The sequence below is a fragment of the Somniosus microcephalus genome, unplaced genomic scaffold (genome assembly GCF_052327205.1).
Source record: "Somniosus microcephalus isolate GS21.2 unplaced genomic scaffold, FLI_Smic_1.0 unresolved_chr6, whole genome shotgun sequence".
NCBI classification, from domain to species: Eukaryota; Metazoa; Chordata; class Chondrichthyes; order Squaliformes; family Somniosidae; genus Somniosus; species Somniosus microcephalus.
The window spans coordinates 45,141,452-45,280,899 of NW_028225184.1; positions in this window are offsets into that span (position 1 = coordinate 45,141,452).

Here is a 139,448-nt window from a genome sequence, read left to right on the forward strand (position 1 = left end):
GAAATTTAATAACTTCTTGAAGGAGAATAATTCCATTGATATGGGGAAAGAGTGAGGGCGTGGGAATAACTAGATATCTCCTTCGAAAGAGTAGATGTAGACTCCATGGGCCGAAAGACATCGTTTTGATCCAAAGAAATACTTTAATTTATATAGCGCCTATCACGATCTGAGGACGTCCCAAAGCGCTTTACAACCAATCAAGTATATTTTAGGCGTAGTCATTGTTGTAATGCAGGAAATGCAGCAGTGAATTTGCACACAGCCAGCTCCCACGAGCAGCAATGCGATAATGACCAGAGAGTCTGTTTTTTCAGTGATGTTGATTGATGGATACATATTGGCCAGAAAACCGAGGTGAGCTCCCCTGCTCGTCTTCGAAATACTGCCTTGGGATCTGTTACTTCCGCCTGAGAGAGCAGACGGGGTCTTTGTTTGACGAAAGAGCAGCACTCCCTTCGCACTGCACTGAAGTGTCAGCCTAGATGACTGTGCTCAAATTTCTGCAGTGGGACTGTAAACCCACAACCTCCTGCCACACAGGGGAGAGTGCTATCCACTGAGCCACGGCTGACACTTACATTTTGTTAACAAAAATAAGGAGGTCCCATATTACTTGGAAAATAAGAATCGAAATAGGATAGTGGAGAACAGAGAACTGGGCGTACAAACACGTCTGTTATGTATTAATTTTTGATTCTTTTGCCACATAAAATTACAAAGAATATACAGAACAGAAAGAGGACACGTGGCCTAACCTGACCATAACAGCATTTATGCTTCACTCGAGCCTTCTCCTATCCTTCCTTAACTGACTAAATCAACATAACCTCTAGTCACTTCTCCCGCATGTGCTTAAATTCATGTAAGCTAATCGCCTCAAATATTATCTGTGGCAACGAGTTCCACATTCTCACCACTTGCTGGGTGAAGAAAATTCTTCTGATTTACTTATTGGACTTCTTGGTGTCTACATTACATTAAGGCCTATAGTTTTGCTCTTCCCCACAAGTGGCAACAATGTCTCTGAGTCTACTCCATCAAAAACTTTCATACTTTTAAGGACCTCAATTAGCTCAGGTCTCAGCCTGTTCTTTCAAGAGTAAAGAGACCCAGGCTGGTCATCCTATCCTGATAGGTATAACGTGACAGTTCTGGTATCATCCTTGCAAACACGTTTTTTCACGCTCTCCAGCGTCTCTAAATTCCTTTATAACATGGCTACCCGATCTATACACAGTAGCCAAGTATGTTCTAATCAATATTTGATTCAAGTTTAGTATAACTTCTCTAATTTTCAACACTATCCCTCCTGAAATAAGTCCTAGTGCATAGTTAGCTTCTTGTGACATTATTAACCTATGTCTCTTCTCTTAGTGATTTGTGTATTTGTACTCGCAGATCTCTTTGTTTCTATACCCTATTTAGATAAATAAATTCCAAATAATACAGAACCTCCTTATTTTTCTAAACAAAATAAAACATGAGATTATCGGCGTTGAAATTTATTCCCCAATTACCTGCCCATTCTGCAAGTTTATTCGTTTAAGGTGCTGAATCAGTTTCAATTGCTGTGTTAGTTTAAATTGCTGTGTTAGTTTCATTTGCTGTGGTAGTCTGATGTGCTGTGTTAGTTTGAATTGCTTTGTTAGTTTGAATTGCAGTGTTCGTATGAATTGCTGTGTTAGTCTGAGGTGCTGTGTTAAATTGAATTGCTGTGTTAGTTTGAATTGCTGTATTAGATTGCGGTGCTGTATTATTTTTGGGGGGCTGTGTTATTATTGAAGTGCTGTGTTAGTATGAATTGTTGTGTTAGTCTCAGTTGCTGTGTTAGTTTGAATTGCTGTGTTAGTTTGAATTGCTGCGTTAGATTGAGGTGCTGTATTATTTTTGAGATGCCGTGTTATTATTGAAGTGCTGTGTTGGTATGAATTGCTGTGTTAGCCTGAGTTGCTGTGTTAGTTTGAATTGCTGTGTTTGAGTAAGGTGATGTATTTTTGAAATTGCTGTATGGGATGGAAGCGCTGTATTAGATTCAAGCGCTCTGTTAGTTTGAGGTTTAGAGATACACAGGTGTTGCTGTGATGTAATTCCTTGCTGGTAATGCAATAGTAATATAATATTAAATTGCACAATCCTGTAAGAAAAGACAGGATAGTTTAATTCTCCAGACATGAGAATCACACCCTGTAATATAATTTGGAAGTAAAATTCCAACAATTATGTTAGACAGACCAATGTGAGATCTATTGATGACCCCAATACGGATAAATTACTACTCATTGTTGTGCGAATGCAGTGTCAAGTTTAAAATTCCCTCCTGAATAATATCGAAATGATCCAGCCTTTGAGACTTGCATCATAGCAGGGACTGAAATCCGTGAAGTATATTTGTTCAGACAACAATAACTAATTTAAATGATGTTGTTACCCGATTGTCCCAGTGGACATCCTACAGTGTATAAATGGAAGGCTCTGGGAATGTATTCCTTCCGAGGTTAAATCGGAGAGATTGCTGGCAGCACGAAGGGACAGATCTCTTAAAGCAGAAAATGTTGGCAATATTTTACACTTTTAGAAACATATACTACATCATCATTGCAGTAATTGCTGTTCCAAGTAAGTGACAGCAAACAATTGTGTTATAAAAACCACTGTGAGTTGGACTCGGAGTTTGGCTATTAGTCGGAGGTGCTGTATTAGACTGCAGCGCTTTATTCGACTGAAGTGCTGTATCAGACTGAAGTGCTGATTTAGATTGAAGGGCTGTATTAGATAGTAGTGCTGTATTAGACTGCAGCGCTTTATTCAACTGAAGTGCTGATTTAGATTGAAGGGCTGTATTAGATTGAAGTGCTGTATCAGATTGAAGTGCTGTATTAGATTGAAGAGTTGTATTCGATTGAAGTGCTGTATTAGATTGAAGTGCTGTATTAGAATGAAGTGCTGTATTAGATTGAAGTGCTGTATTAGATTGAAGTGCTGTATTAGATTGAAGTGCTGTATTAGATTGAAGTGCTGTATTAGAATGAAGTGCTGTATTAGATTGAAGTGCTGTATTAGATTGAAATTCTGAATTAGATTGAAGTGCTGTATTAGATTGAAGTGTTGTATTAGATTGAAGTGCTGTATTAGATTGAAGTGCTGTATTAGATTGAAGTATTGTATTAGATTGAAGTGTTGTATTAGATTGAAGTGCTGTATTAGATTGAAGTGCTGTATTAGATTGAAGTGCTGCATAAGATTGAAGTGCTGTATTAGATTGAAGTGTTGTATTTGATTGAAGTGCTGTATTAGATTGAAGTGCTGTATTAGATTGAAGTGCTGTATTAGATTGAAGTGCTGTATTAGATTGAAGTGCTGTATTAGATTGAAGTGTTGTATTAGATTGAAGTGCTGTATTAGATTGAAGTGTGGTATTAGATTGAAGTGCGGTATTAGATTGAAGAGCTGTATTAGATTGAAGTGTTGAATTAGATTGAAGTGTTGTATTAGATTGAAGTGCTGTATTAGCTTTAAGTGTTGTATTAAATTGAAGTGTAGTATTAGATTGAAGTGCTATATCAGATTGAAGTGCTGTAGCTGATTGAAGTGTTGTATTAGATTGAAGTGTTGAATTAGATGGAAGTGTTGTATTAGATTGAAGTGTAGTATTACATTGAAGTGCTATATTAGATTGAAGTGCTGTATTAGATTGAAGTGTTGTATTAGATTGAAGAGCTGTATTAGATTGAAGTGTTGTATTAGATTGAAGTGCTGTATTAGATTGAAGTGCTTTCTTAGATTGAAGCACTGTATAAGATTGAAGTGTTGTAATAGATTGAAGTGTTGTATTAGATTGAAGTGTTGTATTAGATTGAAGTGTTGTATTAGATTGAAGTGTTGTATTAGATTGAAGTGCTGTATTAGATTGAAGTGTTGTTTTATATTGAAGTGTTGTATTAGATTGAAATTCTGAATTAGATTGAAGTGCTGTATTAGATTGAAGTGTTGTATAAGATTGAAGAGCTGTATTAGATTGAAGTGCTGTATTAGATTGAAGTTTTGTATTAGATTGAATTGTTGTATTAGATTGAAGTGGTACATTAGATTGAAGTGCTGTATTAGATTGAAGTGCTGTATTAGATTGAAGTGCTCCATTAGATTGAAGTGCTGTATTAGATTGAAGTGTTGTATTTGATTGACGTGCTGTATTAGATTGAAGCGCTGTATTAGATTGAAGTGCTGTATTAGATTGAAGTATTGTATTAGATTGAAGTGCTGTATTAGTTTGAAGTGCTGTATTAGATTGAAGTGCTTTATTAGATTGAAGTGTTGCATTAGATTGAAGTGCAGTATTAGATTGAAGTGTGGTATTAGATTGAAGTGCTGTATTAGATTGAAGAGCTGCATTAGATTGAAGTGTTGTATCAGATTGAAGTGTTGTATTAGCTTTAAGTGTTGTATTAAATTGAAGTTTAGTATTAGATTGAAGTGCTATATCAGATTGAAGTGCTGTATCTGATTGAAGTGTTGTATTAGATTGAAGTGTTGAATTAGATTGAAGTGTTGTATTAGATTGAAGTGTAGTATTAGATTGAAGTGCAATATTAGATTGAAGTGCTGTATTAGATTGAAGTGTTGTATTTGTTTGAAGTGCTGTATTAGATTGAAGTGTTGTATTAGATTGAAGTGCTGTATTAGATTGAAGTGCTATCTTAGATTGAAGTGCTGTATAAGATTGAAGCGTTGTATTAGATTGAAGTGTTGTATTAGATTGAAGTTTTGTATTAGATTGAAGTGTTGTATTAGATTGAAGTGCTGTATTAGTTTGAAGTGTTGTATTAGATTGAAGTGTTGTATTAGATTGAAGTGCTGTATTAGATTTAAGTACTGTATTAGATTGAAGTGTTGTATTAGATTGAAGTTTTGTATTAAATTGAAGTGCTATATTAGATTGAAGTTCTGTATTTGATTGAAGTGCTGTATTAGATTGAAGTGTTGTATTAGATTGAAGTGTTGTATTAGATTGAAGTGTTGCATTAGACTGAAGTGCTACATTCGATTGAAGTTTTGTATTAGATTGAAGTGCTGTATTCGATTGAAGTGCGGTATTAGATTGAAGTGTTGTATTAGATTGTAGTGCTGTATTAGATTGAAGTGCTGCATTAGATTGAAGTGCTGTATTAGATTTAAGTACTGTATTAGATTGAAGTGCTGTATTAGTTTAAGTGGTGTATTAGATTGAAGTGCTGTATTAGATTGAAGTTTTGTATTAGATTGAAGTGTTGTATTAGATTGAAGTGCTGTATTAGATTGAAGTGCTGTATTAGATTGAAGTGTTGTATGATGGAAGTGCTGCATTCGATTGAAGTGTTGTATTAGATTGAAGTGCTGTATTCGGCTGAAGTGCTGTATTACATTGAAGTGCTGTATTAGATTGAAGTGCTATATTAGTTCGAAGATTTGTATTAGATTGAAGTGTTGTATTAGATTGAAGTGCTGTATTAGATTGAAGTGCTGTATTAGATTGGAGTGCTGTAATGATTGAGGTGCTGTATTAGATTGAAGTGCTGTATTAGATTGAAGTGCTGTATTAATTGAAGTGCTGTATTAGATTGAAGTGCTGTATTAGACTGAAGTGCTGTATTAGATGGAAGTGTTGTATTAGATTGAAGTGCTGTATTAGATTGAAGTGCTGTATTAGATTAAAGTGCTGTATTAGATTGATGTGCTGCATTAGATTGAAGTGCTGTATTACATTGAAGTGCTGTATCAGTTTGAAGCGTTTTATTAGATTGAAGTGCTGTATTAGATTGAAGTGCTATATTAGATTTAAGTGCTGTATTAGATTGAAGTGTTGTATTAGATTGAAGTGCTGTATTAGAATGAAGTATTGTATTAGATTGAAGCGCTGTATTAGATTGAAGTGCTGTATTAGATTGAAGTGCTGTATTAGATTGAAGTGCTGTATTAGATTGAAGTGTTGTATTAGATTGAAGTGCTGTATTAGATTGAAGTGCTGTATTAGATTGAAGTGTTGTATTAGATTGAAGTGCTGTATTAGATTGAAGTGCTGTATTAGATTGAAGTGCCGTATTGGATTGAAGTGCTGTATTGGATTGAAGTGCTGTATTAGATTGAAGTGCTGTATTCGATTGAAGTGCTGTATTAGATTGAAGAGTTGTATTAGATTGAAGTGCTGTATTAGAATGAAGTGTTGTATTAGATTGAAGTGCTGTATTAGATTGAAGTGCTGTATTAGATTGAAGTGCTGCATTAGATTGAAGTGCTGTATTAGATTGAAGTGCTGTATTAGATTGAGGTACTGTATTCGTTTGAAGTGTTGTATTAGATTGAAGTGCTGTATTAGATTGAAGTGTTGTATTAGATTGAAGTGCTGTATTCGATTGAAGTGCTGTATTAGATTGAAGTGTTGTATTAGATTGAAGTGTTGTATTATATTGAAGTGTTGTATTAGATTGAATTGTTGTATTCGATTGAAGTGCTGCATTCGATTGAAGTGCTGTATTAGATTGCAGAGTTGTATTAGATTGAATGGTTTATTCGATTGAAGTGTTGTATTAGATTGAAGAGCTGTATTAGATTGAAGTGCTGTATTAGATTGAAGTGCTGTATTAGATTGAAGTGCTGTATTCGATTGAAGTGCTGTATTAGATTGAAGAGTTGTATTAGATTGAAGTGCTGTATTAGATTGAAGTGTTGTATTAGATTGAAGTGCTGAATTAGATTGAAGTGTTGTATTAGATTGAAGTGTTGTATTAGATTGAAGTGCTGTATTAGATTGAAGTGTTGTATTAGATTGAAGTGTTGTATTAGATTGAAGTGCTGTATTAGATTTAAGTACTGTATTAGATTGAAGTGTTGTATTAGATTGAAGTTTTGTATTAGATTGAAGTGCTGTATTTGAATGAAGTGCTGTATTAGATTGAAGTGTTGTAATAGATTGAAGTGTTGTATTAGATTGAAGTGTTGTATTAGACTGAAGTGCTACATTAGATTGAAGTTTTGTATTAGATTGAAGTGCTGTATTCGATTGAAGTGCGGTATTAGATTGAAGTGCTGTTTTAGATTGTAGTGCTGTATTAGATTGAGGTGCTGCATTAGATTGAAGTGCTGTATTAGATTTAAGTACTGTATTAGATTGAAGTGCTGTATTAGTTTAAGTGGTGTATTTGATTGAAGTGCTGTATTAGATTGAAGTTTTGTATTAGATTGAAGTGCTGTATTAGATTGAAGTGCTGTATTAGATTGAAGTTTGTATTAGATTGAAGTGTTGTATTAGATTGAAGTGCTGTATTGGATTGAAGTGCTGTATTAGATTGAAGTGTTGTATTAGAAGAAAGTGCTGTATTCGATTGAAGTGTTGTATTAGATGGAAGTGCTGCATTAGATTGAAGTGTTGTATTAGATTGAAGTGCTGTATTAGGCTGAAGTGCTGTATTAGATTGAAGTGCTGTATTAGATTGAAGTGCTATATTAGTTCGAAGTTTTGTATCAGATTGAAGTGTTGTATTAGATTTAAGTGTTGTATTAGATTGAAGTGCTGTATTAGATTGAAGTGCAGTATGAGATTGAAATGCCGTATTAGATTGATGTGCTGTATTAGACTGAAGTGTTGTATTAGAGTGAAGTGCTGTATTAGATTGAAGTGCAGTATGAGATTGAAGTGCTGCATTACATTGAGTAGCTGTATTAGATTAAAATGCTGTATTAGATTGAAGTGCTGTATTAGATTCAAGTGCTGTATTAGATTGAAGTGCTGTATCACTTTGAAGCGTTGTATTAGATTGGAGTGCTGTATTAGATTTAAGTGCTATATTAGATTTAAGTGCTGTATTAGATTGAAGTGTTGTATTAGATTGAAGTGCTGTATTAGAATGATGTATTGTATTAGATTGAAGCGCTGTATTAGATTGAAGTGCTGTATTAGATTGAACTGCTGTATTGGCTGAAGTGCTGTATTAGATTGAAGTGCTGTATTAGATTGAAGTGTTGTAAGAGATGGAAGTGCTGCATTAGATTGAAGTGTTGTATTAGATTGAAGTGCTGTATTAGGCTGAAGTGCTGTATTAGATTGAAGTGCTGTATTAGATTGAAGTGCTGTAATGATTGAGGTGCTGTATTAGATTGAAGTGCTGTATTAGATTGAAGTGCTGTATTAATTGAAGTGCTGTATTAGATTGAAGTGTATTAGATTGAAGTGCTGTATTAGATTGAAGTGCTGTATTAGATTAAAGTTTTGTATTAGATTGAAGTGTTGTATTAGATTGAAGTGCTGTATTAGATTGAAGTGCTGTAATAGATTGAAGTGCTGCATTAGATTGGCGTGCTGTATTAGATTGAAGTGCTATATTAGATTTAAGTGCTGTATTAGATTGAAGAGTTGTATTAGATTGAAGTGCTGTATTAGAATGATGTATTGTATTAGATTGAAGCGCTGTATTAGATTGAAGTGCTGTATTAGATTGAACTGCTGTATTGGCTGAAGTGCTGTATTAGATTGAAGTGCTGTATTAGATTGAAGTGTTGTAAGAGATGGAAGTGCTGCATTAGATTGAAGTGTTGTATTAGATTGAAGTGCTGTATTAGGCTGAAGTGCTGTATTAGATTGAAGTGCTGTATTAGATTGAAGTGCTGTAATGATTGAGGTGCTGTATTAGATTGAAGTGCTGTATTAGATTGAAGTGCTGTATTAATTGAAGTGCTGTATTAGATTGAAGTGTATTAGATTGAAGTGCTGTATTTGATTGAAGTGCTGTATTAGATTAAAGTTTTGTATTAGATTGAAGTGTTGTATTAGATTGAAGTGCTGTATTAGATTGAAGTGCTGTAATAGATTGAAGTGCTGCATTAGATTGAAGTGCTGTATTAGATTGAAGTGTTGTATTTGATTGACGTGCTGTATTAGATTGAAGTGCTGTATTAGATTGAAGTGCTGTATTAGATTGAAGTATTGTATTAGTTTGAAGTGCTGTATTAGATTGAAGTGCTGTATTAGATTGACGTGCTGTATTAGATTGAAGTGTTGTATTAGATTGAAGTGCTGTATTAGATTTAAGTGTGGTATTAGATGGAAGTGCTGTATTTGAGTGAAGAGCTGTACTAGATTGAAGTGTTGAATTAGATTGAAGTGTTGTATTAGATTGAAGTGTTGTATTTGATTTAAGTGTTGTATTAAATTGAAGTGTAGTATTAGATTGAAGTGTTATATCAGATTGAAGTGCTGTATTTGATTGAAGTGTTGTATTAGATTGAAGTTTTGTATTAGATTGAAGTGCTATATTAGATTGAAGTTCAATATTAGATTGAAGTGCTGTATTAGATTGAAGTGTTGTATTAGATTGAAGTGCTGTATTAGATTGAAGTGTTGTATTAGATTGAGGTCCTGTATTAGTTTGAAGTGCTATCTTAGATTGAAGTGCTGTCTAAGATTGAAGTGTTGTATTAGATTGAAGTGCTGTATTAGATTGAAGTGTTGTATTAGATTGAAGTGTTGTATTAGATTGAAGTGCTTTATGAGATTTAAGTGCTGTATTTGATTGAAGTGCTGTATTAGATTGAAGTGTTGTATTAGATTGAAGTGTTGTATTAGATTGAAGTGTTGTATTAGACGGAAGTGCTACATTAGATTGAAGTGTTGTATTAGATTGAAGTGCTGTATTCGATTGAAGTGCGGTATTAGATTGAAGTGCTGTATTAGATTTAACTACTGTCTTAGATTGAAGTGCTGTATTAGTTTAAGTGGTGTATTAGATTGAAGTGCTGTATTAGATTGAAGATTTGTATTAGATTGAAGTGCTGTATTAGATTGAAGTGCTGTATTAGATTGAAGTATTGTATTAGATTGAAGTGTTGTATTAGATTGAAGTGCTGTATTAGATTGAAGTGCTGTGTTAGATTAAAGTGTTGTATTAGATTGAAGTGCTGCATTAGATTGAAGTATTGTATTAGATTGAAGTGCTGTAATGATTGAGGCGCTGTATTAGATTAAAGTGCTGTATTAGATTGAAGTGCTGTATTAATTGAAGTGCTGTATTAGATTAAAGTGCTGTATTAGACTGAAGTGCTGTATTAGATTGAAGTGTTGTATTAGATTGAATTGCTGTATTAGATTGAAGTGCAATATGAGATTGAAATGCTTTATTAGATTGAAGTGCAGTATTAGATTGAAGTGCTGTATCAGTTTGAAGCGTTGTATTAGATTGAAGTGCTGTATTAGATTGAAGTGCTATATTAGATATTTTGCTGTATTAGATTGAAGTGTTGTATTAGATTGAAGAGCTATATTAGATTGAAGTGCTGTATTAGATTGAAGTGCTGTATTAGATTGAAGTGCTGTATTAGATTGAAGTTTTGTATTAGATTGAAGTGCTGTATTAGATTGAAGTGCCGTATTAGATTGAAGTGTTGTATTAGATTGAAGTGCTGTGTTAGATTGAAGTGCTGCATTAGATTGATGTGCCGTATTAGATTGAAGTGCTGTATTAGATTGAAGCTCTGTATTAGATTGATGTGCTGTATTCGATTGAAGTGCTGTATTAGATTGAAGAATTGTATTAGATTGAAGTCCTGTATTAGATTGAAGTGTTGTATTAGATTGAAGTGCTGTATTAGATTGAAGTGCTGTATTAGATTGAAGTGCTGCATTAGATTGAAGTGCTGTATTAGATTGAGGTGCTGTATTAGATTGAAGTGTTGTATTAGATTGAAGTGCTGTATTAGATTGAAGTGCTGTATTAGATTGAAGTGTTGTATAAGATTGAAGTGTTGTATTATATTGAAGTGTTGTATTAGATTGAAGTGTTGTATTAGATTGAAGTGCTGTATTCGATTGAAGTGCTGTTTTAGATTGAAGAGTTGTATTAGATTGAAGTGCTGTATTAGATTGAAGTGCTGTATTAGATTGAAGTGCTGTATTCGATTGAAGTGCTGTATTAGATTGAAGTGCTGTATTCGATTGAAGTGCTGTATTAGATTGAAGAGTTGTATTAGATTGAAGTGTTGTATTAGATTGAAGTGTTGTATTAGATTGAAGTGCTGTATTAGATTGAAGTTTTGTATTAGATTGAAGTATTGTATTAGATTGAAGTGCTGTATTAGATTGAAGTGTTGTATTAGATTGAAGTGTTGTATTAGATTGAAGTGCTGTATTAGGTTGCAGTGTTGTATTAGATTGAAGTGTTGTATTAGATTGAAGAGTTGTATTAGATTGAAGTTCTACATTAGATTGAAGTGCTGTATTAGATTGAAGTGCTGTATTAGATTGAAGTGTTGCATTAGATTGAAGTGTTGTATTAGATTGAACTGTTTTATTAGATTGAGGTGCTATATTAGATTGAAGTGTTGTATTAGATTGAAGTGCTGTATTACATTGAAGTGTTGTATTAGATTGAAGTGCTGTATTAGATTGAAGTGCTGTATTAGATTGAAGAATTGTATTAGATTGAAGTGCTGTATTAGATTGAAGTGCTGTATTTGATTGAAGTGCTGTATTAGATTGAAGTGTAGTATAAGATTGAAGTGTTGTATTAGATTGAACTGCTGTTTTAGAATGTTTGCTGTAATCGATTGAAATGATTTTGTAGATTGCAGTACTGTTTTTTATTGAATTACTGTATTAGATTGAATTGCTGTATGAGAATACAATTATGTATTTGATTGAAGTGCTGTATTAGATGTAAATATTTTATGAGATTTAAATGATGTATTAGTTCGAAGTTCTGTATTAGATTGAAATGCTCTATTAGATTGAAGTATTGTATTAGATTGAGGTGCTGTATTAGATGAAAATATTTTATGAGATTTAAATGATGTATTAGTTCGAAGTTCTCTGTTAGATTGAAATGCTCTATTAGATTGAAGTATTGTATTACATTGAGGTGCCAACGATCTTCAGCTGCTTCATCAGTGGTTTCCCTCCAACATAAGTTCAGTAATGAGGAAGTTTGCTGCTAACTGCACAGTGTTCACACCCATTCACAACTCCTCAGATAAAGAAGCAGTCCACGTGTGCCTGCAGCAAACCTGGACCCCATTCCGGGAGGGAACTCCAAAGTTATGGCCAAGGCCGCATAATGCACAGCCTCCAATTGTTGAGTCATTCAATGTGAGGATGCACAAGAGGTCAGAAGTGAACAAACGCAGATATCTCAGAGGCTCTAAGGGCTGGAGGAGCTTGCAGAGATAGGGAGGGGCGACGACATTGACATATTTGAAAACAGTAATAAGGATTTTAAAATTGAGGCTTCATCAGCACGGGAGACAGGAATGGCCAGCGGGCCACTGAGGTGATATTTGAATGCTTGCGGAACTCAAGAGGTAAAAGTGCGGGAGTCAGAAGAGAAACCATTGCAGGTCATTCTCTGGCTTCGCCCAGCTAGGGAAATTCAATCCAGCTGGACAATGGAGTGGAGGCATTCGAGGAGGATGGTGTGGTCATCTCTGTTGAAGGCTGCAGATATGCCGAGAAGGAAGAGGAGGGATAGTTTATCAATGTCACACTCAGAAATAATGTCTATTGTGTCTTTAATAAGGATTTTAGCAGAACCGAGCTGGAAACCTGATGGAGGGATACAAAAGGGAATTATTGGAAAGATGGGCAGGGATTTGGGAAGTGCCAGAACATTCAATGCTAATGGAGGGGGAAGGGAGGTTGGCGATGGGGCAGCAGTTTGGAAGGACAGCGGGATCCAGCGTAGCTTTATGAGGAGAGAGCTGATGGCAGCTGATTTGAAGGCAGGAACATTAGCTGAGGAGAGTAAACGGTTAACAATATCAGCGAAGAGGGGACCCAGGAAGGGAAGGATACCGGACAACAATTTGTTCGGAATTGCATCGAGGGAGCAGAAGGTGGGTCTCAGGAACAAGATGAGTTCGGAGGGAGCATTGTACAGGATGGGATTTAATCTTGGGAAAGACGCGGGTTCAATGGTAGGGCAGCGGGGAAAACGTGGGGAAGTTTGTCCTGATGGACTCGGGGAAGGGAGGGGTGCAGCAGAGGCAGCTGAACAGTTGCTCACGATCTTTGAACAACATGTCCATGAGCCCCTCGGAGTTATGGTCGGAGTTGCTGGGGAAGGATGTGAGGGAGGTTGATTTAAGAAAACAGATTTTGTTGGAGAAGAGAAGCTGTGGAACATCTGTCAATTCCTGGATGTTCTTTGTATAATGAAAGCCTTATGCGATGGAGTGCATTTCCCAATAACCCTTTCAGTGGTCCAGCCAGATCTGGTGTTAGATGGTTAAACCAATTGTTCACCGAAAACGTTCAAATCTGCATCTCTTCGACTTAATGGAGTGGAGATCACGGGTATAAAACGGGGAACGATTATGTTAAGAGTGAGTTATAGTTCTAATGAGGACAAGTGCATTAACGGTGGTGGAGAGGATGGCATTTAGCAAATCAATAGCTGCAGAAATGTCCTGATGAAAGGTAGGCAAAAGGCTGGATAGTTGGGAATGTGAAAGTGTAGTGGTAAGCGACTGGAGGGAGGTCTTTTTTCCAGGTGCGGACAAAGAATGAAGTGGTGTTGGGAGGGGAAAGGGGCATATGGATAAAGAGCGGTACAAGGAAATGATCAGAGATTGCCTTATCAGTGATAGCAACTATGGTAGTAGCGAGGCCACGGGAGATGACAAGATCGTGGGAGTGGCCATGCAGGCGAGCAGCAGAGTTTATATGGAGGGTAAGGTTTAGTGAGTAAACGATGTCAGTGTATTCAGACGAAAGAGAGTAAGAAGAGTTCCGCTGGAGTTTGAAATCACGGTGGATGAGAAGACGCTCCGTGCAGAGGCAGACCGAGAAAAGCAGAGAAGCCAACTCATTTAGAAACCTGATGTGATATTCGGGCGGGTGGTAGCGAAAGCAAATTGTAAATGAGAGGCGTGGGGGGTGGAACAAGGCGAGATGCTCAAATGAGAGAGAAGTTGCCAGATGAGTGGAGACAGACCAAGGTACGATTTAGTGACAAATGCTGCAGCACCACCACAACAGTTTCAGCGGGGAAAGCGGTGAAAATTATAGACAGGCGGGGAAGCTTCATTAAGGGGAAATATGTCTTCACCCCTCAACCATGCCTCCGTCAAGTTCATGAGGTCAATGTGCTCATCCGCAATAAGCTCGTGGATGGCAAGGGTTTATGCCCAAGTGAACGTATATTCTGTTTGGAGATCGGGAGAGGGGCTATGATAGCCGATTGACTGACAGAGTCAACAGTGTCATAATTAGGATTGATGACAGCAACGGAAGGTGTTTGGCAAGATTAGCCCGAGGCAGGTGCAAATAGCGGGAAGGGCGATGAGAGATTATCATGGTGCAATTGTGGTTGCTGCTCGTTAGGACCAATACATTCATTTGAGTTTGTTCTCCCGAGTGTAGAGGATATTCTTGTTCATTTCTGTGGAAAGGCAAACGACCTGAAAGGTTAACTCTATTTCTATCTCCACAGATTTTGATATGTTGCCTGACCAGCTCAGTACATCCAGCATATTCATTTTATATTTGATATTTCTGCCCATTTCAGTCCCCCTGCTCTCCTCCAAATCCAGCAAACTCATGCTCATCTGAAGCTCACTGTGGATGGGATCTCCCCTGCCAAACATCATGATGTCATAGCCAGGGCAGTTTCCCTCCATTGCCCCCCGCTGGATAATTCCGTGAGCCCCACTTCTAAATTCTTGCTTGCTTTTCCTTAACATGCCATTCCCACTGGAACTGCTCTCTTCCTTATTATGATTCGTTTGATTGTTTATTGTTCATCCAGTGACAAACCACTAGTAGATTTTTATATCACAATGACATAAATCTGCTATCACATGTAGTAAAGAGAAGTTCCATCCTAGGATGCAGGCAGAAAGCTTTGAAGCTTTGAATTTCATTCAAGTCCATCGCCTCGTGCAGCATCTGGGAATGGGACAGGACACCTCACCGGCTCGGGGATTGGAAGGACAAATCCTCCCAGACTGTCGCTTCTGATCCCTGTGCAATGAACCTGCCACACAGTGCAGATTTATGGACTCTTGGGAGAACAATGGAATATCGCTACAATCAAATAAGTAGTTTCAAGCCTCAGTTGTGTAGAATGCTCTTTCGCAATTGATCAGTAATGTCCTGTCTCATTTCCCTTCTTTGTCTTACATTTAACTTGATTGCGATTGTGATCCTCTCCAGAGCGAAGTGTGGGCTCTCCGAATGTATCACTCGCTACATGCTGGGAATGGTGGTGACGGATCTACTGGTCATTATCAGCGAGGTCATATTTTTTCGGATCAGTTATTATCTTTACCCGGTATCTTTTCTGTCCATCACCCCTGTACGCAGTGTTATCACGGTCCTGAGTCGTGCATCCAGAGACAGTTCAGTCTGGTTAACAGTCACTTTCTCCTTTGATCGCTTTGTTGCTATTTGTTGCCAAAAGCTCAAGTCAAAATATTGCACCAAGAAAGCTGCGGCTGCGGTTATGGCAACAACCTGCATTCTGCTGAGTACGAAAAGTGCTACTTGGTACTTTATATATGAACCTAAGGAGATCATCGACAATGTACCGTGGTTTTGTGTTATAAAACCAAGCTTTTTTACTGAGCCCGGGTGGGTGGCTTTTGACTGGTTTGATACGGTTTTAACCCCATTGCTCCCATTTGCTTTTATTTTGCTGCTCAATGCTCTGACCATCAGACACATTTTAGTGGCCAGTCGGGTTCGTAAGGGACTGATGGGTCAGAGCAAGGGAGAGCATGGCAGCGACCCAGGGGTGGAAAGCAGAAGGAAGTCCATCATTTTACTCTGCACAATTTCCGCCAGCTTCATACTTTTGTGGTTGCCATATGTTACTGACTTTTTTTATTATATAATTGGAGGAACAAATTACTCAGATTACAGTGATTCATTAATTATTTTTAAACATGTCGGATTAATGCTGCAGAATTTAAGTTCCTGCACAAACACATTTATTTACGGGGTGACTCAGACCAAGTTCAGAGAGAAGTTCAAGAGCGCAGTGAAATATCCGGTTACACTGATTATTAAATTAATTAATAAAAAACAACTGAGCTAAACCCAGATGTGGTACCGAGTGTTTCCAATTCACTAATCTAATATTGGTCCCTAGATTTCCCTCTCCTGAATTGCAGCAGGAATCGCTCGATATCTGCATTTCATTCAGGGAAGGTGAGAAATTGGGTTCCAGGTCAGGTCGTTATTTTGTTTGGCTGCTCCGCCATTTGTGCTCCAAGTGTAGGGCAGCTATTTTGTTGAGTTTCAGCTGAGCTCTTGTGCTGATCAGTTCATGCTTTTCGTGTAACAATCCGTGTGTTCCAACCACGGTGATATCTGTTCAACACCGAGACAGAGCTGGGCTTTAATTTAAAGCACAGTTTCGAGATAGATTTTTTTGGAAATCCTCAGTTCTATTTATGTATTGATGATAAGAACAATCTCAAATTGAAGAAAATCGTTGAATATTAATAAATAAACATGAAAATTCTTGAACCATACGACTCCTTACTTGTCAACTGACACTTTCAAATGTACGCATTGTAATGTTGACTTTCTATGAAAGGTGTGACCTAATGTTTTTTTCTATTGTTAGGCCCTATTGCCTCTCAGTTGTACCCACTATTTGTCCTATTCTCTCTCTATTTCTTTATCCCTGAACTTCCTGCTTGTCTTCAAAATCTCCTCTTGATCCATGTTATAACTGCTTTCTATTTCTCACTGATGCACTTGTAGTTGCGTTTCCTATATTCATCGTTCACTATTTTTTTCCTTTAATTTCTTCGTTCCCTGGCTCATTAGATGTACTTATAAGAAGCAACCGAATGATAGTAGTTTGAAATGAGATATCATTCAGTAAGATAGAAACTTAATCCATATACATTGTGATAAATGATGAGAAGGGTTCGCTCACTCTAAGAGGAGTACATTATAGATCCTCTAACAGTGGAAGGGAAGTGGCGGGAGAAATATGCATGCAGTTCTGTGAAATGAGTAACATATATTGAATATAATCATCTGAAATTTATAATTCCCCAATATAAACTGGCATTAAGAGGTAGGGAAAGGTGAAAATGGAATGCAGCGTTTATGTTTTTTACAGATCTTCTTTAGCCAGTACGTAAGAAACCCAACAATAAATTAGTGACAGCTGGAGCTAGCACTGGGAGATGGAAAAAGCAAGTAACAGAAGTAAGTATAGGGGACCATATAACCAGAGGTGATGACAACATAACACGGTTTAAGATAATGATTGAGGAAGACATTTGTAAGACAATGTATTCGAATGGGACAATAAACAAATTATGAGGGGATGATCATGCAAATAGGCAAGTAAGCTGGAAAAAATACTGACAAAGAGCTGTCGCAAATATCAACAAAGAGACCAATGGCGAAGTTTGTTCCGTTAAAGCACAGACCACACTATTCAGTAATGAGACAGCATGGATGAATAAAGAGGAAAGGGTGAAATTGCAATTAAACAAAGTGGCATTGTAAGTACATAGACAAATGGAGAGGATGACGAAAGGGCATGGAAACAAGTTTGGAAATAATTCATAAAACAATCAGGAAGACAAAGAGGATTAAAGAAACAAACACATACATAACAAAGGAAAATACCGATGTCGATAAGGGTGCTAAGAGATGCACAATATAAACACATTTAGTAATTCACGGCATAGAAGTTGGCTATTCGGCCCATCATGTCTGTGCAGAAAATGACAGTGAAATGGCAGAAATATTGAATAGTTACTTTGCTCAGTTGAAAGAGTAGATCATGACATCACTGCTGTGCACTTCACCCGGGTAGCGCCCCAGACTCGAACTTCAGTTCCACCCCCTGCGGCATCGCCAGGCAAAAATACTGACATCTGCAGAAGGCTCTGTTCAGGAGGCCTGAATTTTCGGGGGCAGAAGTTAAAGGGGATGTTGCTGAGGTAAGTAGGAAAATTTATGTAATTTTTTTCAAAGTTTTCATTTCTACTGGGCCGCGATCTATCAGGCCGGCAGTCTGCTGGAGTGCATGGGGCTGATCGGACCCGATTGCAGCTACCGTCACGTACCAGCTAACACGTCCCAATGCAGAGCCTGCAGCGATGGCCTTTTCCTTTAAGGAAGGGAAGGAGCCTCGGATCATGGCAGCGCTGCATGGGGCATTGCGCAGCACTGCACCACTACCGCCCCACCTGCATCAATTAGTGCTCAAGGAAATAAGTGGATCACTTGATTTACCGCTCCACTTCCTTTCTGGAGTGCAAGGACCTAATTTTTTCTAAAGTTGGGAATCATTAGCACCTGATGTTAAGTTTCTCAGCTTTCAAATGTTGTCGCCCCCAAAGGGGGCGATAATGAATTTCTCCCCCATGGGCATTCAAAGGCCTTTTGTAAGGTACCACACAGAGGACGCAACTCTAAAGTCAGAGGACAAGTTAGGGGACAAGTGGCATAATGGATAGCAAATGGGCTACAAAATAGAGAGTTACTTACTCAGACTAGTGGAGGGAGGGAAGTGGTGTTCCAAAGGGATTGGTGATGGGACGACTGTGGTTCAGCATTTACATAAATGATTTGGATTCTGGAATCGGAAGCACAATACAAAAATTTGCAATTTAAACCACATTGGGGGGTACAGTTAATATTGAGGAAGGCTGCCACAAAACACAGGAACACATTAACAGATTTGTAGAATGGGTGAGTAAATGGCAAATTATTTTCAATATAGGTAAGTGTAAAGTCGTGCATTTTGTTGGGAGGAATTTGGAGGCCGCATACTCCTTGTAAAATAAGAATAATAATGAGTAGAGGCAAAATAGGATCTAATGGTACAAATCGACAACTCCTGAAAAGTGTGAATGCAAGTTACTTAAGCCATAAAAAGTGCAATAAAAAGCTTTGGATTAAATTCTAGATGAATTTAATTCGAAAGCATTGAATTTATGTTGGCATTATATGGAACAATTACAATGCTGTAGACTGTTCAGGTTTTCATATTGCAACAAGGATATGAACACACTGGAGAAATTGCCAAAATGATTTAGGGCGATGATATCTGAACTGAGAGGATACAACTATCCAGATAGACTGAACATAGAAAATAGAAGATTAAGAGGCGACATGATGGCGGTCTTTAAAGATTATGAAGTGATCCGATAGGGCAAACGTAGGGGAGTCCAAAACATGGGGAAAATAACACAGCATTGTCAATAAGAAATACAACACGGAATTCAGAAGATAATTATTTATTTGTGAGAATGTATAACTCGCTATCACAAGGAGTGGTTGGGGAGAAGAGCACAGGTACAATTAAGGAGAAGCTAGATTAGTAAATACAGGAGAGAGGAATAGAAGGAAAAGTTGATAGGGTGAGATGAATTAAGGTGAGAGACGGCTGGAATGTAGCATAAACATAGGCGTAGACCTGTTGTTTCGAATGGCATGTTTCTGTGCTAGAAATTCTATGAAATTCTATGTAACTTTCAAAAGGGAATTGCATCGATAATTGCAAAGGAAATAATTGCAGGGCTTTGGGGAAGGAGCGGGGGAGTGGGACTAATCAGCACTTTGAAAGAGGCGGCATCGGCCAGATGGGCCGAATGGCCTCCTTCTGTGCTGTGTGATAGTACAGTACATTGCAAGGGTACAGCGATATGAGAAAGATTCAAAGGATTCACACCGGAGAGAGTCGGTTAGAATTTATATTGTGTTAGAAACAATATTGCGCATTTACAGCCTTCACAAGATATCGGCAAATCCACACGGGAGAGAGAGAGAGTTCGAGTGCAGCAAAAGCGATTTAATGGCCCGGATTTCCGATCGGAGGCTTCTTGCATGCGGATGCCTCTGATGTGGAAAAAATATATGATTTCCAGCTGGCTCCTTACGGCCTGGCACTTCCGCTCCATTCCTCTCCTGGTGCGCGTGCGCAGAGGCCCAGGTACCCCAGGGACGCAGGCGGTTCTCAATCGTCCCTGGGATCACGTGGGCATGGTGAACCAATGGAAGAAGGGAATCCCCCTTCATACATTTGAAACCATAAAGCTGTCAAAGGTATGAATGGGGATCACTCAAAAAACATACTAAAACATTTTTAAAAAGTAATTCTCCAACTTAAAATTAGTTAAAATTGCATTAAATTCAATACATTTTGAAACCGGCACTTGAGCGGCCCCTACGGGTCAGTACACAGCTCATACAAACCCGTAGGGGTCGGCAATGCGGGCCAATGTGTCCAGTAGTTGGGCCGTACATCGGCGACTTTACACGCGAGGTAAACGGTTTGAATGCGCGGTGCGTATGAAACGGTTCTACAGATCACTGGATGGGGCATTGGTGAATTCACCCTGGGTGGAGCTGATTCACACATTGAATGCTTTAATAGATACGACAGTTTGAAATGCCCTGGTGAATTCCTGCAGTTTGGAAGTGTTTGAATGTTGTGTGTGTCGAGCGTGATTGAAACTGTATATGAGCCTCACACAGTTACACGGTGTGTGATGGTAAAGTACGCAGACACTCCTGGTCTAACACATGGCACACTTGTTAATTCATGTTCTGAAATCTCTCCATCACTGGGGTTTTACTCGCCTCATGTCTGGGTGTCTTGTGGACTCAGTGATAGAGATTGAACGTTGTGATAAGGCAACAAGCCCAGTATTGTTTTATGGTACGACTTCCAGGTTGGGAGAAGGACAACTCGATGGACCTTGGTCGTTCTTCACGCTGGAGAGAGACCGGATAATCAACTTCAACATATATAAACCGGCAGCACATTCAAGGGGATGTCAGTGTTTAAAGGGAAAGGGACAAATAAACTGACAGCCTGTTAAAGGGGAGATCAGTGTTTAAACGGAACGGGATAAATGAGCGACAGTCTTTTAATGTAACAGCATTCTTTAAATATCTCTCTCTCTAATTCTCTTTCTTTCTTTCTCTCTTTGTCCTGTCAATTTCTCTCACTCTGTTTCTCACTGTCTCTATTTCTCTCTCTCTCTCCTCTTTCACTTACTTCCTGTCTCCCTCTCCCTCCTTCTCTCTCTCTCACTCTCGCGCTCCACTCGTTCCCTTTCAATCTCTTTCTGTTGCTTCCATCTCTTTCTATACTTTCTCTATTCTCTCTCTCCCCTCTTTGTTTCTCTTGCCGTGTTTCTCTCTCTCTCCTAAAATCTTTGTTTAACTCAAAAGGAAGTAAATCTGGGGCCTGGTGTAACAGCCATTTCCAATCTGCTATTGCCCGCTTTGCACTACCAGCCCAGACCTATTTCACTCCCATCGTTCAAAGTCACGCAGGAACCAAACTAGGCCGATAAGGCCCTCCAGCCTGTTCCACCATTCAATAGACCAACTCAGCTTTATGTATCCGCCTTTGATCCAGATTACTTGATACTCTTACATAACAGTGGTTTATTGATGTTTTGTTCCATTTAGTCGCCCGTATATTGCGACCCCCACGAGGGTGTACTAGATGCGCATGCTCCTGTAGGGGCCGCGCAAGTGCTGGGTTTAGGCATGTGAGGTGCGTGCACTGAAACTCGGCACTTGCGACCTGTCAAGAATCATCCTAACAGATCCTCCGCATGGGCCGGAAAGGTAGCACTGCTGGCACAGACTTGCAAGAATCTGTCAACTACTGGATTGCAGCTACATTGGAATCAGCTGCAGCAGATTAAAGCCGGCGGGCTGCTCACATTCTATCTGAAGAATCAGCAGGAAGAAGTCCTGGAAACGAGGCTGTGAAACGGGACATTTTTAGCTTTGTAAGTGTAAAAGGTTCCATTTACAATGCCTCATGTGAGTTTATAAACAACTTTAATTTGTTAAATATGTCATTGGTTTTGGATCTTGTTTTGAGGAGTGAAGGAAATTTAAAGAGGAACTCTCGCTCTGGGCAAGGAAAGCATTCTATTCAATTAGATATCATTTATTTTAATTTGAAAATGATTGTTCAAAAATGATTTATTTCACATTTACTAATGTTTAAAATAAAGATGCCAAAATATTATTTATGTATGACATTGTGAAAATGTTACAGGTCTCAGAAATTAATCTGGGATGGTGATATTCATCAGGCGGGTGTGACAGGTGCCTGGTCCGAAACCGTCTATTTACCAACACAGCCCGACGTAAATTATTAACCACTCACTTTATTAAAATGAATTTTACAACTCTTTCCTTTTTTTCCCAAAATGTACTTCATCTGTTTAAAGAGGAAGTCTGTGAGGGAGAAACATGCCTCTTGACAATGTTACCCATATGCTTGGTGTGATTCTGTAACATATTAGCGAAAACATCAGGGCTCAACAAAGCGACTGAGAAACCATCACCATCTCCTGATCAGGAGCAACTACTACCCCCGCCCCCAGAGAGTGTACAGGGGGTGGCTGTCTTTTGAGATGCTGTAGGAGAAGTTGTGTGTGAGGAGTTTGCGCTTCAGTAAGGAGGCAATCGGCCGAGTAGGTGACATGTTGAAGGACGACATTCAAACACGCTCGAAGACCCACACTGATGACACAACACCACAGGACCAATGATGAGGTTCAGGAGAGATACAGCCATGCTCACGTGTCCACACGTCAGGTGTTAGGGAGGACAATCCGGCTGCTGGAATCATGCTTCCGGTGCTTGGTCAGGTCAGGGGGGACCTTGTGGTACTTTCCTCTGAAAGTGTCATTGGTTGTGGTGGCCTTATTCACTTTGAATAACTTTGCTCTGCGGGAAGGACTGACCCTTAACTCTGCAGAGAAACTACCTGCTGAAATAGAGGACATTGGCGATGCCAATGTGCCTGTGGCCAGTCCTGATGGGAAGGACGCAAGTGCAGCGGAAAGCAGAGCTGCTCGGGAACTGTTAGTAGAGAACATGTGTACGAGGTGATGAGAGTGTCGCCTTGTACCTCCCCCTCCCGCAGCAAGGCACAGAAAAATGCACACTCACTTCAAAGTGAAACTGAACTTTTATTGCAGCATCAAATAATTGGACGTAATCTATTGATGTTATTACTCTTTAAATACTAATTATTTCCTTGCGATTTTCGACTTCGTAAACATTTGTAAAGTTAAATTTGTTGATCAAAAAATCTAACCAGTTTAATTGACTTTTCAGCTTCTTAGCGCAATAAAGACATTCATAGACATAGACATAGAAGATCGGAGCAGGAGTAGGCCATTCGTCCCCTCGCGCCTGCACCGCCATTCAATGCGATCATGGCTGATAATACAAATTCAGTACCCTGTCCCTGTTTCTCCACATACCCTTGATCCCTTTAGCCCTAAGAAATATATCCAACTCTTTCTTGAATATATTTACTTTATTGGCCTCTACTGCCTTATTTGGTAGAGAATTCTATAGGTTCACCAATCTCTGGTTGAAGGAATTCCTCCTCATTGCTGTTCTAAATGGCCTACCCCTTATCCTTAGACTGTGACCCCTGGTTCTGGGCTCCACTACCATCGGGGACATCCTTCCTGCTTCTAGTCTGTCCAGTCGTGTCAGAATTTTATAAGTTTCAATGAGATTCCCTCTCATTCTTCTAAACTCCAGCGAGTGCAAGCCCAATCGACCCAATCTCACATCATACGTCATTCCTGCCATACCAGGTATCAGCCTGTTGAATCTTCGCTGAAGTCCTTCCATGGCAAGAACATCCTTCCTCAGATAAGGCGACCAAAACTGCACACAATGCTCAAGATGTGGTCTCAACAAGGCCCTGTACAACTGCAGCAAGACATCCTTGTTCCTGTACTCAAACCCTCTCGCTACGAAGGGCAACATGACATTTGCTTTCTTAACCGACTGTTGCACCTGCATGCTTAACCTCTGCGACTGGTGCACAAGGACACCAAGGTCTCGTTGCACTTCCCCTTCTGCCAACCTATTGCGATTCAGATAATAATCTGCCTTCCTGTTTATGCCACCAAAGTGGATAACCTCACATTTATTACCGTTATATTGCATCTGCCATGCTTTTGCCCAATCACCCAAACTGTCCAAATCATCCTGGAGTTTCTCGGTATCCTCCTCACAGCACACACGCCCACCCAGCTTTGTGTCGTCTGCACATTTAGAGTTATTACATCTCGTTCCCTTCTCTAGATCATTAATATATATTGTGAATAGCTGGGGTCCAAGGACCGATCCCTGCGGTACCCCACCAGTCACTGCCAGCCACTCGGAAAAATACCCGTTTAATCCAACTCTTTGCTTTCTGTCTGCCAACCAGTTCTCTATGCAAATCAATACCTTGCCCCCAATCCCATGTGCCTTAAATTTACAAGCTATTATCTTATGCAGGACCTTATCGAAAGCCTCCTGAAAGTCCAAATACACCACATCCACTGCTACTCCCTTACATATTTTACCAGATACATCCTCAAAAAATTCCAGTAGATTATTCAAGCACGATTTACCTTTTGTAAATCCATGTTGACTTCGTCCGATCCTGTCACTGTTTTCCTTAATGGATTCTAGCATTTCCCCACTACCGATATCAGGCTTACCGGTCTGTATATCCCCATTTTCTCTCTACCACCTTTTGTGAATAGTGGGTTACCATTAGCTACCCTCCAATCCATGGGTACCGTTCCAGATTCCATCGAATGCTGAAAGATGATCAGAAAGGCATCAACTAATTCGAGGCCACTTCCTTAAGTTCCCTAGGATGTAGATTATCAGGTCCTGGGGATTTATTGGCCTTCAATCCCGTCAATTTCCCTAACAACTTTTCCATACAAATATTGATTTCTTTCAGTTCCTCCATTTCATCAGACCTTAAGTTCCCTGACAGCTCTGGGAGCTTATTTGTGTCCTGCTTTTTGAAGACAGAACCAAAATATGGATATATTTGGCCTGCCATTTCTTTGTACCTCAATATAATTTCCCGTTATTCTGACTGCAAGGGACCTACGCTTGTCTTCACCAATCTTTTTCTCTTCACATACCTATAAAAGATTTTTCAGTCAGTTTTTATGTTCCCTGCAAGCTCACTCTCATATTTTATTTTCCCTTTCTTAATTAATCCCTTTGTCCTCCTTTGTTGAAACCTAAACTCCTCCAAATCCTCAGTTTTACTGCTTTTTCTTGCCAATTTATATGTTCTCTCCTTGGATCTTATGCTATCCCTAATTTTCCTTGTTAGCCACGGTTGAGTAACCTTTTTTGTTTTATTTTTATGCCAAACTGGGATGAACAAATTCTGTAGTTCATCCATGTGGTCTTTGAATGTTTGCCATTGCCTATCCACCGTCACCCCTTTGAGTGACATTCCCAAATCAACCCTACCCAACTCGCACTCAGTCCATCATAGTTTCCTTTATTTAAATTTCGGACCCTAGTCTCTGAGTCGACAACTTCATTCTCCATCTTATTGAAGAATTCGATCATATTATGATCGCTCTGTCCCAAGGAGCCGCGTACAACATGATTGCTAATTAATCCTTTCTCGTTACATAATACCCAGTCAAAGATGGCCTGATTTCTGGTTGGTTCCTCAACATATTGGTCCAGGAATCCATCCCTTAAACGCTCCAGGAATTCCTCCTCTACAGTATTATTACTAATTTGGTTAGCCCAATTAATATGTGGATTAAAGTCACCAATGATGAGTCCTGTGCCCTTATTGCAAGCTTCTCTAATTTGCCTTTTACTGCCATCCCCAACCTCTGCATTACTGTTTGGAGGTCTATATAACACTGCCACTAACGTTTTCTGCCCCTTGGTATTTCCCAGTTCTAACCATACAGATTCCACATCATCAGAGCTAATATGCTTCCTTACAATTGTGTTAACCCCTTCTTTAACCAGCAAAGCTACCCCACCTCTCTTTCCTTTTTGCTTATCTTTCCTGAATATTGAAAACCCCTGGATGTTGAGTTCCAAACTTGGCCACCCCGGAGCCATGTTTCCGTAATCCCAACCAAATCATATTCGTTTACCTGTATTTATAGCCTTCAGGTTTAATTTTTAATGCTTTTAGAACTATGAGAATTATTATTTACTGTGGTCATGTTTGATTTAAACCGTTGATTTCTGTGACTGCCTCTTTTGTTTTTCTCCTTCCACTGTTTTGCCTTTGCCCTTTTTTCCCTTTCCTCTGTCCCTCTGCTCCGGTTCCCAACCCCCTGCCATTTTAGTTTAAACCCTCCCCCAGAGCACCAGCAAACACTTCCCCTAGGACATCGGTCCCAGCCCTGCCCAGTTGCAAACCGTCCGGTTTGAACTGGTCCCACCTCCCCCAGAACCGGTTCCAATGTCCCACGAATTTGAATCCCTCCCCCTTGCACCATTCCTCTAGCCACGGATTCATCTGAAATATCCTTCTATTTCTACTCTGACTAGCACGTGGCACTGGTAGCAATCATGAGATTACTACCTTTGAGGCCCTATTTTTTCATTTACCTCCTAACTCCCTATATTCCGCTTTAAGGGCCTCATCCCGCTTTTTAGCTATATCGTTGGTACCTATATGCACAACGACAACTGGCTGTTTACCCTCCCCTTCCAAGATATTCTGCAGCTGCTCTGAGACATCCTTGACCCTTACATCAGGGAGGCAACACACCATCCTGGAGTCTCATTTGCGGCCGCAGAAACGCCATTCTATTCCCCTTACAATAGAATCCCCTATTACTATAGCTCTACCACTGTTTTTCGCCACGTCCTGTGCAACAGAGCCAGCCCTGGTGCCAGGAAGCTGGCTGCTGCTGCCTTCCTCTGATAAGCCATCCCCCCCAACAGTACTCAAAGTGGTGTATCTTTTTGAGAGGGGTTGTCCACAGGGGACCCCTGCACTAACTGCCTGTGCCTAGCATTCACTCTGTTGGACACCCATTTCCTTTCTGCCTGTCCAAACTTTGCCTGCGGTGTGACCAACTGATTCTAGTTGCAACCTAGCTATGTTCTGCTAAAGAGTTGTTACTATAAAAAGTTGAAAAAAATGTTAAAGCGACTGCAGGCTATTCATATGTAACGAATTGGTTAAATACACTATCAGACACAAATATACATTTCAAGTAATAACATAACATCAACATTTAAGTATTCGCAAACATTAAAGAATTTACAAATATGCCCCCTCGCTTCTGTGCCTGAGGGTTGAAGAAGGCGGAATGTTCAAAAGGTTGCACCCTATTGCCTTCTGCGCTTTGTCCTTCCCCGTGACCCGAGCCCTCTCATGCTAAGTGAAAGATCGTGACTCGTGACTGGGTTACTGTTGCTGCTGATGAAAGGCAAGATATTCTTCAAACATAATTGGTGGAGCTACTGACTTGTGGGCCTACACTGTGTCTGCGCTGGGAGTAGGCAAGTTAGGTACTGCATTGGTCAAATGAACGGCAGCCGCACCTGCTGCCTTTAACTGCAATAGCTGAATGAGAGACTGATTAACCTGCTTAAGCGCCAGATTGAATTTGGCCTAACACATCAGAAAATCTCTGTGAAGCCATGGCGAGTTCATTAACAATTTTCCTCCTGGAAAAATCTAGAACTCGGGGGCATGGATTCAGAATAATGGGTCGCCCTTTTAGAACTCAGATAAGGAGGATTCCCTTCTCTCCGAGGGTCGTAAATATGTGGAGTGCTCAGCCCCAGAGAGCCGTGGAGGCTGGGACATTAATACAATTACGTTGGAGGTAGACAGATTTTTGCAAGCTATGGGAGCGAAGGGTTATGGGCAGCGGGCTGCGAAGTGGCTTTGAGCCCAAGATTCGTTCTGACCATATTGAATGGCGGAGCAGGCTCGAGCTGCCAAGTGATTTATTCCTGCTCCTGTTTCTTCTATTCTTATGTCTGTGCAGTTGTGCCGAACGGATTGATGATCTGTTGACCTGTGTCCCAAGAACATCAATCTCGCGACTGATAGGTGAAAGAGAGTCAATGTTCTTCGCATGAAGAGTAACCATATCTTGCCTCAGCACTTCAACCATTTGTACCTGTGTTTCTATGACATTTTGTTGCGTTGAACGTCTTGCTGCTTCTCTCACCTGCTGTGCAGTATCAGATTGGTGTCTGGCTGTGGAGCGACAGTCATCTGCACCTGGCACAGAGCCAGGGGAGCCAAGAGATGGAGAGGTGGTGTGCAGTCACCCAGGGTCCACACCTTCCCCTTCTACTGTCTGACACTCCACAAACTCCTCCTCCTCTAACTCACTTACTGCTCGCTCTGCATCTGTAACATCTTACCCAATGCCCTCTGCAGCGATAGACTCAACGCACTGTACATACCGTGTGTGAGAAGACAGCTGTCCACCTGTGGGAAGGAAACAGTAAACATTGACAAAGGTGAAGCACGATCTGCCCCATCACTGAAGCTGGTATTCAACACACACCTTCCAGTTTTAAACATACAGCTGGACAGACCAACTCACCTTTCCTTACACCAATGTCTGATTGGGCACCAGGCACTGAACTGCCACAATTGATTCCAATCAATTTCGTGCTCCTTCCTCTTGCTCCGATAACGCCAAAAGTTTGTCAACACCACAGCCTGCCAGGGCACGCTCTCGGGCGTTATGTAATATTTTACTCTAAATTGAAAACAGTAATGAAAATGAAGCTTCAATTTTCCCTGCAGAGACCGCCCACCCACCTGCTTGCGAAGCAAGACCAAAGGTTGCTTTCGAGACAGGGTATTGTTCACTATCTGAAATGTCACACCAGAAATCCGTGAGGGCAAATAAAATGTTCAAAAGCACAATCAATGACCCAACGCTGCACCACATCAACTAAATATTATGACTAGGTCAGATGCCTGGATAATGAAGTCACTTTACAACAGCTGTGCAAATAAGCATGTTTTAAGGTACAAGTTAACTCTTAACAAATTTTACAGTTGACAATTCAAATAACTGTACAAACCTTGGCCGACCACTTTAAATCATTCAATTTTTTGCAGCGTTGTTCCGCTCTCTGTGGAATGGTGGAGATCGCGCTGACAGCCTGGGCATCTTTTTGTCCAAGCTGTCATTTTTCCTTTCCGTAATTCCCTGGATTCTCGGCCCCAATGATCCGCAGGCACTTTGCTTCAACCTCATTGTCAGTGAAATTCTGTGCTCTCTTCATCATCACAACTGTGCTTGTTCATTCCATTTCACTTTGTTGTTTAATTAAAAGAAAAAAAAATTATTTCAATGCTTTTAAAACTTTTTAATTCTCGTTTGGAAGTCTTTAAAAGTATTTAAAATTCTTCAAATCCTTGTAAAAGATTTTCACATTTTCTAAAAGAATGCCAAACTTTTAAAAAACTTTAAAGAGTCAATTTATCATTGATATTAACAGTTAATTTCAATGGAGAAGGCTCTGGAAAGGTGAAAAATATCGGTGGCGTGCGCTATGCAAATATACATTTGATGGAACTTGTTGGCAGGTCTGCCCAACTGTCGAAACCCGAGGCTCCGCGCACGCTGCGTTCCTGGGCGGCGTGGCAGCACAAGCTGCCCAGGAGCCCTCTGGATGTAGCCGCGACTGTTTGTGTGCATGGAGAATGCAAGTAAATTCGGATCTTGTTTGCTGGAAGGAGGCTTTCATCTGCGGGAAGCCTCCGAACACATTTTCAGGCACAACTGTGTTTGTCAAATTGCAATGGGTGGAATGCTCATGTGGAAATTGTAGTGCAAATAATAGTTCAATATTGAGCTATTGAACAGCGGGATTAAAATAACATCTAGCAATTAATGGACCGGTTATAATAAATGGGAGAATGTGACAAAGAAATCAATAAACCACTGACAGATTTTTAGAAGCTCGCATAATGAAACGCAATGCAATCAATAATGAACGCGAGGTTATATTTGGAAGCATACCATGAATCATTGCAACGAGTCTTGGTCAGACTCCATCTGGATTACAGCCTTCAAGTTTGGGCACTAAACATCGGTAATTATATATTGGCATTGGAGTGGGTGCACAGCATTCTCGCCCGAAATTAACTAAGGCCTTAAGGTTTACATTATAAGGACATGGTGGATAAACGTTGCATTCCTTTGGGTTGAGAAGGTTGAGTGTTGATCTAATCGAGTGATTCAAAATGCTTCAAAGGGCGGGACAAATTTTATTTTCAAGACTGAGATTCATTGATTTTTGTTATGCACGATTTTCAAGTGACCTGGATTAAAGGCGGGTAAATGAGATGGAGTTGGTCTATTGAATGGTAGAACAGGCCGCAGGGGGCAGAGTGGCCTAGTTTGCTTGCTGCGATGCTATGATATATGGGAGTGAAATTGCTCTGCGCCGGTAGCGCAAAGCAAGCACTAGCAGATTGGAAATGGCTGCTCCACTTCACCCAGTTATATTTCCAATTTAGTTCACCACCGATTTTAATCCAACTACCGAGCTGTCACTGGAGCGTAAAATCGTCATGTGTAAAACGGTCGTCCACTCAGCCTTAGATATTTTCAAAAGTAGCCCCATCCCACACAGAGGACAAGGGTAAAATCGAAACTGCAGGAAAATCCGAGGAGTTCTGTACTTCCTCTAAACCTGTTAGCCTTCCCTTCTATTCTATTCCCCCTGATGTGTTTATCTCGCTGTTTCTTGAATGTACCAATGCTATTCCCCTCAACTATTCCTTGGGATAGTGAGTTCCACATTCTAACCATTCACTGGTTAAAGACTTCTTCCCTGAAATCTTTATTGGGCTTTTAGTGACTGCCGTATATTTATGAAACCAGTTTTGGAGCTCACCACAAGTGAAAACAATTTATCTACGTCTGCCCTGTCAAATCCCTTCATAATATTCAAGCACTCTATTGGCCACATTTCAGCGTACTCCTTCTGTGGAAATGAGTCTCTATGTTTAATCATTGCTCAGACTTATGACTCTCACTTCTGAAGTTAAACTTCTTAAATTACAATGGGGTGGAGTTCTATGAAAATACTTCGACTTTGACACATCTTCTATTGGGCCGGGACTAGGAGATAAACATAGCTGGTTGGATAATTTTTAACTGTGATAAGAGTAAGCGAGAATGGCACTTTTAATCAGAGACTCCACTGAAGCAGGACTGCATTAGTGCATTAATACGATTGATGCAAAACGTGAATCCATGTATGTATTTGTTTCATACTTTTCATTTGCCTTCTTGATTGTTTTATGACTTATTTAATAAGTTGTTCCTATTACCAGATGTCATCCTCTCCTTTTTGTCTACTTACTTGGTGTATAATTATTTTTCTCCATCCAATTTTACCCTTAACTATTTATTCATCCATGCTGTTCACGAATTCCTAACAAAGAACTGAGATCGACACAGGAGAACAAGCAACAGGTCTTTACTGCACAGAAAGTCCACGAGGACTGCCTGGGCAGTCACGTGGTTTGTGACGTGATGTCATCGCGTTTGCCTGCGTTTTCCCGCGCTCCTAAAGGAGCCACGCCCCGTACATGCAAACTCTATATACAAAACACAGTAATGTCTAGCACAATGGTACAGGTTCAGGCTGGTGTTAAAACATCGTTAAAGGGAATTATATACAGTTAGCCAGAGCCATTCAGTGGTTCTGCCACATGCGTCCCCCCAGAACTCGCTTTAACTGACAAAGTCAAATGGTTAGGGGGTCTGACTAGCCTTTCAGAATGACTCCTGTCCTCTCGAGGTGGAGGCTGCGGGGCGGCTGGCGGTCCGGCGGGGGATCGCACTTGGTCTGCTGTAACGACGATGGGTGGCTGACCCCGTCTCGGTGGTTATGCTGTCTCGACGGGGTGGTCGACGTCTAAATATGCTGGCTTTAAGTAGTCGACCGAAATGTGGTTTGGTTTACCACCGACATTTATCTTGAAGGTTTTGTCCCCTGCCTCCAACACGTGGAAGGGACCAGTATATGGGGCCTTGAGTGGTTCTCGGTGTGCGTCATGGCTAACAAAAATGTATTCCTCCTTGTGAAGCTCCGTGGGAACGTGTGACCGCTGCATCCCGTGGTGCGAAGTGGGAACCGATGCGAAAAATATGGCCGCCTCTCGGTGACTCGCAAGCTGGGCAGACGCGTACCCTGGCTCCATCGATGTTGGTAGGAAATCCGCTGGGACTCGCAGCGGCTGACCATAAGCCAGCTCCGCCGATGAAGAGTGAAGGTCTCCTTTGGGGGCCGTGCAAATTCCCAACAGGACCCACGGTAGCATGTCTGCCCATCCAGCATCCTGGAGGCTGGCCCTCAGGGTGGCTTTCATTGACCAGTGGAAGCATTCACAGAGGGCATTCGCCTGTAGGTGATAGGCTGTGGTGCGGTGTAATTTGACACAGAATCACTGGGCCACTGCATTCAAGAGTTCAGAGGAAAACTGCGGTCCCCTGTCAGATGAAATATTAGTGGGAACTCCGAAACGGGCGATACAGGAGGAAATTAACACCCTGGCCACGTGTGTCGAAGTATTGGATGACAGGGGAACCGCCTTCGGCCATCTGGTGGTGCGATTAACCATGGTCAGGATGTGTGAAAAACCATGGGAGGGTGGGAGTGTTCCGACCAGGTCCACGTTGACATGGTCAAAACTTCGCTCCAGAACTGTGAAGGTGGCCAACGGAGCTTTGATGTGGCGCTGGACCTTGGCCTTCTGGCAGACCACGCAGGTGTTGGCCCAGTCGCGGACATCCTTTATGCATGCCATGCCAGACGAATTTCGCTGTCATCAGCTTCTGAGAGGCCTTCATTCCTGGGTGTGACAACCCTTGAAAGGTGTCAAACACTTTGCGGCACCAGGCGACTGGCACGACAGGGCGAGGATCCTGTATGGAGATGTCACACAACAGCGTGGTACCTGCTGAGTGGAACTTGATGTCGGCCAACTGGCGGCCAGTGATGGCCGTTCTATATGCTTGGACCTCTGGGTCCAAAGCTTGGTCCGCTGCCATGAGGGCATAGTCGATGCCCAAATGAACTGTATTGATGATTGCGCAGGAGAGGCAGTCTGCCACCAGGTTGTCCTTACCGGCCATGTGCTATATATCCGTGGTGAATTCGGATATGTAGGTCAGTTGATGGTGCTGTTGGGCTGACCATGGATCAGTGGTCTTGGCCATTGCAAAGGTTAGCGGCTTATGGTCGACAAAGGCGGTGAAAGGACGTCCTTCCAACAGGAACCGACAAAGACGTATAGTCAGAAAAAGTGCAGTATGCTCTCTCATTCTGCCGTAGTTGACGGCTTAAGAATGCCAATGGCTGCCACGCCCCGTTCACCCACTGCTTTTGCACGGCACCGACTGCGTAGTCTGACTTGTCGGTAGTGAGGGCGATGGTGGCTCCTGGCAGCGGGTGTGCCAGCATAGTCGCGTTGGCTAAGGTGCTTTTGGTGTCGGTGGAAGCTCGAGCCATGTCATCTGTCCAGTCGACTGGGTTTTTGCCAGTCTTGCCCTTGAGGGCCTCATACACGGGCTGAATGAGCAGCGCCGACTTAGGCACAAAATGGTGGTAAAAAATTACCATGCCTAGGAATTCCTGCAGGGCCTTAAAATTCAGTCGCCATGGAAAGGCTGTCACCACCTCTACCTTCGACGGTAATGGAACCGCTCCCTCTGAGGTGATGCGATGCCCCAGGAAGTCAATTTGGTGCAGGCCAAACTGACACTTGGCCGGGTTTATAATCAGGCCGTGTTGGCTGAGGCATCGAAAAAGGGTGCGTAGGTGACAGGTATATTCTTCCTTAGTAGGACTGGCAATTGGACTGGCAGGTAGGCAAAGAGGAACTTGAGGTCCCGCAGCACGGAGGCCATCAGGCGTTGGAAAGCCTGGGTGGCGTTCTTATACCGAAAGGCATTCTGAGAAACTCGAAGAGGACGAATGGGGTGTTGAAAGCGGTAGTCTGGACGACTTGAGGATGAAATGAAACCTGGTGGTAGCCCCGGACGAGGTCGACTTTGGAGAAAACGCTGTTCCCTGCCAAATGGGCAGAGAAATCATGAATGAGAGGGGTCGGGTACCGATCAGGAGTGGTGGCATCGTTGAGGCACCGATAGTCACCGCATGGCCGCCATCCTCCACCAGGCTTCTGGACAATATGGAGAGGTGAAGTCCAGGGGCTATTCGACCTGCGAATAATCCCAAACCATTCCATGGTTGTGAACTCTGCCTTTGTGACCACCAGCTTGCCAGGTTCCAGGCGCCGACTCTGTGCATATACCAGGGGGCCATTGGTGGGGATGTGGTGTTCCACACCATGCTTCGTGGCTGTGGAAGAGAACGTGGGGCTCGTCAGGTCGGGGAATTCGCCGAGCAGGCAAGCAAACTCATCAGGAGTCGGAAACGCACAGGAGACGGTGCATGGCATAGTGTTACTGCGGTAACACGGAAGGGAATTGAAAGTTGCTGCACTGATCAGCCGCCGGTTCCTAACGTCGACCAGGAGGCTGTTGGTGCAAAGGAAATCCGCGCCGAGGAGGGGCTGGGAATCTTTGGCCCTAACAAATTCCCCTTGAAAGCGTTACCCCCCGAGGCACACCTCCACTCACCATCTGACGAAGGTCCGAATTGCTCCGCCATTGGCCACTTCAAGGGTGGGGCCGTGGTTTCCCGTTTGCACATCGAGGGCGGACGTGGGCAAAATGCTGCACTGCGCCCCGGTGTCGCACATGAAACGACGACCAGAGAGAGTATCTGTGATGAACAGCCATTTCCCCGCAATGCCGATCGCCTTTGCGGCTGCGGGGCGCCAGTTAGACCCATTCCTCGATGTTCGCAGTGTCAGTTGTTTGGTTTTTTGGGGGGAAAACTGCAGGGAGAGCAGCAACGCTTCACCTTTTCGCTGAACTGCGATTGTAGTAAAACAGCCCAGCAGGTTGACAAGCTGGGGCAGCATCTGCAGGGAATGGGTGCATCATGGTGGCGCAGTCCTGCCAAGTTACCGCGAAAATGTTGTCGGCCTCCGCAGCGAGTGTTGCGCAGTCCTCAATTTCGGAGCTGTTCACGGCAGTTTGTACCGGCTCAGGCAGTTGGCTGAGGAAAAGCTCAGGAAGTAGGAAACATTCCCGTTCTGAGCCCAGGAGTGTGAGCATTTGGCTCATCAACTCTGAAGGCTTGGAGTCCCCGAGACCGGGCATAGCGAGTAATCAACGGACGCGCTCCAATTTTGTGAGCCCGAAAACCTGTAGCAACCGTGCTTTGAGGGTTTCATACTTGCGCTCCGTTGGGGGGTTTTCCAGGAGGCTGACGATCCGAGAAGCGGTAGAGCTGTCGAGTGCGGAGAACACATAAAGATATTTGGTCTGATCCGCATCGATGATCATCAGGGCGAACTGGGCCTCGACCTGGCTAAACCACGAATGCGCTTGCTGCTCCCAGAACTGCGCAATTTTCAGCGAAATGGCGTTTGCCTCCATGCTGTGCTCTTTCTTTGTGAAAACGTTCACAAAAAACGGGGTCACTGATGTAGAAATTGATGAATTCTTAACAAATGACTGAGATCGACACAGGAGAAAAAGCAAACAGGTCTTTACTGAACAGAAACTTCACGAGGACTTCCTGGGCAGTCACGTGGTTTGCGACGTGGCGTCATCGCGTTTGCCCACGTTTTCCTGCGCTCTTAAAGGGGCCACGCCCCGTACATGCAAACTCTATATACAAAACACAGTAATGCCTAACACAATGGTACAGGTTTAGGCTGGTGTTAGAATCTCGCTAAAGGGGATTATATACAGTTAGCCAGAGTCATTCAGTAGTTCTGCTACACTCTCTCATTATTGAATAGTCTGGCATGTTTTTTAATGGAATAATCTTTCCATAAATTTGTAGATCTTACTGCGAATATTTTCCACAGCTCTTTGTCCGTACTTTTCCCAGAATGCTTGTCCTATTTCCATTCTCATTGACTCATACGCAGCTTTTCCCGATTATATTACATTTTGTCTTACCAAATTCTTTCTCAATCATTAACTTAAACCTTATTGGGCAGGATTTTCCTACGCCCCAGGAGTATGTACGACGTGAGTACGCACGCATAAGGACCTCGCAACTATCAGTTTCAGGTGTGCAAAGCGGATGCGCTAAAACCCGGCATTTCCAAACCATCAAAAATCCCCTTGATGGATCATCTGCCTGCCCGGGAAAAGGGCCTCCGCGGGTTGGTAGTGCCGCTCTTCTACTCACTGAAAACTTTTAGAAATCTTATGCCTGGTCAAAGCAGGCATAAGGCATGCTTTTTAACAGAATAACAGTTTTAAAAAATAAAACAATAAAAAAAGTCACTCATTAATAATTTTAATGTGCTTTTAAATTAGTTAAGTTAATTTTTATCAGTTATCATTTTAATTATTGTTATCAAAGATTGTTTATCTTTTTTACAATATTTGATTTAATATAATATTACTAATTTTATATAGGTGATTTCTTAAAAAAGAAAATTGATTCTTTAATTGTGTTTTTAAGTGATCCCCTTTCAGACAGTTGACGGATATATGATTAGAAATCTTTCAAAAGTATGAAGGGGGATACCCTTCTACGATTGATTCCCCATGGCCCAAGTGATTCCAGGGGAATCACAAGCGCCCCTGGGATACTTGGGCCTCTGCACATTTCGGAGATCTGAAGACCCGGGAGCTACAGAGCCAGAAGGTACAAGCGTAGATTTGTTTCCGGTCGGAGACATCCACATGCAGGAAGCCTCCGATCGGAAATTAAGGGCCAATGTGTCCTGTAGTTGGGCGAGTTTACACGGGAGGTAAAGAGTGCGAATGTCCGTTTTGTAAGAAACGATTCTACAGATGATGTCACTTGATAGGGCATCGGTGAACTCACCCTGGGGAGAAATTATTCAGCCATTGAAAGCTTTAATAGATCCGACAGTTTGTAATGCCCTGGTGAATTCCTGAATGTTGGACGTGTTTGAATGTTGTGTGTGTGGAGAGTAATGGAACCTATATATGAGCTTCTCACAGCTACATGGTATGTGAAGGTAAAGTGCTCAGACACTACTGATCTAACACAATGCACACTTGTTAATTCATGTTCTGAAATCTCTCCATCACTGGGGTTTTCCTCGACGCCTGTCTGAGGGTGTTGTGGACTGAATGATAGAGATTGATCGCAGTAATTAGGCAACAAGCCCAGTATCGTTGTATGTTGCGAATGCCAGGATGGGAGAAAGACAACTCGATGGACCTTGGTCTTTCTTCACACCGGAGAGAGATCGGTTAACCAACTTATACACAAATAAACTGACAGCCTGTTAAAGGGGAGGTCAGTGTTTAAAAGGAATGAGATATATAAACCAACAACCTGTTAAAGGGTTGGCGAGTGTTTAACTGGGAAGCGGTAAATGCGTGACAGTCTTTTATTGTAACAGCATTCTTTAATTATAACTCTCTCTATCTCTCTGTCTCTGTTTCTCTGTTTCTCCTTTCACTTTCCCTCACTGTCTATTTCTCTCTGTCTCTCTCTTACCTCATCACTTTCTCGCTGTTTCACTCTGTCTTTTTGTCTCTCTCAGTCGCATTCCCCTCTTTCCCTTTCTCTGCCTCTTTCTTCCATTTCATTCCATTCTTTCTCTTTTCTCTCTCTGCCCTCTTTCTTTCTCTTGCCCACTCCTCCTGTCTCTCTCTCTCCTAGTCATATTCTTACATCACATAAGGAGACCAATTGGTCCAGTGTGCCTGTGCAGACTTTATTTTAATTCATTGATGGGATGGGGGCGTCGCTGGCTAGGCCTGCATTTAGTGCCCATTCCAAACTGCCCTTGAGAAGATGGTGGTGAGCCGCCTTCTTGAACCGCTGCAGTCCATATGGTGTAGATACACCCACAATGCTGTCAGGAAGGGAGTTCCAGGATTTTGGCCAGCGAGAGTGAAGGAACGGCGATACAGGTCCAAGTCAGGATGGTGTGTGGCTTGGAGGGGAACTTCTAGGTGGTGATGTTCCCAATGGTCTGCTGCCCTTGTCCTTCTAAGTGGTAGAGGTCGCGGGTTTGGAAGGTGCTGTTGAAGGAGCTTTGGCGAGTTGCTGCAGTGCATCTTGTAGATGGTACACACTGCAGCCACAGTGCGCCGGTGGTGGAGGAAGTGAATGTTGAAGGTGGTGGATGGAGTGCCAATCAAGCGGGCTGCTTATCCTGAATGGTGTCGAGCTTCTTGAGTGTTGTTGAAGCTGCACTCAAGCAGGCAGTGGAGAGCATTCCATCACACTCCTGACTTGTGCCTTGTAGTTGGTGGAAAGGTTTTGGGAAGTCAGGAGGTGAGACACACACCGCAGAATTCCCAGCCTCTGGTCTGCTCTTGTAGCCACAGTATTTATATGGCTGGTCCAGTTCAGTTTCTGATCAATGGTAACCCCAGGGTGTTGATAGTGGGGGAATCAGCGATGGTAATGCCATTGAATGTCAAGGGGAGATGGTTAGAGTCTCGCTTGTTGGAGATGGACATTGCTTGGCACTTGTCTGGTGCGAATGTTACTTGCCACTTGTCAGCCCAAGTCTGAATGTTGTCCAGGTCTTGCTGCATATGGACACGGACTGCGTCAGTATCTGACGAGTCTCGAATGGTGCTGAACAGTGTGCAATCATCAGCGAACATCCACACTTCTGACCTTATGATGAAGGGAAGGTCATTGATGAAACAGCTGAAGATGGTTGGGCCTAGGACACTGCCATGAGGAACTCCTGCAGTGATGTCATGTGATTGAGGTGAATGACCTCCAGCAACCACAGCCAACTTCCTTTGTGCTAGTTATGATTCGAACCAATGGAGAGTTTTCCCCTTGATTCCCATTGACTTCAGTTTTGCCACGGCTCCTTGATGCCACACTCGTTCAAATGCTGCCTTGATGTCAAGGGCAGTCACTCTCACCTCACCTCTTGAGTTCAGCTCTTTTGTCCTTGTTTGGGCGTCAGTTAGCAGGTAATTGCTGAGTAAGTGCCGCTTGATAGCACTATCGACGACACCTTCCATCACTTTGCTGATGATTGAGAGTAGACTGATGGGACGGTAATTGGCCGGGTCGGATTTGTCCTGCTTTATGTAGACAGGACATCTTGTGCAATTTTCCACATTGCCGGGTAGATGCCAGTGTTGCAGCTGTACTGGAACAGCTTGGCTTGGAGTGCAGCAAGTTCTGGAGCACAAGTCTTCTGTTCTATTGCCATAATGTTATCAGGGCCCATAGCCTTTACAGTATCCAGTGTCTCCAGCCGTTTCTTGACATCACGTCGAGTGAATTGAATGGGCTGAGTACTGGCATCTGTGATGCTGGGGACCTCATGAGGAGGCCGAGATGGATCATCCACTCGGCACTTCTGGCTGAAGATAGTTGCAAATGCTTCAGCCTTGTCTTTTGCACTCACGTGCTGGGCTCCACCATCATTGAGGATGGGGGTATTTTTGGAGCCTCCTCCTCCTGTTGAAGGAGCTTTCGAAATTAATCCTATACCCGGCCTTTTCCCCATTACCTTGAAAATTACTAATCTTCATTGTATAACCTCAATCTTCTTATTCCTAATTCTAACCAAATGGATAGACGTTTTGCACCAATCATATTGATGCACCAATGCAGTCGTCCTTTAATGGAGTCTTTGATGAAAAGTGCCTTTTCTACTTAATTTTATCACAGTTGAATATTTTGTAACCAGCTATATTTCTCTCCTAGTCTGGAAAAGTAGAAGCCATGTCTAATTCTAAGCCTTTTGATAGAACTGCTCCCCAGTGCAATTTGAGAGGTTTAGCTCCAGAAATGATAGGTTGGAAGTATAAGCAAAGAATAAACAGGCTGAGATTCATTTCCACTGAAAAGGGAGCGCTATTTTGTGGCCTAATAAAGGTCATGGATATTATGAAGGTGTTAAATAGGGTAGACCTTAATAAAAAGTATCTACTTGTGGTGGACTCCAAAACTGGGTTCATAAATATAAGATAGTTACTAATAAATCCAATAAATATTTCAGAGAAAACTAGTTTATCCACAGAATGGTTAAAATTCGGAACTCGCTATCCCACAGAATATTTGCGGCGAATAGCATTGGCACATTCAAGAAACAGAGAGATAAACACATCAGGGAGAAAGGAATGGAAGGATGTGGTAATAGGGTTAGGGGAAGTACAGTGGGAGGAGGCTCCTGTGGAGCAGGAGCACCGCCATGGACAGGCTGGGCCCAATGTCCTGTTTCTGTGCTGTCAATTCCAGATCATTCTTTGTCATTTTATGTTTTAAGCCAGATCTGTTTGCAGCACCGAAAGGAAAATCTGGCACTGATTACCGCGACCGTTAAAGAAACCTCGGATTTCCCTGCAGGCTCGATTTTAACCTAACGCTCCGGCTGGGATGGGGCCACTTTTGATTGTACAACCGTCTATTTTACACGAAAACGGCACTTCGATTGGGCCCACGGGCGAGTACCCCGTGCGTACTCAACCGTGGAGACCCGAATTTCTGGGTCATTATAAGTTTCAATAAGATCATTCCTCAATATTCTAAACTCCAATGAGTATCGGCCCAACCTGCTCAAATGTTCTTCATAAGACAACCCCCGATGGGAATGGGAATGACGGACTTGCTCTACAGAGAACTGGCCCGCACTCGATGAGCCGACTGGCCTCCTCTGTTGCCGTTATGGCTCTATGTCTCTATGCCATGCAGTATTTGCAGAACTTTGCAAAGATGCATGTAAGTGGCAGTTGGATAACTATAGGAGTCAAAAATTAATAGAATGATATGTTAGTGGAGTGAGATGAGGAAATGCCGGAAATGGCTCGTGTGGAACATTAATCTGTTGGGCAGAATGGCCTGTTTCTATGCTGTAAAATTGTAAGTTATCCCATTCTATGTAAGGGGAACCTGCGGGGTGTAGGTACAATGGAAATAGGGCAGGAGGAAGGTACATGGGGTATGGGTAGGTGAAATTGCATTAGGGACTCGGCATGGTGATGGTGCAATGAGTACTGCACCTGGGGAAGGAGAATTGGGGACCGGAAGGTGTAAAGCTGCAATGGGGACGTGGCAGGAAGAAGGTACAATTGGAACACGTGTTTCCTCCAGTTTAAAATCGGGCTTGCTGTACGGTAGAATTGTGAGAAAGAAGTAATGAGTTGTTGATAGTGCTGAATCATTGTGATATAGTTAGAGGTGGACCCAATAAGAGTAAGGATGCAGCAAGAGGACATGAATAGCGACCACTGGAGGGAAGCCAGGAGCAGATATTGGGCACGGATACGAGGATAGGCGTGTTTTCATACATAGAAGCCGAGAAACCTTTTACATTCACCTTTGGGGAGGATCTGAATATGGTGCTGGGCCGAGGCTCCGCACTGCTGTCTGTCTGATATCAAATATGTTGCTGATGTTGACCACAGAGACTTATCTTAGCAACGTTTTAATAACTGCGGATAAAACACGCGATAATTCGAAGCAGAATTCCCTACCTCCCCCCAGACTACGCCACCAGGCTGAATTAAAACGATAGCAAAATATTGCTGATGCTGGAAATCCGAAATAACAACAGAAACCTCGTCATCCGAATAGGCAGTTTACAGCCTCCCGGACTCAATATCGAGTTCAACAAATTCACATCACAATCTCGGCCTCTATTAATTTTCTATATATTTTTAATCCACGCCTTTGATTGTGCCTTCCCCCTTTTTCTCTCCCACATGCTAGCTGTCTCTTATTCTGCCAGCGCATTTCACACTTCATCTAGAGCCGCCTTTTGTCTCTTCACTTGTCCTATTACCACCTCGTCTCGTCTTGAATACCTCCTAATGTCTCTTCACTTCGCTTTTGTTCTTTCATCCCCTCCCCCATTTCCCATCCGCCAAATGGCCTTTTAATCTATCTCATTTCCTGCCTTTCTTTCTCAGTTCTGATGAAGGGTATCGACCTGAAGTGTTGAATCTATTTCTCTCTCCACGGATGTTGCCTGGCCTTTTCTTTCCATATATCTATATTACATTCACTAGATAATTGAGTGCATAATTCAGTTGGGAATTCTGTTGATAATTCAGTGCTTAATTCGGTGGATAATTTAATAAATCATTATTTTGATGATTCGGTTGATAGTGGTTTGGAAAATTCTTTTCCAGCGGTTTCTGTTGTTAGACCAAAGAAAAATTGAGTTTGATTTAAAGTGGGATTCAATTAGAAAAGTGAGAAGTAATATTATGTGAACGACAAGCAGATATGTCCACAGAACTTTCATTGGTTCTGCAATTTCGAGAAATTCATTCTAATGGATTTCATATATATTTATCCCATAAATTATAAAATAATTACCTACTGAATTATCCAGCGCATGAAACACTGAAGGAGTCAAATAATTGTCATCGAAAACATCGATTCAAATATCAACCGAATTAAGTATTGAAATATACAAAGAATTTTCCAAACGACTATCAACCGAATCATCAAAATAATTATTTATTAAATTATCCACCGAATTAAGCACTGAATTATCAACAGAATTCCCAACTGAATTATGCACTCAATTATCAAGTGAATGTAATATAGATATATGGAAAGAAAAATCCACTCATTTATCCACCGATTAAAACAATCCAAATATTTATCCACTCAATTTTTTTATCGAATTAAGCACTGCAATATCCAAAAGATTAACCACTCAATATTCTATAGAATTAAACACTGAAATATCCAATAATTATCCTCTCAAGTTTCTATCGAATTAAACACTGAAATATCCAAATAATTATCCACACAATTATCCTCCGAATAAACACTGAAATATCTAAAGAATTACCAGCTCAATTATCCATCGAATTAAATACTGAAATATCCAAAGTATTATCCTCTCAATTATCCATCGACTTAAACACTGAAATATCAAAAGTATTATCCTCTCAATTATCCACCGAATTGAACTATGAAATATCCAAAAAATTATCCACACAATTATCCATCGAATTAAACACTGAAACATACAAATAATTATCCTTTAGTTATCTATAGTATTCAACTCTGAAATATCCAATGTATTAACCACACAACTATCTAGCGAATGACACATTATATTATACAAAGAAGTAAGCACTCGATTATCCACTGAATTATCAACCGAATTAAATACTGCAATCTCCAATGAATTATGCTCTGAACTACTCACTGTTCTTTCAAAATTCAACCTATTTTTGAACTCCTGTTGATTTGTAGTGTGGTAATTATATCAGGTTCAGCAGACATACGTTTCAGTTTCCTGGGGTTCACTCTTGTAATGGGCCTACTTTGATTAACCCTATTGCTGTTAAAGAATGTATTTGTATTTCTACTTCCACATCTGTTCAGCAGGAATGTGCGATTCACAATATAAACAGAGATTAGCACTTTGACATGGCTTCTGATAAAATCCCAAAGCGCCCATGAAGATCTGAAGCGCTGCCCCGTTTGTTGTAGCTGAAGCAGCAACCGAGCAAGATCCAATGAACACATTTTTCGGTGGCGCTGGTTTAAAGTAGGCACGCTGGCCACAAAAAGGGGAAAACTTGGAGAGCAGTCCCTCCTGCAAAGGCTCCTGGTTTAAAAGGGGAAACGTGGTTCCTCACCCTTGACAATGCAGCACCAACTAAAGGAAATGTCAGTTTCTTGCAACTTTATATAGCAGAGTGAAACTTCAACAGGCAACTTTCTGAATTAAATATTGGCAGCTGGTGCCAAGGACCAGCTAAAAATATACATATTGTGAAGAATTTTACAATTTAACGTATAATTTAATAATACTTTTGTAATCAGCAATCCCACTGTCTAAAGTGGCAATTTATGTTTATCACTGAAGGACAGGTAGTTGACAAGATGTAAAATCGGACCGTATACTTCCCAAGGCAATTCAGTTATACATTAAAGAAAGTTTGAAAGTAAAACACCATATCAGGAAATATAGAGCAACACTGGACTGAACTGAATAGTGAGATCCGCAGAATTGCTCAAGGTAAATATATGAATGAATATTGCTTCAATAGATAAATAAACACAGTCACTGAAATTCCTTTAACATTTAAAACTTGTTGTGCTGGAAAACATTCCTGAAGTTTTCGCTGTATAACAGTCAAAAGAAATATCACTGAAATAGAAATAATGTTATTGGGTAGTGCATCCCTTCTTTCCAATACAGAAACACCACTGAGCATCAATAAATACATTCTTTATTAGTTGAAAGTGACTTTTGGAGAAAGCGAGCATAGCAGCATGATTCAGTTCTATTTAGTTATTAAAGTGTTGCAGATTTAAGTCAGACGACCCTATTTCTCAATGTTTTAGTGTCCTTTTATCCGGAACCCAGATTGCATGCCATTCTTTTTAGAAGAAGCATGGTATCATCACTGGAGACTGCAGTGTGAAGGAAGACACCACGTTAATTAAGCAGGGAACATTCGGGTTAATCTGACAGCAAACCTCACATAACTGTGCTACCCAGAGAATAAGAAAAGCACATTTTGCCAGACACGCAGCACGAGAAGCTTTGTAGTTAAGAGATTTTTTATCAGATTCATGTCTTTCTTCGCCACTCACCAGGAACACCAACAGCTGAGAGAATAGGATAGTAAATGGCGCTTATCTGCTGAAGTATCGGGACTTCCATTTAGTGTGAGAAGCGATGATCCCTGTAGTGATGGACACAGCAGGCCCGGTGGAAAGTGTGATGTGATACATTGAAGGCAGCCTTTATTTATACAGCAGGGAAATCTCCAGTGAACAGTTCTGTCCCCGGGCAACTGATGTTAGTTACAGTCATTTGAACAAACAGGTTGCGTCAGCCGCTTTACTCCCAGGTTAATACTGTTATGGGAATAAAAATAGCAAAGTGACACGTCAAACATTGGAATAATATCTTTCCTCAAATGGATAACAAACAGGTGTAATAGTAGAATTCATCTGGTAAATGTTACAGGCGTTATACCAGGTTGGCAAATTACTGAGTGGGGTTGCTATTGATCGGTGCTGAGATAGCTTTCATTGCAAATTTACTTCAAAAATAAAACCTATGAAACTCAATGTAAATTTGTCAGTCTTGCAGATATTTTCGGGTTTTTCAGTTGGCGGAGATCACAGCTCAGAAACAGCACAACGTTTTGGGCAAAAGCTTCGGGAGGGATAATAACGGTCGGTGTGATTTTATGCTGAATCTCGTTACATACTACACATCGTAAGGTGAATGGGACGTCCATATACTATTTGAATAGTGTTTGTTGAGCTGTGGCTAAAGCAGAAATACCCTTTGGTTTCTAATTAGATTGCATACTCAACAAGGATTACCATTGCAAAACAGCAATCAAAAAATCAATAACATATTCAACTACATATCCAACGCAATAGTGTACAAGTCAGTGAAATTAATTATTTTATTGTGTGGAGCTTGGCTCAGTCAGAAGCTTAAGAAATCTGTCCACCTTTATTCACCGAGACACAAGGGATATATTCAAATACTTGAGGCAGTGCAGGGAACAGCCACAAGGGTGATTCCCAATGTGGAAGCCCTGGTTATTGAGGAAATAATGGAGGAATCTGGAATTACCAACTTCGATAAGACGTGACTAGGCCGATTGGGAGATAATTGATGGTATGGAAAAGGAAATTAAAAATAAATATGTAATCGAAATTTGGAAGAGTTGGACAAGGGAAGCATAAACCAAATTGATAAAAAAGGCTGATTTAGCAATGCAATCAATAGTTATAGTCATAGTGTCATCGAATCATAACGGTAAAGAAGGAGGACATTCAGCCGATAGTGTCCATGCAGACTCTCTGCAGGAAATCCTGTCGGTCCCATTCCCCTGCTCTATCCCCGTAGCCCTGCAAGTTTATTTCCCTCAAGTGCCTATTCAGTCTCCACTTGAAAACATTGAGTGTCTCCGCTTCCACCACTTCCATCGGCAGTGAATTCCAGGTACTCACCACTCGCTGTGTAAAATAGCTGTTCCTCACATAACCACTGTATCTATTGCCCAACAAATTAAATCTGCGTCCCGTAGCCCTAGTTCTATCAACTGGTGGCAACAACCTTTCCCCGTCTCGCCTATCCAAACCCGACAAAATCTTGTACACTTCTGTCAAATCACCCTTCAGCCTCCTTTGCTCAAATAAAAACAAATCGAGATTCTCCAATCTGTCGTTGCAGCTAAGATCCCCCAAACCCGGAACAATTCTGGTAATTCTACTCTGCACCGTCTCTAGTGCCTTCCCAACCTTCCTGAAGTGTATTTATAAACACAGAGAGCTGACACACCAGGGGAAAGCTCACAGTGTCGGACATGGAGAGAATTACACTGAAGTTTTTATAAACACAGTGAGCTGAAACAGCAGGGGAGAGCTCACAATATTGGGCAAGGAGTGAATTATACTGAAGTGTTTATAAACACAGTCAGCTGACACAGCAGGGGAGAGCTCACAGTGATGGACACGGAGTGAATTATGCAGAATTGTTTATAAACACAGTCAGCTGACACACCAGGGGAGTGCTCGCAATTTTGGGCACGGAGTGAATTACATAACATCATAAGAACATAAGGCGCAGGAGCAGGAGTAGGTGATTTGGCCCCTCGAGCCTGCTCCGCCATATAATAAGATAATTGCTAATCTGATCTTGGCCTGGACTCCACTTCCCTGCCCGTTCTCCATAACCATTGACTCCCTTACCTTTCAAACATCTGTCTAACTCCAACTTAAATATATTCAATGTCCCAGCCTCCACAGATCTCTGGGGAAGAGAACTCCAAATATTCACGTCCCTCTGATGGAACAAATTCCTCCCCATTTCCGATTTAAACGTGTGCCCCCATATTCTGAAATTATGCCCCCTAGTTTCAGATTCGCCTACTAGGGGAAACATCGTCTCTGCATCTACCGTGTCAAGACCCTTCAGAATCTTATAAGTTTCAATCAGATCCTCTCTCATGCTTCTAATCTCCAATGAGTATAGGCCCAACCTGTTCCAACTATCTTCGTAAGACAATCCCTTCATCTCCTGAATCAACCTCGTGAACCTTCTTTGAACTGTCTCCAATGCAAGTGCATCCTTCCTTAAATAAGTAGACCAAAACTGTACGCAGTACTCTAGGTGTGGTCTCATCAACGCCCTGCACATTTGTAGAAGGACTTCCCTCCTTTTATACTCCAGCCCCCTTGCAATAAAGGCCAACATTCCATTTGCCTTCTGAAATGAATCAGTCATTCATGAAATAAAGTTTTATGAAATAATGCTGAGCGGCCTGTGGGTGGCGCTGTCCAGGGAGGGTATAAATACTCGGGCACGGGCCCAGCTTGCGCAGGACATTCTTATCAGTGTAAGAAGTCACACAACACCAGGTTATAGTCCAACAGCTTTATTTGAAATCACAAGCTTTCGGAGCGCTGCTCCTTCTTCAGGTGAAGTGGAGAAATGCATAAAGACACAGCTTATATAGTCAGAGAATCATGTCAGATGTTTACAGATAACCTTTCCAACTGCCATTTATCACACCTCGGCAGAGAGATAATCACAGCAGTCAAAGGTGTGAATGGTGTCCAAACAGGTCAGTCAGGGAAACATTACATCAAAGAACAATGAGGTGGGGTCACAAGGGGTCAAATATTGCAGATGCTGGGGTCTGTATGCGGCCGGACCTGCTGTGATATCCAGCCAAAAAAAATGTTTTTTCTCTGTTTTTTTGTTTTTCATACAGACCCCAGCATCTGCAATATTTGACCCCTTGTGACCCCACCTCATTGTTCTTTGATGTAATGTTTCCCTGACTGACCTGTTTGGACACCATTCACACCTTTGACTGCTGTGATTATCTTTCTGCCGAGGTGTGATAAATGGCATTTGGAAAGGTTACCTGTAAACATCTGACATGATTCTCTGACTATATAAGCTGTGTCTTTATACATTTCTCCACTTCACCTGAAGAAGGAGCAGCACTCTGAAAGCTTGTGATTTTAAATAAAGCTGTTGGACTATAACCTGGTGTTGTGTGACTTATTACATTTGTCCACCCTAGTCCAACTCCGGCATCTCCGCACAATTCTTATCAGGATCTAGTGAAGGACAGAACTAGACCTCCATGTTGTAAAACAGTTGATTGAAGCTTTGTTTAATGCTTAGACCAAGTGCCTAGTAGTTTTCATATGTCACCTTCCTAACTATTTGCTATACCTGCATGATAACTGTTTGTGATTCATGTACAAAGACCCCCAGATCAATCTGTACCTCAGCATTCTGTAATCTCTCCCCATTTAAAGAACAATTTGCTTTTTAATTTTTACTACCAATGCGGATAACCTCGCAGTACCCCACCTGCCAGATGTTTGCCCACTTACTTAGCCTATCTATATACATTTGGAGATGCTTTGTGTCCTCCACGCAAATTCCTTTCCCACCTATGTATCTAACTTCGGCAAATTTTGCCACATTACATTCAGTCCCTTCAACAAAGTCACTAATATAGATTGTAAGTAGTTGAGGCCCCAGCACCAATCCCTGCGGCACTGCACTAGTTAAAGATTGCCAATCTGAAATTGTCCAATTTACATCTACTCTTTGTTATATGTTTGTTAGCCAATCCTCTATCCATCATACTAATATATCACTCCCAACCACATCAGCTCTTAACATGTGTAAACATAGAAACATAGAAGATAGGAGCAGGAGTAGGCCATTGGCCACTCGAGCCTCCTCTGCCATTGAAGGAGATCATGGCTGATCATACAGCTTCAGTACCCTGTCCCTGCCTTCTCCCAATATCCCTTGATCCCTTTAGCCTTAAGAAATATACCTAACTCCTTCTTGAATGTATTTAATGAATTGGCCTCCACTGCCTTCTGTGATAGAGTATTCCACATGTTCACCACTCTCTGAGTGAAGAAATTCCTCCTCATCTCTGTCCTAAATGGCTTACCCCTTATCCTTAGACTGTGGCCCCTGGTTCTGGACTTCCCGGCCATTGGGAGCATCCTTCCTGCATCTAGTCTGTCTAGTCCTGTGTTGAAACATTATATGTGGCACCTTATCGAATACCTTCTGGAAATCCATATACACGATTTCTACTGGTTCCCCTTTATCCACCCTGCTCGTTACATCCTCAAAGAACTCCAGAAAATTGGCAAAAATTATTTCCCTTTCTTAAAACTAAGCTAACTCTGCTTGGCTATATTCTAAATTTTCTAACTCTGCTGCTACCATGTCCTTAATGATGCACACTAGCATCTTCCCAATGACAGAAGCTAGGCAAACTGGTCGAAAATTCCCTGCATTCTGTCTACTTCCAGCCTTAAATAGGGGCGTTATATTTGTGGATTTCCAGTCGGCTGGGACCTCTCCAGAATCCAAGGATCTATCGTAGTTTACACCCAATGCATCCACTATCTCTGCAGCCACATCTTTTAAGGCACTGGGATGCAGGCCATCGTGTCCAGGGAAATTGTCGACCTTTTGTCCCATTAGATTGCCCAGTACATTCTGTCAAGTGACAGTCATTGTTTCAAGTTTCCACCCCGCACTCCAGTAGCCCTTTGATTATCCATTATTGGCATGCTTCAAATGCCTTCTACCATGAAGACCAATACAAAATATTTGGTCAAAATATCCGCCATATCCCTGTTTCCTATTATTAGTTCCCCAGACTCATCCTCTAGGGGAACAACGTTTACTGTAGCTAGTCGCTTTACATTATTATATACGTGTAGAAACTCTTACTCTCTGTTTTTATATTTCTTGCTAACTTAATCTCATAAGCTATCTTCTCTCCCTTTACCATTTTTTTAGTTGTCCTTTGCTGGTTTTTTTAAAAAAAAATCAATCTCCTGGCCTTTCACTATTTTTTGCAACTTTTGATATACTTTTCTTTCCAAATTGATACCATGCTTTACATCCTTAGTTTGCCACGAATTGTTCATCCTTCCCTTACAGTATTTCTTTCACACAGGTAAATATCTTTACTGAGAGTTATGAAATGTCTCCTTAAATGATTACCATTGCTTTTCTACAGTTTTACACTCTAACATGTTTTTTCCAGTCCACTTTAACCAGATTTGCCTTCATACCTTTGTAATTACCTGTGTTTATGTTCAGACACTAGATTGAGAGCTAACTTTTGCACCCTCAAACTGAATTTGAAATGCTACCATGCTTTGATCACTCTTCCCAAGAGTATCCTTCACTTCAAGATCATTAATTAATCCAGCCTCGTTACAAATTACCAGATGTAACAGACTCTTCTCCCTGGCTGGATCCATAACATATTGTTCCAAGAAACCATCCCCTTTAGTCTTTAAGAACACTTCCTCAAGTCTACCTTCGCCATTTTGCTTTGTCCAATCAATATGAAGATTAAAATCTCCCATGATGATTACCCTACCTTTGTTACAAACTTCTATTATTTCTTGATGTATACTCTGCCCTACCGTGTGGTTACTGTTTTGCAGGGCTGGAGACCATTCCCACCGGTGACTTCTTACGATTATTATTTCTTATCTCTACCCTAATTGATTCTACATCTTGATCTTGCAGGCCAATTTAATTTCTCAATACCGCACTGAAGTTAACCCTTATTAAGAGAGCTCGTTTTCCTTTCTGCCTATCCTTACGAAATGGCAAAACCCCCTGAATATTCAGTTCACAGCCTTAGTCACATTGCAACCACGTCTGTCTAAAGGCTGTCCGATCAAACTCAATTACTTCTATTGGTGCTGCCAACTCTTCTATCTTGTTACGAATGCTGCTTGCTTTCAGATATAGAGCTGTTAATGATGTCTATTAACTATTTTTCCCTACTCGGACCCCTCTTTCTAATGCTCTCTTATGTGTATACGCTCTGTACCTCTCTGTCACATTTTGGCTATCATTACCCCTATCGCTACCATGCACTGTTGCCTTCACTGAGATGTTGATAAACACAGTGAGCTGACACACCAGGGGAGAGCTTACAGTATTGGACATGGAGTGGATTACACTGAAGTGTTTATAAACACAGTGAGCTGACACATCAGGGGAGAGCTCACAGTGTTTGACACGGAGTGAGTTACACTGAAGTGTTTATAAACACAGTGAGCTGACACACCAGGGGAGAGCTTACATTGTTGGACACGGAGTGAATTACACTGAGGTGTTTATTAAAACATGGCGCTGACACACCAGGTGATAGCTAACAGCGTCGGACGCGAAGTGAATTACACTGATGTGTTCATAAACACAGTGAGCTGACACATCAGTGGAGAGCTCACAGTGTCGGACACGGAGTGATTTACACTGAAGTGTTTATAAACACAGAGAGCTTACGCACCGGAGGATAGCTAACAGTGTCGGACATGAAGGGAATTACACTGAAGAGTTTATAAACACAGGTGGCTGACAAACCAGGGGAGAGCTCACGGTGTAGGACACAGGGTGAATTATACTGAAGTTTTTACAAACACAGTGAGCTGACACACCAGAGGAGAGCTCACATTGTGGGACACGTAGTGAGTTACACTGAATTGTTTAAAAACACAGTGAGCTGACACACCAGAGGAGAACTCACAGTGTGGGACATGGAGTGAGTTACACTGAAGTGTTTATGAACTCAGTGATCTGACACACCAATGGAAAGATCAATGTGTCGGACTTTGAGTGAATTACACTGAAGTGTTTATAAAAACAGAGAGCTGACATGCCAGGGGAGAGATCCCGGTGCTGGACACGGAGTGAATTACACTGAAGTGTTTATAAACACAGTGAGCTGACACACCTGGGTAAAGCTCAATTGGTTGGAGAGGGGGTGAAATACACTGAAATGTTTATAAACACAGTGAGCTGACACACCACGAGAGAGTTCACAATGTTGGGCATGGAGTGAATTACACTGAAGTGTTTAGAAACACAGTCAGCTGACACACTAAGAGAGAGTTCACAATGTTGGGCACGGAGTGAATTAAACTGAAGTGTTTAGAAACACAGTGAGCTAACACACCAGGGGAGAGCTCACAGTGTTGGACACGGAGTGAATCATACTGAAGTGTTTATAAACACATGGAGTTGACACACCAAAGGAGAGCTCACAGTGTGGGACACGGAGTGAGTTACACTGAAGTGTTTATAAACACAGTGATCTGACACACCAATGGAAAGCTCAATGTGTCGGACTTTGAGTGAATTACACTTAAGTTTTTATAAAAAAAGAGAGCTGACATACCAGGGGAGAGATCGCAGTGCTGGACACGGAGTGAATTACACTGAAGAGTTTATAAACACAGTGAGATGGCACACCTGGGTAAAGCTCAATTGGTTGGAGAGGGGGTGAAATACACTGAAATGTTTATAAACACAGTGAGCTGACACACAAGGGGAGAGCTCACAATGTTGGGCACGGAGTGAATTACACTAAGTGTTTAGAAACACAGTGTGCTGACACACCAAGAGAGAGTTCACAATGTTAGGCACGGAGTGAATTACACTGAAGTGTTTAGAAACACAGTCAGCTGACACACCAAGAGTGAGTTCACAATGTTGGGCACGGAGTGAATTACACTGAAGTGTTTAGAAACACAGTGAGCTGACACACCAGGGGAGAGCTCACAGTGTTGGACACGGAGTGAATCATACTGAAGTGTTTATAAACACAGGGAGCTGACACACCAAGGGAGAGATCACAGTGCCGGACTTGGAGTGAATTACACTGAAGTTTTTATAAACACAATCAGCTGAGACTCCAGGCGAGTGCTCGCAATGTTGGGCACGGAGTGAGTTACATATCATCATAAGAACATAAGCCGCAGGAGCAGGAGTAGGTGATTTGGCCCCTCGAGCCTGCTCTGCCAAATAATAAGATAACTGCTAATCTGATCTTGGCCTCGAATCCACTTTCCTGCCCGTTCTCCATAACCATTGACTCCCTTACCTTTCAACCATCTGTCTAACTCCAACTTAAATATATTCAATGACTCAGCCTCCACAGATCTCTGGGGAAGATAACTCCAAAGAATCACGTCCCTATGAGGGACCAAATTCCTCCCCATTTCCGATTTAAACGTGTGCCCCCATATTCGGAAAGTATGCCCCCTAGTTTCAGATTTCTCTCTGTATCTACCTTGTCAAGACCCTTAAAAATCTTATAAATTTCAATAAGATCCTCTCTGAATCTTCTAACCTCCAATAAGTATCGGCCCAAACTGTTCCAACTCTCTTAATAAGAACATAAGAACATAAGAAATACGAGCAGGCATAGGCCAATCGGCCCCTCGAGCCTGCTCCACCATTCAATAAGTTCATGGCTGATCTGATCCTAACAGCCAATCTACTATCACAGAAACATCTCCTGAATCTTACAGAATTAGATACACGAAATATGAGCAGGATCTGGCTACACGGCCCATGACCCGCTCTGCTACCAACAGGGCCATGTCTGATCCGAACCTAGACTTGTCCAAATTCCTGCCCGCTCCCCGTAACCCGGAATTCCCTTTACTTCTAGGAAACTGTCTATTTCTTTTTTAAATTTATGTAATGATGTAGCTTCTACAGCTTTTTGGGGCAGCATATTCCATGGACCTACCACACTCTGAGTGAAGTAGTTCCTCCTCATCACAGTTTTGAAAGAGCAGCCCCTTATTATAAGACTATGCCCCCTAGATTTGTTTCACCCATCATCGGGAACATCCTCCCCGCATCCACCCGATCGAACACCTTCACAACCTTATATGTTACAATAAGATCGCCTCTCATTCTTCTGAGCTCCAATGAGTAGAGTCCCAATCTACTCAACCTCTCTTCATATGTCCATCCCTTCATCCCCGGGATTAACCGAGTGAACCTTCTTTGTACTGACTCGAGAGCAAGTATGTCTTTACTTAAGTATGGACACCAAAACTGTATGCAGTATTCCAGGTGCCGTCTCACCAATACCTTGTGCAACTGAAGCAATACCTCCCTATTTTTATATTCTATCACCCTAGCAATGAAAGCCAACATTCCATTGGCCTTATTAATCATTTGCTGCGCCTGTATACTAACCTTTTGAGTTTCGTGCACCAGGACCCCCAGGTCCCTTTGTACTTCAGTACTTTCCAGTTTCTTGCCATTAAGATAATAACTTGCTCTACGATTTTTCCAGCCAAAGTGCATAACCTCACACTTTCTAGTATTGTATTCCATCTGCCAAATCTCTGCCCACTTACTTAGCCTGTCTATATCACCTTGCAGGTTATTTATGTCCTCCCCACTCACTACTTTCCCCCCCATCTTAGTATCATCTGCAAACTTTGATATGTTACTCTCGGTCCCCTCCTCCAAATCGTCAATATAGATTGTAAAGAGTTGGGGACCCAGCACTGACCACTGCGGAACACCACTAGTTACTGATTGCCAGTCTGAGAATGAACCATTTATCCCAACTCTCTGCCTTCTCTTAGATAGCCAATCCTCTATCCATGCCAGAATATTACCCCCAATCCAGTGATTTTTTATCTTAAGCAATAATCTTTTGTGTGGCACCTTGTCAAATGCCTTTTGGAAGTCTAAAAACACTATATCCACTGGTTCCCCTTTATCCACCCTATATGTTACTTCCTCAAAGAACTGCAGCAAATTTGTCAAACATGACTTCCCCTTCATAAAACCATGCTGACATTGTCCTATTAAATTATGATTATCCAAATGTCCTGTTACTGTCTCCTTCATAATGGACTCCAAAATTTTACCTACCAGAGATGTTAGGCTAACCGGTCTATAGTTTCCAGCCTTCTGTCGACTGCCCTTTTTAAATAACAGTGTTACATTAGCAGTTTTCCAGTCTGCCAGGGCCTTTGCTGCGTCCAGGGAGTTTTGGAAAATTATTACCAATGCATCCACAATCCATACCGCCACTTCCCTCAAGACCCTAGGATGTATGCCATCCGGTCCAGGTGATTTATCCGCCTTGAGTCCCATTAATCTACCGAGTACCACTTCCTTAGTGAGTTTGATCGTGTTAAGCTCCTCCCCCCCTATAGCCCCCTGTTTGTCCAGTGTTGGGATATTCTTAGTGTCTTCTACTGTAACGACTGATACAAAATACTCATTCAGTGTTTTTGCCATCTCCATATTTCCCACAATTAATTTCCCGGTCTCATCCTCTAAGGGACCAACATTTACTTTAGCCGCCCTTTTTCTTTTCCTATAACTATAAAAACTCTTACTATCTGTTTTTATATTTTTTGCTAATTTACTTTCATAATCTATATTCCCTTTCTTAATTAATCTTTCTGTTATTTTTTGCTGTCTTTTAAAGTTTTCCCAATCCTCTATTCTCCCACTAGATTTGGCTACCTTATTTGCCCTTGTTTTTAGTCGAATACTATCCTTGATTTATTTACTTAGCCACGGATGGCTGTCTTTTCTTTTACACCCTTTTCTTCTCAGTTTTTTGGAAGTTGCATAATAACTCCTTAAATGTACACCACTGATTTCTTTGTGTTCGCACATGTTGTTTTCAATGGATCAGTTACTCTGTCCTCGGTCTGGTTGTGTTCAGTGGGTCAGTTTCTGTGTGTTCGCACAGTTTGTGGTCAGTGGGTCAGTTTCTGTGTGTTCAGTCAGGTTGTTGTCAGTCGTTCAGTTTTTCTGTGTTCCGTCAGTTTGTAGTCAGTGGGTCAGTTTCTGTGTGTTTGTTCATTTTGTGGTCAGTGGGTCAGTTCCTGTGTGTTCGGTCAGCTTTTGGTCAATGTGTCAGTTTCTGTGCGTTCTGACAGGTTTTGGTCAGTGGATCAGTTTCTGGCTGTTCGTTCAGGTTCTGCTCAGTGGTTCAGCTTCTGCGTGTTCAGTCAGGTTTTGTCAGTGGGTCAATTGCTGTGTTTTCAGTCAGCTTCTGTTCAGTGGGTCAGTTTCTGTGTGTTCGGTCAGGTTGTGTTCAGTGGGTCAGTTACTGTGTCTTTGCTCAGGTTGTGGTCAGTGGGTCAGTTTCTGTGTGTTCTTTCAGCTTTTGGACAGTGGGACAGTTTCTTTGTGTTCAGTCAGGTTGTGGTCAGTGGATCAGTTTCTGGGTGTTCGGTCAGGTTGTGGTCATTGTTTCAGCTTCTGTGTGTTCAGTCAGATTGTGGTCAGTGTGTAAATTTCTGTATTTTCGATCAGCTTCTTTTCAGTGGGTCAGTTTATGTGTGTTCGGTCAGGTTGTGTTAAGTGTGTCAGTTACTGTGTGCTCGGTATTTTTGTGGTCAGTGAGTCAGATCCTATGTTTTCGGACAGGTTGTTGTCAGTGGGTCAATTTCTGCGTGTTCGGTCAGCTTGTAAACAGTGAGTCAGTTTCTGTGTGATCGGTCAGGTTGTGTTCAGTGGGTCAGTTTCTGTGTGTTCTGTCAGCTTTTGGTCAGTGGGTAAGTTTCTGTGTGTTCAGTCAGGTTGTGGTCAATGGTTCGGATTCTGGTTGTTCGGTCAGTTTGTGGTCAGTGGTTCAGCTCAGCGTGTTCAGTCAGGTTTGGTCAGTGGGTCAATTTCAGTGATTTCGGTCAGCTTCTGGTCAGTGGGTCAGTTTCTGTGTGTTCGGTCAGGTTGTTTTCATTGGGCCAGTTACTGTGTCTTGGGTCAGGTTGTGGTCAGTGGGTCAGTTACAATGTGTTCGGTCAGTTTGTGTTCATTGTATCAGTTACTGTGTCCTCGGTCTGGTTGTGGTCTGTGGGTTATTTTCTGTGTGTTCGGTCAGGTTGTGGTCTCTGGATCAGTTTCTGGGTGCTTAGTCAGGTTGTGGTCAGTGCTTCAGCTTCTGCATGTTCAGTCAGGTTGTTGTCAGTGGTTCAGTTTATGTTTGTTAAGTCAGGTTGTGGTCACTTTGTCAGATTCTGTGTGTTCGGTCCGGTTGTGTTCAATGGATCAGTTACTGTGTGCTCGGTCTGGTTGTGGTCAGTGGGTCAGTTTCTCTGTGTTCGCTCAGTTTGTGGTCAGTGGGTCAATTTCTGTGTGTTCAGTCAGGTTGCGGTCAGAGGGTCAGTTTTTGTGTGTTCGGTCAGGTTGTGGTCAGCTGGTACGTTTCTGTGTGTTTGGTCAGGATGTGGTCAGTGGGTCAGTTTCTGTGGGTTCTGACAGGTTGTGTTCAGTGGGTCAGTTACTGTGTGTGCGGAGAGGTTGTGGTCAGTGGGTCAGTGTCTTTGTGTTTTGTCAGGTTGTGTTCAGTGCATCAGTTTCTGTGTTTTCGGACAGTTTGTGGTCAGTGGTTCAGTTTCTGTTTGTTAAGTCAGGTTGTGGTCAATGGATCAGTTACTGTGTGCTCGGTCTGGTTGTGGTCAGAGGGTCAGTTTTTGTGTGTTCGGTCAGGTTGTGGTCAGCTGGTACGTTTCTGTGTGTTGGGTCAGGTTGTGGTCAGTGGGTCAAGTACTGTGTGTGCGGAGAGGTTGTGGTCAGTGGGTCAGTGTCTTTGTGTTTTGTCAGGTTGTGTTCAGTGCATCAGTTTCTGTGTTTTCGGACAGTTTGTGGTCAGTGGTTCAGTTTCTGTTTGTTAAGTCAGGTTGTGGTCAATGGATCAGTTACTGTGTGCTCGGTCTGGTTGTGGTCAGAGGGTCAGTTTTTGTGTGTTCGGTCAGGTTGTGGTCAGCTGGTACGTTTCTGTGTGTTGGGTCAGGTTGTGGTCAGTGGGTCAAGTACTGTGTGTGCGGAGAGGTTGTGGTCAGTGGGTCAGTGTATTTGTGTTTTGTCAGGTTGTGTTCAGTGCATCAGTTTCTGTGTTTTCGTACAGTTTCTGGTCCGTGGTTCAGTTTCTGTTTGTTAAGTCAGGTTGTGGTCAGTGTGTCAGACTCTGTGTGTTTGGTCAGGTTGTGTTCATTCAATCAGTTACTGTGTGCTCGGTCTGGTTGTGGTCAGTGGGTCAGTTTGTGTGTGTTCGGAAAGTGTGTGATCAGCGGGTCAGTTTCTGTGTGTTCAGTCAGGTTGTGGTCAGTGGGTCAGTTTTTGTGTGTTCGGTTAGTTTGTGTTCAATGGGTCAGTTACTGTGTGCTCGGTCAGGTTGTGGTCAGTGGTGCAGTTTCTGTGTGTTCGGTCAGGTTGTGGTCAGCGGTTCAGTTTTTGTGTTCTCGCTCAGTTTGTCGTCAGTGGTTCAGTTTCTTTGTGTTCAGACAGGTTGTGGTCAGTAGATCAGTTACTGTGTGATCAGTCGTGTTGTGGTCAGTGGGACAGTATCTGCGTGTTCGTTCTGGTTGTAGTCTGAGGGTCAGTTTCTATGTGTTCGTACAGGTTGTGGTCAGTGGGTCAGTTTCTGTGTGCTCAGTCAGGTTGTGTTCAGTCTGTCAGTCTCTGCGTGTTCGGAGAGGTTGTGGTCAGTGGATCAGTTTCTGTGTGTTTGTTCAAGTTGTGGTCAGTGGTTCAGTTACTGTGTGTTCGATCAGTTTGTAGTCAGTGGGTCAGTTTCTGTGTGTTTGTTCAGGTTGTGTTCAACATTTGAGTTTCTGTGTGTTCATTCAGTTTAGATCAGTGTGTCCGTTTCTGTGTGATCGGTCAGGTTGTGATCAGTGGGCCAATTTCTGTGTTTCCAGTCAGCTTCTGGTCAGCGGGTCAGTTTTGGTGCGTTCGGTCAGGTTGTGTTCATTGGGTCAATTACTCTGTGCTCGGTCTGGTTGTGATCAGTGGGTCAGTTCCTGTTATTTCGGACAGGTTCTAGTCAGTGGCTTAGTTTCTGTGTCTTTGTTCATGTTGTTTTCAGTGGGTTAGTTTCTGTGTGTTCGGTCACCTTGTGTTCTGTGGGTCAGTTTCTCTGTGTTCGGTCAGCTTCTGGTCAGTGGGTCAGTTTCTGTGATCTCAGTCAGGTTGTGGTGAATGGATCAGATTCTGGGTGTTCGGTCAGTTTGTGGTCAATTGTTCAGCTTCAGCGTGTTTTCGGTCAGCTCCTTGTTAGCAGGTCAGTTTCTGCGTGTTCGGTCAGGTTGTGTTCATTGGGTCAGTTACTGTGTCTTTGGTCAGGTTGTGGTCAGTGGGCCAGTTACTATGTTTTCTGTCAATTTGTGTTCAGTGGATCAGTTACTGTGTCCTCGGTCAGGTTGTGGTCTGTGGGTCAGTTTCTGTGTGTTCGTAAAGTTTGCCGTCAATGGGTCAGTTTCTGTATTTTCGGTCAGGTTGTGGTCAGTGGGTCAGTTTCTCTGTGATTGGTCAGATTGTGTTCAGTGGGTCAGTTTATGTGTGTTCGGTCAGCTTTTTGTCAGTGGGTCAGTTTCTTTGTGTTGAGTCAGGTTGTGCTCTGTGGATCAGTTTCTGGTTTTCGGTCAGGTTGTGGTCATTGTTTCAGCTTCTGCGTGTTCAGTCAGGTTTTGTTCAGTGGGTCAATTTCTGTATTTTCGTTCAGCTTCTGGTCAGCGGGTCAATTTCTATGTGTTCGGTCAGGTTGTGTTCAGTGCCTCAGTTACTGTGTGCTCAGTCTTTTTGTGGTCAGTGGGTCAGTTTCTGTGTTTTCGGATAGGTTGTGGTCAGTGGGTCAGTTTCTGTGCGTTCGGTCAGGTTGTGGTCAGCCGGTACGTTTCTGTGTGTTTGGTCAGGTTGTGGTCAGTGGGTCAGTTTCTGTGTGCTCGGACAGTTTGTGGTCAGTGGTTCAGTTTCTGTTTGTACAGTCAGGTTGTGGTCAGTGTGTCAGATTCTGTGTGTTCGGTCACGTTGTGTTCAGTGGATCAGTTACTGTGTGCTCCATCTTTTTGTGGTCAGTGGGTCAGTTTCTGTGTGTTCGGACAGTTTGTGGTCAGTGGGTCAGTTTCTGTATGTTCAGTCAATTGTGGTCAGTGGGTCAGTTTTTGTGTGTTCGGTCAGTTTGTGTTCAGTGGGTCAGTTACTGTGTGCTCAGTCAGGTTGTGGTCAGTAATTCAGCCTCTGTGTGTTTGGTCAGGTTGTGGTCAATGGTTCAGTTTCTGTGTTCTCGCTCAATTTGTCGTCAGTGGTTCAGTTACTGTGTGTTCGGGCAGGTTGTGGTCAGTAGATCAGTTACTGTGTGATCAGTCAGGTTGTGGTCAGTGGATCAGTATCTGTGTGTTCTGTCTGGTTGTAGTCTGAGGGTCAGTTTCTGTGTTCGGACAGGTTGTGGTCAGTGGGTCAGTTTATGTGTTCTCAGTCAGGTTGTGTTCAGTCTGTCAGTCTCTGCGTGTTCGGACAGGTTGTGGTCATTGTTTCGGTTTCTGTGTGTTTGTTCATGTTGTGGTCAGTGGTTCAGAATCTGTGTGTTTGGTCAGTTAGTTGTCACTGGGTCAGTTTATGTGTGTTTGTTCAGTTTGTGGTCAGTGGGACAGTTTCTGTGTGTTCCATCAGGTTGTGGTCAATGGGTCAGTTTCTGTGTGATCGGTCAGGTTGTTGTCAGTGGGTCAATTTCTGTGTGTTCAGTCAGGTTGTGTTCAGTGGATCAGTTTCTGAGAGTTCAGTCAGCTTCTGATCAGCGGGTCAGTGTCTGTGTGTTCGGTCAGGTTATGATCGTTGGGTCACTTACTGTGTGCTCGGTCTGGTTGTGTTTAGTGGGTCAGTTCCTGTGTTTTCGCACAGGTTGTTGTCAGTGGCTCAGTTTCTGTGTCCTTGGTCAGGTTGTGTTCAGTGTGTTAGTTTCTCTGTGTTCAGTCACGTTGTGTTCACTGAATCAGTTCCTGTGTCCTCGGTCTCGTTATGATCTATGTGTCAGTTTCTGTGTGTTCGGGAAGGTTGCTGTCAGTGGGTCAGTTTCTGCGTGTTCGGTCAAGTTGTGGTCAATGGGTCAGTCTCTGTGTGATCGGGCAGGTTGTGTTCAGTGGGTCAGTTTCTGTGTGTTCGTTCACCTTTTGGTCACTGGATCAGTTTCTGTGTGTTCAGTAAGGTTGTGGTCAGTGGATCAGTTTCTGGGTGTTCGGTCAGGTTGTGGTCAGTAGTTCAGCTTCTGTGTGTTCGGTCAGGTTGTGGTCAATGGTTCAGTTTCTGTGTTGTTGCTCAGTTTGTCGTCAGTGGTTCAGTTTCTGTGTGTTCGGAGAGGTTGTGGTCAGCAGATCAGTTACTGTGTGATGAGTCAGGTTGTGGTCAGTGGATCAGTATCTGTCTGTTCTGTCTGGTTGTAGTCTGAGGGTCAGTTTCTGTGTTCGGACAGGGTGTGTTCAGTCTGTCAGTCTTTGCGTGTTCGGACAGGTTGTGGTCATTGGGTCAGTTTCTGTGTGCTTGTTCAAGTTGTGGTCATTGGTTCAGAATATGTGTGTTCGGTCAGTTTGTAGTCAGTGGGTCAGTTTCTGTGTGTTTGTTCAGTTTGTGGGCAGTGGGACAGTTTCTGTGTGTTCGGTCAGGTTGTGGTCAGTGGGTCAGTTTCTGTGTGATCGGTCAGGATGTTGTCAGTCGATCAATTTCTGTGTGTTCAGTCAGGTTGTGTTCAGTGGATCAGTTTTTGAGAGTTCGGTCAGGTTGTGGTCAGTGGGTCAGTTCCTGTGTGTTTGTTCAGTTTTTGGTCAGTGGGCCAGTTTCTGTGTGTTCGGTCAGGTTGTGGTCTGTGGGTCAGTTTTTGAGTATTCGGTCAGGTTGTTGTCAGTGGCTCAGATTCTGTGTATTCGGTCAGGTTGTGGTCAACATGTGAGTTTCTGTGTATTCATTAAGTTTCTGGTCAGTGTGTCCGTTTCTGTGTGATCGGTCAGGTTATGGTCATTGGGACACTTACTGTGTGCTCGGTTTGGTTGTGGTCAGTGGGCCAGTTCCTGTGTTTTCGCATAGGTTGTTGTCAGTGGCTCAGTTTCTGTGTCCTTGTTCAGGTTGTGTTCAGTGGGTTAGTTTCTGTGTGTTCGGTCCCGTTGTGTTCACTGGATCAGTTCCTGTGTCCTCGGTCTGGTTGTGATCTATGTGTCAGTTTCTGTGTGTTCGGGAAGGTTGTTGTCAGTGGGTCAGTTTCTGCGCGTTCGGTCAAGTTGTGGTCAGTGGTTCAGTTTCTGTGTGCTCGTTTTCCTTTTGGTCACTGGATCAGTTTCTGTGTGTTCAGTAAGGTTTTGGCACTGGATCAGTGTCCGGGTGTTCGGTCAGGTTGTGGTCAGTGTTTCAGCTTCTGGGTGTTGAGTCAGGTTTGGTCAGTGGGTCATCTTCTGTGTTTTCGGTCAGCTTCTGGTCAGCTGGTCAGTTCCATGTGTGTTCGGTCAGGTTGTGGTCAGCTGGTACGTGTCCGTGTGTTTGGTCAGGTTGTGGTCAATGGGTCAGTTTCTGTGTGCTCAGTCAGGTTGTGTTCAGTCTGTCAGTCTCTGCGTGTTCGGACAGGTTGTGGTCATTGTTTCAGTTTCTGTGTGTTTGTTCATGTTGTGGTCATTGGTTCAGAATCTGTGTGTTTGGTCAGTTAGTTGTCAGTGGGTCAATTTATGTGTGTTTGTTCAGTTTGTGATCAGTGGGACAGTTTCTGTGTGTTCCGTCAGGTTGTGGTCAATGGGTCAGTTTCTGTGTGATCGGTCATGTTGTTGTCAGTTGGTCAATTTCTGTGTGTTCAGTCAGGTTGTGTTCAATGGATCAGTTTCTGAGAGTTCAGTCAGCTTCTGATCAGCGGGTCAGTGTCTGTGTGTTCGGTCAGGTTATGATCGTTGGGTCACTTACTGTGTGCTCGGTCTGGTTGTGGTGAGTGGGTCAGTTCCTGTGTTTTCGCACAGGTTATTGTCAGTGGCTCAGTTTCTGTGTCCTTGGTCAAGTTGTGTCAGTGTGTTAGTTTCTGTGTGTTCGGTCACGTTGTGTTCACTGAATCAGTTCCTGTGTCCTCGGTCTCGTTATGATCTATGTGTCAGTTTCTGTGTGTTCGGGAAGGTTGCTGTCAGTGGGTCAGTTTCTGCGTGTTCGGTCAAGTTGTGGTCAGTGGGTCAGTCTCTGTGTGATCGGGCAGGTTGTGATCAGTGGGTCAGTTTCTGTGTGTTCGTTCACCTTTTGGTCACTGGATCAGTTTCTGTGTGTTCAGTAAGGTTGTGGTCAGTAGATCAGTTTCTGGGTGTTCGGTCAGGTTGTGGTCAGTAGTTCAGCTTCTGTGTGTTCGGTCAGGTTGTGGTCAATGGTTCAGTTTCTGTGTTCTTGCTCAGTTTGTCGTCAGTGGTTCAGTTTCTGTGTGTTCGGAGAGGTTGTGGTCAGTAGATCAGTTACTGTGTGATCAGTCAGGTTGTGGTCAGTGGATCAGTATCTGTGTGTACTGTCTGGTTGTAGTCTGAGGGTCAGTTTCTGTGTTCGGACAGGGTGTGTTCAGTCTGTCAGTCTCTGCGTGTTCGGACAGGTTGTGGTCATTGGGTCAGTTTCTGTGTGCTTGTTCAGGTTGTGGTCATTGGTTCAGAATATGTGTGTTCGGTCAGTTTGTAGTCAGTGGGTCAGTTTCTGTGTGTTTGTTCAGTTTGTGGGCAGTGGGGCAGTTTCTGTGTGTTCGGTCAGGTTGTGGTCAGTGGGTCAGTTTCTGTGTGATCAGTCAGGTTGTTGTCAGTGGATCAATTTCTGTGTGTTCAGTCAGGTTGTGTTCAGTGGATCAGTTTCTGAGAGTTCGGTCAGGTTGTGGTCAGTGGGTCAGTTCCTGTGTGTTTGTTCAGTTTTTGGCCAGTGGGCCAGTTTCTGTGTGTTCGGTCAGGTTGTGGTCTGTGGGTCAGTTTTTGAGTATTCGGTCAGGTTGTTGTCAGTGGCTCAAATTCTGTGTACTCGGTCAGGTTGTGGTCAACATGTGAGTTTCTGTGTGTTCATTAAGTTTCTGGTCAGTGTGTCCGTTTCTGTGTGATCGGTCAGGTTATGGTCATTGGGTCACTTACTGTGGGCTCGGTTTGGCTGTGGTCAGTGGGCCAGTTCCTGTGTTTTCGCACAGGTTGTTGTCAGTGGCTCAGTTTCTGTGTCCTTGGTCAGGTTGTGTTCAGTGGGTTAGTTTCTGTGTGTTCGGTCCCGTTGTGTTCACTGGATCAGTTCCTGTGTCCTCGGTCTGGTTGTGAGCTATGTGTCAGTTTCTGTGTGTTCGGGAAGGTTGTTGTCAGTGGGTCAGTTTCTGCGCGTTCGGTCAAGTTGTGGTCAGTGGTTCAGTTTCTGTGTGCTCGTTTTCCTTTTGGTCACTGGATCAGTTTCTGTGTGTTCAGTAAAGTTGTGGTAACTGGATCAGTGTCCGGGTGTTCGGTCAGGTTGTGGTCAGTGGTTCAGCTTCTGGGTGTTGAGTCAGGTTTGGTCAGTGGGTCAACTTCTGTGTTTTCGGTCAGCTTCTGGTCAGCGGGTCAGTTCCATGTGTGTTCGGTCAGGTTGTGGTCAGCTGGTACGTGTCTGTGTGTCTGGTCAGGTTGTGGTCAGTGGGTCAGTTTCTGTGTGTTCGGACAGGTTGTGCTTAGTGGGTCAGTTTCTGTGTGTGTGGACAGGTTGTGGTCAGTGGGTCAGTTTCTATGTGTTCGGTCAGGTTGTCGTCAGCTGGTAAGTTTCTGTGTGTTTGTTCAGGTTGTGTTCTGTGGATCAGTTTCTGTGTGCTCCATCTGTTTGTGGTCAGTGGGTCAGTTTCTGTGTGTTCGGAGAGTTTGTGGTCAGCGGGTCAGATTTTGTGTGTCCAGTCATGTTGTGTTCAGTGGGTCAGTTACTGTGTGCTCAGTCAGGTAGTGTTCAGTGGGTTAGTTTCTGTACGTTCGGACAGATTCTTTTGAGTGGGTCAGTTTCTGTGTGTTCGGACATTTTGTGTTCAGTGGGTCAGCTCCTGTGTGTTCAGTCAGGTTGTGGTCAGTCGGTCAGTTATAGTGTGTTCGTTCATATTGTTTTCAGTGGGTCAGTTACTGTGTGCTCGGTCAGGATGTGGTCAGTGGTTCAGTTACTGTGTGTTCGGTCATGTTTTGGTCAGTGGTTCAGTTTCTGTGTTCTCGCTCAGTTTGTGGTCAGTGGTTTAGTTTCTGTGTGTTCGGACAGGTTGTGCTCAGTAGATTAGTTACTGTGTGATCAGACATGTTGTGCTCAGTGGGTCAGTCTCTGCGTGTTCGGACAGGTTGTGGTCATTGTGTCAGTTTCTGTGTGTTTTTTCAGGTTGTGGTCAATGGGTCAGTTTCTGTGTGTTCGGTCATTTCGTAGTCAGTGCGTCATTTTAAATGTGGTCGTTCAGGTTGTGGTCAGTGCATCACTTTCTGTGTGCTCGATCAGTTTGTGTTCAGTTTGTCAGTCTGTGCGTGTTCAGACAGGTTGTGGTCATGGGACAGTTTCTGTGTGTTTGCTCACGTTGTGGTCAGTGGGTCAGTTTCTGTGATTTTGGTCATTTTGTAGTCAGTGGGTCAGTTTCTGTGTGTTTGTTAACGTTGTGTTCAGTGGGACAGTTTCTGTGCTGTCGCTCAGGCTGTGGTCAGTGGGTCAGTTTCTCTGTGTTCGGTCAGGTTGTGGACTGTGGGTCAGTTTTTGTGTGTTTGGTCAGATTGTTGTCAGTGGGTCATATTCTGTGTGTTCGGTCAGGTTGTGGTCAACATGTCAGTTTCTGTGTGTTTGTTCAGTTTCTGGTCAGTGTGTCAGTTTTTATGTGATCGGTCAGGTTGTGTTCAGTGGGTCAATTTCTGTGTTTCCAGTCAGCTTCTGGTCAGCGGGTCTGTTTCTGTGTGTTCGGTCAGGTTGCGTTCATTGGGTCACTAACTGTGTGGTCAGTCTGGTTGTGGTCAGTGGGTCATATCCTGTGTTTTCGGACAGGATGTTGCCAGAGGCTCAGTTTCTGTGTCTTAGGTCAGGTTGTGTTCAGTGGGTCAATTTCTGTGTGTTCGGTCACGTTGTGTTCACTGGATCATTTAATGTGTCCTCGGTATGGTTTTGATCTATGGGTCAGTTTCTGTGTGTTCGGGAAGGTTGTGGTCAGTGGGTCAGTTTCTGCGTGTTTGATCAGGTTGTGGTCAATGGGTCACTTTCTGCGTGATCGGTCAGGTTGTGTTCAGTGAGTCAGTTTATGTGCGTTCAGGCAGCTTATGGTCAGTAGGTCAGTTTCTTTGTGTTCCGTCAGGTTGTGTTCAGTGGGTCAGTTACTGTGTGCTCGGTCTTTTTGTGGTCAGTGGGTCAGTTTCTGTGTTTCCGGACAGGTTGTGGTCAGTTGTTCAGTATCTGTGTGTTCGGTCAGGTTGTGGTCAGCTGGTACGTTTCTGTGTGTTTGGTCAGCTTGTGGTCAGTGGGTCAGTTTGTTTGTGTTTGGTCAGGATGTGGTCAGTGGGTCAGTTACTGTGTGCTCGCTCAGGTTGTGGTCAGTGGTTCAGTTTCTGTGTGTTCGGTCATGTTGTGGTCGATGGTTCAATTTCGGTGTTCTTGCTCAGTTTGTGGTCAGTGGTTCAGTTTCTGTTTGTCTGGAAAGGTTGTGGTCAGTAGATCAGTTACTGTGTGATCCGTCAGTTTGTGGTCAGTGGGTCAATATCTGTGTGTTCTGTCTGGTTGTAGTCTGTGGGTCAGCTTCTATGCGTTCGGACAGTTAGTGGTCAGTGGGTCAGTTTCTGTGTGCTCAGTAAGTTTTGTTTCAGTCTCTCAGCCTCAGCCTGTTCGGACAGGTTGTGGTCATTGTGTCAGTTTCTGCGTGTTTGTTCAAGTTGTGGTCAGTTGTTCAGTTTCTGTGTGTTCGGTCAGTTGTAGTCAGTGGGTCAGTTTCTGTGTGTTTGTTCAGGTTGTGGTCAGTGGGTAAGTTTCTGTGCGTTCAGTCAGGTTGTTGTCAGTGGGTCAGATTCTGTGTGTTCGGTCAGGTTCTGGTCAACATGTGATTCTCTGTATGTTCATTCAGTCTCTGGACAGTGTGTCTGTTTCTGTGTGATCGGTCAGGGTGTGTTCAGTGGGTCAATTTCTGTGTTTCCTGTCAGCTTCTGGTCAGCGGGTCAGTTTCTGTGTCTTTGGTCAGGTTCTGTTTAATGGGTCAGCTTCTGTGTGTTCGGGAAGTTTGTGGTCAGTGGGTCAGTGTCCGTTTGTTCGCTCAGCTTTTGGTCAGTGGGTCAGGTTCTGTGTGTTCAGTTAGGTTGTGGTCAGTGGATCAGTTTCTGGGTGTTCGGGCATGTTGTGGTCAGTTGTTCAGCTTCTGCGTGTTCATTCAGGTTGTGTTCAGTGGGTCAATTTCTGTGTTTTCGATCAGCTTCAGATCAGCGGATCAGTTTCTGTGTGTTCGGTCAGGTTGTGTTCAGTGGGTCAGTTACTGTGTGCTCGGTCTATTTTGTGGGTAGTGGATCAGTTTCTGTGTGTTCGGACAGGTTGTGGTCAGCTGGTAAGTTTCTTTGTGTGTGGACAGGTTGTGGTCAGTGGGTCAGTTTTTGTGTGTTCGGTCAGATTGTGGTCATAGAGTCATAGAGTCATAGAGTTTTACAGCACAGAAAGAGGCCCTTCGGCCCATCGTGTCTGCGCCGCCCATCCATCCCTGTCCAGTCAGTTCTGTGCTTTCGGACATTTTGTGGTCAGTGGTTCAGTTTCTGTTTTTTCAGTCTGGTTGTGGTCAGTGTGTCAGTTTCTGTATTTTCGGACAGGTTGTGGTCAGTGGGTCAATTACAGCGTGCTCGGTCAGGTAGTGGTCAGTGGGTCAGTTTCTGTGTGTTCAGACAGATTGTGTTGAGTGGGTCATTTTCTGTGTGTTCGGACACGTTGCTGTCAGTGGGTCAGGTTCTTTGTTTTTGGAGAGTTTGTGGTCAGTGGGTCAGTTTCTGTGTGTTCTATCATGTTATGTTCAGTGGTTCAGTTTCTGTGTGTTCGGTCAGGTTGTGGTCAGTAGTTCTGTTTCTGTGTGATCGGATAGATTGTGGTCAGTGGGTCAGTGTGTTTGTGTTTGGTCAGTTTGTGGTCAGTGGTTCAGTTTCTGATTGTTCGGTCAGGTTGTGGTCAGTGGGTCAGTTTCTGTGTGTTCGTTCAGGTTGTGGTCAGTGGGTCAGTTTCTGTGTGTTCGTTCAGGTTGTGGTCATTGGGTCAGTTTCTGTGTTATCGGGCAGTTTGTGGTCAGTGGTTCACTTTCTGTTTGTTCAGTCAATTTGTGGTCAGTGTGTCAGTGTCTGTGTTTTCGGAGAGTTTGTGGCCAGTGTGTGGTTTCTGTGTGTTCTATCATGTTATGGTCAGTGGATCAGTTTCTGTGTGTTCGGGTAGGGTGCGGGCAGTGGGTCAGCTTCTGTGTGTTCAGTCAGGTTGACATCAGTGAGTCAGTTTTTGTGTGTTCGGTCATGTTGTGTTCAGTGGGTGAGTTTCTGTGCGTTCGGACAGGTTGTGGTCAGTGGGTCATTTTCTTTGTTTTCGGAGAGCTGGTCGTCAGTCGGTCAGTTTCTGTGTGTTCTGTCATGTTATGGTCAGTGGTTCAGTTTCTGTGTGTTCTGTCAAGTTGTGGTCAGTGGTTCAGTTTCTGTGTGTTCGGATAGGTTGTGGTCAGTGGATCTGTTACTGTATGATCGGTCAGTTTGTGGTAAGTGGGTCAGTGTCTGTGTGCTCCATCAGGTTGTGTGTGCTCTTTCACCTTGTGGTCAGTGGGTCAGTTCGTGTGTGTTCGGTCAGGTTGTGGTAAGTGGGTCAGCTTCTGTGTGTTCGGTCAGGTTGTGGTCAGTAGTTCAGTTTCTGTTTTCTCGCTCAGTTTGTGGTCAGTGGTTCCGTTTCTGTGTGTTTGGACAGGTTGTGGTCAGTGGATCAGTTACTGTGTGATCGGTCAGATTGTGGTCAGTGGTCAGTATCAGTGTGTTCTGTCTGGTTGTTGTCTGTGGGTCAGTTTCTATGTGTTCAGACAGGTAGTGGTCAGTGGTTCTGTTTCTGAATGCTCGTTCAGGTTGTGTTCAGTCTGTCAGTTACTGTGTGCTCGGTCAGGTTGTGGTCAATGGCTCAGATACCGTGTGCTCGGCCGACTTCTGGTCAGTGCGTCAGTTTGTGTGTGTTCGGTCAGGTTGTGGTCACTGGGGCAGCTTCTTTGTGATCAGTCTGGTTGTCGTCTGTGGGTCAGTTTCTGCGTGTTTGGCAGTTTGTGTTCAATGAGTCAGTTTCTGTGTGTTTGTTCAGGTAGTGGTCATGGGTAAGTTTCTTTGTGTTCGTTGAGATTGTGGTCAGTGGGTTATTTATTTGTCTTTGTTCAGGTTGTGGTCAGTGGGACAGTTTATGTGCATTCGCTCAGGCTGTGGTCACTGGATCAGTTTCTGTGTGTTCGTTCAGTTTGTGGTCAGTGCATCAGTTTCTGTCTGTTTGTTCGGTTTTTGGTCACTTGGTCAGTTTCTGTGTGATCAGTTAGGTTGTGTTCAGTGGGTCAATTTATCTCTTTACGCTCATCTTCTCGTCAGTGGGTCAGTTTCTGTGTGTTCGATCATGTTGTGTTCATTGGGTTACTTACTGTGTGCTCGTTCTGTTTACGGTCAGTGGGTCAGTTCCTGTGATTTCGGACAGGTTGTGGTCAGTGCGTCAGTTTCTGTGTCTTTGCTCAGGTTGTGATCAGTGGGTCAGTTTCTGTGTGTTCGGTCAGGTTGTGTTCATTGAATCAGTTGCTGTGTCCTCGGTCTATTTGTGTTCAGTTGGTCAGTTTATGTGTGCTCGGTCTGGTTGCAGTCTGTGGGTCAGTTTCTGTGTGATCGATCAGGTTGTTTTTATTGGGTCAATTTCTGTGTGTTCGGTCAGCTTTTGGTAAGTGGGTCAGTTTCTTTGTGCTCTGTCAGGTTGTGGTCTGTGGATCAGTTTCTGTGTGTTCGGTCAGGTTGTGTTCAGTGGGTCAATTACTGTGTGCTCTGTCTTTTTGAGGTCAGTGTGTCAATTTCTGTGTTTTCGGACAGGTTGTGGTCAGTGTGTCAGTTTCTGTGTGTTCGGTCAGGTTGTGGTCAGCTGGTAAGTTCCTGTGTGCTTGGTCAGGTTGTGGTCAGTGGGTCAGTTACTGTGTGTTCGGACAGGTTGTGGTCAGTGGGTCAGTTTCTGTGTGTGCCGATAAGCATGGTCAGTGGGTCAGTGTCTTTGTGTTTGGTCTCGTTGTGTTCAGTGGATCAGTTACTGTGTGCTCGGTCTGGTTGTGGTCAGTGGGCCAGTTTCTGTGTGTTCGGTCAATTTGTGGTCAGTGGGTCAGTTTCTGTGTGTTCAGTCAGGTTGTTGTTAGTGGGTCAATTTTTGTGTTTTCGGTCAGTTTGTGTTCAGTGGGTCAGTTACTGTGAGCACGGGCAGGTTGTGGTCTGTGGGTAAGTTTCTGTGTGTTCGGACACATTCTGTTGAGTGGGTCATTTTCTGTGTGTTTGGACAGGTTGTGGTCAGTGGGTCAGTTTCTTTGTTTTTGGAGAGTTCGCCATCAGTGGTTCAGTTTCTGTGTGATCTGTCATGTTAATGTCAGTGGTTCAGTTTCTGTGTGTTCGGTCAGGTTGTGGTCAGTGGATTAGTTACTGTGTGATCGGTCAGGTTTGGTCAGTGGGTCAGTTACTGTGTGACCGGTCAGGTAGTGCTCAATGGGTCAGTATATGTGTGCTCGTTCACCTTGTGGTCAGTGTGTCAGTTTGTTAGTGTTCAGTCAGGTTGTGGTCAGTGGGTCATCTTCTGTGTGTTTGGTATGTTTGTAGTCTTTGTGTCAGTTTCTGCGTGTTTGGACAGGGTGTGATCATTGGGTCAGTTTCTGTGTGTTTGTTCAGGCTGTGGCCAGTGGGTCAGTTTCTGTGTGTTCGGTCAGGTTGTGGTCAGTGGGAAAGATTCTGTGCTCTCGCTCAGGCTGTGATCAGTGGGTCAGTTTCTATGTGTTCGGTCAGCTTTTGGTCAGTTGGTCAGTTTCTGTGTGTTCAGTCAGATGGTGGTCAGTGGATCAGTTATTGTGTGTTCGGTCAGATTGTGGTCAGTGGTTCAGCTTCTGCATGTTCAATCTGGTTGTGGTCAGTGGGTCAGTTTCTGTATGTTCGGAAAGGTTGTGGTCAGTGGGTCAGTTTCTCTGAGTGTGGCCAGGTTGTGGTCAGTGGGTCAGTTTCTTTGTGTTAGGTCTTGATGTCTTCAGTGGGTCAGTTTCTGTGTGTTCAGTCAGGATGTGGTTATTGGTTCAGTTTCTGTGTATTCGGAAAACTGGTGGTCAGTGGGTCAGTTTCTGGTGGTTCGGTCATGTTGTGGTCATTGTATCAGTTTCTGTGTGTTCGGTCAGGTTGTGTTCACTGCATCAGTTTCTGTGTGCTCGTACTGCTTGTGGTCAGTGGGTCAGTTTATGTGTGCTCGGAGATGCTGTGTTTAGTCGGTCAATTACTGTGTGTTCAGTCAGGTTGTGGTCAGTGGGTCAGTTTTTGTGTGTTTGCTCAGGTTGTGTTCCGTGCATCAGTTATTGTGTGCTCTGTCAGGTTGTGGTCAGTGTGTCTGTTTCTGTGTGTTTGTTCAGGTTGTGGTCATTGGATCAGTTTTTGTGTGTTTGGTCAAGTTTTGTTTACTGGGTCAGTTACTGTGTGCTCGGTCAGGAAATGGTCAGTGTGTCAGTTTCTGTGTGTTTGGTCAGTTTCTGTGTGTTTGGTCAGTTTTTGTGTGTTCGGTGAGGATGTTTTCTGTGGGTCAGTTTCTGTGTGTTCGATCAGGTTGTGGTCAGTGGGTCAGTATCTGTGTATTCGGACAGTTTGTGGCAGTGGGTCATTTTCCGTGTGTTCGGACATGTTGTGTCCAGTGGGTCAGTTTCTGTGTGTTCGGAGAGGTTGTGGTGAGTGGGTCAGTTTCTGTGTGTTTGGTCAAGTTGTGGTCAGTGTGTCAGTTTCTGTGTGTTCGGTCAGGTTGTGTAAGTGGGCCAGTTTCTGTGTGTTTGGTCAGATTGTGGTCTGAATGTCAGTTTCTGTGTGTTCGGTGAGGTTGTGGTCATTGGGTCAGTTTCTGTGTGCTCGGTCAGGAAATGGTCAGTGGTTCAGTTTCTGTGTGTTCAGTCAGATTGTGGTCAGAAGATCAGTTTCTGTCTGTTCGTTGAGCTTCTGGTCAGTGTGTCTGTTTCTGTGTGTTAGGTCAGGTTGTGGTCATTGGATCAGTTTTGTGTGTTTGGTCAAGTTGTGTTCAGTGGGTCAGTTTCTATGTGTTCAGTCAGATTGTGTTCAGTGGGTCAGTTACTGTGTGCTCGTTCAGGAAGAGGTCAGTGGGTCAATTTCTGTGTTATCGGTCAGTTTCTGTGTGTTCAGTAAGGATGTTGTCTGTGGGTCAGTTTCTGTGTTTTCTGTCAGTTTGTGGTCAGTGGGACAGTTACAGTCTGTTCGGTCAGCTTGATGTCAATGGGCCAGTTTCTGAGTGATCGGCTATGTTGTAGCCAGTGGGTCAGTTTATGGGTGTTCAGTCAGGTTGTGCTCAGTAGGTCAGTTTCTCTATGTTCGTTCAGTTTCTGGTTGTTCGTTGAGGATGTTGTCTGTGGTCATTTTCTGTGTTTTCTGTCAGGTTGTGGTCAGTGGGTCAATTTCTGTGTGTTCGGTCAGCTTGTGGTCAATGGGTCAGGTTCTGCCTGTTCGGCTATATTGTGGCCAATGCGTCAGTTTCTGAGTGTTCGGTCAATTTGTGGTCATTAAGTCAGCTTCTTTGTGATCGGTCAGCTTGTGCTCAGTATGTCTGTTTCTGTGTGTTCTGTGAGTTTGTGGTCAGTAGGTCAGTTTCTGTGTGTTCAGTCAGATTGTGGTCAGAACATCAGTTTATGTGTGTTCGTTGAGGTTGTGGTCAGTGTGTCTGTTTCTGTGTGTTATGTCAGGTTGTGGTCATTGGATCAGTTTTGTGTGTTTGGTCAACTTGTGTTCAGTGGGTCAGTTTCTGTGTGCTCAGTCAGATTGTGGTCAGTAGGTCAGTTTCTGTGTGTTCGGTGAGGTTGTGGTCAGTGGGACAGTTTCCTTGTGGTTGGTCAGGTTGTGGTCATTGGATCAGTTTTGTGTGTTTGGTCAAGTTGTGTTCAGTGGGTCAGTTACTGTGTGCTCGTTCAGGAAGAGGTCAGTGGGTCAGTTTCTGTGTTTTCGGTCAGTTTCTGTGTGTTCAGTAAGGATGTTGTCTGTGGGTCAGTTTCTGTGTTTTCTGTCAGTTTGTGGTCAGTGGGTCAGTTACAGTCTGTTCGTTGAGCTTGATGTCAATGGGCCAGTTTCTGAGTGATCGGCTATGTTGTGGCCAATGGGTCAGTTTATGGGTGTTCAGTCAGGTTGTGCTTAGTGGGTTAGTTTCTCTATGTTCATTCAGTTTCTGGCTGTTCGTTGAGGATGTTGTCTGTGGGTCATTTTCTGTGTTTTCTGTCAGATTGTGGTCAGTGGGTCAATTTCTGTGTGTTCGGTCACCTTGTGGTCAATGGGTCAGTTTCTGCCTGTTCGGCTATATTGTGGCCAATGGGTCAGTTTCTGAGAGTTCAGTCAATTTGTTGTCATTATGTCAGCTTCTTTGTGATCGGTCAGCTTGTGCTCAGTGTGTCTGTTTCTGTGTATTATGTGAGTTTGTGGTCAGTAGGTCAGTTTCTGTGTGTTCGGACAATTAGTGGTCAGTGGTTCAGTTTCTGTGTGTTCGGTCAGGTTGTGGTCAGGGGGTCAGTTTCTGTGTGTTCCGTCAATTTGTGGAAAGTGATTCAGTTCCTGTGTGTTCGGTCAGCTTGTGGTCAATGTAGCAGTTTCTTTGTGATCGATCAGGTAGTGATCAGTAGTTCAGTTTCTTTGTGTTCAGTCAGGTTGTGCTCTGTGGGACAGTTTCTGCGTGTTCGGTCAGGTTGTGGTCAGTGGGTCAGTTTCTGTGTGTCCAGTCAGCTTGTGGTCAATGGGTCAAATTCTGAGTGTTCGGATAATTTCTATTCAGTGCTTCAGTTTCTTTGTATTCAGTCAGGTTGTGCTCAGTGGGTCAGTTTCTGTGTGTTCGGTCTGGTTGTGTTCATTGGGTCAGTTTCTGTGTGTTCGGCCAGGTTGTGTTCTGTAGGTCAGCTTCTGCGTGTTCGGACAGTTTGCGGACATTGTATCTGTTTCTGTGTGTTCCGTCAGGTGTGGTCAGTGCGTCAGTTTCTGTGTGTGTGGTCAGAGTGTGGTCAATGGGTCAGTTTCTGAGAGTTTGGCAATTTTGTGGACAGTGGGTTAGTTTATGAGTGCTGGGTCAGGTTGTGGTCATTTTATCAGTTACATTGTGTTCGGTTAGGTTGTGGTCAGTGGGACAGTTTATGTGTGTTTGGGCAATTTGTGGTTAGTGGGTTAGTTTCTGTGTTTGGTCAGTTTGTGGTCAGTGTGTAAGTTCCTGTGTGTTCAGTGAGCATCTTGTCAGTGGGTCTCTTACTGTGTGTTTGTTCAGGTTGTGGTCATTGGGTCAGTTTCTTTGTGTTCGTTCAGGTTGCATTCAGTGGGTCATTTACTGTGTGCTCGTTCAGGATGTGGTCAGTGGGTCAGTTTCTGTGTGTTCGGTCAGTTTCTGTGTGTTTGGTGAGGATGTTGTCTCTGGGTCAGTTTCTGTGTTTTCTGTCAGGTTGTGGTCAGTGGTTCAGTTTCTTTGTGCGTGGTGAGCTTGTGGACATTGGGTCAGTTTATGAGTGCTCGGTCATGTTGTGGTCAGTGAGTCAGTTACATTGTGATCGGTCAGGTTGTGGTCAGTGGTTCAGTTTCTGTGTGTTTGTTCAGGTTGTGGTCAGTGTGTCAGTTACTGTGTGCTCGGTCAGGTTGTGGTCAATCGGTCATTATCCATGTGTTTGAACATGTTGTGTTCAGTGTGTCAATTTCTGTGTGTTCGGACCATTTATGGTCAGTGGGTCAGTTTCTGTGTGTTCGGTCAGGTTGTGTTCAGTGTGTCAGTTTCTGTGTGTTCAGTGAGGTTGTAGTCAGTGGGTCTGTTTCTGTGTGTTTGGTCAGGTTGTGGTCATTGGGTCAGTTTCTGTGTGTTCGGTCAGGTTGCGTTCAGTGGGTCAGTTACTGTGTGCTCATTCAGGATATGGTCAGTGGGTCAGATTCTGTGTGTTCATTCAGTTTCTGTTTGTATGGTGCGGATGTTGTCTGTGGGTCAGTTTCTGTGTTTTCTGTCAGTTTGTGGGTCAGAGGGTCAGTTTCTGTGTGTGTGGTCAGCTTGTGGTCAATGGGTCAGTTTCTGAGTGTTCGGCTATGTTGTGGCCAGTTCGTCAGTTTATGAGTGCTCGGTCAGGTTGTGCTCAGTGTGTCAGTTACATTGTGGTCGGTCAGGTTGTGGTCAGTGGGTCAGTTTTTGTGTGTTTTGTCAATTTGTCGTCAGTGGGTTAGTTTCTGTGTTCGGTCAGGTTGTGGTCAGTGTGTCAGTTTCTGTGTGTTCGGTGAGGTTGTTGTCAGTGGGTCTGTTTCTGTGTGCTTGTTAAGGTTGTGGTCATTGGGTCAGTTTCTGTGTGTTCAGTCTGGTTGCATTCAGTGGGACATTTACTGTGTGCTCGGTCAGGATGTGGTCAGTGGCTCAGTTTCTGTGTGTTCGGTCAGTTTATGTGCGTTTGGTGAGGTTGTTGTCTGTGGGTCAGTTTCTGTGTTTTCTGTCAGATTGTTGTCAGTGGGTCAATTTCTGTGTGTGTGGTCAGCTTGTGGTCAATGGGTCAGTTTCTGAGTGTTCGGCTATGTTGTGGCCAATGTGTGTGATTATGAGTGCTCGGTCAGGTTGTGCTCAGTGTGTCAGTTAAATTGTGATCGGTCAGGTTGTGGTCAGTGTGTCAGTTACTGTGTGTTCTTTCAGGTTGTGTTCAGTGTGTCAGTTTCTGTGTGTTCAGTGAGGTTGTAGTCAGTGGGTCTGTTTCTGTGTGTTTGGTCAGGTTGTGGTCATTGGGTCAGTTTCTGTGTGTTCGGTCAGGTTGCGTTCAGTGGGTCAGTTACTGTGTGCTCGGTCAGGATATGATCAGTGGGTCAGATTCTGTGTGTTCATTCAGTTTCTGTTTGTATGGTGCGGATGTTGTCTGTGGGTCAGTTTCTGTGTTTTCCTTCAGGTTGTGGTCAGAGGGTCAGTTTCTGTGTGTGTGGTCAGCTTGTGGTCAATGGGTCAGTTTCTGAGTGTTCGGCTATGTTGTGGCCAGTTCGTCAGTTTATGAGTGCTCCGTCAGGTTGTGCTCAGTGTGTCAGTTACATTGTGGTCGGGCAGGTTGTGGTCAGTGGGTCAGTTTTTTTGTGTTTTGCCAATTTGTCGTCAGTGGGTTAGTTTATGTGTTCGGTTAGGTTGTGGTCAGTGTGTCAGTTTCTGTGTGTTCGGTGAGGTTGTTGTCAGTGGGTCTGTTTCTGTGTGCATTTTAAGGTTGTGGTCATTGGGTCAGTTTCTGAGAGTTCAGTCAGGTTGCATTCAGTGGGGCATTTACTGTGTGCTCTGTCAGGATGTGGTCAGTGGGTCAGTTTCTGTGTGTTCGGTCAGTTTATGTGTGTTTGGTGATGTTGTTGTCTGTGGGTCAGTTTCTGTGTTTTCTGTCAGATTGTTGTCAGTGGGTCAGTTTCTGTGTTTGTGGTCAGCTTGTGGTCAATGGGTCAGTTTCTGAGTGTTCAGCTATGTTGTGGCCACTGGGTGTGTTTATGAGTGCTCGGTCAGGTTGTAGTCAGTGTGTCAGTTACATTGTGTTCGGTCAGGTTGTGGTCAGTGTGTCAGTTACTGTGTGTTCTATCAGGTTGTGTTCGGTGGTTCAGTTACTGGGTGCTCGGTCTGATTGTGTTCAGTGGCTCAGTTCCTGTGTGTTCGGTCAGGTTGTGGTCACTGCGTCAGTTTCTGTGTGTTCAGAATGGTTGTGGTCAGTGGTTCAGTTTCTTGGTTTTCGATCACTTTGTGGTCAGTGGGTCAGTTTCTGTGTGTTTGGTCAGGTTGTGTTCAGTGGGTCAGTTACTGTGTGTTCTTTCAGGTTGTGTTCGGTGGTTCAGTTACTGGGTGCTCGGTCTGATTGTGTTCAGTGGGTCAGTTCCTGTCTGCTCAGTCAAGTTGTTATCAGTGTGTCAGCTTCTGTGTACTCGTTCGGGTTGTGGTCAGTGGGTCAGTTTCTGTGTGTTCGGATAGGCTCTGTTCATTGGATCATTTTCTGTGTGTTCGTTCAGCTTGTGGTCAGTGGGTCAGTTACTTTTTGTCTGGGCAGGTTGCGATCAGTGGGCCAGTTTCAGTGCTTTTGCTCAGGTAGTGGTCAGTGGATAAGTTTCTGTGTGTTCGGTCAGGTTGTGGTCTTTGGGTCATTTTCTACATTTTCGGACAGGTTGTGGTCATTGGATTAGTTTCTGTGTGGTCGGTCAGGTTGTGGTCAGTGGGTCAGTTTCTGTCTGCTTCGTCAGGTTGTGGTCTGTGGGTCAGCTTTTCTGTGTTTGCTAAGGTTGTTGTCAGTGGGCCAGATTCTGTGTGTTCGGTCAGTTTGTGGTCAACATGCCAATTTCTGTGTGTTCGTTCAGGTTGTGGTCTTTGGGTCAGTTTCTGTGTGTTTGTTCAGGTTGTGGTCAGTGGGTCAGTTTCTGTGTGTTTGTACAGGTTGTGGTCATTGGATCAGTTTCTGTGTGTTCGGTCAGGTTGTGGTCAGTGGGTCAGTTTCTGTGTGTTAGTTCAGATTGCGGTCAGTGTTACAGTTTCTATGCTTTCGCTCAGGTAGAGGTCAGTGGGTGAGTTTCTGCATCTTCGGACAATATGAGGTCATTGTATCAGATTCTGTTTGTTCAGTCAGGTTGTGGTCAGTGGGTCAGTTTCTTTGTGTTCGGACAGGTTGCTGTCAGTGGGCCATATTCTGTGTGTTCCGTCAGAATGTGGTTAAGTTGTCAGTTTCTGTAAGATCGGTCGGTTTGTCTTCTCTGGGTCAATTTCTTTGTTTCCAATCAGCTTCTGGTCAGCGGGTCATTTATGTGTGCTCGGTCTGGTTCTGGTCAGTGGGTCAGTTTCTGTGTTTTTGGACAAGTTGTGCTCATTGGGGCAGTATCTGTGTGTTCAAACAGGTTGTGGTCAGTGGGTCAACTTCTGTGTGTTTGGTCTGGTTGGAGTCAATATTTCAGTTACTGTGTGCTCGGTCTGGTTGTGGTCAGTGGGTCATTTTCTGTGTTTTTGGAAAGGTTCTGCTCATTGGGTCAGTTTCTGTGTGTTCGATCAGGTTTTGGTCATTGTGTCAGCTTCTCGGTGTTCTGTCAGATTGTGGTCCGTTGTTCAGCTTCTGTGTGCTTGATCTGGTTGTGGTCAGTGTGTCAGTTTCTGTGTGTCCGGTCAGGTTCTGGTCAGTGGGTCATTTTCTGTGTGTTCTCTCAGGTTGTGTTCTGTTGGTCAGTTTCTGTGTTTTCGGTCAGCTTGTGGTCAGTGGGTCAGTTTCTGTGTTTTCGGTCAGGTTTTGGTCTGTGTGTCAATTTCTGTGTGCTCATTCTGGTTGTGGTCTGTGGGTCAGTTTCTGTGCGTTCTGTCAGGTTGTGGTCAGTGGACCAGTTATTTGTTCTCGGTCTGATTGTGGTCTGTGGGTCAGTTTCCGTATGTTCAGAGAGATCGTGGTCAGTGGGACAGTTTCTGTGTATTCGGACAGGTTGCGGTCAGTGGGTCAGTTCCTGTGTGTTTCGTCAGCTTGTGGTCAGCTGGTCAATCTCTGTGTGTTCGATCAGGTTGTGGTCAGTGGGTCAGTTTCTGTGTGTTTTGTCAGGTTGCGTTCAGTGGGTCAGTTTCTGTGTGTTCGGAGAGGTTGTGGACAGTGGTTCAGTTTCTATGTGTTCTCTCAGTTTGTGGTCAATATGTCAGTTTCTGTGCGTTCGTTCAGGTTGTGGTCAGTGGGTCAGATTCTGTGTTTCTGTTCAGGTTGTGGTCAGTGGGTCAGTTTCTGTGTGTTTGTTCAGGTTGCGGTCATTGGATCAGTTTCTGTGTGTTCGGTCAGGTTGTGGTCAGTGGGTCAGTTTCTGTGTGTTTTTTCAGATTGCAGTCAGTGTTACAGTTTCTATGCTTTCGCTCAGGTAGTGGTCAGTGGGTGAGATTCTGCATCTTCGGACAAGTTGTGGTCATTGTATCAGATTCTGTTTCTTGGTCAGGTTGTGATCTGTGGGTCAATTTCTGTGTTTCCAATCAGCTTCTGGTCAGCGGGTCATTTTCTTTGTCTTTGGTCTGGTTGTGTTCAATATTTCAGTTACTGTGTTCTCGGTCTGGTTGTGGTCAGAGGGTCAGTTTCTGTGTTTTTGACAGGTTGTGCTCATTGGGTCAGATCCTGTGTGTTCGATCAGGTTGTGGTCAGTGGGTCAGCTTCTGGGTGTTCGGTCAGATTGTGGTCGGTTGTTCAGCTTCTGTGTGCTCGATCTGGTTGTGGTCAGTTGGTCAGTTTCTGTGTGTTCGGTCAGGTTCTGGTTAGTGGGTATTTTCTGTGTGTTCACTCAGGTTGTCTTCTGTTGGTCAGTTTCTGTGTTTTCGGTCAGCTTGTGGTCAGTGGGTCAGTTTCTGTGTTTTCGGTCAGGTTTTGGTCAGTTGACCAGTTATGTGTGCTCGGTCTGATTGTGGTCTGTGGGTCAGTTTCTGTGTGTTCGGAGAGGTCGTGTTCAGTGGGCCAGTTTCTGTGTATTCGGATAGGTTGTGGTCAGTGGGTCAGTTCATTTGTGTTTCGTCAGGTTGTGTTCAGTTGGTCAGTCTCTGTGTGTTCGATCAGGTTGTGGTCAGTGGGTCAGTTTCTGTGTGTTCGGTCAGGTTGTGGTTAGTGGGTCAGTTCATGTGTTTTCAGTGAGGTTGTGGTCAGTGTGTCAGCTTCTGTATGCTCGGTCGGGTTGTGTTCAGTGGGCCAGTTTCTGTGTTTTCAGAAATAATGTTGTCAGTGTTACTTGCTGTGTGTTCGATCAGGTTGTGGTCAGTGGATCAGTTTCTGTGTGTTTGTACAGGTTGTGGTCATTGGATCAGTTTCAGTGTGTTCGGTCAGGTTGTGGTCAGTGGGTCAGTTTCTGTGTGTTAGTTCAGATTGCGGTCAGTGTTACAGTTTCTATGCTTTCGCTCAGGTAGAGGTCAGTGGGTGAGTTTCTGCATCTTCGGACAATATGAGGTCATTGTATCAGATTCTGTTTGTTCAGTCAGGTTGTGGTCAGTGGGTCAGTTTCTTTGTGTTCGGACAGGTTGCTGTCAGTGGGCCATATTCTGTGTGTTCCGTCAGAATGTGGTTAAGTTGTCAGTTTCTGTAAGATCGGTCGGTTTGTCTTCTGTGGGTCAATTTCTTTGTTTCCAATCAGCTTCTGGTCAGCGGGTCATTTATGTGTGCTCGGTCTGGTTCTGGTCAGTGGGTCAGTTTCTGTGTTTTTGGACAAGTTGTGCTCATTGGGGCAGTATCTGTGTGTTCAAACAGGTTGTGGTCAGTGGGTCAACTTCTGTGTGTTTGGTCTGGTTGGAGTCAATATTTCAGTTACTGTGTGCTCGGTCTGGTTGTGGTCAGTGGGTCATTTTCTGTGTTTTTGGAAAGGTTCTGCTCATTGGGTCAGTTTCTGTGTGTTCGATTAGGTTTTGGTCATTGTGTCAGCTTCTCGGTGTTCAGTCAGATTGTGGTCCGTTGTTCAGCTTCTGTGTGCTTGATCTGGTTGTGGTCAGTGTGTCAGTTTCTGTGTGTCCGGTCAGGTTCTGGTCAGTGGGTCATTTTCTGTGTGTTCTCTCAGGTTGTGTTCTGTTGGTCAGTTTCTGTGTTTTCGGTCAGCTTGTGGTCAGTGGGTCAGTTTCTGTGTTTTCGGTCAGGTTTTGGTCTGTGTGTCAGTTTCTGTGTGCTCATTCTGGTTGTGGTCTGTGGGTCAGTTTCTGTGCGTTCTGTCAGGTTGTGGTCAGTGGACCAGTTATTTGTTCTCGGTCTGATTGTGGTCTGTGGGTCAGTTTCCGTATGTTCAGAGAGATCGTGGTCAGTGGGACAGTTTCTGTGTATTCGGACAGGTTGCGGTCAGTGGGTCAGTTCCTGTGTGTTTCGTCAGCTTGTGGTCAGCTGGTCAATCTCTGTGTGTTCGATCAGGTTGTGGTCAGTGGGTCAGTTTCTGTGTGTTTTGTCAGGTTGCGTTCAGTGGGTCAGTTTCTGTGTGTTCGGAGAGGTTGTGGACAGTGGTTCAGTTTCTATGTGTTCTCTCAGTTTGTGGTCAATATGTCAGTTTCTGTGCGTTCGTTCAGGTTGTGGTCAGTGGGTCAGATTCTGTGTTTCTGTTCAGGTTGTGGTCAGTGGGTCAGTTTCTGTGTGTTTGTTCAGGTTGCGGTCATTGGATCAGTTTCTGTGTGTTCGGACAGGTTGTGGTCAGTGGGTCAGTTTCTGTGTGTTTTTTCAGATTGCAGTCAGTGTTACAGTTTCTATGCTTTCGCTCAGGTAGTGGTCAGTGGGTGAGATTCTGCATCTTCGGACAAGTTGTGGTCATTGTATCAGAATCTGTTTCTTGGTCAGGTTGTGATCTGTGGGTCAATTTCTGTGTTTCCAATCAGCTTCTGGTCAGCGGGTCATTTTCTTTGTCTTTGGTCTGGTTGTGTTCAATATTTCAGTTACTGTGTTCTCGGTCTGGTTGTGGTCAGAGGGTCAGTTTCTGTGTTTTTGACAGGTTGTGCTCATTGGGTCAGATCCTGTGTGTTCGATCAGGTTGTGGTCAGTGGGTCAGCTTCTGGGTGTTCGGTCAGATTGTGGTCGGTTGTTCAGCTTCTGTGTGCTCGATCTGGTTGTGGTCAGTTGGTCAGTTTCTGTGTGTTCGGTCAGGTTCTGGTTAGTGGGTATTTTCTGTGTGTTCACTCAGGTTGTCTTCTGTTGGTCAGTTTCTGTGTTTTCGGTCAGCTTGTGGTCAGTGGGTCAGTTTCTGTGTTTTCGGTCAGGTTTTGGTCAGTTGACCAGTTATGTGTGCTCGGTCTGATTGTGGTCTGTGGGTCAGTTTCTGTGTGTTCGGAGAGGTCGTGTTCAGTGGGCCAGTTTCTGTGTATTCGGATAGGTTGTGGTCAGTGGGTCAGTTCATTTGTGTTTCGTCAGGTTGTGTTCAGTTGGTCAGTCTCTGTGTGTTCGATCAGGTTGTGGTCAGTGGGTCAGTTTCTGTGTGTTCGGTCAGGTTGTGGTTAGTGGGTCAGTTCATGTGTTTTCAGTGAGGTTGTGGTCAGTGTGTCAGCTTCTGTATGCTCGGTCGGGTTGTGTTCAGTGGGCCAGTTTCTGTGTTTTCAGAAATATTGTTGTCAGTGTTACTTGCTGTGTGTTCGATCAGGTTGTGGTCAGTGGATCAGTTTCTGTGTGTTTGTACAGGTTGTGGTCATTGGATCAGTTTCAGTGTGTTCGGTCAGGTTGTGGTCAGTGGGTCAGTTTCTGTGTGTTAGTTCAGATTGCGGTCAGTGTTACAGTTTCTATGCTTTCGCTCAGGTAGAGGTCAGTGGGTGAGTTTCTGCATCTTCGGACAATATGAGGTCATTGTATCAGATTCTGTTTGTTCAGTCAGGTTGTGGTCAGTGGGTCAGTTTCTTTGTGTTCGGACAGGTTGCTGTCAGTGGGCCATATTCTGTGTGTTCCGTCAGAATGTGGTTAAGTTGTCAGTTTCTGTAAGATCGGTCGGTTTGTCTTCTGTGGGTCAATTTCTTTGTTTCCAATCAGCTTCTGGTCAGCGGGTCATTTATGTGTGCTCGGTCTGGTTCTGGTCAGTGGGTCAGTTTCTGTGTTTTTGGACAAGTTGTGCTCATTGGGGCAGTATCTGTGTGTTCAAACAGGTTGTGGTCAGTGGGTCAACTTCTGTGTGTTTGGTCTGGTTGGAGTCAATATTTCAGTTACTGTGTGCTCGGTCTGGTTGTGGTCAGTGGGTCATTTTCTGTGTTTTTGGAAAGGTTCTGCTCATTGGGTCAGTTTCTGTGTGTTCGATTAGGTTTTGGTCATTGTGTCAGCTTCTCGGTGTTCAGTCAGATTGTGGTCCGTTGTTCAGCTTCTGTGTGCTTGATCTGGTTGTGGTCAGTGTGTCAGTTTCTGTGTGTCCGGTCAGGTTCTGGTCAGTGGGTCATTTTCTGTGTGTTCTCTCAGGTTGTGTTCTGTTGGTCAGTTTCTGTGTTTTCGGTCAGCTTGTGGTCAGTGGGTCAGTTTCTGTGTTTTCGGTCAGGTTTTGGTCTGTGTGTCAGTTTCTGTGTGCTCATTCTGGTTGTGGTCTGTGGGTCAGTTTCTGTGCGTTCTGTCAGGTTGTGGTCAGTGGACCAGTTATTTGTTCTCGTTCTGATTGTGGTCTGTGGGTCAGTTTCTGTGTGTTCAGAGAGATCGTGGTCAGTGGGACAGTTTCTGTGTATTCGGACAGGTTGCGGTCAGTGGGTCAGTTCCTGTGTGTTTCGTCAGCTTGTGGTCAGCTGGTCAATCTCTGTGTGTTCGGTCAGGTTGTGGTCAGTGGGTCAGTTTCTGTGTGTTTTTTCAGATTGCAGTCAGTGTTACAGTTTCTATGCTTTCGCTCAGGTAGTGGTCAGTGGGTGAGATTCTGCATCTTCGGACAAGTTGTGGTCATTGTATCAGATTCTGTTTCTTGGTCAGGTTGTGATCAGTGGGTCAATTTCTGTGTTTCCAATCAGCTTCTGGTCAGCGGGTCATTTACTTTGTCTTTGGTCTGGTTGTGTTCAATATTTCAGTTACTGTGTTCTCGGTCTGGTTGTGGTCAGTGGGTCAGTTTCTGTGTTTTTGACAGGTTGTGCTCATTGGGTCAGATCCTGTGTGTTCGATCAGGTTGTGGTCAGTGGGTCAGCTTCTGGGTGTTCGGTCAGGTTGTGGTCGGTTGTTCAGCTTCTGTGTGCTCGATCTGGTTGTGGTCAGTTGGTCAGTTTCTGTGTGTTCGGTCAGGTTCTGGTTAGTGGGTATTTTCTGTGTGTTCACTCAGGTTGTCTTTTGTGGTCAGTTTCTGTGTTTTCGGTCAGCTTGTGGTCAGTGGGTCAGTTTCTGTGTTTTCGGTCAGGTTTTGGTCTCTGTGTCAGTTTCTGTGTGCTCATTCTGGTTGTGGTCTGTGGGTCAGTTTCTGTGTGTTCTGTCAGGTTCTGGTCAGTTGACCAGTTATGTGTGCTCAGTCTGATTGTGGTCTGTGGGTCAGTTTCTGTGTGTTCGGAGAGGTCGTGTTCAGTGGGCCAGTTTCTGTGTATTCGGATAGGTTGTGGTCAGTGGGTCAGTTCATTTGTGTTTCGTCAGGTTGTGTTCAGTTGGTCAGTCTCTGTGTGTTCGATCAGTTTGTGGTCAGTGGGTCAGTTTCTGTGTGTTCGGTCAGGTTGTGGTTAGTGGGTCAGTTCATGTGTGTTCAGTGAGGTTGTGGTCAGTGTGTCAGCTTCTGTGTGCTCGGTCGGGTTGTGGTCAGTGGGTCAGTTTCTGTGTGTTCAGAAATATTGTTGTCAGTGTTACTTGCTCTGTGTTCGATCAGGTTGTGGTCAGTGGATCAGTTTCTGTGTGTTTGGTCAGGTTGTGGTCAGTGGGTCAGTTCCTGGGTGTTCAGTCAGCTTGTGGTCAGTGGGGCAATTTCTGTGTGTTCGGAGAGGTTGTGGTCAGTGTGTCTGTTTCTGTGTGTTTGGTCAGGTTCTGGTCATTGGATCAGTTTTTGTGTGTTTTGTCAAGTTTTGTTCAGTGTGTCAGTTACTGTGTGCTTGGTCAGGAAATGGTCAGTGGGTCAGTTTCTGTGTGTTAGGTCAGTTTCTGTGTGTTCGGTGAGCGTGTTGTCTGTGAGTCAGTTTCTGTGTGTTCGGTCAGGTTGTGGTCAGTGTGTCTGTTTCTGTGTGTTTGTTCAGGTTGTGGTCATTGGATCAGTTTTTGTGTGTTTGGTCAAGTTTTCTTTACTGGGTCAGTTACTGTGTGCTCGGTCAGGAAATGGTCAGTGTGTCAATTTCTGTGTGTTTGGTCATTTTCTGTGTGTTCGGTCAGTTTTTGTGTGTTCGGTGAGGATGTGGTCTGTGGGTCAGTTTCTGTGTGTTCGGTCAGCTTTTGTTTGCTCGGTCTGGCTGTGGTCTGTGGGTCAGTTTCTGTGTGTTCGATCAGGTTGTGGTCAGTGGGTCAGTATCTGTGTATTCGGACAGTTTGTGGCAGTGGGTCATATTCCATGTGTTCGGACATGTTGTGTCCAGTGGGTCAGTTTCTGTGTGTTCGGAGAGGTTGTGGTGAGTGGGTCAGTTTCTGCGTGTTTGTTCAAGTTGTGGTCAGTGTGTCAGTTTCTGTGTGTTCGGTCAGGTTGTGTAAGTGGGTCAGTTTCTGTGTGTTTGGTCAGATTGTGGTCAGAATGTCAGTTTCTGTGTGTTCGGTGAGATTGTGGTCATTGGGTCAGTTTCTGTGTGTTAGGTCAGGTTGTGGTCAATGTTTCAGTTTCTGTGTGTTCGGTCAGGCAGTGGTCAGTGGTTCAGTTTCTGTGTGTTCAGTCAGATTGTGGTCAGAAGATCAGTTTCTGTCTGTTCGTTGAGCTTGTGGTCAGTGTGTCTGTTTCTGTGTGTTAGGTCAGGTTGTGGTCATTGGATCAGTTTTGTGTGTTTGGTCAAGTTGTGTTCAGTGGGTCAGTTTCTATGTGTTCAGGCAGATTGTGTTCAGTGGGTCAGTTACTGTGTGCTCGTTCAGGAAGAGGTCAGTGGGTCAATTTCTGTGTTATCGGTCAGTTTCTGTGTGTTCAGTAAGGATGTTGTCTGTGGGTCAGTTTCTGTGTTTTCTGTCAGTTTGTGGTCAGTGGGTCAGTTACAGTCTGTTCGGTCAGCTTGATGTCAATGGGCCAGTTTCTGAGTGATCGGCTATGTTGTGGCCAGTGGGTCAGTTTATGGGTGTTCGGTCAGGCTGTGCTCAGTGGGTCAGTTTCTCTATGTTCGTTCAGTTTCTGGTTGTTCGTTGAGGATGTTGTCTGTGGTCATTTTCTGTGTTTTCTGTCAGGTTGTGGTCAGAAGATCAGTTTCTGTCTGTTCGTTGAGCTTGTGGTCAGTGTGTCTGTTTCTGTGTGTTAGGTCAGGTTGTGGTCATTGGATCAGTTTTGTGTGTTTGGTCAAGTTGTGTTCAGTGGGTCAGTTTCTATGTGTTCAGTCAGATTGTGTTCAGTGGGTCAGTTACTGTGTGCTCGTTCAGGAAGAGGTCAGTGGGTCAATTTCTGTGTTATCGGTCAGTTTCTGTGTGTTCAGTAAGGATGTTGTCTGTGGGTCAGTTTCTGTGTTTTCTGTCAGTTTGTGGTCAGTGGGTCAGTTACAGTCTGTTCGGTCAGCTTGATGTCAATGGGCCAGTTTCTGAGTGATCGGCTATGTTGTGGCCAGTGGGTCAGTTTATGGGTGTTCGGTCAGGCTGTGCTCAGTGGGTCAGTTTCTCTATGTTCGTTCAGTTTCTGGTTGTTCGTTGAGGATGTTGTCTGTGGTCATTTTCTGTGTTTTCTGTCAGGTTGTGGTCAGTGAGTCAATTTCTGTGTGTTCGGTGAGCTTGTGGTCAATGGTCAGGTTCTGCCTGTTCGGCTATATTGTGGCCAATGCTTCAGTTTCTGAGTGTTCGGTCAATTTGTGGTCATTATGTCAGCTTCTTTGTGATCGGTCAGCTTGTGCTCAGTATGTCTGTTTCTGTGTGTTCTGTGAGTTTGTGGTCAGTAGGTCAGTTTCTGTGTGTTCAGTCAGATTGTGGTCAGAACATCAGTTTATGTGTGTTCGTTGAGGTTGTGGTCAGTGTGTCTGTTTCTGTGTGTTATGTCAAGTTGTGGTCATTGGATCAGTTTTGTGTGTTTGGTCAACTTGTGTTCAGTGTGTCAGTTTCTGTGTACTCAGTCAGATTGTGGTCAGTAGGTCAGTTTCTGTGTGTTCGGTGAGGTTGTGGTCAGTGGGACAGTTTCCTTGTGGTTGGTCAGGTTGTGGTCATTGGATCAGTTTTGTGTGTTTGGTCAAGTTGTGTTCAGTGGGTCAGTTACTGTGTGCTCGTTCAGGAAGAGGTCAGTGGGTCAGTTTCTGTGTTATCGGTCAGTTTCTGTGTGTTCAGTAAGGATGTTGTCTGTGGGTCAGTTTCTGTGTTTTCTGTCAGTTTGTGGTTAGTGGGTCAGTTACAGTCTGTTCGGTCAGCTTGATGGGCCAGCTTCTGAGTGATCGGCTATGTTGTGGCCAGTGGGTCAGTTTATGGGTGTTCAGTCAGGATGTGGTCAGTGGGTCAGTTTCTCTATGTTCATTCAGTTTCTGGCTGTTCGTTGAGGATGTTGTCTGTGGGTCATTTTCTGTGTTTTCTGTCAGATTGTGGTCAGTGGGTCAATTTCTGTGTGTTCGGTCACCTTGTGGTCAATGGGTCAGTTTCTGCCTGTTCGGCTATATTGTGGCCAATGGGTCAGTTTCTGAGAGTTCAGTCAATTTGTTGTCATTATGTCAGCTTCTTTGTGATCGGTCAGCTTGTGCTCAGTATGTCTGTTTCTGTGTATTATGTGAGTTTGTGGTCAGTAGGTCAGTTTCTGTGTGTTCGGACAATTAGTGGTCAGTGGTTCAGTTTCTGTGTGTTCGGTCAGGTTGTGGTCAGGTGGTCAGTTTCTGTGTGTTCCGTCAATTTGTGGAAAGTGATTCAGTTCCTGTGTGTTCGGTCAGCTTGTGGTCAATGTAGCAGTTTCTTTGTGATCGATCAGGTAGTGATCAGTAGTTCAGTTTCTTTGTGTTCAGTCAGGTTGTGCTCTGTGGGACAGTTTCTGCGTGTTCGGTCAGGTTGTGGTCAGTGGGTCAGTTTCTGTGTGTCCAGTCAGCTTGTGGTCAATGGGTCAAATTCTGAGTGTTCGGATAATTTCTATTCAGTGCTTCAGTTTCTTTGTATTCAGTCAGGTTGTGCTCAGTGGGTCAGTTTCTGTGTGTTCGGTCTGGTTGTGTTCATTGGGTCAGTTTCTGTGTGTTCGGCCAGGTTGTGTTCTGTAGGTCAGCTTCTGCGTGTTCGGACAGTTTGCGGACATTGTATCTGTTTCTGTGTGTTCCGTCAGGTGTGGTCAGTGCGTCAGTTTCTGTGTGTGTGGTCAGCGTGTGGTCAATGGGTCAGTTTCTGAGAGTTTGGCAATTTTGTGGACAGTGGGTTAGTTTATGAGTGCTGGGTCAGGTTGTGGTCAGTTTATCAGTTACATTGTGTTCGGTTAGGTTGTGGTCAGTGGGACAGTTTATGTGTGTTTGGGCAATTTGTGGTTAGTGGGTTAGTTTCTGTGTTTGGTCAGTTTGTGGTCAGTGTGTAAGTTCCTGTGTGTTCAGTGAGCATCTTGTCAGTGGGTCTCTTACTGTGTGTTTGTTCAGGTTGTTTTCATTGGGTCAGTTTCTTTGTGTTCGTTCAGGTTGCATTCAGTGGGTCATTTACTGTGTGCTCGTTCAGGATGTGGTCAGTGGGTCAGTTTCTGTGTGTTCGGTCGGTTTCTGTGTGTTTGGTGAGGATGTTGTCTCTGGGTCAGTTTCTGTGTTTTCTGTCAGGTTGTGGTCAGTGGTTCAGTTTCTTTGTGCGTGGTGAGCTTGTGGCCATTGGGTCAGTTTATGAGTGCTCGGTCATGTTGTGGTCAGTGAGTCAGTTACATTGTGATCGGTCAGGTTGTGGTCAGTGGTTCAGTTTCTGTGTGTTTGTTCAGGTTGTGGTCAGTGTGTCAGTTACTGTGTGCTCGGTCAGGTTGTGGTCAATCGGTCATTATCCATGTGTTTGAACATGTTGTGTTCAGTGTGTCAATTTCTGTGTGTTCGGACCATTTATGGTCAGTGGGTCAGTTTCTGTGTGTTCGGTCAGGTTGTGTTCAGTGTGTCAGTTTCTGTGTGTTCAGTGAGGTTGTAGTCAGTGGGTCTGTTTCTGTGTGTTTGGTCAGGTTGTGGTCATTGGGTCAGTTTCTGTGTGTTCGGTCAGGTTGCGTTCAGTGGGTCAGTTACTGTGTGCTCATTCAGGATATGGTCAGTGGGTCAGATTCTGTGTGTTCATTCAGTTTCTGTTTGTATGGTGCGGATGTTGTCTGTGGGTCAGTTTCTGTGTTTTCTGTCAGTTTGTGGGTCAGAGGGTCAGTTTCTGTGTGTGTGGTCAGCTTGTGGTCAATGGGTCAGTTTCTGAGTGTTCGGCTATGTTGTGGCCAGTTCGTCAGTTTATGAGTGCTCGGTCAGGTTGTGCTCAGTGTGTCAGTTACATTGTGGTCGGTCAGGTTGTGGTCAGTGGGTCAGTTTTTGTGTGTTTTGTCAATTTGTCGTCAGTGGGTTAGTTTCTGTGTTCGGTCAGGTTGTGGTCAGTGTGTCAGTTTCTGTGTGTTCGGTGAGGTTGTTGTCAGTGGGTCTGTTTCTGTGTGCTTGTTAAGGTTGTGGTCATTGGGTCAGTTTCTGTGTGTTCAGTCTGGTTGCATTCAGTGGGACATTTACTGTGTGCTCGGTCAGGATGTGGTCAGTGGCTCAGTTTCTGTGTGTTCGGTCAGTTTATGTGCGTTTGGTGAGGTTGTTGTCTGTGGGTCAGTTTCTGTGTTTTCTGTCAGATTGTTGTCAGTGGGTCAATTTCTGTGTGTGTGGTCAGCTTGTGGTCAATGGGTCAGTTTCTGAGTGTTCTGCTATGTTGTGGCCAGTGTGTGTGATTATGAGTGCTCGGTCAGGTTGTGCTCAGTGTGTCAGTTAAATTGTGATCGGTCAGGTTGTGGTCAGTGTGTCAGTTACTGTGTGTTCTTTCAGGTTGTGTTCAGTGTGTCAGTTTCTGTGTGTTCAGTGAGGTTGTAGTCAGTGGGTCTGTTTCTGTGTGTTTGGTCAGGTTGTGGTCATTGGGTCAGTTTCTGTGTGTTCGGTCAGGTTGCGTTCAGTGGGTCAGTTACTGTGTGCTCGGTCAGGATATGATCAGTGGGTCAGATTCTGTGTGTTCATTCAGTTTCTGTTTGTATGGTGCGGATGTTGTCTGTGGGTCAGTTTCTGTGTTTTCCGTCAGGTTGTGGTCAGAGGGTCAGTTTCTGTGTGTGTGGTCAGCTTGTGGTCAATGGGTCAGTTTCTGAGTGTTCGGCTATGTTGTGGCCAGTTCGTCAGTTTATGAGTGCTCCGTCAGGTTGTGCTCAGTGTGTCAGTTACATTGTGGTCGGGCAGGTTGTGGTCAGTGGGTCAGTTTTTTTGTGTTTTGCCAATTTGTCGTCAGTGGGTTAGTTTATGTGTTCGGTTAGGTTGTGGTCAGTGTGTCAGTTTCTGTGTGTTCGGTGAGGTTGTTGTCAGTGGGTCTGTTTCTGTGTGCATTTTAAGGTTGTGGTCATTGGGTCAGTTTCTGTGAGTTCAGTCAGGTTGCATTCAGTGTGGCATTTACTGTGTGCTCGGTCAGGATGTGGTCAGTGGGTCAGTTTCTGTGTGTTCGGTCAGTTTATGTGTGTTTGGTGATGTTGTTGCCTGTGGGTCAGTTTCTGTGTTTTCTGTCAGATTGTTGTCAGTGGGTCAGTTTCTGTGTTTGTGGTCAGCTTGTGGTCAATGGGTCAGTTTCTGAGTGTTCAGCTATGTTGTGGCCACTGGGTGTGTTTATGAGTGCTCGGTCAGGTTGTAGTCAGTGTGTCAGTTACATTGTGTTCGGTCAGGTTGTGGTCAGTGTGTCAGTTACTGTGTGTTCTATCAGGTTGTGTTCGGTGGTTCAGTTACTGGGTGCTCGGTCTGATTGTGTTCAGTGGCTCAGTTCCTGTGTGTTCGGTCAGGTTGTGGTCACTGCGTCAGTTTCTGTGTGTTCAGAATGGTTGTGGTCAGTGGTTCAGTTTCTTGGTTTTCGATCACTTTGTGGTCAGTGGGTCAGTTTCTGTGTGTTTGGTCAGGTTGTGGTCAGTGGGTCAGTTACTGTGTGTGCTTTCAGGTTGTGTTCGGTGGTTCAGTTACTGGGTGCTCGGTCTGATTGTGTTCAGTGGGTCAGTTCCTGTCTGCTCAGTCAAGTTGTTATCAGTGTGTCAGCTTCTGTGTACTCGTTCGGGTTGTGGTCAGTGGGTCAGTTTCTGTGTGTTCGGATAGGCTCTGTTCATTGGATCATTTTCTGTGTGTTCGTTCAGCTTGTGGTCAGTGGGTCAGTTACTTTTTGTCTGGGCAGGTTGCGATCAGTGGGCCAGTTTCAGTGCTTTTGCTCAGGTAGTGGTCAGTGGATAAGTTTCTGTGTGTTCGGTCAGGTTGTGGTCTTTGGGTCATTTTCTACATTTTCGGACAGGTTGTGGTCATTGGATTAGTTTCTGTGTGGTCGGTCAGGTTGTGGTCAGTGGGTCAGTTTCTGTCTGCTTCGTCAGGTTGTGGTCTGTGGGTCAGCTTTTCTGTGTTTGCTAAGGTTGTTGTCAGTGGGCCAGATTCTGTGTGTTCGGTCAGTTTGTGGTCAACATGCCAATTTCTGTGTGTTCGTTCAGGTTGTGGTCTTTGGGTCAGTTTCTGTGTGTTTGTTCAGGTTGTGGTCAGTGGGTCAGTTTCTGTGTGTTTGTACAGGTTGTGGTCATTGGATCAGTTTCTGTGTGTTCGGTCAGGTTGTGGTCAGTGGGTCAGTTTCTGTGTGTTAGTTCAGATTGCGGTCAGTGTTACAGTTTCTATGCTTTCGCTCAGGTAGAGGTCAGTGGGTGAGTTTCTGCATCTTCGGACAATATGAGGTCATTGTATCAGATTCTGTTTGTTCAGTCAGGTTGTGGTCAGTGGGTCAGTTTCTTTGTGTTCGGACAGGTTGCTGTCAGTGGGCCATATTCTGTGTGTTCCATCAGAATGTGGTTAAGTTGTCAGTTTCTGTAAGATCGGTCGGTTTGTCTTCTGTGGGTCAATTTCTTTGTTTCCAATCAGCTTCTGGTCAGCGGGTCATTTATGTGTGCTCGGTCTGGTTCTGGTCAGTGGGTCAGTTTCTGTGTTTTTGGACAAGTTGTGCTCATTGGGGCAGTATCTGTGTGTTCAAACAGGTTGTGGTCAGTGGGTCAACTTCTGTGTGTTTGGTCTGGTTGGAGTCAATATTTCAGTTACTGTGTGCTCGGTCTGGTTGTGGTCAGTGGGTCATTTTCTGTGTTTTTGGAAAGGTTCTGCTCATTGGGTCAGTTTCTGTGTGTTCGATCAGGTTTTGGTCATTGTGTCAGCTTCTCGGTGTTCTGTCAGATTGTGGTCCGTTGTTCAGCTTCTGTGTGCTTGATCTGGTTGTGGTCAGTGTGTCAGTTTCTGTGTGTCCGGTCAGGTTCTGGTCAGTGGGTCATTTTCTGTGTGTTCTCTCAGGTTGTGTTCTGTTGGTCAGTTTCTGTGTTTTCGGTCAGCTTGTGGTCAGTGGGTCAGTTTCTGTGTTTTCGGTCAGGTTTTGGTCTGTGTGTCAGTTTCTGTGTGCTCATTCTGGTTGTGGTCTGTGGGTCAGTTTCTGTGCGTTCTGTCAGGTTGTGGTCAGTGGACCAGTTATTTGTTCTCGGTCTGATTGTGGTCTGTGGGTCAGTTTCTGTATGTTCAGAGAGATCGTGGTCAGTGGGACAGTTTCTGTGTATTCGGACAGGTTGCGGTCAGTGGGTCAGTTCCTGTGTGTTTCGTCAGCTTGTGGTCAGCTGGTCAATCTCTGTGTGTTCGATCAGGTTGTGATCAGTGGGTCAGTTTCTGTGTGTTTTGTCAGGTTGCGTTCAGTGGGTCAGTTTCTGTGTGTTCGGAGAGGTTGTGGACAGTGGTTCAGTTTCTATGTGTTCTCTCAGTTTGTGGTCAATATGTCAGTTTCTGTGCGTTCGTTCAGGTTGTGGTCAGTGGGTCAGATTCTGTGTTTCTGTTCAGGTTGTGGTCAGTGGGTCAGTTTCTGTGTGTTTGTTCAGGTTGCGGTCATTGGATCAGTTTCTGTGTGTTCGGTCAGGTTGTGGTCAGTGGGTCAGTTTCTGTGTGTTTTTTCAGATTGCAGTCAGTGTTACAGTTTCTATGCTTTCGCTCAGGTAGTGGTCAGTGGGTGAGATTCTGCATCTTCGGACAAGTTGTGGTCATTGTATCAGATTCTGTTTCTTGGTCAGGTTGTGATCTGTGGGTCAATTTCTGTGTTTCCAATCGGCTTCTAGTCAGCGGGTCATTTTCTTTGTCTTTGGTCTGGTTGTGTTCAATATTTCAGTTACTGTGTTCTCGGTCTGGTTGTGGTCAGAGGGTCAGTTTCTGTGTTTTTGACAGGTTGTGCTCATTGGGTCAGATCCTGTGTGTTCGATCAGGTTGTGGTCAGTGGGTCAGCTTCTGGGTGTTCGGTCAGATTGTGGTCGGTTGTTCAGCTTCTGTGTGCTCGATCTGGTTGTGGTCAGTTGGTCAGTTTCTGTGTGTTCGGTCAGGTTCTGGTTAGTGGGTATTTTCTGTGTGTTCACTCAGGTTGTCTTCTGTTGGTCAGTTTCTGTGTTTTCGGTCAGCTTGTGGTCAGTGGGTCAGTTTCTGTGTTTTCGGTCAGGTTTTGGTCAGTTGACCAGTTATGTGTGCTCGGTCTGATTGTGGTCTGTGGGTCAGTTTCTGTGTGTTCGGAGAGGTCGTGTTCAGTGGGCCAGTTTCTGTGTATTCGGATAGGTTGTGGTCAGTGGGTCAGTTCATTTGTGTTTCGTCAGGTTGTGTTCAGTTGGTCAGTCTCTGTGTGTTCGATCAGGTTGTGGTCAGTGGGTCAGTTTCTGTGTGTTCGGTCAGGTTGTGGTTAGTGGGTCAGTTCATGTGTGTTCAGTGAGGTTGTGGTCAGTGTGTCAGCTTCTGTATGCTCGGTCGGGTTGTGTTCAGTGGGCCAGTTTCTGTGTTTTCAGAAATATTGTTGTCAGTGTTACTTGCTGTGTGTTCGATCAGGTTGTGGTCAGTGGATCAGTTTCTGTGTGTTTGTACAGGTTGTGGTCATTGGATCAGTTTCAGTGTGTTCGGTCAGGTTGTGGTCAGTGGGTCAGTTTCTGTGTGTTAGTTCAGATTGCGGTCAGTGTTACAGTTTCTATGCTTTCGCTCAGGTAGAGGTCAGTGGGTGAGTTTCTGCATCTTCGGACAATATGAGGTCATTGTATCAGATTCTGTTTGTTCAGTCAGGTTGTGGTCAGTGGGTCAGTTTCTTTGTGTTCGGACAGGTTGCTGTCAGTGGGCCATATTCTGTGTGTTCCGTCAGAATGTGGTTAAGTTGTCAGTTTCTGTAAGATCGGTCGGTTTGTCTTCTGTGGGTCAATTTCTTTGTTTCCAATCAGCTTCTGGTCAGCGGGTCATTTATGTGTGCTCGGTCTGGTTCTGGTCAGTGGGTCAGTTTCTGTGTTTTTGGACAAGTTGTGCTCATTGGGGCAGTATCTGTGTGTTCAAACAGGTTGTGGTCAGTGGGTCAACTTCTGTGTGTTTGGTCTGGTTGGAGTCAATATTTCAGTTACTGTGTGCTCGGTCTGGTTGTGGTCAGTGGGTCATTTTCTGTGTTTTTGGAAAGGTTCTGCTCATTGGGTCAGTTTCTGTGTGTTCGATCAGGTTTTGGTCATTGTGTCAGCTTCTCGGTGTTCTGTCATATTGTGGTCCGTTGTTCAGCTTCTGTGTGCTTGATCTGGTTGTGGTCAGTGTGTCAGTTTCTGTGTGTCCGGTCAGGTTCTGGTCAGTGGGTCATTTTCTGTGTGTTCTCTCAGGTTGTGTTCTGTTGGTCAGTTTCTGTGTTTTCGGTCAGCTTGTGGTCAGTGGGTCAGTTTCTGTGTTTTCGGTCAGGTTTTGGTCTGTGTGTCAGTTTCTGTGTGCTCATTCTGGTTGTGGTCTGTGGGTCAGTTTCTGTGCGTTCTGTCAGGTTGTGGTCAGTGGACCAGTTATTTGTTCTCGTTCTGATTGTGGTCTGTGGGTCAGTTTCTGTGTGTTCAGAGAGATCGTGGTCAGTGGGACAGTTTCTGTGTATTCGGACAGGTTGCGGTCAGTGGGTCAGTTCCTGTGTGTTTCGTCAGCTTGTGGTCAGCTGGTCAATCTCTGTGTGTTCGGTCAGGTTGTGGTCAGTGGGTCAGTTTCTGTGTGTTTTTTCAGATTGCAGTCAGTGTTACAGTTTCTATGCTTTCGCTCAGGTAGTGGTCAGTGGGTGAGATTCTGCATCTTCGGACAAGTTGTGGTCATTGTATCAGATTCTGTTTCTTGGTCAGGTTGTGATCAGTGGGTCAATTTCTGTGTTTCCAATCAGCTTCTGGTCAGCGGGTCATTTACTTTGTCTTTGGTCTGGTTGTGTTCAATATTTCAGTTACTGTGTTCTCGGTCTGGTTGTGGTCAGTGGGTCAGTTTCTGTGTTTTTGACAGGTTGTGCGCATTGGGTCAGATCCTGTGTGTTCGATCAGGTTGTGGTCAGTGGGTCAGCTTCTGGGTGTTCGGTCAGGTTGTGGTCGGTTGTTCAGCTTCTGTGTGCTCGATCTGGTTGTGGTCAGTTGGTCAGTTTCTGTGTGTTCGGTCAGGTTCTGGTTAGTGGGTATTTTCTGTGTGTTCACTCAGGTTGTCTTCTTTTGGTCAGTTTCTGTGTTTTCGGTCAGCTTGTGGTCAGTGGGTCAGTTTCTGTGTTTTCGGTCAGGTTTTGGTCTGTGTGTCAGTTTCTGTGTGCTCATTCTGGTTGTGGTCTGTGGGTCAGTTTCTCTGTGTTCTGTCAGGTTCTGGTCAGTTGACCAGTTATGTGTGCTCAGTCTGATTGTGGTCTGTGGGTCAGTTTCTGTGTGTTCGGAGAGGTCGTGTTCAGTGGGCCAGTTTCTGTGTATTCGGATAGGTTGTGGTCAGTGGGTCAGTTCATTTGTGTTTCGTCAGGTTGTGTTCAGTTGGTCAGTCTCTGTGTGTTCGATCAGTTTGTGGTCAGTGGGTCAGCTTCTGTGTGCTCGGTCGGGTTGTGGTCAGTGGGTCAGTTTCTGTGTGTTCAGAAATATTGTTGTCAGTGTTACTTGCTGTGTGTTCGATCAGGTTGTGGTCAGTGGATCAGTTTCTGTGTGTTTGGTCAGGTTGTGGTCAGTGGGTCAGTTCCTGGGTGTTCAGTCAGCTTGTGGTCAGTGGGGCAATTTCTGTGTGTTCGGAGAGGTTGTGGTCAGTGTGTCTGTTTCTGTGTGTTTGGTCAGGTTCTGGTCATTGGATCAGTTTTTGTGTGTTTTGTCAAGTTTTGTTCAGTGTGTCAGTTACTGTGTGCTTGGTCAGGAAATGGTCAGTGGGTCAGTTTCTGTGTGTTAGGTCAGTTTCTGTGTGTTCGGTGAGCGTGTTGTCTGTGAGTCAGTTTCTGTGTGTTCGGTCAGGTTGTGGTCAGTGTGTCTGTTTCTGTGTGTTTGTTCAGGTTGTGGTCATTGGATCAGTTTTTGTGTGTTTGGTCAAGTTTTCTTTACTGGGTCAGTTACTGTGTGCTCGGTCAGGAAATGGTCAGTGTGTCAATTTCTGTGTGTTTGGTCAGTTTCTGTGTGTTCGGTCAGTTTTTGTGTGTTCGGTGAGGATGTGGTCTGTGGGTCAGTTTCTGTGTGTTCGGTCAGCTTTTGTTTGCTCGGTCTGGCTGTGGTCTGTGGGTCAGTTTCTGTGTGTTCGATCAGGTTGTGGTCAGTGGGTCAGTATCTGTGTATTCGGACAGTTTGTGGCAGTGGGTCATATTCCATGTGTTCGGACATGTTGTGTCCAGTGGGTCAGTTTCTGTGTGTTCGGAGAGGTTGTGGTGAGTGGGTCAGTTTCTGCGTGTTTGTTCAAGTTGTGGTCAGTGTGTCAGTTTCTGTGTGTTCGGTCAGGTTGTGTAAGTGGGTCAGTTTCTGTGTGTTTGGTCAGATTGTGGTCAGAATGTCAGTTTCTGTGTGTTCGGTGAGGTTGTGGTCATTGGGTCAGTTTCTATGTGTTAGGTCAGGTTGTGGTCAATGTTTCAGTTTCTGTGTGTTCGGTCAGGCAGTGGTCAGTGGTTCAGTTTCTGTGTGTTCAGTCAGATTGTGGTCAGAAGATCAGTTTCTGTCTGTTCGTTGAGCTTGTGGTCAGTGTGTCTGTTTCTGTGTGTTAGGTCAGGTTGTGGTCATTGGATCAGTTTTGTGTGTTTGGTCAAGTTGTGTTCAGTGGGTCAGTTTCTATGTGTTCAGGCAGATTGTGTTCAGTGGGTCAGTTACTGTGTGCTCGTTCAGGAAGAGGTCAGTGGGTCAATTTCTGTGTTATCGGTCAGTTTCTGTGTGTTCAGTAAGGATGTTGTCTGTGGGTCAGTTTCTGTGTTTTCTGTCAGTTTGTGGTCAGTGGGTCAGTTACAGTCTGTTCGGTCAGCTTGATGTCAATGGGCCAGTTTCTGAGTGATCGGCTATGTTGTGGCCAGTGGGTCAGTTTATGGGTGTTCGGTCAGGCTGTGCTCAGTGGGTCAGTTTCTCTATGTTCGTTCAGTTTCTGGTTGTTCGTTGAGGATGTTGTCTGTGGTCATTTTCTGTGTTTTCTGTCAGGTTGTGGTCAGAAGATCAGTTTCTGTCTGTTCGTTGAGCTTGTGGTCAGTGTGTCTGTTTCTGTGTGTTAGGTCAGGTTGTGATCATTGGATCAGTTTTGTGTGTTTGGTCAAGTTGTGTTCAGTGGGTCAGTTTCTATGTGTTCAGTCAGATTGTGTTCAGTGGGTCAGTTACTGTGTGCTCGTTCAGGAAGAGGTCAGTGGGTCAATTTCTGTGTTATCGGTCAGTTTCTGTGTGTTCAGTAAGGATGTTGTCTGTGGGTCAGTTTCTGTGTTTTCTGTCAGTTTGTGGTCAGTGGGTCAGTTACAGTCTGTTCGGTCAGCTTGATGTCAATGGGCCAGTTTCTGAGTGATCGGCTATGTTGTGGCCAGTGGGTCAGTTTATGGGTGTTCGGTCAGGCTGTGCTCAGTGGGTCAGTTTCTCTATGTTCGTTCAGTTTCTGGTTGTTCGTTGAGGATGTTGTCTGTGGTCATTTTCTGTGTTTTCTGTCAGGTTGTGGTCAGTGAGTCAATTTCTGTGTGTTCGGTGAGCTTGTGGTCAATGGGTCAGGTTCTGCCTGTTCGGCTATATTGTGGCCAATGCTTCAGTTTCTGAGTGTTCGGTCAATTTGTGGTCATTATGTCAGCTTCTTTGTGATCGGTCAGCTTGTGCTCAGTATGTCTGTTTCTGTGTGTTCTGTGAGTTTGTGGTCAGTAGGTCAGTTTCTGTGTGTTCAGTCAGATTGTGGTCAGAACATCAGTTTATGTGTGTTCGTTGAGGTTGTGGTCAGTGTGTCTGTTTCTGTGTGTTATGTCAAGTTGTGGTCATTGGATCAGTTTTGTGTGTTTGGTCAACTTGTGTTCAGTGTGTCAGTTTCTGTGTACTCAGTCAGATTGTGGTCAGTAGGTCAGTTTCTGTGTGTTCGGTGAGGTTGTGGTCAGTGGGACAGTTTCCTTGTGGTTGGTCAGGTTGTGGTCATTGGATCAGTTTTGTGTGTTTGGTCAAGTTGTGTTCAGTGGGTCAGTTACTGTGTGCTCGTTCAGGAAGAGATCAGTGGGTCAGTTTCTGTGTTATCGGTCAGTTTCTGTGTGTTCAGTAAGGATGTTGTCTGTGGGTCAGTTTCTGTGTTTTCTGTCAGTTTGTGGTTAGTGGGTCAGTTACAGTCTGTTCGGTCAGCTTGATGGGCCAGCTTCTGAGTGATCGGCTATGTTGTGGCCAGCGGGTCAGTTTATGGGTGTTCAGTCAGGTTGTGGTCAGTGGGTCAGTTTCTCTATGTTCATTCAGTTTCTGGCTGTTCATTGAGGATGTTGTCTTTGGGTCATTTTCTGTGTTTTCTGTCAGATTGTGGTCAGTGGGTCATTTTCTGTGTGTTCGGTCACCTTGTGGTCAATGGGTCAGTTTCTGCCTGTTCGGCTATATTGTGGCCAATGGGTCAGTTTCTGAGAGTTCAGTCAATTTGTTGTCATTATGTCAGCTTCTTTGTGATCAGTCAGCTTGTGCTCAGTGTGTCTGTTTCTGTGTATTATGTGAGTTTGTGGTCAGTAGGTCAGTTTCTGTGTGTTCGGACAATTAGTGGTAAGTGGTTCAGTTTCTGTGTGTTCGATCAGGTTGTGGTCAGGGGGTCAGTTTCTGTGTGTTCCGTCAATTTGTGGAAAGTGATTCAGTTCCTGTGTGTTCGGTCAGCTTGTGGTCAATGTATCAGTTTCTTTGTGATCGATCAGGTAGTGATCAGTAGTTCAGTTTCTTTGTGTTCAGTCAGGTTGTGCTCTGTGGGACAGTTTCTGCGTGTTCGGTCAGGTTGTGGTCAGTGGGTCAGTTTTTGTCTGTCCAGTCAGCTTGTGGTCAATGGGTCAAATTCTGAGTCTTCGGATAATTTCTATTCAGTGCTTCAGTTTCTTTGTATTCAGTCAGGTTGTGCTCAGTGGGTCAGTTTCTGTGTGTTCGGTCTGGTTGTGTTCATTGGGTCAGTTTCTGTGTGTTCGGCCAGGTTGTGTTCTGTAGGTCAGCTTCTGCGTGTTCGGACAGTTTGTGGACATTGTATCTGTTTCTGTGTGTTCCGTCAGGTGTGGTCAGTGCGTCAGTTTCTGTGTGTTCAGAAAGGTTGTAGTCAGTGGTTCAGTTTCTTTGTGTTCGATCAGTTTGTGGTCAATGGGTCAGTTCGTGTGTGTTCAGTCAAGTTGTTATCAGTGTGTCAGCATGTGTGTACTCGGTCGGTTTATGGTCAGTGGTTCAGTTTCTTTGTCTTTGATCAGCTTCTAGTCAGCGGGTCAATTTCTGGGTGCTCGGTCAGGTTGTGTTCAGTCTGACAGTTACTGTGTGCTCGGTCAGGTTGTTGTCAGTGGGTTAGTTTCTGTGTGTTCGGTCAGGCTGTGGTCAGTGGGTCAGTTTCTGCGTGTTCGGGCAGGTTGTGGTCATTGGATCAGTTTCTGTGTGTTTGGTCAGGTTGTGGTCAGTGGGTTAGTTTCTGTGTGTTCGATCAACTTGTGGTCAGTGGGTCATTTTCTGCATTTTCGGAAATGTTGTGGTCATTGGATTAGTTTCTGTGTGGTCGGTCAGGTTGTGGCCTGTTGGTCAGCTTTTCTGTTCTGGTCAGGTTGTTGTCAATGGGCCAGATTCTGTGTGTTCGGTCAGGTTGTGGTCAACATGTCAGTTTCTGTGTGGTCTGTCAGATTGTGGTCATTGGATCAGTTTCTGAGTTTTCGGTCAGGTTGTGGTCAGTGGGTCAGTTTCTGAGTGTTCGGTCAGCTTGTGGTCAGTGGGGCAGTTTCTGTGTGTTTGTTCAGGTGCGGTCAGTGTTACAGTTTCTATGCTTTCGCCAGGTAGTGGTCAGCGGGTGAGTTTCTGCATCTTTGGACAAGTTGTGGTCATTGTATCAGATTCCGTGTGTTCGGTCAGGTTGCGGTCAGTGGGACAATTTCTGTGCTGTTGCCAGGTCGTGGGCAGTGGGTGACTTTCTGTGTGATCGGTCAGGTTGTTGTCTGTGGGTCAGTTTCTGCATGTTCGGACAGGATGTGTTCATTGGATCAGTTTCTGTGTGTTCGTACAGGTTGTTTTCAGTGGGTCAGTTTCTGTGTGTTCGGACAGGTTGTGGTGAGTGGGACAGTTTCTGGGTGTTTGGTCAAGTTGTGGACAGTGGGTAAGTTTCTGTGTGTTCGGTCAGGTTGTGGTCAATGTTTCAGTTTCTGTTTGTTAAGTCAGGTTGTTGTCAGTGGATCAGTTTCTGTGTGTTCGGTCAGTTTGTGATCAGTGGTTCAGTTAATGTGTGTTCGGTCAGGTTATGGTCAGTGGGTCAGTTCCTGCGTTTTTGGACAGGTTGTGGTCATTGGATCAGATTCTGTTTGTTCGGTCAGGTTGTGGTCAGTGGGTCAGTTCCTTTGTGTCTGGGCTAGTTGCGGTCAGTGGGACAGTTTCTGTGCTTTTGCTCAGGTAATGGTCAGTGGGTGAGTTTATGTGTGTTCGGTCAGGATGTGGTCTGTGGGTCAGATTCTGCATTTTCGGACAGGTTGTGGTCATTGGATTAGTTTCTGTGTGGCCGGTCAGGTTGTGGTCAGCGGGCCAGATTCGGAGTGTTCGGTCAGGTTGTGGTCAACATGTCAGTTTCTGTGTGCTCGGTCAGTTTTTGTTCAGTGGTTCAGTTCCACTGTGTTCGTTCAGTTTGTGGTCAGTGTGTCAGTTTCTGTGTCTTCGATCAGTTTCTGGTCAATATGTCAGTTTCTGTATGTTCGTTCAGGTTGTGGTCAGTGGGTCAGTTTCTGTGTGCTTGTTCAGTCTGTGGTCAGTGGGTCAGTTTCTGTGTGTTTGCTCAGGTTGTGGTCAGTCGGTCAGTTTCTGTGTGTTCAGTGAGGTTGTTGTCAGTGGGTCTGTTTCTGTGTGTTTGGTCAGGTTGTGGTCATATGGTCAGTTTCTGTGTGTTCAGTCAGGTTGCGTTCAGTGGGTAACTTTCTGTGTGGTCGGTCAGGCTGTGTTTAGTGGGTCAGTTTCTGTGTGTGTGGTCAGCTTGTGATAAATGAGTCATTTTCTGAGTGTTCGACTATGTTGTGGCCAGTTGGTCTGTTTATAAGTGCTCGGTCAGTTTGTGGTCAGTGTGTCAGTTACATTGTGTTCGGTCAGGGTGTGGTCAGTGGGTCAGTTACTGAGTGTTATTTCAGGTTGTGTTCGATCGTTCAGTTACTGTGTGCTCTGTCTGATAGTGTTCAATGGCTCAGTTTCTGTGTGTTCGGGCAGGTTGTGCTCAGAGCGTCACTTTCTGTGTGTTCAGAAAGGTTGTGGTCAGTGGTTCAGTTTCAGTGTGTTCGATCAGGTTGTGGTCAATGGGTCAGTTATTGTGTGTTCGGTCAGGTTGTGGTCAGTGGGTCAGTTCCTGTGTGTTCAGTCAAGTTTTTATCAGTGTGTCAGCTTCTGTCTGCTCGGTCGGTTTGTGGTCAGTGGGTCAGTTTCTGTGTGCTCGGTCAGGTTGTGTTCAGTCTGACAGTTACTGAGTGCTCGGTCAGGTTGAGGTCAATGGGTCAGTTTCTGTGTGTTCGTTCAGCTTGTGGTCAATGGGTCTGTTTCTGTGTGTTCGTTCAGGTTGTGGCCAGTGAGACAACGGCTCAGTTCCTGTGTGTTCGGTCATGTTGTGGTCTGTGGGTCATTTTCTGCGTTTTCGGTCTGCTTCTGCTCATTGGGTCAGTTTCTGTGTGTTCGGTCAGGTTGTGTTCAGTGGACCAGTTTCTGTGTGTTAGACCAGGCTGACGTCAGTGCGTCAGTTACTGTGTGTTCGGTCAGGTTGCGGTCAGTGGGTCATTTTCTGTGTGTTAGCTCAGGTTGTGTTCAGTTGGTCAGTTTCTGTGTTTTCGGTCAGCTTGTGGTCAGTGAGTAAGTTTCTGTGTTTTTGGTCAGGTTGTGTTCTGTGTGTCAGTTTCTGTGTGCTCAGTCTGGCTGTGGTCTGTGGGTTAGTTTCTGAGTGTTCGGCTAGGTCATGATCAGTGGGTCATATTCTGAGTGTTTGGTCAGGTTGTGGTCAGTGTGTCAGTTACTTTGTCATTGGTCATGTTGTGGTGAGTGTCTCAGCTGCTGTGTGCTCGGTCTGGATGTTTTCAGAGGGTCGGTTTCTGTGTGATCGATCAGGTTGTGGTCAGTGGGTCAGTTTCTGTGTGTTCGGAGAGTTTGTGGACCGTGGTTCAGTTTCTGTGTGTTCGATCAGGTTGTGTTCAGTGGGTCTGTTATTGTGCGTTCGGTCAGGTTGTGGTCAGTGTGTCTGTTTCTGTGTGTTTGGTCAGGTTGTGGTCATTGGATCAGTTTTTGTGTGTTCGGTCAAGTTTTGTTCAGTGGGTCAGTTACTGTGTGCTCAGTCAGGAAGTGGTCAGTGGGTCAGTTACTGTGTGTTCAGACAGGTTGTGCCAGTGGGTCAGTTTCTGTGTGTTCGGTCAGAATGTGGTCAGTAGGTCAGTTTCTGTGTTTTCGGTGAGGTTGTGGTCAGCGGGTCTGTTTTGTGTTTCCTGTCAGGTTGTGGTCTTTGGGTTAGATTCTGTGTGCTCAGTCTGATTGTGGTCTTTGGGTCAGATCCTGTGTGTTCTGTCAGGTTAAGGTCAGAGGATCAGGTACTGTGTGCTCGGTCTGGTTGTGGTCTGTGGGTCAGTTTCTGTGTGTTCGGACAGGTTGTGGTCAGTGGGACAGTTTCTGTGTGTTCAGACAGGTTGTGGCAGTGGGTCAGTTTCTGTGTGTTCCGACAGTTTGTGTCCACTGGGTCAGTTTCTGTGTGTTCGATCAGAATGTGGTCAGCAGGTCAGTTTATGTGTGTTCGGTGAGGTTGTGGTCAGTGGGTCTGTTTCTGTGTGGTTGGTCAGGTTGCGGTCATTGGATCAGTTTTTGTGTGTTTGGTGAAGTTGTGTTCAGTGGGTTAGTTACTGTGTGCTCGGTCAGGAAGAGGTCAGTGGGTTAGTTTCTTTGTGTTCAGTGAGGATTTTGTCTGTGGGTCAGTTTCTGTGTTTTCAGTCAGGTTGTGGTCTGTGCGTCACTTTCTGTGTGCTCAGTCTGGTTGTGGTCTGTGGGTCAGTTTCTGTGTGTACTGTCAGGTTGTGGTCAGTTGACCTGTTACTGTGTGCTCGGTCTGGTTGTGGTCTGTGGTTCAGTTTCTGTGTGTTAGGAGTGGTCGTGGTCAGTGGGTCAGGTAATGTGTGTTCCTTCAGGTTGTGGTCAGTGGGTCAGTCTCTGTGTGTTTGATCAGGTTGTCATCAGTGGGTCAGTTTCTGTCTGTTCGGTCATGTTGTGGTCAGTGGGTCAGATCCTGTGTGTTCAGTCAGGTTGTGGTCAGTGGGTCAGTCACTGTGTGTTCGATCAGGTTGCCGTCAGTGGGTCAGTTCCTGTGTGTTCCATCAGATTGTGGCCAGTGGGTCAGTCTCTGTGTGTTCGATCAGGTTGTGGACAGTGGACCAGTTGCTGTGTGCTCGGTCTGGTTGTGGTTTGTGGGTTAGTTTCTGAGTGTTCGGCTAGGTCGTGGCAAGTGGGTCAGTTTCTGAGTGTTCAGTCAGGTTGTGGTCAGTGGGTCAGCGGTCGTGTACTCGGTCTGGTTCTTTTCAGTGGGTCGGTTTCTGTGTTTTCGGTCAGATTATGGTCAGTGGGTCAGTTTCTGTTTGTTTGCAGAGATTGTGGACAGTGGTTTTGTTTCGGTGTGTTCGATCAGGTTGTGGTCAGTGGGCCTGTTTTTGTGTGTTCGGTCAGGTTGTGGTCAGTGTGTCTGTATCTGTGTGCTCAGTCTGGTTGTGGTCTTTGGGTCAGATCCTGTGTGTTCTGTCACGTTAAGGCCATTGGACCAGGCACTGAGTGCTCGGTCTGGTTGAGGTCTGTGGGTCAGTTTCTGCGTGTTTGGAGAGTTCGTGGTCAGTGGGCCAGTTCTGTGCGTTCGGACATGTTGGTTTCAGTGGGTCAGTCACTTTGTGTTCCGTCAGGATGTGGTCAGTGGGTCAGTCTCTGTGTTTCCGATCAGGTTGTGGTCAGTGGGTCAGTTTCTGTGTGTTCGGTCATGTTGTGGTCAGTGGGTCAGTTCCTGTGTGTTCAGTCAAGTTTGTTCAGTGTGACAGCTTCTGTGTGCTCGGTCGGGATGTGGTCAGTGGGTCAGTTTCTGTGTGTTCGGTCAGGTTGTGGTCAGTGCTCAGTTTCTGTGTGTTCAGAAAGTTTGTGGTCAGTGGTAGGTTCTGTGTGTTCGATCAGGTTGTGGTCAGTGGAACACTTTTGGGTTGTTTGGCCAGGTTGTGGTCAATGCATCAGTTCCTGTGTGTTCAGTCAAGTTGTGGTCAGTGTGTCAGCTTCTGTTTGCTCGGTCGGGTTGTGGGTAGTGGGTCAGTATCTGTGCCTTTCATGAGCTTCTGGTCAGCGTCTCAGTTTCTGTGTGCTCAGTCAGGTTGTGTTCAGTCTGACAGTTACTGTGTGCTCGGTCAGGTTGTTGTCAGTGGGTCAGTTTCTGTATTTTTGGTCAGGTTGTGGTCTGTGTGTCAGTTTCAGCGTGTTCGGACAGGTTGTGGTCATTGGATCAGTTTCTGTGTGTTCGGTCAGTTTGTGGTCATTGGGTCAGTATCTGTGTGTTCGGTCAGCTTGTGGTCAGTGGGTCAATTTCTGTGTGTTTGAGCAGGTTGCGGTCAGTGGGACAGTTTCTGTGCTTTCTCTCAGGTAGTGGTCAGTGGGTGAGTTTCTGTGTGCTCGGTCAGGTGGTGGACTGTGGGTCAGTTTCTGAGTGTTCGGGCAGGTAGTGGTCATTGGATTAGTTTCTGTTTGTTTGGTCAGGTTGTGGTCAGTGAGTCAGTTTCTGTCTGCTTAGTCAAGTTGTGGTCTGTGGGTCAGCTTCTGTGTTAATCATCAGGTTGTTGTCAGTGGGCCAGGTTCTGCGAGTCGGTCAGGTTGTGTTCAACATGTCAGTTTCTGTGTGCTCAGTCAGGTTGTGGTCAGTGTGTCAGTTTCTGTGTGTTCGATCCGGGTGTGGTCAACATGTCAGTTTCTGTCTGTTCGTTCAGGTTGTGGTCAATGGGTCAGTTTCTGTGTGTTTGTTCAGGTTCTGATCATTGGATCAGTTTCTGTGTGTTCGGTCAGGTTGTGGTCAGTGGCTCAGTATCTGTGTGTTCGGTCAGGTTGTGGTCAACATGTCAGTTTCTGTGTGATTGGTCAGGTTGTGGTTAGTGGGTCAGTTTCTATGTGTTTGTTCAGGTTGTGTTCAGTGGGTCAGTTTCTGAGTGTACGTTAAGGTTATGATCAGTGTGTCAGTTTCTGTGTCTTCGGTTAGGTTGTGGTCAAAATGTCAGTTTCTGTGTGTTCGTTCAGGTTGTGGTCAGTGGGTCAGTTTCTGTGTGTTTGTTCAGGTTGTGGTCAGTGGGTCAGTTTCTGAGGGTTTTTTCAGGTTGTGGTCAGTGGGTCAGTATCTGTGTTCGGTCAGTTTGTGGTCAGTGGGTCAGATTCTGTTTTCGGTAATTTTGTGGTCAGTGGGTCAGTTTCTGTGTGTTCGGTCAGGTTGTGGTCAATGGGTCAGTTTCTGTGTTTTCGTTCAGGTTGTGGCCAGTGGGTCAGTGGCTCAGTTCCTGTGTGTTCAGTCATGTTGTGTTCTGTGGGTCAGTTTCTGTAAGATAGGCCGGATTGTGTTCAGCGGGTCAATTTCTGTCTTTCCAATCAGCCTCTGGTCAGCTGGTCAGTTTCTGTTTGTTTGGTCATGTTGTGTTCAGTTTTTGAGCTTTAGATCAGTCTGACATCACTGCGTCAGTTACTGTGTGTTCGGTCAGGTTGTGGTCAGTGTGTCATTTTCTGTGTGTTTGCTCAGGTTGTGTTCAATTGGTCAGTTTCTGTGTTTTCGGTCAGCTTGTGGTCAGTGGGTCAGTTTCTGTGTTTTTAGTCAGGTTGTGTTCTGGGTGTCAGTTTCTGTGAGTTCAGTCAGGGTGTGGTCTGCGGGTGAGCTTCTGAGTGTTCGGTCAGGTTGTGGACAGTGCACCAGTTACTGTGTGCTCGGTCTACTTGTGGTCTGTGGGTTAGTTTCTGAGTGTTCGACTAGGTCGCAGCCAGCGCGTCAGTTTATGAGTGCCGGTCAGGTTGTGGTCAGTGTGTCAGTTACTTTGTGATCTGTCAGGTTGTGGTCAGTGGGTCAGCTGCTGTGTGCTCGATCTGGTTGTTTTCAGTGGGTCGGTTTCTGTGTTTTCGGTCAGGTTGTGGTCAGTGGGCCAGTTTCTGTGTGTTCGATCAGGTTGTGTTCAGTGGGTCAGTTACTGTGTGCTCGGTCATGATGTGGTCAGTCGGTCAGCTTCTGTGTTTTCGTTCAGTTTCTGTGTGTTCGGTGAGGATGTTGTCTGTGGGTCAGTTTCTGTGTTTTCTGTCAAGTTGTGGTCAGTGTGTCAGTTACAGTGTGTTCGGTCAGCTTGGTATCAATGGGTCAGTTTCTGAGTGATCGGCTATGTTGTGACCAGTGGGTCAGTTTATGAGTGTTCGGTCAGGTTGTGGTCAGTGTGTCAGTTACTTTGTGATCGGTCAGGTTGTTGTCAGTGGGTCAGTTTCTGTGTGTTCAGTCCGTTTCTGTGTGTTCGTTGAGCATGTTTTAAGTGGGTCAGTTGCTTTGTTCTCTGTCTGATTGTGTTCAGTGTGTCAGTTCCTGTGCATTCGGTCAGGTTGTGGTCAGGGGGTCTGTTTCCTTGTGTTCAGTCAGGTAGTGATCAGTGTTCCAGTTTCTTTGTGTTCAGTCAGGTTGTGCTCTGTGGTTCAGTTTCTATATGTTCGGTCAGGATGTGGCCTGTGGGTCAGCTTCTGAGTGTTCGGACAGTGTGTAGTTATTGGACCTGTTTCTGTGTGTTCGGTCAGGTTGTGGTCAGTGGGTCAGATTCTGTGTGTTCGGTCAGCTTGTTGTCAGTGGGTCAGTTTATGTGTGTTTTGTCAGGTTGCGGTCAGTGGGAGAATTTCTGTGCTGCCGCTCAGATAGTGGGCAGTGGGTGAGTTTCTGTGTGATCCGTCAGGTTGTGGTCTGTGGGTCAGTTTCTGCGTGTTCGGACAGGTTGTTTTCATTGGATCAGTTTCTGTGTGTTCGGACAGGTTGTTTGCTGTGGGTCAGTTTCTATGTGTTCGGACAGTGTGTGGTCAGTGGGACAGTTTCTGGGTGTTTGGTCAATTTGTGGACAGTGGGTTAATTTCAGTGTGTTCGGTCAGGTTGTGGTCAATGTGTCAGTTTCTGTATGTTCAGTCAGGTTGTGGTCAGTGGGTCAGTTTCTGTGTGTTGGGTCATGTTGTGGCCAGTGGTTCAGTTTCTGTGTGTTCGGTCAGGTTGTGGTCAGTGGGTCTGTTTCTGTGTGTTTGGTCAGGTTGTGGTAATTGGGTCAGTTTCTGAGTGATCGTCTATGTTGCGGCCAGTGGGTCAGTTTATGAGTGTTCGGCCAGTTTGTGGTCAGGTTGTCAGTTACTTTGTGATCAGTCAGGTTGTGGTCAGTGTGTCAGTTTCTGTGTGTTTGATCAGTTTCTGTGTGTTCGGTGAGGATGTTGTCTGTTGGTCATTTTCTGTGTTTTCTTTCAGGTTGTGGTCAGTGGGTCAATTTCTGTGTGTTCGGTCACCTTGTTGTCAATGGGTCAGGTTCTGCCTGTTGGGCTATATTGTGGTCAATGGGTCATTTCTGAGTGTTCGGTCAGTTTGTGGTCAGTGTGTCAGTTTCTTTGTGATCGGTCAGCTTGTGTTCTGTGAGTCTGTTTCTGTGTGTTCTATGAGCTTGTGGTCAGTAGGTCAGTTTCTGTGTGTTCAGTCAAGTTGTGGTCAATGGTTCAATTCCTGTGTGCTTGGTCGAGTTGTGGTCAGTGGGTCATTTTCTTTCCTTTGGATCAGCGAACGGTCAGCAAGTCAGTTTCTGTGTGTTCGTAAAGGTTGTGGTCAGTGAGTCAGTTTCTTTGTGTTCGGTTAGGTTTTGGACAGAGAGTCATTGCTTGTGTGTTCGGTCAGGTTGTGGTCAGTGGGTCAGTTTCTGTGTTTTCGGTTAACTTGTGGTCAATGCGTCAGTATCTTATGTGTTCGGACAGGTTGTGTTCAGTGGATCAGTTTCTGTTTGTTTGGTCAAGTTGTGGTCAGTGGATCTGTTTCTGTGTGTTTGGTCAGGTTGTGGTCATTGGGTCAATTTCTGTGTGTTCGATCAGGTTGTATTCAGTGTGTCAGTTACTGTGTGCTCGATCAGGATGTGGTCAGTGGGTCAGTTTCTGTGTGTGCTGTCAGTTTCTGTGTGTTTCTTGATGATGTTGTCTGTGGGTCAGTTTCTGTGTTTTCTGTCAGGTTGTGGTCAGTGGATCAGTTTCTGTGTGTGTGGTCAGCTTCTGGTCAATGGGTAAGTTTCTGAGTGTTCGGCTATGTTGTGGCCAGTGGGGCCAGTTTATGACTGCTAGGTCAGGTTGTGGTCAGTGTGTCAGTTTCAGTGTGTTCGATCAGGTTGTGGTCAGTTGGTCAGTTTCTGTGTGTTCGGTCAATTTGTGGTCAGTGGGTCAGTTCCTATGTGTTCAGTCAAGTAGTCATCTGTGTGTCAGCTTCTGTGTGCTCGGTCGAGTTGTGATCAGTGGGTCAGTTTCTGTGTCTTTGAACAGCTTCCAGTCAGTGTGTCAGTTTCTGTGTGCACAGTCAGGTTGTGTTCAGGCTGACAGTTATTGTGTGCTCGGTCAGGTTGCTGTCAGTGGGTCAGTTTCTGAGTGTTCAGTCAGGTTGTAGTCTGTGGATCAGTTTCTGCGTGTTCGGAAAGGTGCTCTCATTGGATCAGTTTCTGTGTGTTCGGTCAGGTTGTGGTCAGTGGGTCAGTTTCTGTCTGCGCAGTCAGGTTGTGGTCTATGGGTCAGCTTTTGTGTATTTGGTCAGGTTGTTGTCAGTGGGCCTGATTCTGTGCGTTCGTTCAGGTTATGGCCAACATTTCAGTTTCTGTGTGCTCGGTCGGGTTGTGTTCAGTGTGTCAGTTTCTCTGTGTTCGTTCTGGTTGTGGTCAGTGTGTCAGTTTCTGTGTGTTCGGACAGGTTGTGTTCATTGGATCAGGTTCTGTGTGTTCAGTCCGTTTCTGTGTGTTCGTTGAGCATGTTTTAAGTGGGTCAGTTGCTTTGTTCTCTGTCTGATTGTGCTCAGTGTGTCAGTTCCTGTGCATTCGGTCAGGTTGTGGTCAGGGGGTCTGTTTCCTTGTGTTCAGTCAGTTAGTGATCAGTGTTCCAGTTTCTTTGTGTTCAGTCAGGTTGTGCTCTGTGGTTCAGTTTCTATATGTTCGGTCAGGATGTGGTCTGTGGGTCAGCTTCTGAGTGTTCGGACAGTGTGTAGTTATTGGACCTGTTTCTGTGTGTTCGGTCAGGTTGTGGTCAGTGGGTCAGATTCTGTGTGTTCGGTCAGCTTGTTGTCAGTGGGTCAGTTTCTGCGTGTTCGGACAGGTTGTTTCCATTGGATCAGTTTCTGTGTGTTCGGACAGGTTGTTTGCTGTGGGTCAGTTTCTATGTGTTCGGACAGTGTGTGGTCAGTGGGACAGTTTCTGGGTATTTGGTCAATTTGTGGACAGTGGGTTAATTTCAGTGTGTTCGGTCAGGTTGTGGTCAATGTGTCAGTTTCTGTTTGTTCAGTCAGGTTGTGGTCAGTGGGTCAGTTTCTGTGTGTTGGGTCATGTTGTGGCCAGTGGTTCAGTTTCTGTGTGTTCGGTCAGGTTGTGGTCAGTGGGTCTATTACTTTGTGATCAGTCAGGTTGTGGTCAGTGTGTCAGTTTCTGTGTGTTTGATCAGTTTCTGTGTGTTCGGTGAGGATGTTGTCTGTTGGTCATTTTCTGTGTTTTCTTTCAGGTTGTGGTCAGTGGGTCAATTTCTGTGTGTTCGGTCACCTTGTTGTCAATGGGTCAGGTTCTGCCTGTTGGGCTATATTGTGGTCAATGGGTCATTTCTGAGTGTTCGGTCAGTTTGTGGTCAGTGTGTCAGTTTCTTTGTGATCGGTCAGCTTGTGTTCTGTGAGTCTGTTTCTGTGTGTTCTATGAGCTTGTGGTCAGTAGGTCAGTTTCTGTGTGTTCAGTCAAGTTGTGGTCAATGGTTCAGTTCCTGTGTGCTTGGTCGAGTTGTGGTCAGTGGGTCATTTTCTTTCCTTTGGATCAGCGAACGGTCAGCAAGTCAGTTTCTGTGTGTTCGTAAAGGTTGTGGTCAGTGAGTCAGTTTCTTTGTGTTCGGTTAGGTTTTGGACAGAGAGTCATTGCTTGTGTGTTCGGTCAGGTTGTGGTCAGTGGGTCAGTTTCTGTGTTTTCGGTTAACTTGTGGTCAATGCGTCAGTATCTTGTGTGTTCGGACAGGTTGTGTTCAGTGGATCAGTTTCTGTTTGTTTGGTCAAGTTGTGGTCAGTGGATCTGTTTCTGTGTGTTTGGTCAGGTTGTGGTCATTGGGTCAATTTCTGTGTGTTCGATCAGGTTGTATTCAGTGTGTCAGTTACTGTGTGCTCGATCAGGATGTGGTCAGTGGGTCAGTTTCTGTTTGTGCTGTCAGTTTCTGTGTGTTTCTTGATGATGTTGTCTGTGGGTCAGTTTCTGTGTTTTCTGTCAGGTTGCGGTCAGTGGATCAGTTTCTGTGCGTGTGGTCAGCTTCTGGTCAATGGGTAAGTTTCTGAGTGATCGGCTATGTTGTGGCCAGTGGGGCCAGTTTATGACTGCTAGGTCAGGTTGTGGTCAGTGTGTCAGTTTCAGTGTGTTCGATCAGGTTGTGGTCAGTGGGTCAGTTCCTATGTGTTCAGTCAAGTAGTCATCTGTGTGTCAGCTTCTGTGTGCTCGGTCGAGTTGTGGTCAGTGGGTCAGTTTCTGTGTCTTTGAACAGCTTCTAGTCAGTGTGTCAGTTTCTGTGTGCACGGTCAGGTTGAGTTCAGGCTGACAGTTACTGTGTGCTCGGTCAGGTTGCTGCCAGTGGGTCAGTTTCTGAGTGTTCAGTCAGGTTGTGGTCTGTGGATCAGTTTCTGCGTGTTCGGAAAGGTTGCTCTCATTGGATCAGTTTCTGTGTGTTCGGTCAGGTTGTGGTCAGTGGGTCAGTTTCTGTCTGCGCAGTCAGGTTGTGGTCTATGGGTCAGCTTTTGTGTATTTGGTCAGGTTGTTGTCAGTGGGCCTGATTCTGTGCGTTCGGTCAGGTTGTGGCCAACATTTCAGTTTCTGTGTGCTCGGTCGGGTTGTGTTCAGTGTGTCAGTTTCTCTGTGTTCGTTCAGGTTGTGGTCAGTGTGTCAGTTTCTGTGTGTTCGGACAGGTTGTGTTCATTGGATCAGGTTCTGTGAGTTCGGTCAGGTTGTGGTCAGTGGGTCAGTTTCTGTGTGCTCAGTCACGTTGTGGTCTGGGGGTCAGTTTCTTTGTGTTCGGTCAGGTTGTTGTCAGTGGGCCAGATTCAGCGTGTTTGGTCAGATTGTGGTCAACATGTCAGTTACTGTGTAATCGGTCAGTTTCTGTTCGGTGGGTCAGTTTCTCTGTGTTCATTCAGGTTGTGGTGAGTGTGTCAGTTTCTTTATGTTCGGTCAGGTTGTGGTCAAAATGTCAGTTGATGTGTGTTCGTCCAGATTGTGGTCAGTGGGTCAGTTTCTGTGTGTTTGTTCAGGTTATGGTGAGTGGGACAGTTTCCCAGTGTTTGTTCAGGTTGTGGTCAGTGGAAATTATCTGAGTTCGGTCAGTTTTTGGTCAGTAGGTCCGTTTCTGTGTTCGGACAGTTTGTGGTCAGTGGTCCAGTTACTGTGTGCTCGGTGAGGTAGTGGTCAGTGGGTCAGTTTCTGTGTGTTCTATCAGGTTGTGTTCAGTGGGTCAGTTACTGTGTGCTCGGTCTGGTTGTGTTCATTTGGTCACCTTCTGTCTGTTCGGTCAGGTTGTGGTCAGAGGGTCACATTATGTGTATTAGGACAGGTTGTGGTCAGTGTTTCAGTTACTGTGTGTTCGGTCAGTTTGTGGTCTGTGGGTCAGTTCTTGTGTGTTCAGTCATGTTGTGGTCAGTGTGGCAGCTTCTGTGTGCTTGGCCGGGTTTTGGTCAGTTTCTGTGTGTTCGGTCGGGTTGTGGTCAAAATGTCAGTTACTGTGTGTTAGTTCAGGTTGTGGTCAGTGGGTCAGTTTCTGTGTGTTCCATCAGGTTGTGGTCAGTGAGTCAGTTTCTGTGTGTTCGGTCAGGTTGTGGTCAGTGAGTCAGTGCCTGTGTGTTCGGTCAGGTTGTGGTCAGTGGGATAGTTTCTGTGTGTTTGTGTCAGGGTTGGGAGCCACGGAGCCGTGTAGATACGGGGCCGTGCTCTCCGGGTAATGTAGGTTCTGGACCCAAGTGCAGAAACGAGGCGAGAAGCAATTATACTGTAATTTGTTTGAACTTTACTAGATTCACACATAACTAGATTCATACAAGGAACACAACAACAAACATAAGAACTCAAGACAAACAACCAAACGGCTAGTCAAGATAGGAACTCAGGACAGCTTCCATGAGGCAACCCACTTGTCCATACTGAGCTGGGATAAGCTTACCACAAGCGCAACAAGCTTGCCGAGATGAGACTCGAGACAAGCTATCACGGGGGCTACCACAGGGGTAAACGGCTTATCAATACAGAGCTCAAGACAAGCTTCCACATAGCAACACGCTTGTCCAAACAGCACCTTATCAAGACCAAGAACAACCAGAAGAACACAGGCTTAAATACATCTTAAGAACAAGCAAGAACCATGGCAACCAGCTTGTCAAGGCAAGCTGCCACAGAGCAAAGGCTAGTCACACAGAGCGCCTAGTCAAGACAGAGAACATTGTCAAGACTAACTCACTAGTGAGGACTGAGCAAAGAGGGAAGAAACCACAGAAATTATATACTACAAATAAAAGGTGAAACTCATAAGCCCAATAACAGTCAATTAAGAATTAACACAGGAGACTAGAAACAATTAACAAAGGAAACAAACAATTGAAGGTGCCATCTATAGGTTACAGAAGGAACTGACTGGCACCCTCACAGTTTGGTCGAGTTGTGGTCAGTGATTCAGTTTCTGTGTGTTTGATCATGTTGTGGTCAGTGTGTCAGTTCGGTGTCTTCGGTGAGCTTGTTGACAGTGGGTCTGTTTCTGTGTGTTTGGTCAGGTTGTGGTCATTGGGTCAGATTCTGTGTGTTTGGACAGTTTGTGGTCAGTGTGTCAGTTTCTGTGTGTTTGGCCAAGTTGTGGTCAGTGGGTCAGTTTCTGTGTGTTTGGTCAGGTTGTGGTCATTGGGTCAGATTCTGTGTGTTCGGTCATGTTTCATTCAGTGGGTCATTTACTGTGTGCTCGATCAGGATGTGGTCAGTCGGTCTCTTTCTGTGTGTTCAGTCAGTTTCTGTGTGTTTCGTGATGATGTTGCCTGTGGGTCAGTTGCTGTGTTTTCTGTCAGGTTGTGGTCAGCGGATCAGTCTCTGTGTATTCCGTGAGGTTGTGTTCAGTTGGTCTGTTTCTGTGTGTTTGGTCAGTTTGTGTTCAGTGGGTCAGTTTCTGTGTGCTCGGTCAGGATGTGGTCAGTGTGTCAGTTTCTGCGTGTTTGGTCAGCTTGTGGTCAATGGGTAAGTTTCTGAGTGTTCGGCTATGTTGTGGCCACTGGGGCCAGTTTATGAGTGCTCGGTCAGGTTGTGGTCAGTGTGTCAGTTTCAGTGTGTTCGATCAGGTTTTGGTCAGTGTGTCAGTTTCTGCGTGTTCGGTCAAGTTGTGGTCAATGGGTCAGTTCCTGTGTGTTCAGTCAAATTTTGGTCAGTGGGTCAGTTTCTGTGTCTTTGACCAGCTTCTGGTCAGCGTATCAGTTTCTGTGTGCTCAGTTACGTTGTGTTCAGGCTGATAGTTACTGTGTAGTCGGCCAGGTTGTGGTCTGTGGGTCAGTTTCTGCGTATTTGGACTGGTAGCTGTTATTGGATCAGGTTTTGCGTGGTCGGTCAGGTTGTGGTCAGTGGGTCAGTTACTGTGTGTTTGGTCAGGTTGTGGTCAGTGGGTCAGTTCCTGTCTGCTCAGTCAGGTTGTGGTCTGTGGGTCAGCTTTTGTGTATTTGGTCAGGTTGTTGTCCGTGGGCCAGATTCTGTGCGTTCGTTCAGGTTGTGATCAACATTTCAGTTTCTGTGTGCTCGGTCAGGTTGTGTTCAGTGTGTCAGATTCTCTGTGTTCGTTCAGGTTGTGGTCAGTTTGTCAGTTTCTTTGTGTTCGGTCAGGTTGTGGTCAACATATCAGTTTCTGTGTGTTCGTTCAAGTTGTGGTCAGTGGGTCAGTTTCATTGTGTTTGTTTTGGCTGTGGTCAGTGGGTCAGTTTCTGTGTGTTGGTTCAGGTTGTGGTCATTAGATCAGTTCCTGTGTGTTCGGACAGGTTGTGGTCAGTGGGTCAGTTTCTGTGTGTTCGGTCAGCTTGTGTTCAGTTGGTCTGTTTCTGTGTGTTTTGTCAGATTGCGGTCAATGGGACAGTTTCTGTGCTTTCGCTCACGTGGTGGTAAGTGGGTGAGTTTCTAAGTGTTCGAACAGGTTGTGGTCATTGCTTCATATTCTGTGAGTTTGGGCAGGTTGTGGTCAGTGGGTCAGTTTCTGTGTGCTCAGTCAGGTTGTGGTCTGTGGGTCAGTTTCTTTGTGTTCTGTCAGGTTGTTGTCAGTGGGCCAGATTCTGTGTGTTCGGTCAGGTTGTGGTCAAAATGTCAGTTTCTGTGTGGTCGTTCAATTTCTGTTCAGTGGGTCAGTTTCTCTGTGTTCGTTCAGGTTGTGGTGAGTGTGTCAGTCTCTGTGTGTTTGGTCAGGTTGTGGTCAACATGTCAGTTTCTGTGTGTTCGTTCAGGTTCTGGTCAGTGGGTCAGTTTCTGTGTGTTTGTTCAGGTTGTGTTCAGTGGGTGATTTTCCCAGTGTTTGTTCAGGTTGTCGTCAATGGGTCAGTATCTGTGTTCAGTCAGTTTGTGGTCAGTGGGTCCGTTTCTGTGTTCGGACAGTTTGTGGTCAGTGGGCCTGTTTATGTGTGTTCGGTCAGGTTGTGGACAATGTGTCAGTTTCTGTGTGTTAGGTCAGCTTGTGGTCAATGGGTCAGTTTCTGTGTGTTCGTTCAGGTTGTGGCCAGTGGGTCAGTTCCTGTGTGTTCGTTCAGATTGTGGTCTGTGGCTCAGTTTCTTTAAGACCGGTCGGGTTGTGTTCACTGGGTCAACTTCTGTGTTTCCAATCAGCTTCAGGTCAGCGGGTCATTTCCTGTGTGTTTGGTCATAATGTGTTTAGTGGGTGACTTACTTACTGTGTGCTCGATCTTGTTGTGGTCAGTGGGCCAGTTTTTTTGTTTTCGGTCATGTTGTTTTCAGTGGGTTAGTTTTTTTGTGTTCCGTCAGCTTCAGGTCAGCGGGTCAGTTTCTGTGTCTTCGGTCTGGTTGGGTTCATTATGTCAGTTTCTGTGTGTTCGGTCTGGTTGTGGTCATTGGGTCAGTTTCTGTGTTTTCGGAGAGGTTGTGGTCTGTGGGTCAGTTTCTGTGTATTCGGTCAGGTTGTGGTCAGTTGTTCAGCTTCTGTTTGCTCGATCTCGTTGTGGTTAGTGGGTCAGTTTCTGTGTTTTCCCTCAGCTTGTGGTCAGTGGGTCAGTTTCTGTGTTTTCGGTTACGTTTTGGTCTGTGGGTCAGTTTCTGTGTGTTGCGTCTGGTTGTGGTCTGTGGGTCAGTTTATGTGTGTTCTGTCAGATTGTGGACAGTGGACCAGTTAAAGTGTGCTCGTTCCGGTTGTGGTCTGTGTGTCAGTTGCTGCGTTTTCGGAGAGGTCGTGGACAGTGGGCCAGTTTCTGTGTATTCGGACAGGTTGTGGTCAGTGGGTCTGTTCATGTGTGTTCCATCAGTTTGTGGTCAGAGGGTCAGTCAGTGTGTGTTCGATCAGTTTGTGTTCAGTGGGTCAGTTTCTGTGTGTTCGGTCAGATTGTGGTCAGTGGGTGAGTTCCTGTGTGTTCAGTCAAGTTGTGGTCAGTGTGTCAGCTTCTGTGTGCTCGGTCGGTTTGTGGTCAGTGGGTCAGTTTCTGTGTGTTCAGGAAGGAGCTGGTCAGCAGTTCAGTTTCTCTGTGTTCAATCAAGATGTAGTCAGTGGATCAGTTTCTGTGTTTTCGGTCAGTTTGTGATCAGTGGGTCAGTTTCTTTGTGTTCAGAAAATTTGTGGTCTGTGGTACAGTTTCTGTGTGTTCGATCAGGTTGTGGTCAGTGGGTCAGTTTCTGTGCTTTCTGTCAGGTTGTGGTCAGTGTGTCAGTTTCTGTGTGTGTGGTCAGCTTGTGATGAATGGGTCAGTTTCTGAGTGTTCGGCTATGTTGTGGCCAGTGGGTCAGTTTATGAGTGCTCGGTCAGTTTGTGGTCAGTGGGTCAGTTCCTGTGTGTATGGTCAGCTTGTGGTCAATGGGTGAATTTCTGTGTGTTCGGTCAGGTTGTGGCCTAAGGTCAGTTTCCAAGAGCTCGGCAAGGTGCTGTTCTGTGGCCCATTTTCTGTGTGTTCGGTCAGCTTGTGGTCAGGTGGTCTGTTTCTGTGTGTTCAGTAAGGTTGTGGTCAGTGTGTCAGCTTCTTTGTGCTCGGTCAATTTGTGGAGAGAAAAAGATTGGTGAAGTCAAGCGTAGGTCCCTTGCAGTCAGAATCGGGGGAATTTATAATGGGGAACAAATAAATGGCACACCAACTAAATACATATTCTGGTTCTGTCTTCACAAAGGAGGACACAAATAACCTCCCAGTGATGCCGGGGAACATAGGGTCTGATGAAAGTGTGGAACTGAAACAAATCAGTATTTGTAGGGAAATGGTGTTAGGAAAATTGATGGGACTGAAGGCCGCTAAATCCCAAGGGCCTGATAATCTACATCCCAGGGTACTTAAGGAAGTGGCCCCAGAAATATTGATGCATTGCTGGTCATCTTCCAGAACTCGATAGACTCTGGAACGGTACCCATGGATTGGCGGGTAGCTAATGTTACCGCACTATTCAAAAAAGGTGGTAGAGAAAAGGTGGGGAATTATAGACCGGTAAGCCTGACATCAGTAGTGGGCAAAATGCTAGAGTTGATTATAAAAGATGTAATAGCAGAGCACTTGGAAAGCAGTGACAGGATCGGACAAAGTCAACATGGATTTACAAAAGGTAAATCATGCTTGACTAAACTACTGGAATTTTTTGAGGATGTAACTGGTAAAACAGATAAGGGAGAACCAGTGGATGTGGTGTGTTTGGACTTTCAGAAGGCTTTTGATAAGGTCCCGCATAAGCGATTAGCGTGCAAAATTAAAGCACATGGGATTGGGGGCAAGGTACTGACTTGGATAGGGAACTGGTTGGCGGACAGAAAGCAAAGAGTTGGAATAAATGGGTCGTTTTCCGAGTGGCAGGCAGTGACTAATGGGATAACGCAAGGATCGGTCCTAGGACCCCAGCTGTTCACAATATATATTAATGAACTGGACGAGGGAATTGGATGTAATATCTCCAAATTTGCAGACGGCGCAAAGCTGGGGGGGAGGGTATGCTGTGAGGAGGGTGTCGTGAAACTCCAGCACGATTTGGACAGGTTGGGTGGTTTGGCAGAAACATGGCAAATGCACTATAATATGGATAAATGTGAGTTTATCCACTTTGGTGGCAAAAACAGGAAGGCAGATTATTTTTTGAGTGGTAATAGTTTGGGAGAAGGGGAAGTGCAAATTGACCTGAGTGTTCTTGTACACCAGTCGCTGAAGGTAAGCATGCAGGTGGAGCAGGCTGTTAAGAAGGCAAATGGTATGTTGGACTTCATAGCAAGATGGGTCAAGTACAAGAACAAGGATGACTTGCTACAGTTGTACAGGGCCTTGGTGAGACCACACCTTGAGTATTGTGTGCAGTTTTGTTCGCCTTACCTGAGTAAGGACGTACTTGCCATGGAAGGAGTGCAGCGAAGATTCACCAGGCTGATACCTGGGATGGCAGGAATGACGTATGAGGAGAGATTGGGTCCATTGGGCTTATACTCACTGGTGTTTAGAAGATTGAGAGGGGATCTCATCGAAACCTATAAAATTCTGTCAGGCCTGGACAGACTAGATGCAGGAAGGATGTTTCTGATGAGCCGGGGAGTCCAGAATCAGGGGTCATAGTCTAAGGATAAGGGGTAAGCCATTTAGGACTGAAATGAGGAGGAATTTCTTCACCCAGAGAGTGGTGAACCTGTGGAATTCTCTGCCACAGAGGGCGGTGGAGGCCAGTTCATTAAGTATATTCAAGAAAGAGTTGGATATATTTCTTAAGGCTAAAGTGATGAGGGATATGGGGAGAAGGCAGGGACCGGGTACTGAATTTGGATGATCAGCCATGATCTCATTGAATGGCGGAGCAGGCTCGAAGGGCCGAATGGCCTACTCCTGCTCCTATCTTCTATGTAGCTTTGTATCTATGTGGTCATTTAAACAGTTTCTGTGTGTTTGCTCAGGTTGCGGTCTGTGGGACAGTTTCACTGCTTTCGATCAGGTTGTGGTCAGTGGGTCAGTTTCTGTGTGTTCGGTCAGGTTGTGGTCATTGGGTCAGTTCCTGTGTGCTCAGTAAATTTGTGGTCAGTGTGTCAGCTTCTGTGTGCTCGGTCGTGTTGTGTGTGTTTGGTGGGGTTGCTGTCTGTGGGTCATTTTCTGTTTGTTCGGTCAGGTTGTGGTCTGTGGGTCGGTTTCTGCGTGTTGGGTCAGGTTGTGGGCATTGGATCAGTTTCTGTGTGCTTGCTCAGGTTGCGGCCTGTGCGCCATTTTCTGTGTGTTCGGTCAGCTTGTGGTGAGTGGGTCAGTTTCTGTGTTGTCGGTCAGGTTGTGGTCAGTAGGTCAGCTTCTGTGTGCTCGGTCGGGTTGTGGTCAGTGGGTCAGTTTCTGTGTTTATGATCAGCTTCTGGTCAGCGGGTCAGTTTCTGTGTGTTCAGACATGTTGTGGTCAGTGGTTCAGTTTCTATGTGTTCGGAAATGTTGTGGTCAGTGGTTCAGTTACTGTGTGTTCGGTCATGATGTGGTCAGTGGTTCAGTTTCTGTGTGTTCAGACAGGTTGTGGTCAGTGTGACAGTTACAGTGTGATCGGTCAGGTTGTGGTCAGTGGGTCAGTTTCTATTTATTCGGTCTGGTTGTAATCTGTGTATTAGTTTCTCTGTGTTCGGACTGGTTGTGGTCAGTGGGTCAGTTTCTGCGTGCTCGGTTTGTATGTGTTCAGTCTGACAGTTACTGTGTGCTCGGTCAGGTTAAGGTCAGTGGGTCAGTTTCTGTGTGTTCAGTCAGATTGTTGTCTGTGGGTCGATTTCTGCGTGTTCGGACAGGTTGTGATCATTGGATCTGTTTCTGTGTGTTTGCTCAGGTTGCGGTCTGTGGGCCAGTTTCTGTGCTTTCGGTCAGGTGGTGGTCAGTGGGTCAGTTTCTGTGTGCTCGGAGAGGTCGTGGTCAGTGGGCCAGTTTCTGTGTATTCGGACAGATTGTGGTCAGTGGGTCAGTTTCTGTGTTGTTGGTAAGGTTGTGGTCAGTAGGTCAGCTTCTGTGTGTTCAGACATGTTGTGGTCAGTGTGTCAGCTTCTGTGTGCTCGTTCGAGTTGTATGTGTTTGGTGGGGATGTTGTCTGTGGGTCAGTTTCTGTGTTTACTGTCAGGTTGTGGTCAGTGTGTCAGTTTCTGTGCGTGTGGTCAGCTTACTGTCAATGGGTCAGTTTCTGAGTGTTCGGCTATGTTGTGGCTAGTGTCTCAGTTTATGAGTGCTCGTTAAGGTTGTGGTAAGGGTGTCAGTTCCTGTGTGTTCGGTCAGCTTGTGGTCAATGGGTCAGTTTCTGTGTGTTCGTTCAGGTTGTGGACGAAGGTCAGTTTCTATGTGTTCGGTAAGGTGGTGTTCAGTGCGTCATTTTCTGTGTGTTCGGTCAGCTTGTGGTCAGTGGTCAGTTTCCGTGTGTTCAGTAATGTTGTGGTCAGTGGGTCAGCTTTTCTGTGCTCGGTCGGGTTGTGGTCAATGGGTCAGTTTCTGTGTTTTTGATCAGCTTCTGGTCAGCGGATCAGTTTCTGTGTGTTCGGACATGTTGTCATCTGTGGGTCAGTATCTGTGTGTTCGGTCAGGTTGTGGTCAGTGGTTCAGTTTCTGTGTGTTCAGACAGGTTGTGGTCTGTGTGTCAGTTTCTCCTTGTCCGGACAGTTGTGGTCAGTTGGTCAGTTTCTGTGTTTTCGGTCAGTTTGTGTTCAGTCTGACAGTTACTGTGTGCTCAGTTTTTGGATGTTCGGAGAGGTTCTGGTCAGTGGGTGAGTTTCTGTGTGTTTAGTCAAGTTGTGGTCAGTGGGTCAATTTCCATGTGTTCGGTCTGTTTGTGGTCAGTGTGTCAGTTTCTATGTGTTCAATGAGATTCTGTGTGTTCGGTGATGTTGTGGTCAGTGGGTCAGTTTCTTTTTGTTCAGTGATGTTGTGGTCTGTGGGTCTGTTTCTCTGTCTTTGGCCAAGTTGTGGTCATTGTGTCAGTTTCTGTGTGTTCAGTCAGGATGTGGTGTGTGGGTCAGTTTATGTTTGTTCGGTCAATTTCTGTGTGTTCGGTGAGGATGTTGTCTGTGGGTCATTATCTGTATTTTCTGTCAGGTTGTGGTCAGTGGGTCAATTTCTGTGTCTTCGGACAGCTTGTGGTCAATGGTTCAGTTTCTGCGTGTTTGGCTATGTTGTGGCCAGTAGGTCAGTTTTGGAGTGTTCGGTCAATTTCTGGTCAGTCTGTCAGTTTCTTTTTGATTGGTCAGCTTGTGTTCAGTGGGACAGTTTCTGTGTGTTCTGTGAGTTTGTGGTCAGTAGGTCAGTTTCTGTGTGTTCAGTGAAGTGGTGGTCAGTGGGTCAGTTTCTGTCTGCTTGGTCGGGTTTTGGTCAGTGGGTCAGTTTCTGTGTTTTCGGTCAGGTTGTGGAAAGTGGGTCAGTTCCTGTGTGTTCAGTCACCTAGTGGACAATGGATCAGTTTCTTTATGTTCGGTCAGCTTGTGATCAGAGGGTCAGTTTCTTTGTTTTTGATCAGCTTCTGGTCAGCGGGTCAGTTTCTGTGTGTTCGGTATGGTTGTAGTCTGTGTATCAGTTTCTCTGTGTTCGGACAGTTTGTGGTCGGTTGGTCAGTTACTGTGTGCTCGGTCAGTTTGTGTTCAGTCTGACAGTTACTGTGTATTCGGGCAGGTTGTGGTCAGTGGGTCAGTTTCTGTGTGTTCGGTCAGGTTGTCGTCTGTGGTCGGTTTCTGCGTGTTCGGAGAGGTTGTGGTCATTGCATCAGTTTCTGTGTGTTTGGTCAGGTTGTGGTCATTGGATCAGTTTCTGTGTGTTTGGTCAGGTTGCGGACTGTGGGACAGTTTCTGTTCTTTCGGTCAGGTTGTGGTCAGTTGGTCAGTGTCTCTGTGTTCGATCAGGTTGTGGTTATTGGGTCAGTTTCTGTGTGTTCGGTCTGGTTGTGGTCATTGTTTCAGTTCCTGTGTTTTCGGTCAGGTTGTTTTCAGTGGGTCAGTTTCTGTGTGTTTGTTTAGCTTCAGCTCAGCGTGTCAGTTTCTGTGTGTGCGGTCAGGTTGTGTTCAGTTTCTGTAAGATCAGCAGGGTTGTGTTCAGTGGGTCAATTTCTGTGTTTCCAATCAGCTTCTGGTCAGCGGGTCATTTTCTGTAATTTTGGTCATGTTGTGTTCAGTGGGTGACTTACTGTGTGCTTGGTCTTGTTGTGCTCAGTGGGTCAGTTTCTGTGTTTTCGGTCAGGTTTTTTTAACTGGGTCAGTTTCTTTGTGTGCGATCAGCTTCAGGTCAGCGGGTCAGTTTCTGTGTCATCGGTCTGGTTGGGTTCAATATTTCAGTTACTGTGTGTTCAGTCTGGTTGTGGTCAGTGGGTCAGTTTCTGTGTTTTCGGACAGGTTGTGGTCTGTGGTTGGTTTCTGCGTGTTCGGAGAGGTTGTGGTCATTGGATCAGTTTCTGTGTGTTTGGTCAGTTTGCGGACTGTGGGACAGTTTCTGTTCTTTCGGTCAGGTTGTGGTCAGTGGGTCAGTTTCTCTGTGTTCGATCAGGTTTTGGTTAGTGGGTCAGTTTCTGTGTGTTCGGTCTGGTTGTGGTCATTGTGTCAGTTTCTGTGTTTTCGGTCAGGTTGTTTTCACTGGGTCAGTTTCTGTGTGTTTGGTCAGCTTCAGCTCAGCGCGTCAGTTTCTGTGTGTGCGGTCAGGTTGTGTTCAGTTTCTGTAAGATCAGCAGGGGTGTGTTCAGTGGGTCAGTTTCTGCGTGCTCGGTCTGTATGTGTTCAGTCTGACAGTTACTGTGTGCTCGGTCAGGTTAAGGTCAGTGGGTCAGTTTCTGTGTGTTCGGTCAAATTGTTGTGTGTGGGTCGATTTCTGCGTGTTCGGACAGGTTGTGATCATTGGATCTGTTTCTGTGTGTTTGCTCAGGTTGCGGTCTGTGGGACAGTTTCTGTGCTTTCGGTCAGGTGGTGGTCAGTGGGTCAGTTTCTGTGTGCTCGGAGAGGTCGTGGTCAGTGGGCCAGTTTCTGTGTATTCGGACAGCTTGTGGTCAGTGGGTCAGTTTCTGTGTTGTTGGTAAGGTTTTGGTCAGTAGGTCAGCTTTTGTGTGTTCAGACATGTTGTGGACAGTGTGTCAGCTTCTGTGTGCTCGTTCGGGTTGTCTGTGTTTGGTGGGGATGTTGTCTGTGGGTCAGTTTCTGTGTTTACTGTCAGGTTGTGGTCAGTGTGTCAGTTTCTGTGCGTGTGGTCAGCTTGCTGTCAATGGGTCAGCTTCTGAGTGTTCGGCTATGTTGTGGCCAGTGTCTCAGTTTATGAGTGCTCGTTCAGGTTGTGGTAAGGATGTCAGTTCCTGTGTGTTCGGTCAGCTTGTGGTCAATGGGTCAGTTTCTGTGTGTTCATTCAGGTTGTGGCCTAAGGTCAGTTTCTATGTGTTCGGTAAGGTGGTGTTCAGTGCGCCATTTTCTGTGTGTTCGGTCAGCTTGTGGTCAGTGGGTCAATTTCCGTGTGTTCAGTAATGTTGTGGTCAGTGGGTCAGCTTTTCTGTGCTCAGTCGGGTTGTGGTCAGTGGGTCAGTTTCTGTGTTTTTGATCAGCTTCTGGTCAGCGGATCAGTTTCTGTGTGTTCGGACATGTTGTCATCAGTGGGTCAGTATCTGTGTGTTCGGTCAGGTTGTGGTCAGTGGTACAGTTTCTGTGTGTTCGGACAGGTAGTGGTCTGTGTGTCAGTTTCTCCTTGTTTGGACAGTTGTGATCAGTTGGTCAGTTTCTGTGTGCTCGGTCAGTTTGTGTTCAGTCTGACAGTTACTGTGTGCTCAGTTTTTGTATGTTCGGAGAGGTTCTGGTCAGTGGGTGAGTTTCTGCGTGTTTAGTCAAGTTGTGGTCAGTGGGTCAGTTTCCATGTGTTCGGTCTGTTTGTGGCCAGTGTGTCAGTTTCTATGTGTTCAATCAGATTCTGTGTGTTCGGTGATGTTGTGGTCAGTGGGTCAGTTTCTGTGTTTTCTGTCAGCTTGTGGTCAGTGTGTCAGTTTCTGTAAGATCGGTCAGGTTGTCTTCAGTGGGTAAATTTCTCTGTTTCCAGTCAGCTTCTGGTCAGCGGGTCAGTTTCCGTGTGTTCGGTGAGGTTGTGTTCAGTGGGTCACTTACTGCGTGCTCTGTCTGGTTGTTGTCATTGGGTCAGTTTCTGTGTTGTCGGTCAGATTGTTTTCACTGCGTCAGTTTCTGTGTGTTTGGTCAGCGTCAGCTCAGCGGGTCAGTTTCTGTGTGTGCGGTCAGGTTGTATTCAGTTGTCAGTTACTGTGTGCTCGGACAGTTTGTGGTCAGTGTGTCAGTTACTGTGTGATCGGTCAGGCTGCAGTCAGTGGATCAGTTTCTGTGTGTTCGGTCAGTTTGTGTTCAGTCTGACAGTTACTGTGTGCTCGGGCAGTTTGTGGTGAGTGGGTCAGTTTCAGTGTGTTCGGAGAGGTTGTGGTCATTGGATCAGTTTCTGTGTGTTTGGTCAGGTTGCGGACTGTGGGACAGTTTCTTTGCTTTTGGTCAGGTTGTGGTCAGTGGGTCAGTTTCTGTGTGTTCGGTCTGGTTGTGGTGATTGGGTCAGTTTCTGTGTTTTCGGTCAGGTTGTGTTCAGTGGGTCAGTTTCTGTGTTTTCGGTCAGGCTGTGGTCAGTGGGTCAGTTTCTTTGTGTTCGGTCTGGTTGTGTTAAGGGGGTCAGTTTCTGTGTGATCTGTCAGCTTGTGGTCTGTGGGGCAGTTTCTGTTTGTTCAGTCAGCTTGTGGTCTGTGGCACAGTAACTGTGTGCTCGGTCAGATTGTGGTGAAAGGGACATTTTCCGTGTGTTCGGACAGGTTGTGTTCAGTGGGTCAGTTTCTGTGTGTTCAGACAGGTTGTTGTCAGTGGGTCAGTTTCTCTGTGTTTGCTCAAGTTGTGGTCAATGGTTCAGTTTCTGTGTGTTCGGTGAGGTTGTGGTCAGTGTGTCAGTTTCTGTGTGTTTAGTGAGGTTGTTGTCAGTGGGTCTGTTTCTGTGTGTTCGGTCAGGTTGCGTTCAGTGGGTCAGTTACTGTGTGCTCGGTCAGGATGTGGTCAGTGGGTCAGTTTCTGTGTGTTCGGTCAGTTTCTGTGTATTTGGTGAGGATGTTTTCTGTGTGTCAATTTCTGTGTTTTCTGTCAGGTTGTGATCAGTGGGTCAGTTTCTGTGTGTGTGGTCAGCTTGTTGACAATGGGCTTGTTTCTGAGTGTTCGGCTATGTTGTGGCCAGTGGGTCTGTTTATGAGTGCTCGGTCAGGTTGTGGTCAGTGTGTCAGTTACATTGTGATCGGTCAGGTTGTGGTCAGTGGGTCAGTTTCTGTGTGTTCTTTCAGGTTGTGTTCGGTAGTTCAGTTACTGTGTATTCTTTCAGGTTGTGTTCGGTGGTTCAGTTTCTGTGTGTTCGGTCAGGTTGTGGTCAGTGCGTCAGTTTCTGTGTGTTCAGAAAGGTTGTGGTCTTTGGCTCAATTTCTGTGCGTTCGATCAAGTTGTGGTCATTGGGTCAGTTTCTGTGTGTTCGGTCAGGTTGTGGTCAGTGGGTCAGTACCTGTGTGTTCATTCAAGTTGTTATCAGTGTGTCAGCTTCTGTGTGCTCGGTCGGGTTGTGGTCACTGGGTCAGTTTCTGTGTTTTTGATCAGCTTCTGGTCAGCAGGTCAAGTTTCTCTGTGCTCGGTCAGGTTGTGTTCAGTCTGACAGTTACTGTGTGCTCGGTCAGGTTGTTGTCCGTTGTCAGTTTCTGTGTTCGGTCAGCTTGTTGTCAGTGGGTCAGTTACTGTGTGTCTGGCCAGGTTGCGGTCAGTTAGACAGTTTATGTGCTTTCGCTCAGGTAATGTTTAGTGGGTGAGTTTCTGTGTTTTCGGTCAGGTTGTGGTCTGTGGGTCAGTTTCTGCATTTACGTACAGGTTGTGGTCATTGGATTAGTTATTGTGTGGTCGGTCAGATTGTGGTCAGTGGGTCAGTTTTTTCTGCTCAGTCAGGATGTGGTCTGTGGGTCAGCTTTTGTGTGTTTGGTCAGACTGTTGTCAGTGGGCCAGATTCCGTGTTTTCGGTCAGGTTATGTACAACATATCAGCTTCTGTGTGCTCGGTCAGGTTGAGCTCAGTGTGTCAGTTTCTCTGGGTTCGTTCAGGTTGTGGCCAGTGCGTCAGTTTCTGCGTGTTCGGTCAGGTTGTGGTCAACATGTCAGTTTCTGTGTGTTCGTTCAGGTTGTGTTCAGTGGGTCAGTTTCTGTGTCTTTCTTCAGTTTGTGGTCAGTGGGTCAGTTTCCGTGTGTTTGTTCAGGTTGTGCTCACTGGATCAGTTTCTGTGTGTTCGGTCAGCTTGTGGTCAGTGGGTCAGTTTCTGTGTGTTTGTTCATGTTGCGGTCAGTGGGACAGTTTCTGTGCTTTCGCTCAGGAAGTGGTCAGTGGGTGAGTTTCTACGTGTTCGGACTGTTTGTGGTCGTTGTATCAGATTCTGTGTGTTCGGTCAGGTTGTGGTCAGTGTGTCAGTTTCTGTGTGCTCAGTCAGGTTGTGTTGTGTGGGTCAGTTTCTTTGTGTTCGGACAGGTTGTTGTCAGTGGGACAGATTCTGTGTGTTCGGTCAGGATGTGGTCAACATGTCAGTTTCTGTAAGGTGGGTCGTGTTGTATTCAGTGTGTCCATTTCTGTGTTTCCAATCAGCTTCTGGTCAGCGGGTCATTTTCTGTGTTTTTGGTCATGTTGTGTTCAGTGGGTGACTAACTGTGTGCTTGGTCTTATTGTGGTCAGTGGGTCAGCTTCTGTGTTTTCGGTCAGGTTTTTTTAAGTGGGTCAGTTTCTTTGTTTTCGAACAGCATCAGGTCAGCGGGTCAGTTTCTGTGTCTTCTGTCTGGTTGGGTTCAATATTTCAGTTACTGTGTTTTCAGTCTGGTTGTGGTCAGTGGGTCATTTTCTGTGTTTTCGGACAGGTTGTGGTCATTGGGTCAGTTTCTGTGTGTTTGGTCTGGTTGTGATCAGTGGGTCAGCTTCTGGGTGATTGGTCAGGTTTTGGACAGTTGTTCAGCTTCTGTATGCTCGATCTGGTTGTGGTCAGTGGCTCAGTTCCTGTGTTTTCGGTCAGCTTCTGGACATTGGGTCAGTTTCTGTGTGTTCGGTCAGTTTGTGTTCAGTGGGTCAGTTTCTGTGTGTTAGATCAGGCTGAGGTCAGTGAGTCAGTTTCTGTGTGTTCGGTCAGGTTGTCATCAGTGGGTCATTTTCTGTGTGTTCGCTCAGGTTGTGTTCAGTTGGTCAGTTTCTGTGTTTTCGGTCAGCTTGTTGTCAGTGGGTCTGTTTCTGTGTTTTCGGATAGGTTTTGGTCTGTGGGTCAGTTTCTCTGTGCTCAGTCTGGTTGTGGTCTGTGGGTCAGTTTCTGTGTGCTCGGAGAGGTCGTGGTCAGTGGGCCAGTTTCTGTGTATTCGGACAGCTTCTGGTCAGTGGGTCAGTTTCTGTGTTGTCAGTCAGGTTGTGGTCAGTAGGTCTGCTTCTGTGTGCTCGGTCGGGCTGTGGTCAGTGGGTCAGTTTCTGTGTTTTTGATCAGCTTCTGGTCAGCGGTCAGTTTCTGTGTGTCCAGACATGTTGTGGTCAGTGGGTCAGTTTCTGTGTTTTTGATCAGCTTCTGGTCAGCGGTCAGTTTCTGTGTGTCCAGACATGTTGTGGTCAGTGGTTCAGTTTCTGCGTGTTCAGACATGTGGCCAGTGGTTCAGTTTCTGTGTGTTCAGACAGGTTGTGATCAGTGTGTCAGTTACTGTGTGATCGGTCAGGTTGTGGTCAGTGGGTCAGTTTCTATGTATTCCGTCTGGTTGTAGTCTGTGTATCAGTTTCTCTGTGTTCGGACTGGTTGTGGTCAGTGGGTCAGTTTCTGCGTGCTCAGTCATTTTATGTTCAGTCTGACAGTTACTGTGTACTCGGTCAGGTTAAGTTCAGTGGGTCAGTTTCTGTGTGTTCGCTCTGGGTGTGGTCTGTAGGTCGATTTCTGCGTGTTCGGACAGGTTGTGATCATTGGATCTGTTTCTGTGTGTTTGCTCAGGTTGTGGTCTGTTGGGCAGTTTCTGTGCTTTCGGTCAGGTTGTGGTCAGTGGGTCAGATTCTGTGTTGTTGGTCAGGTTGTGGTCAGTAGGTCAGCTTCTGTGTGCTCGGTCGGGTTGTGGTCAGTGGGACAGTTTCTGTGTTTTTGCTCAGCTTCTAGTCAGCGGGTCAGTTTCTGTGTATTCGGAAAGCTTGTGGTCGGTTGGTCAGTTTCTGCGTTGTCGGTCAGGTTGTGGTCAGTGGGTCAGTTTCTGTGTTTTTGCTCAGCTTCTTGTCAGCGGGTCAGTTTCTGTGTGTTCAGTCATGTTGTGGTCAGTGTTTCAGTTTCTGTGTGTTCGGACAGGTTGTGGCCTGTGGGTTGATTTCTGCGTGTTCGGACAGGTTGTGATCATTGGATCTGTTTCTGTGTGTTTGCTCAGGTTGCGGTCTGTGGGACAGTGTCTGTGCTTCCGATCAGGTTGTGGTCAGTGGGTCAGTTTCTGTGTGTTCGATCAGCTTGTTGTCAGTGGGTCAGTATCTGTGTGTTCGGTCAGGTCGTGTTCAGTGTGCCAGTTCCTGTGTGTTCTGTCAATTTGTGGTCAGTGTGTCAGCTTCTGTGCGCTCGGTCGGGTTGTGTGTGTTTGGTGGGGATGTTGTCTGTGGGTCAGTTTCGGTGTTATCTGTCAGGTTATGGTCAGTGGGTCAGTTTCTGTGCGTGTGGTCAGCTTATTGTCAATTGGTCAATTTCTGAGTGTTCGGCTATGTTGTTGCCAGTGTCTCAGTTTATGAGTGCTTGTTCAGGTTGTGGAAAGTGTGTCAGTTCCTGTGTGTTTGGTCAGCTTGTGGTCAATGGGTCACTTTCTGTGTGTTCGGTCAGGTTGTGGCCTACGGTCAGTTTCTATATGTTCGGTAAGGTGGTTTTCAGTGCGTCACTTTCTGTGTGCTCAGTCAGCTTGTGGTCAGTGGGTCAGTTTCTGTGTGTTCAGTAAGTTTGTGGTCAGTGGGTCAGCTTCTGTGTGCTCGGTCGGGTTGTGGTCATTGGGTCAGTTTCTGTTATTTTGATCAGATTCTGGTCAGCGGGTAAGTTTCTGTGTGTTCGGACATGTTGTGGTCAGTGGGTGAGTATCTGTGCGTTCGGTCAGGTTGTGATCAGTGGTTCAGTTTCTGTGTGTTCAGTCAGGTTGTGGTCATTGGTTCAGTTTCTGTGTGTACGGGCAGGTAGTGGTCAGTGTGTCCGTTACTGTGTGATCGATCAGATTGTGGTCAGTGGGTCAGTTTCGATGTGTTCAGTCTGGTTGTAGTCTGTGTGTCAGTTTCTCTGTGTTCGGACAGTTGTGGTCAGTTTTTCAGTTTCTGTGTGCTCGGTCAGTTTGTGTTCAGTCTGACAGTTACTCTGTGCTCAGTTTTTGTGTGTTCGGAGAGGTTCTGGTCAGTGGGTGAGTTTCTGTGTGTTTCGTCAAGTTGTGGTCGGTGGGTCAGTTTCCATGTGTTCGGTCGGTTTGTGGTCAGTGTGTCAGTTTCTATGTGTTCGGTCTGGTTGTGGTCAGTGGGTCATTATCTGTGTGTTCGCTCAGGTTGTGTTCAGTTGATCAGTTTCTGTGTTTTCGGTCAGCTTGTGGTCAGTGGGTCAGTTTCTGTGTTTTCGGTCAGCTTGTGGTCAGTGGGTCAGTTTCTGTAAGATCGGTCAGGTTGTCTTCAGTGGGCAAATTTCTGTGTTTCCGGTCAGCTTCTGGTCAGCGGGTCAGTTTCTGTGTGTTCAGTCATGTTGTGTTCAGTGGGTCACTTACTGCGAGCTCTGTCTGGTTGCTGTCATTGGGTCAGTTTCTGTGTTGTTGGTCACGTTGTTTTCACTGGGTCAGCTTCTCTGTGTTTGGTCAGCTTCAGCTCAGCGGGTCAGTTTCTGTGTGCGCGGTCAGTTTGTGTTCAGTATGACAGTTACTGTGTGCTCGGGCAGTTTGTGGTCAGTGTGTCAGTTACTGTGTGCTCGGACAGTTTGTGGTCAGTGGATCAGTTACTGTGTGCTCGGTAAGTTTGTGTTCAATCTGACAGTTACTGTGTGCTCGGGCAGTTTGTGGTCAGTGGGTCAGTTTCTGTGTGTTCGGAGAGGTTGTGGTCATAGGATCAGTTTCTGTGTGTTTGGTCAGGTTGCGGACTGTGGGACAGTTTCTTTGGTTTCGGTCAGGTTGTGGTCAGTGGGTCAGTTTCTGTGTCTTCAGACATGTTGTGTTCAGTGGTTCAGTTTTTGTGTGTTCGGACATGTTGTGGTCAGTGGTTCAGTTTCTGTGTGTGCGGTCAAGTTGTGTTCAGTTTGTCAGTTACTGTGTGCTCGGTCTGGATGTGGTCATTGGGTAAGTTTCTGTGTTTTCGGACATGTTGTGGTCAGTGGATAAGTTTCTGTGTGTTTCGGTCAGGTTGTGATCAGTGGGTCAGTTTCTGTGTGTTCGGTCAGGTTGTGGTCAGTGGGTCAGTTTCTTTGTGTTCGGTCTGGTTGTGGTAAGGGGGTCAGTTTCTGTGTGATCGGTCAGCTTGTGGTCTGTGGGGCAGTTTCTGTTTGTTCAGTCAGCTTGTGGTCAGTGGGACAGTTGCTGTGTGCTCGGTCAGATTGTGGTGATTGGGACATTTTCCGTGTGTTCAGACAGGTTGGGTTCAGTGGGTCAGTTTCTGTGTTTTCAGACATGTTGTGGTCAGTGGGGCTGTTTCTGTGTGTTCGGTCAGGTTGCATTCAGTGTGTCAGTTTCTGTGAGTTCGGTCAGTTTCTGTGTGTTTGGTGAGGATGTTGTCTGTGGGTCAATTTCTGTGTTTTCTTTCAGGTTGTGATCAGTGGGTCAGTTTCTGTGTGTTTGGTCAGCTTGTTGTCAATGGGCCTGTTTCTGAGTGTTCGGCTATGTTGTGGCCAGTGGGTCTGTTTATGAGTGCTCGGTCAGGTTGTGGTCAGTGTGTCAGTTACATTGTGATCGGTCAGGTTGTGGTCAGTGGGTCAGTTTCTGTGTGTTCTTTCAGGTTGTGTTCGGTAGTTCAGTTACTGTGTTATCATTCAGGTTGTGTTCGGTGGTTCAGTTTCTGTGTGTTCGGTCAGGTTGTGGTCAGTGCGTCAGTTTCTGTGTGTTCAGAAAGGTTGTGGTCTTTGGATCAATTTCTGGGTGTTCGATTAAGTTGTGGTCAGTGGGTCAGTTTCTGAGTGTTCGGTCAGATTGTTCTCAGTGGGTCAGTTCCTGTGTGTTAATTCAAGTTGTTATCAGAATGTCAGCTTCTGTGTGCTCGGTCGGGTTGTGGTCACTGGGTCAGTTTCTGTGTTTTATATCGGCTTCTGGTCAGCGGGTCAAGTTTCTGTGTGCTCGGTCAGGTTGTGTTCAGTCTGACATTTTCTGTGTGTACGTTAAGGTTGTGGTCAGCGGGACAGTTTCTGCGTGTTCAGACAGGTTGTGGTCATTGGATCAGTTTCTGTGTGTTCAGTCACGTTGTGGTCAGTGGGTCATTTTCTGAGTGTTCGGTTAGCTTGTGGTCAGTGGGTCAGTTACTGTGTGTCTGCCCAGGTTGTGGTCAGTTAGACAGTTTATATGCTTTCACTCAGGTAGAGTTTAGTGGGTGAGTTTCTGTGTTTTCGGTCAGGTTGTGGTCTGTGGGTCAGTTTCTGCATTTACGGACAGGTTGTAGTCATTGAATTAGTTATTGTGTGGTCGGTCAGATTGTGGTCAGTGGGCCAGTTTTTTCTGCTCAGTCAGGATGTGGTCTGTGGGTCAGCTTTTGTGTGTTTGGTCAGATTGTTGTCAGTGGGCTAGATTCTGTGTGTTCGGTCAGGTTATGTTCAACATATCAGCTTCTGTGTGCTCGGTCAGGTTGAGCTCAGTGTGTCAGTTTCTCTGGGTTCGTTCAGGTTGTGGTCAGTGTGTCAGTTTCTGCGTGTTCGTTTAGGTTGTATTCAGTGGGTCAGTTTCTGTGTCTTTGTTCAGGTTGTGGTCAGTGGGTCAGTTTCTGTGTGTTTGTTCAGGTTGTGGTCACTGGATCAGTTTCTATCTGTTCGGTCAGCTTGTGGACAGTGGGTCAGTTTCTGTGTGTTTGTTCAGGTTGCGGTCATTGGGAAAGTTTCTGTGCTTTCGCTCAGGAAGTGGTCAGTGGGTGAGTTTCTACGTGTTCGGACAGGTTGTGGTCATTGTATCAGATTCTGTGTGTTCGGTAAGGTTGTGGTCAGTGGGTCAGTTTCTGTGTGTGCGGTCAGGTTGTGTTCATTTTGTCAGTTACTGTGTGCTCGGTCTGGATGTGGTCACTGGGTAAGTTTCTGTGTTTTCGGACATGTTGTGGTCAGTGGATCAGTTTCTGGATGATCGGACAGGCTGGGGGCAGTGGGTCAGTTTCTGGGTGATCCATTATGTTGTGGTCAGTGGTTCAGCTTCTCTGTTTTTGCTCAGCTTCTGGTCACCGGCTCAGTTTCTGTGTTTTCGGTCAGGTTGTGATCAATGGGTCAGTTTCTGTGTGTTCGGTCAGGTTGTGGTCAGTGGGTCAGTTTCTTTGTGTTCGGTCTGTTTGTGGTAAGGGGGTCAGTTTCTGTGTGATCGGTCAGCTTGTGGTCTGTGGGGCAGTTTCTGTTTGTTCAGTCAGCTTGTGGTCAGTGGGACAGTTGCTGTGTGCTCGGTCAGATTGTGGTGAATGGGACATTTTCCGTGTGTTCGGACAGGTTGGGTTCAGTGGGTCAGTTTCTGTGTTTTCAGACATGTTGTGGTCAGTGGGTCAGTTTCTGTGTGTTCGGTGAGGTTGTGGTCAGTGTGTCAGTTTCTGTGTGTTCAGTGAGGTTGTTGTCAGTGGGTCTGTTTCTGTGTGTTCGGTCAGGTTGCATTCAATGTGTCAGTTTCTGTGAGTTCGGTCAGTTTCTGTGTGTTTGGTGAGGATGTTGTCTGTGGTTCAATTTCTGTGTTTTCTGTCAGGTTGTGATCAGTGTATCAGTTTCTATGTGTTCGGTCAGCTTGTGGACAGTGGGTCAGTTTCTGTGTGTTCGGTCAGATTGTGGTCAGTGGGTCAGTTCCTGTGTGTTAAATCAAGTTGTTATCAGAATGTCAGCTTCTGTGTGCTCGGTCGGGTTGTGGTCACTGGGTCAGTTTCTGTGTTTTTTATCAGCTTCTGGTAAGCGGGTCAAGTTTCTGTGTGCTCGGTCAGGTTGTGTTCAGTCTGACAGTTTCTGTGTGTTCGGTCAGGTTGTGGTCAGTGAGACAGTTTCTGCGTGTTCAGACAGGTTGTGGTCATTGGATCAGTTTCTGTGTGTTCAGTCAGGTTGTGGTCAGTGGGTCATTTTCTGAGTGTTCGGTCAGCTTGTGGTCAGTGGGTCAGTTACTGTGTGTCTGCCCAGGTTGTGGTCAGTTAGACAGTTTATATGCTTTCACTCAGGTAGAGTTTAGTGGGTGAGTTTCTGTGTTTTCGGTCAGGTTGTGGTCTGTGGGTCAATTTCTACATTTACGGACAGGTTGTAGTCATTGAATTAGTTATTGTGTGGTCGGTCAGATTGTGGTCAGTGGGTCAGTTTTTTCTGCTCAGTCAGGATGTGGTCTGTGGGTCAGCTTTTGTGTGTTTGGTCAGATTGTTGTCAGTGGGCTAGATTCTGTGTGTTCGGTCAGGTTATTTTCAACATATCAGCTTCTGTGTGCTCGGTCAGGTTGAGCTCAGTGTGTCAGTTTCTCTGGGTTCGTTCAGGTTGTGGTTAGTGTGTCAGTTTCTGCGTGTTCGGTCAGGTTGTGGTCAACATGTCAGTTTCTGTGTGTTCGTTTAGGTTGTATTCAGTGGGTCAGTTTCTGTGTCTTTGTTCAAGTTGTGGTCACTGGATCAGTTTCTGTGTGTTCGGTCAGCTTGTGGACAGTGGGTCAGTTTCTGTGTGTTTGTTCAGGTTGCGGCCATTGGGAAAGTTTCTGTGCTTTCGCTCAGGAAGTGGTCAGTTGGTGAGATTCTACGTGTTCGGACAGGTTGTGGTCATTGTATCAGATTCTGTGTGTTCGGTAAGGTTGTGGTCAGTGGGTCAGTTTCTGTGTGCTCAGTCAGGTTTTGGTGTGTGGGTCAGTTTCTTTGTGTTCGGACACGTTGTTGTCAGTGGGCCAGATTCTGTGTGTTCGGTCAGGATGTGGTCAACATGTCAGTTTCTGTAAGATCGACCACGTTGTATTCAGTGGGTCAATTTCTGTGTTTCCAATCAGCTTCTGGTCAGCGGGTCATTTTCTGTGTTGTTGGTCATGTCGTGTTCAGTGGGTGATTACTGTGTGTTTGGTCTTATTGTGGTCAGTGGGTCAGTTTCTGTGTTTTCGGTCAGGTTTTTTTAAGTTGGTCAGTTTCTTTGTTTTCGATCAGCATCAGGTCAGCGGGTCAGTTTCTGTGTCTTCTGTCTGGTTGGGTTCAATATTTCAGCTACTGTGTGTTCGGTCTGGTTGTGGTCAGTGGGACATTTTCTGTGCGTTCGCTCAGGTTGTGTTCAGTTGGTCAGTTTCTGTGTTTTCGGTCAGCTTGTGGTCAGTGGGTCTGTTTCTGTGTTTTCGGATAGATTTTGGTCTGTGGGTCAGTTTCTGTGGGCTCAGTCTGGTTGTGGTCTGTAGGTCAGTTTCTGTGGGCTCAGTCTGGTTGTGGTCAGTGGGTCAGTTTCTGTGTGTTCAGTCAGGTTGTGGTCAGTGGGTCAGTTCCTGTGTGTTCAGTCAAGTTGTGGTCAGTGTGTCAGCTTCTGTGTGCTCGGTCGTGTTGTATTCAGTGTTTCAGTTTCTGTCTGTTCAGAAAGGTTGTGGTCAGTGGGTCAGTTTCTGTCTGTTCAGTCAAGTTGTGATCAGTGTGTCAGCTTCTGTGTGCTCGGTCGTGTCGTATTCAGTTTTTCAGTTTCTGTCTGTTCAGAAAGGTTGTGGTCAGTGGTTCAGTTTCTGTGTGTTCAGAAAGTTTGTGGTCAGTGGTACCGTTTATGTATGTTCGATCAGGTTGTGGTCAGTGGATTCGTTTCTGTGTGTTCGGTCAGGTTGTGGTCAATGGGTCAGTTCCTGTGTGTTCAGTCAACTTGTGTTCAGTGTGTCAGCTTCTGAGTGCTCGGTCGGGTTGTGATCAGTGGGTCAGTTTCTGAGTCTTTCATCAGCTTCTGGTCAACGGGTCAGGTTCTGTGTACTCGGTCAGGCTGTGTTCTGGCCGACAGTTACTCTGTGCTCGGTCAGTTTGTTGTCAGTGGGTCTGTATCTGTGTGTTCGGTCAGGTTGTGTTCTGTGTGTCAGTTTCTGCGTGTTCGGACAGGTCGTGGTCAATGGATCAGTTTCTGTGTGTTCGGACAGGTTGTGGTCTGTGGGACAGATTATGTGCTTTCGGTCAGGTTGTGGTCAGTGGGTCAGTTTCTGTGTGTTCGGTCAGTTTGTGGTCTGTGGATCAGTTTATGTGTGTTCGGTCAGGTTGTTGTTATTGTGTCAGTTACTGTAAGATCGGTCAGGTTGTGGTCAGTGTGTCACTTTCTGTGCATTTGGTCAGATTGTGGTCACTAGGTCAGTTTCTGTAAGATCGGTCACGTTGTCTTCAGTGGGTCACTTACTGCGTGCTCGGTCTGGTTGTGGTCATTGGGTCAGTTTCTGTGTTTTCGGTCAGGTTGATTTCACTGGGTCGGTTTCTGTGTGTTTGGTCAGCTTCAGCTCAGCGGGTCAGTTTCTGTGTGCGCGGGCACGTTGTATTCAGTATGTCAGTTACTGTGTGCTCGGACATTTTGTGGTCAGTGTGTCAGTTTTTTTGTGATCGGTCAGGCTGTGGTCAGTGGGTCGGTTTCTATGTGTTCGGTCTGGTTGTAATCTGTGTGTCAGTTTCTCTGTGTTCGGACAGGTTGCTGTCAGTGGGTCAGTTTCTGTGTGTTGGTCAGTTTGTTTTCAGTCTGACAGTTACTGTGTGCTCGGTCAAGTTGTGATCAGTGGGGCAGTTTCTGTGAGTTCAGAATGTTTGTGATCAGTGGTACAGTTTCTGTGTCTTCGATCAGGTTGTGGTTAGTGGATTAGTTTCTGTGTGTTCGGTCAGGTTGTGGTCAGTGGGTCAGTTCCTGTGTTTTCAGTCAACTTGTGGTCAGTGTGTCAGCTTCTGTGTGCTCGGTTGGGTTGTTTCCAGTGGGTCAGTTTCTGTTTCTTTCATCAGCTTCTGATCAGCGGGTCAGTTTCTGTGAACTCGGTCAGGCTCTGTTCTGTCTGACTGTTACTGTGTGCTCGGTCAGCTTGTGGTCAGTGGGTCAGTTTCTGTATGTTAGGGCAGGTTGCGGTCAGTGGGATAGTTTCTGTGCTTTCGCTCAGGAAGTGGTCAGTGGGTGAGTTTCTGTGTGTTAGGTCAGGTTGTGGTCTGTGTGTCAGCTTCTGCGTGTTCAGAGAGGTTGTGGTCATTGGATTAGTTTCTGTGTGTTTGGTCAGGTTGTGGTCACTGGCTCAGTTTCTGTGTGTTCAGTCAGTTTCTGTGTGTTCGGTGAGGATGTTGTCTGTGGGTCAGTTTCTGTGTTTTCTGTCAGGTTGTGGTCTTTGTGTCAGTTTCTGTGTGTTCGGTCAGGTTGTGGTCAGTGGGTCAGTTTCTGCGTGTTCGGACAGGTTGTGGTCAGTGGGTCAGTTACTGTGTGTTCGTTCTGGTTGTGGTCAATGGGTCTCTTTCTGTGTTTTCGTACAGGTTGTGGTCAGTTGGTCAGTTTCTGTGCTTTCGATCAGCTTGTGGTCAGTGTGTCAGCTTCTGTGTTTTTGGTCAGTTTGTGTTCTGTGTGTCAGTTTCTGTGTGCTCAGTCTGGTTGTGGTATATGGGTCAGTTTCTGTTTGTTCTGTCATGTTGTGGTCAGTGGACCAGTTACTGAGTCTTCAGTCAGGTTGTGGTCAGTGTGTCAGTTACTTTGTGATCGGTCAGTTTGTGGTCAGTGGGTCAGTTTATGTGTGTTCTTTCAGGTTGTCTTCAGTGGGTCAGTTTCTGTGTGCTCGGTCAGGTTGTGTTCAGTGCGTCGGTGTCTGTGTGTTCGGTCAGGTTGTGGTCAGTGGGTCAGTTTCTGTGTGTTCAGAGAGGTTGTGGACAATGGTTCAGTTTCTGTGTGTTCGATCAGGTTGTGGTCAGTGGGTCAGTTTTTGTGTGATCGGTCAGGTTGTGGTCAGTGTGTCTGTTCCTGTGTGTTTGGTCAGGTTGTCGACATTGGATCAGTTTTTTTGTGTTCAGTCAAGTTGTGTTCAATGGGTCAGTTAATGTGTGCTCGTTCAAGAAGTGGTCAGTGGCTCAGTTTCTGTGTGTTCAGTCAGTTTCTGTGTATTCGGTGAGGATGTTGTCTGTGGGTCAGTTTCTGTGTTTTCTGTCAGGTTGTGGTCTTTGTGTCAGTTTCTGTGTGTTCGGTCAGGTTGTATTCAATGGTTCAGGTACTGTGTGCTCGTTGAGCAAGTGGTCAGAGGGTCAGTTTCTGTGTGTCCTGTCAGTTTCTCTGTGTTCGGTGAGAATGTTGTCTGTGGGTAAATTTCTGTGTTTTCTGTCAGGTTGTGGTCAGTGGGTCAGTTTCTGTGTGTTCGTTCAGCTTGTGGTCAATGAGTTAGTTTCTGTGAGTTCAGCTATGTTGTGGACAGTGGGTCAGTTTATGAGTGCTTTGTCAGGTTGAGGTCAGTGTTTCAGTTACATTGTGATCGGTCAGGTTGTGGTCTGTGGGTCAGTTTCTGTGTGTTCTTTCAGGATGTGTTGAGTGGTTCAGTTACTGTGTGCTCCACCTGGTTGTTTTCATTCGGTCAGTTTCTGTGTGTTCGGTCAGGTTTTGGTCAGAGGTTCAGTTTATGTGTGATCGGACAGGTTGTGGTCAGTGGTTCAGTTTCTGTGTGTTCGATCAGGTTGTGGTCAGTGTGTCAGTTTCTGTTTGTTCAGTCAGTTTGTGATCAGTAGTTCAGTTTCTGTGTGTTCGGTGAGATTGTGGTCAGTGGGTCTGTTTCTGTGTGTTCGGTGAGATTGTGCTCAGTGGGTCTGTTTCTGTATGTTTGGTCAGGTTGTGGTCATTGGGTCAGTTTCTTTGTGTTCGGTCAGGTTGTATTCAGTGGTTCAATTACTGTGTGCTCGTTGAGCAAGTGGTCAGTGGGTCAGTTTCTGTGTGTCTGGTCAGTTACTCTGTGTTCGGTGAGAATGTTGTCTGTGGGTCAATTTCTGTGTTTTCTGTCAGGTTGTGGTCATTGTGTCAGTTTCTGTGTGTTCGGTCAGCTTGTGGTCATTGGGTCAGTTTCTCTGTGTTCGGTCAGCTTGTGGTCAATGAGTCAGTTTCTGTGTGTTCGGTCAGCTTGTGGTCAATGAGTCATATTCTGTGAGTTCAGCTATGTTGTGGACAGTGGGTCAGTTGATGAGTGCTTGGTCAGGTTGAGGTCAGTGTGTCAGTTACATTGTGATCGGTCAGGATGTGGTCAGTGGTTCAGTTACTGTGTGCTCCACCTGGTTGCGTTCATTGGGTCAGTTTCTGTGTGTTCGGTCAGGTTGTGGTCAGAGTTTCAGTTTATGTGTGATCGGACAGGTTGTGGTCAGTGGGTCATTTACTGTGTATTCGCTCAGGTTGAGTTCAGTTTGTAAGTTTCTGTGTGTTTGGTCAGGTGGTTGTCCGTGGGTCAGTTCCTGTGTTTTCAGTCAGGTAGTGGTCAGTGTGTCAGCTTCTGTGTGCACGGTAGGGTTGTGGTCAGTGGGTCAGTTTCTGTGTTTATGATCCGCTTCTGGTCAGCGTGTCAGTTTCTTTGTATGCGGACAGGTGGTGTTCATTAGTTCACTGTCAGTGTGTTCGGTCAGTCTGTGGTCAAAATGTCAGTTTCTGTGTGTTCGTTCAGGTTGTGGTCAGTGGGTCAGTTTCTGTGTGTTTATTCAGGTTGTGGTCAGTGGGTCAGTTTCTGTGTGTTCCATCAGATTGTGGTCAGTGAGTCAGTTTCTGTGTGTTCGATCAGGTTGTGGTCAGTGAGTCAGTGCCTGTGTGTTCGCTCAGGTTGTGGTCAGTGACACAGTTTCTGTGTTTTCTGTTAACTTGTGGTCAATGGGTCAGTTTCTGTGTGTTCGGTCAGGTTGTGGCCAGTGGGTCAGTTTCTATAAGATCGGTCAGGTTGTGTGCAGTGGGTCAATTTCTGTGTTTCCAGTCAGCTTCTGGTCAGCGGGTCAGTTTCTGTGTGTGCAGTCAGATTGTGTTCACTATGTCAGTTACTGTTTGCTCGGTCTGGTTGTGGTCATTGGGTCAGTTTCTGTGTTTTCGGGCAGTTTGTGGTCAGTGGGTCATTTTCTGCATGATCGGTCAGGTTGTGGGCACTGGGTCAGTTTACGGGTGTTCCGTCAGGTGGTGGCCAGTTTCTCTGTTTTCGGTCAGCTTCTGGTCAGCGGCTCAGTTTCTTTGTTTTCGGTCAGGTTGTGTTCAGTGGGTCAGTTTCTGTGTTTTCGGTCAGCTGTGGTCAGTTGGTCAGTTTCTGTGTGTTCGGTCTAGTTGTGGTCTGTGTGACAGTTTCTGTGTCTCCGGTCAGCTTGTGGTCTGTGGGTCAGTTTCTGTTTGTTCGGTCAGGTTGTGGTCAGTGGCTCAGTTACTGAGTGCTTGGTCAGGTTGTGGTCAATTGGTCATTTTACGTGCATTTGGACAGGTTGTGATCAGTGGGTCAGTTTCTGTATGTCCAGTCAATTTCTGTGTGTTTGGTGAGAATGTTGTCTGTAGGTCAATTTCCATGTTTTCTGTCAGGTTTTCGTCAGTGGGACAGTTTCTGTGTGTTCGGTCAGCTTGTGGATAATGTTTCAGTTTCTGAGTGGCCGGCAATGTTGTGGACATTGGGTCAGTTTATGAGTGCTTGGTCAGGTTGAGGTCAGTGTGTCAATTACATTATGATCGGTCAGTTTATGGTCAGTGGGTCAGTTTCTGTGTGTTATTTCAGGTTGTGTTCAGTGGATTAGTTACTGTATGCTCCACCTGGTTGTGTTCATTGGGTCAGCTTCTGTGTTTTCGGTCAGGTTGTGGTCAGAGGGTCAGTTTATGTGTGTTCGGACAGGTTGTGGTCAGTGGTTCAGTTTCTGTGTGTTAGGTCAGGTTGTGGTCAGTGGGTCAGTTCGTGTGTGTTCAGTCAGGTTCTGGTCAGTGTGTCAGCTTCTGTGTGCTCGGTCGTGTTGTGGTCAGATTCTGTGTGTTCGGTCGGGTTGTGGTCAAAATGTCAGTTTCTGTGTGTTCGTTCAGGTTGTGGTCAGTGGTTCAGCTTCTGTGTGTTCCATCAGGTTGTGGTCAGTGAGTCAGTTTCTGTGTGTTCTGTCAGGTTGTGGTCAGTGAGTCAGTGCCTGTGTGTTCGGTCAGGTTGTGGTCAGTGGGACAATTTCTGTGTTTTCGGTTAACTTGTGGGCAATGGGTCAGTTCCTGTTTATTCGGACAGGTTGTGGTCAATGAGTCAGTTTCTGTGTGTTTGGTCAAGTTGCGTTCAGTGGTCAGTTTCTGTGTGTACGGTCATGTTGTGGTCATTGTGTCAAT